This window comes from Alosa alosa, chromosome 8 (genome assembly GCF_017589495.1).
Source record: "Alosa alosa isolate M-15738 ecotype Scorff River chromosome 8, AALO_Geno_1.1, whole genome shotgun sequence".
Taxonomy (NCBI): Eukaryota; Metazoa; Chordata; class Actinopteri; order Clupeiformes; family Clupeidae; genus Alosa; species Alosa alosa.
The window spans coordinates 21652589-21785088 of NC_063196.1; the positions used below are offsets into that span (position 1 = coordinate 21652589).

At 41.8% G+C, this 132500-nt stretch overlaps 4 protein-coding genes and 3 long non-coding RNA genes across 9 annotated transcripts in view; 3 read left to right on the forward strand and 4 right to left on the reverse strand.

The window, feature by feature from the left end:
• The first annotated feature begins 10589 nt into the window (after positions 1-10589).
• On the forward strand, positions 10590-13549 carry LOC125299383 (calcium-binding protein P-like). 2 transcript variants are annotated; one of them, XM_048250635.1, is made up of 5 exons: positions 10590-11041; positions 11203-11318; positions 12104-12685; positions 12840-13018; positions 13058-13549. In XM_048250635.1, the coding sequence occupies exons 1-5, from the start codon at positions 10648-10650 to the stop codon at positions 13176-13178; spliced, it is 1392 nt and encodes a 463-aa protein (XP_048106592.1). In that variant the 5' UTR covers positions 10590-10647; the 3' UTR covers positions 13179-13549. The 2 variants fall into 2 exon arrangements, with proteins under 2 accessions (XP_048106592.1, XP_048106593.1); XM_048250636.1 differs by having other exon boundaries at positions 12840-12921; positions 13069-13549.
• An 8576-nt stretch (positions 13550-22125) lies between these two features.
• LOC125298802 (YLP motif-containing protein 1-like) lies at positions 22126-28065 on the reverse strand. Its single transcript, XM_048249670.1, has 5 exons — positions 28005-28065; positions 24899-25047; positions 22899-23222; positions 22423-22568; positions 22126-22227 (listed from the first exon to the last, which is right to left on the reverse strand). The coding sequence occupies exons 1-5, from the start codon at positions 28063-28065 to the stop codon at positions 22176-22178; spliced, it is 732 nt and encodes a 243-aa protein (XP_048105627.1). The 3' UTR covers positions 22126-22175.
• Positions 28066-42044: 13979 nt separating this feature from the next.
• Positions 42045-62118, reverse strand: LOC125299573. The gene is made up of 4 exons (XR_007194401.1): positions 61917-62118; positions 42848-42941; positions 42539-42625; positions 42045-42395 (listed from the first exon to the last, which is right to left on the reverse strand). It is a non-coding gene; the product is annotated as an uncharacterized LOC125299573 (long non-coding RNA).
• Positions 62119-62649: 531 nt separating this feature from the next.
• LOC125299574 lies at positions 62650-87599 on the forward strand. The gene is made up of 3 exons (XR_007194402.1): positions 62650-62761; positions 84147-84244; positions 84417-87599. It is a non-coding gene; the product is annotated as an uncharacterized LOC125299574 (long non-coding RNA).
• On the forward strand, positions 74851-77077 carry LOC125299572. 2 transcript variants are annotated; one of them, XR_007194400.1, is made up of 3 exons: positions 74851-75267; positions 76234-76380; positions 76610-77077. It is a non-coding gene; the product is annotated as an uncharacterized LOC125299572 (long non-coding RNA). The 2 variants fall into 2 exon arrangements; XR_007194399.1 differs by having other exon boundaries at positions 75235-75267; positions 75459-76380.
• A 5560-nt stretch (positions 87600-93159) lies between the features above and the next one.
• On the reverse strand, positions 93160-113698 carry cnstb (consortin, connexin sorting protein b). The gene is made up of 10 exons (XM_048249657.1): positions 113576-113698; positions 105542-105848; positions 104558-104679; positions 102121-102151; positions 100506-100592; positions 99342-99462; positions 97628-97649; positions 97160-97468; positions 95253-95382; positions 93160-94854 (listed from the first exon to the last, which is right to left on the reverse strand). The coding sequence occupies exons 2-10, from the start codon at positions 105807-105809 to the stop codon at positions 94646-94648; spliced, it is 1299 nt and encodes a 432-aa protein (XP_048105614.1). The 5' UTR covers positions 105810-105848; positions 113576-113698; the 3' UTR covers positions 93160-94645.
• Positions 113699-115871: 2173 nt separating this feature from the next.
• kif26bb (kinesin family member 26Bb) overlaps positions 115872-132500 on the reverse strand; it is a 23070-nt gene continuing 6441 nt past the window's right edge. The window contains exons 5-15 of the mRNA XM_048249842.1: positions 131061-131244; positions 127068-127253; positions 125625-125718; positions 124248-124510; positions 123134-123299; positions 122169-122313; positions 121765-121924; positions 118325-121583; positions 117786-117955; positions 116885-117035; positions 115872-116392 (exon numbers count right to left, since the gene is read on the reverse strand). Of these exons, the coding sequence (XP_048105799.1) occupies positions 116193-116392; positions 116885-117035; positions 117786-117955; positions 118325-121583; positions 121765-121924; positions 122169-122313; positions 123134-123299; positions 124248-124510; positions 125625-125718; positions 127068-127253; positions 131061-131244 (4978 nt within the window). The 3' untranslated portion in view covers positions 115872-116192. The remainder of the gene's footprint in view (positions 116393-116884; positions 117036-117785; positions 117956-118324; positions 121584-121764; positions 121925-122168; positions 122314-123133; positions 123300-124247; positions 124511-125624; positions 125719-127067; positions 127254-131060; positions 131245-132500) is intronic.

Sequence of the window (132500 nt, forward strand, 5' to 3'; positions counted from 1 at the left end):
TTCCTGAAAGATTATCAGTGGTCTATCAGTCTAAACAAAAATCAATGATTCGTGTCATCCTTGAGGTTATCTATACAGTTTCTGATGTCCGGTCTTTCGGTGTCCCGGAAATCATTGACACACAATGACTAAAAATGTAATTAATAAATCCTGGAAGTAGGAACTTTTTGAGTGTCTTAGGTCAGTTTGGGGTTAAGGATACTCTATAGAGTTTAAGCATCTCCCACAGAATGCAATAAGGCTGCTGGTGTTCCTTGGTGCAGTAGGCAATGTGAAATATAGCCACACTTAGCAAAACATCACATGTATGTAATTGGTGTATTATATGTAATTACATGTACTGTAGGTTTTCAGTGTTCTCCTGAAAATACACCATGAACATGAATAGTGTTGACTTTGCACACAACAAAAATAATGCTATTTATTTCTACAGGATAAATTAGATACAACCAGATAAGCCTGTCATGCCCCTCGTTACTTTATGGCAAAAAGTGGCATTGTTCTTTTACTAGTATACTTAGTGGGGCTGTCAAAATATTTGGATTCATTTGATTAATTAATTTGAGAAAAAATTGAGAGAAAAGAGAATGTGCTACCTAGATCACTGAGTTGGAACATTTACTTTTTTAAAAAGCGGCCTGATGGTGTTGATAACAATAAAGTATTGATTAAAATAAAAGTCCCTCTGCAAAGTCTGCAGCGTAGAAATTGCATATCCACCGGGTTCATCAACTCTGAAGTCACACATCAATGCAAGAGAAATGAGTGTTGACATTGAGGGGTGTTAATTTATTTTATTGTGTCCCTAGGTTATATCTGTAGCGCAAATGCCTTGTATGTGAAAAAAACTTCTTTGAAGCATTGAATGAATTTGAATAATAGACATATTAGGTCATATCATAGATCAGGGTCTCAAACTCCTGACCCCACATGAACCCAAATCAACCGATACCCGGTAATTCCATACAGCCTAATGTCAAAATAATAATGTAATTAAAGCCCTTGGGGTATTTTAATTCACGACAAACAACTATGCGTGGCAGATATTCAGACTCGGGCCAAGTGGGGTCAAACATCTTGCCTACTAGCGTAACAAAATACACTATTATAAATATTTGAAGCCAAAAGAAAGCATGAAAGTCCGAGCAGAGTTCCGTGCAAAATTCCTTTAGCTGACTACATAGCGCCAAAGCCTGGTGGATCATACGATCACTCCCGAACAAAAGGTAGAACTCTTACTTATACCTCTCTCCAAAATACTGACACAACACTACCCGAACTTACAGATGGCGTTATGAAAGGATGGATTGTTCGCTCTTATCTTCGCAAGTCAATATAGCTTTACTCAAGCGTACAAACTTTCACCTTAAGTTTCTGAAGGATTCCAGGGGTGTACAGTATAGGGAAGTGATCACAGGTCATACATTGTGCATGATTAAATATGATTTAAGCCCCCTGTACTCTCCTACTGGATTTGTTATGGTAGAGCCTAAGCCCTGTGTCACAACGCGTTATCTTGCTGCAGCTTCAAAGGCCGACTGGTTTCTTCAAAAGGCCTGAGCTAAGGCAGCATGAGACCTGACAGCAAAATGAGACACAGGGCAGCAAAAGAGACATCGACAAGCAGAGTGCACATTCTGCAGTGGATGGCTTCATATGTTATTAGTAATAGTTAACTTGATATTTAAAATGTTATAAAAGCATGTTAGCTAGACAACTTCCAGTATTACTGGATTATGATTGATATTATATGAATACTGTCAGACACCAACAGACGAGTAATCTGGCCAAAAGCTTTACTGCTAGAATGTTTATTTAAGGGTTTGGGGGTTACAGGGTTTCAGGGTTCCAAGAATTATATAGTGTGTGTGTTCCCCCAAGCACAGGCAGAGCTGGCGATCCTAAACACAACAGTTAAATTGAAACGAAGGCAGTAGTCAAGGGCCAGGCTGTATTCAGAAAGAGAGACGGACAGTCAGATTACCGGGATGAGATCAGCAGCAGTCGAGCGGTCTGGGGTTCACAGGCGCAGGTTTTCCAAGACAGGCAGGTAAATGGCGGGTTTGGCAGACTAAATTTGACAAGTGTATTCAAGGCTTTGATATACCGGCATGATGAGTAAGAATGCAAAGAAGCTGGTGGTAAACGAGGGTGAGGCAGAGCAGAGCAGATTGCGGAGTCACTGACTTAATCGGCTGCCGTTACCCAGGCAGAGAGAGTTTTATACAGAACTCCTCTAAGGACAGCCCAGAAGTCCCAAGAGTGACACCACTGGAGGGCGGAGGGGAGCTGGTGGAGGGATAGAATTCCCGAGCGGTCCGAGGAACATCCTCATCCTCGGGAGGGAGCTGAGGTCGGGACAGAAGACGGGACAGGTACCGAGACAGGGTCAGGGCTGTACAGGACAGTGAAGCCGATGGCAGGACGTATAGGGACCTCTGGGGCTGCCCTCACGGATTGTAGCTGATCAGGCGCAGACGGTGGAAGTCAAGTATGAGTCCGTCCACAATCCGACTGGCTGGCACCCAGGTTTCCTCAGGCCTACAGGCCTCCCAGTCGATTTAGATGCCGGCGGCCTCACCTCGCTGGCTTGGACCAAGCAGGCGCTTAACGGTGGCCACCTGCTCACCGGCCAACGAGGCGAGGAGGAGGAGGCGCATCAAATTAGCGGCCGCGCGCCGGCTTGACTTTCAAATATGGAATGTAGGTACTCTCATGGAGGTTGGCAAATTGGAGCTGATCATGGCTAGTTGATGACCTTTAGGAACGGCCGAGGAATCGAAAGGCTTATTGGCCCCACCCGGCAGGGAGATCTTGGCTGACAGCCACACCTTCTGCCAACACGAGGCGGGTGCCGGGCGATCTTCAAGCCAGCCCCAGGTGGCATAGCTGGATTAGCTGACTTGGAGAAGGTGGGCACTGCAGCTTGTGACCAGTAACACGGCAACGGCGGCATAGGGCGAGGGCAGACAGGCAGTGACACATCTCCTGGCTGGGGAACAGGGGGCCAGGCCATACACACACTCGGAAAGGGTATACATACCAGGGTGACAGTGAGGGAGTTAGATATGCCTATCCACGCTGTTGTGTCAAGCCTGTGGGGTTTGGCGAGAAACAATGGTGCCTTTCTCCAGCTCCTGCCCGCCGGATTGGACCATATTGGGATTGGGGTGGAACCCAGAGGTAGACTTACCAGCCCCTAGGGAAGACAGCAGAACCTCCTCCAGAATGTGGAGCAGAATTGCGGACTGGCTGAGACATCCTGGGCAGCCCTGCAGAGATTGGGGCAGGCACAGCCTGGGCACAGCTGAGAACTCACAACTGCCTGTCATCCACCTGATGGTGGAGGCCACAAGTCCATGGGAGACGGGACCAGGGTCGGTGGGCATGGTGCAAGGGCTGGCAACCAGCGGGGGCTGGCGGAGGACGACCTGATTGGTAGGGGCAGGCACGACGACTCCTGACATCCTCTCAGCAGACCACCAGCTGCCAAAGATGGCAGGTGCGCGGAGCCCAGGCAGGTACATGGAGTTAGGTCCCCACTGTATGACCCGGGACCAAATTCTTCGGGACAAAGAGACGCACCGGCCTGGGCAATGCACTGGGACTGATGGTCACGGAGTATTTCTGAATTTCTCCTCGATATCCCAGGTCAGGGCAGCTACGACGCAGGGATCGGCAGAATTACGCAGGTTCCTGGAAGGCTGCCATCCTTATGAAAACTGACGGAGAGCTGCCCGCTTATGTTCCGAGAACCTGGGCGGTATGACAGTGTTGAATCTGGTGAAAACAAGGCCCAGCGGGACCGTCTGGGGTTGGTGACGCTATGCCATGGATGGCCCGAGGTTTTTGTGATCGTCCAGACCAGGGAACGGAACTGTGGACCTCCAGCCAGTGACGCCACCTCCTGTAAGCAAGCTTGATCACAACAGTCATGGCATCCCCAACATCATAATTGCGCCCAGGTGAAAGCCGGTGAGAGAAAAAACAGGCAACTTGTTGTCCTCTCTGCCGGGTTGAGAGAGTATGGCCCCTCGACTCCAGCGCCTGAGGCATCTACCGACAACGAACTGCCGGGTCTAAAACCTGCACTGGGAGATGTGCAGGTGAACCGGCCTTGAGGGTGGCGAGGCTGTGTTGGCCTCTGGGGTCCAGGAAAAGGTGTTTGATGCTGGTCAGAGCTGAGGAGCGCGACGAGCTGTAGTTCGGATGAATCGCAGAATTGGCAAACCCGAGGGGAATTGCCAGTAAATTTCTTTCCTATTCCCCGAACTGGCCAGAGGCAACTGCCGAGACCTTGCGGGGTCCATCTGATGATGTCTCTCAGCGAGCAATGTATCCCAGGAACGAGACAGTCTTGAACCGGGACCGCTTACAGCGGGAGTTCTCCAGGGAGCCGTTGAAGAAACCAGCTGGACATGACGAGTGTGTCTTGGACAGAGTTCTGGGAGAAAAATTAAGATGTCAGTCCAGGCACGAAGACTTAATTTGGTCTGAAGCATGTCCAAGAGCATCATTCACCAGCGCCTGAATACTGGCCATGCCAGAGCCAAATGAATACCAGTACCTACAATGGTCAGGTGGGTGTTGAATGTCTTACTCTGCCACACCTCTCCCTTACTTCCGGACTAGGTGGCAAGTGACTTCCCAAGGTCCAGTTTTGGTGAAAATAGTGGGATCCCTGGGAGCACCCAAAAAGCAGAGGTGAGTAAAGGCAGAGGGTACCGGTTCCTTTAACAATTTCCTCGACATCGCTCAGACCTCGAGCAATCAATGTAGGGCGAAGAGAACCATCTTTCTTTCCTACAAAGAAGAACTCCGGCACCAGCTGGCAGGGAAGATGGCGGATGAGTCCAGCTGCCAGGGAGTCCTGATGTAAACTTGAAGCTTTTCAGGAGGGACAGTGAGGAGGTGACCCGGTGGAGCAGTCCAGGAGGAGATCAATGGCACAGTCAGATGATGTGGGGCAGAGATGTGCTTATTCTGCTGGGAACACCCTCCTCGGAGGCCATGGTAACATTCAGGAATATTAGAAATGTCAGCAGTGCTGGGGGTACTGAGTCAAAGCGAGGCACCAAACAGGTCAGGTGGCAGGCATTTCACTCTTTCACAGTTCCGAGGCCCAATCGAGGTGGAGGATTGTGTGGGAGACGGAGCCATGGGCAGCCCAGGATTAGGGGTTGGCCTGGGGAGCTGAGCAGGTGGGAAGCGGACATCTCGGTGGTTTCTGACACCATCATTGATAGCTGTGATGCTGGTAACTGTGCCACTACTTGACCGCCCAGGGCCCGCTGGAACAGGAGTGGACAAGGGATGGCTTGCCCAGCTGACGCAGCGCAAGTCCCAAAGTTAATAATGTTTACTTCATGTTGCCCACCAGGGCCAGGGTGGTGAATCAGACAGGTAAAGACAGACCTGGATGAGGGGTCACGGCTGATGAGAGCGAAATTCATTGAGCTCATCCGGACTCCCTCCTACACCAGGAGTCTACCTTTTGCTGACAGGTGGCGCACTACGACCACCACCACAGTACAGGCACAAGTTGATGTGATGCGTCGCTTTGCCGCCTGCAGTTAGAGGCGCGGCCGATCTCCATCGGTTCAGACTGGTCCGCTGGTTAGACGGCAGCAGGTGCGACAGAAGGGCAGTTGACACCAGCGAGGGGATGACTGGCTACCTCTCCGACGGACGGACCTGATCCCCGCCAGAGCAATGGTCAAATGGGAGGTGGGGTTGACTGCGGAACCAGCCAGCGACACGTCTGTTGAGAACTGAGCAGGTCAGGAACGGTTTTACATATCGCTGAACCGCCTGCCGTTGTCATCCGTCTGGGGTTCGGCAGCACGGCAGCAGGATCGGCAGGCAGACTCGAAGCAATGCGAGTTTAACGATCAAAGTTGCCGCTGCTGCCGGAACGCTGCCGCCAGAAGGCTTGAAGTAGGAGAGGCAGGCTGCAGGGCAGTTTCGCCCTCCGCGCGGGTGGTTCGTTCGTCATATTTGCTGGTTCACCCGCGCTGGGCCTGCTTGTCAGATCGCACTGCCACCAAACAGGACGAGACCAAAAGCCGCCATCACGCTAGGGAATGTTTATTTAAGGGTTTGGGGGAAGTCAGGTCAGGGAATCTGGAGTTCCAAGAAAGTTTATGGTGTGTTTCGTCAGCAATGGCAGGAGCGATGATCCGGGAAGTCCTGGGGAAACACACAGGCTGGGCTGGCTGTATTCAGAGAAGAGAGACGGAAGGCAGGTCAAGATTACCGGGGCTGGAGACCAGTGCATGAACACGTTTCAAATACAGGCAGTAAGAGTCGCTTTCAAGACAGGCAGGTAATTGCGCGTGGCTTCTGCAGACAATCTGAAGTGTGGGATCTAAGCGCGCTTTTCATATAATGGGAAGGAGATGAGTAGAATGCAGCTGGTAGGTAAACGAGGGAGGCAGAGCAGAGCAGGAACAGGTGGAGGTCATCAGACTTTAATCAGCGTTACCAGGGCAGAGAGAGAGCCTATGACAACATGCTTTGCTTCAAAACTGCTCTCTCATCATGGATACCATAAACTAGTAATTTTATACAACACAACAACATCAGATTAAAATAGACATAGACCAGCATGGTGACAACCGCTCAGCCTCTTCCAGCATAGACATCCGAGCCTTATCGGCCTAAATATGGGCAGGTTTCAGGAAGAATACTTAGAAGCTATACAGCAGCGTGAAACATGAAAACGCATTTGTTGTAGAATGATGAAGATGGTGGGCCAGTTTTGTACAATATAGAAATAGACCCATGTTCAAATGTTGGTCTGAAGCACCTTGGTGTAGGCTATGTAAGTATTCTCAGATTCTGATTTTGAAGAACACCCGGCCTTGACATTGTTATGATCATCGCCTATTGACAGTGATAGTCAGTGTGCTCGTGAATGGAGGTGAGGCTTTGTGTATATGACAGTGTCTCACTAAGCATAGGTTCATTGCTTATTTCACCCTCCAACATAGCTGAGGTGGCAGCAGGACCTGACCAGTAACCGGATGGACGTGTGAGACAGCAGGGGTAGTAAAAAATAGGCTCAGCTGAATGAAGCCACCCAATAGAACCACTGTATTTTTTTTTGTGGTACCATACAACGTGGTTATAGCTAGTAATACACTCACTATTGTTGGGCTTGCACCATTTCACTGTTTTCCTGTTAATTTTGATATGGGCACATGACAAACCTTGTAAACCTGCTCAAGAAACCAGCATCCATTACTGAAAGGCAGTATATAATTTGAGGTGTTTGCCATCCAGTGGCAAATTGTATACATTTACCTTCATGCCTGGCACTAAAGATTCACAGTAGTGGACTTTGCCTGCAGCCTGGCAAAGCACCACTCTCAAGCCTTTTGAAATTTTGATGTCAAACTAATGGTTAGCTTTAACCATGGTGCTCAAAAGTTTTGCTATATATGGTTTAAAGAAGATAGGAGAGTATTTTATTTGAGTGAAACACACAAATGTTTTTGTTATCATTTAGCTAATATTCATCATTATTTTATTTATGTTACACAGTTAGCATTATAGGTGTCTGCAAAAGAAAATCATTTGTACCTCTTTCTGTTTGTGTAGTATTTAAAAAACATTGCATTTTCAGAAATAAATGCCGTTTGTAATATCTCTTAAGACTGACGGATTCTCCAATCAGATGACGTTATCAAGTGGTTCTGTTGGAGTTTGAGACCCCGTCATAGACATATGCGGCCACAACAAAGGAAAATAATAATAAAAGAGCTTTTGAACTTGTGTCATCATCGTTGATTATTCAATGACTATTTGAATGTAAATATTTGAAATATCACAGCAAAAATATATATGCGACACTTAGGATGAATTAATCACAGAGTATAATTAATTCATCATATGCTTTTAACAACATTGACAGCTCTAATACTTTACTGTTTTTTAGAAATTTGTCAGTTGCAATGGATGTGTGTAAAGAGCCCTCTGTTACATAGTTTACAAATATGTTAGATCCAGATTTGAAGACTCAGTAGCCTCATCAAACCCCTTCTTTGGGTGAAATGCACACTTGGGCCTTAGTATGCAGGACTTGTTACATCTACACACACACACACACACTCACACACAGATGCCTAAACACAGAGCACAGAGATACCACACAGACACACACATAGTCACTAGCATGTACACATATGCACAAGAACATGCACACATGCACTCACACACAAACAACTCTTCTGTCAGAAGTGGTAGTCTGATTGATCTATTGAGAGGCCACATATAAGGCTTCTGCACCGATTCATAGTTACACACAGCCTGATCAAACCAGACCAAAATCACCCCAGTCACTCCCTTCACACAAAAAATTTAACACTGAGACAGCTTGTCCACTGTCCAGCTGGGATGGGCCTTCCCAAAACCAGCCACAGCCAGATCATTCAACTACATTGAAATTAGCACCCAGCCCCAGGCCTAGGGACCACGGAACAGCCGCATCACACCACAGCAAGCCCAAATTTGCTGCACAAGGTTTTCAGGAAATAGGCCTACTTGTATTACATCGTGAAACATGAAAAGCGTGCATTTGTTTGTAATGACGCTGAAGCGATGCAGGCCATAGTTTTGCACAAATTGAAGCAGAAATAGACCTACACCAAATGTTGGTCTAGGCTAAATCTTGGGTAGGCTATGTTATTCTCCTAGATTCTGATTTTGAAGGAGAATATCTGCCTTTTGGAGATTATGATCGATCGTCTATTGACAGTGATAGTCACAGTGTGTCTGTGAATGGAGGCGAGTGTTTGCGTGTATACGACAGTGTCCACTAAGCATAGGCCCTACCATTGCTTATTTCGACCCTCTGCCCAACATAGCTGGAGGTGGCAGTGGTAATCGTGATTATAGTGTCCGTGATGGACGTGGTACAGACAGCAGGGGTAGTAAAAATAGGGCTCTGAAGAACAAAGTCACCCACGATAGGAACCGATTTGACCAGGTTACTTTTTTGTAGGCCTATAATAACGGTTTGTGGTTATAGGCTAGTAATAGTTTACTATTGTTGGTTTACATCTTAGGCCTACTGTTTTCCTGTTAATTTGATATATGGGTAATATGACAAAACCTGTAAACCTGCTCAAATATGTTCAGCATCCAGTATTTACTGAAAGGTGCATAATTTGAGGTGCTTGCCATCCAGTGACAAATTAGATACATTTACCCCCTTCATAAACTTTTTTTTATACTCAAAGATTCACAGTAGGACTTTCAAGCCTTACAAAGCCTTACAAAGACCACTTTCAAGCCTTTTGAAATTTTGATGTCAAAATCCAATGGTGTTGTTTTCTTAACCATGGTGCCTAAAGTTTGCCATGCAGGTTTAAATAAGATAGGAGAAGAAAATATTTTTATTTGGAGTGAAACACACACATACCTGTTTTTATGCTTTTTGTTTTTTTATCATTTGTATTAATATCTTATTATTTTATTTATAAGCTAAGGTTGTTAGCACAGGTGTCTAAAAAGAGATAAAACGATTTGCACTTTCTCTTTGCAGTTTTGTGTAGTATTTAAAAAAAACATTGCATTTTCAGAAATAGCCGTTCTTTTTTGTATTATTCTTTAAGACTGACGTGGCCCTCCAATCAGATGACGTTGGCCGAAGTGGCCCCCAGCTCATTTGAGTTTGAGACCCCTGTCATAGATTATTATGGCCATTATTTGAACAGTGAAAATAATAATAAAAGAGCTTTTGAACTTTAGTGTCACTAATGCTGATTATTCAATGATTCATTTGAATGTAAATATTTAAAATACTTTCACAGCAAAAAATATATATGCGATTAATTTAGATGAATTAATCACAGAGTATATAATTAATTCAATTACATGTTTTCAACAACATTGACAGCCCTAATACTTAGCCTGCTTTTTAGAAATTCTGTTGTCAGTTGCAAATGGATGTAAAGAGCCCTCTGTTGGTAGTTTCATGTATTTCATGTTAGATCCAGTAAGATTTGAAGACCAGTAGCCTCCTACTCAAACTCTTTGAAATGAATAGGACTTCTTAGCTTCTAGTATGCAGACTTGTTACATCTACACACACACACACACACTCACACATACAGATGCCTAAACACAGAAACAGATATTCACACAGACACACATACTGGCACACAAGTACGTGTACACACACATATGCACAAGAACATGCACACATACATGCACTCACACACAAACAACTCTGCATGAAGTAAGCCCGGATTGACCATTGAGAGGCCATATAAGGCGCCTATACCCATTCATAGTTACACAGCCTGATCAAACCATATCAAAATTTAGCCTATACTCCTTCACAAAAAATTTACTGAGACAGCTTGTCCACTTGTCCAGCGTAATTGATGTAGCCTTCCTAAAACCATTAGGCCAGCTGTATCTGTTCAACTGTTAATGAAATTAAAGAGTAGGCCCAGAGCCCTATAGGCCTAGACTATTTAGGTGTTCAGCTGCATCGTCAATTACAGCCTGATCAGAGGCTTGGTCGCTGGTCTCATTTCAATTAGTGTTAATTGAGTAGGCCTATATATAGGGTACTGAAAGAGTTGTGAGTGCAAGGCTAGTACAGCTCCCTGGTTGTAGGCTACCACTTTTATAGATATGAGGCTTAAACCAAACCAGGGTGTTTTATTTTTGTGTCTCTTATGGTTTTACATTGGCCAAACATGTGGTATAAGCCTTGAAATAGTGCAAAAAGACGAGCCACATCATGAGGAAAGGTCTGAGAATATTCAAACTGGGACAATTACTTTTGGCACAGGGAATATTTCACTGGGTCGAAATCTGGAATATGAGAGACGATATGTTGGAGAAAACACTACAGACGATGGCTCCGTTAACGTTCAAGCCGACGATCCAGGCCTGGTGGGTGGACAAAGCGGCACTCATGACTTTAGGGCCTGGGATCGTATGCGACCAAAGTTATTATGTACTAATGACCTCATGAAGTTCTCTGCACAAGGCCCTGGCTGTTCTTCACTCCAGTTAGACAGCGGTAAGAAAAGTATTGGATAACTTGTTTTTGTTTTACAGTGTACACAATAACTCGCTGTCGACATTAGTGGCCTAATTCAGCCGATTCCTTGCAGCCCTTTCACTTGCAGTGTTTGCATCAATAGCTTGAGACCAGACATTCTCTTTTTTTCTATTCAACAGGTGGCACACCTCTCTCACTACGCCAGCTACGTCGAGAGTGTGGCTACTCTGTGAAAAGGACTGCGGTGGGCCTCGTGCTTCTCGCCACTTTTGATGGTTGTGATGTTATAAAACAGGTAGGCTATGGTTTTCCTGTCACATCAGAATTTTTTGTTTTTTATATTAATTTTCGTCAGAGTAGGAGTAACATTCGCCCATAGATTGATGCCATCAATCACTACAAAACAAAACCCCATATTCACACCTTATTAATGCCTTACTTCTGACATTACATTTCATAGTGAATCAACAACAAAACCAAGTGAATGCAAAGTTGCAATGCAAAGTTTAAATGAAATAAAGAAATGTCTCAGCCACTTGAACGTGACAAATTTGTGAAAGCAGGCCTGTTAAAATAATCTGTAGTTTGCTTGTTTATGATCTATTTTAACAGAAGGTATTGTTGAATAAAGTTTCTATTGCTATAGCAGGAGGTTTTGGCATGGTCTGCATGGAGCAAGCTCATTTAACAGTCTCTTGATGTGTCCTGTTTAAGTATGGGTCTGTTATCCTCTTCAGGCTTTTCTGTTGGCGTACATTTCATGAATTGTAGCTTCATTCAATCAGTAGCTTGAAATTACAGTTAAGGTTTCCTGGGTGACGTCCCATCAACTCCCCAGAGGAATGGAGGCTAATTGTGAACATGGTAACAATTACATACAATTTGAATACCATTTGGTCCCTTGCAAACCGTTATGTGAGCATAGGAGTGGCCATACTGGTTGTATATGTAAGGCGGTTCAAGAGCCTTACATATACAACCGGTATGGCCACTCCTATGTGAAGTGTTCCTAAATTCATGTGGGACATGTTTCAGTTTTGAGCTAGTTGTATGACTGCATTATTTTATATCTTCCTCCAGGGCAATAGCCACTTGCTGCAGATGTTGTGGCACGGCAATCCAGTAACCCTCTCCTGCCCTGCATCAAGCTCAGACCAAGCCTCTCTAGTTGTATCCACTACTCCTGCTCCAACTACCAAGGCACCTTCTACAGCTGCTGAGCTTCCTCCACAGAATCAACAGTGGATGCATCCCCTCTTTGGAGGCTACTACCCTGTAATGCCTGAGAATATTCCCCCTCAAACTACTGTTGCACCAACTACAGAAGCACCTACCACAGCGGCTGAGCTTCCTCCACAGAATCAACAGTGGATGCATCCCCTCTTTGGAGGCTACTACCCTGTAATGCCTGAGAATATTCCCCCTCAAACTACTGTTGCACCAACTACAGAAGCACCTACCACAGCGGCAAAGCTTCCTCCACAGAATCCGTGGATGCATCCCCTCTTTGGAAGCTACTACCCTGGAATGCCTGTCAAGATTCCCCCTCAAACTACTGTTGCACCAACTACAGAAGCACCTACCACAGCGGCAAAGCTTCCTCCACAGAATCCGTGGATGCATCCCCTCTTTGGAGGCTACTACCCTGGAATGCCTGTCAAGATTCCCCTCAAACCTGTCAAGATTGCCTGTCAAGATTCCCCTCAAACTACTGTTGCACCTAACACCTACCACAGCTAAGCTTCCTCCACTTCCTCCACAGAATCCGTGGATGCATCCCCTCTTTGGAGGCTACTACCCTGGAATGCCTGTCAAGATTCCCCCTCAAACTACTGTTGCACCTACCACAGCGGCTAAGCTTCCTCCACAGAATCCGTGGATGCATCCCCTCTTTGGAGGCTACTACCCTGGAATGCCTGTCAAGATTCCCCCTCAAACTACTGTTGCACCTACCACAGCGGCTAAGCTTCCTCCACAGAATCCGTGGATGCATCCCTCTTTGGAACTTCCTCCACAGAATCCGTGGATGCATCCCCTCTTTGGAGGCTACTACCCTGGAATGCCTGTCAAGATTCCCCCTCAAACTACTGTTGCACCTACCACAGCGGCTGAGCTTCCTCCACAGAATCAACAGTGGATGCATCCCCTCTTTTGAAGCTACTACCCTGGAATGCCTGTCAAGATTCCCCCTCAAACTACTGTTGCACCTACCACAGCTGCTGAGCTTCCTCCACAGTGGATGGTGGATGGGTGGATGCACCGTCGGTCTAGAGGCCACTGGGGTCATCCTTAAGGTCAGTGAAGAATCCCTCAAACTACTACTGCTCCAACTACAGAAGCACCTTCTACAGCTGGCCAACTTCGACAAAAATCAATTAACCACTTATTACAGGTACCGTCGGTACCATTTTCAACTGCACCCCAAAACAGTAGATGCCCTACTCCAAACGTTTTATTTTCCAACTCCTCAGTCTCTTTATTCCAATGGTTGTCATTTAATGCGTGTATTAAAAAGTGTATTTGAAATTTAAGTTGTCAGATCATTTATTCAAGCTGCTTGTCATGAGTGGTTTTGCTGAAGATTTGTCTTGATTTAGCCAGAACTGGAAGTTTAAAATTCTACTGCCATATTGCTGATATGAGCACAATAATGGAGATCAAGTTTTTAACACAATCCAAGTGGAAGTCGGTTTCTACTCAATGTGCCACAGGTGGGGGTAACTGCTTCTACACACAGTTGCGTTCCGTCAACGCATGCCAGTGGGTGTTCCCGACAGTAGCTATGCAAATGACTTGAAGTATAACCGTAATCTGATTGGTTGGTGCTGTCTGTTGATTGGCCGGTGCCGTCTGTCGGTGCAGCAACAGCTGAACTTCTCAATGCGAGCGACGGGGGAAACGCGATGCAATGGACCCACAATTCAGTTCGGCAACGGATGACGTAAGCCCATGTAAAGTGAATGGGATGCGTCTCCAGCACTGCAACGCATGTTGCGTGTAGAGGCCGTAAGGGTTTTGGGAGTTTGTACTCATCCTTCAAATTCTGTTTAGCTTAATTTCTCTTCAGAGTAAAAAAAACCCAAGATGGTTCTGTACTGATGACTAATCTGCAACGCCTAAGCAAGTAAACAAAATATTTTTGGCTTTTGAGTGTTAGGTTAGCAATTTCTGATTTTACCAAATCTTGCTTTACATAAATTATTTGACAATTATTTAGGAAACTAGTCAATTCATCAAACTTTATATTTATGATTAATGCAAGGCCAGAAAATGAGGACTAGCATCACCTATATGCAGGCAAATGGCTTTGGTAGGATTTTTGCGTTCTGGAAATTGCCATGTTTTGCTGGGAAAGACTAGTCTAGGAATACCTTTCAGCAAATTTGGGATTTGCTCTGCAGGTCAATCTGGCCAGGATGCCATTGAAGCCCATTTCCAATGTCTCAAACACGGGCATGCAAATAGTCACTAATCCGGCATGGCTGTGTATTTCATTGGAATGGAGTAAACGACTGCATTTGTCTACAAGATTGCTAATGCTACACGTTTGAAACGATTTGCTAAGAGTTTAATGTACCAAGTTTAATTTCTCTGCTAGTTACGCCCCTGCTGGATATTGTAAGTCAATGAATCTTTTTCCAGGCTCCCTCCCAATTCTAAGGTCTGGGTGTTCCCAGGCTAGGAAAAGACTAAAATGCAAACAATGGTTAAAAAAACTGGTATTAATGGAATTTGGCAACACGTTGATAAGCAAATACAGTTTTCATCTAAATTATTATTTTCTTTGCAAACACCGCACTCTCCCGTTTGTTCAGAGACCCGATTTGTTCACAGAATGGTCTCACTCCAAAAATCTTTCTTGCTTTTATTCCATTTAGCAACAGGGGTCAACAAACAAACGTTTCGGCCTGATGGCCTTCGTCAGTGTGTGTTGGAATAAAAGCAAGAAGGAAACATCTACATAATTCTGAAAGATTATCAGTGGTCTATCAGTCTAAACAAAAATCAATGATTCCGTGTCATCCTTGAGGTTATCTGCCCACCAAGTTTTGTGATGTCCGGTCTTTCGGTGTCCCGGAAATCGTTGACACACAAAATGACTAAAAAAATTAAATTAATAAATCCTGGAAGTAGGAGACTTTTTGAGTGTCTGAAGTCAGTTTGGGGGTTAAGGGATACTCTATAGAGAGTTTAAGCATACTCCCCACAGAATGCAATAAGGCTGCTGGATGTCCTTGGGCCTTAAGTAGGCAATGTGAAATATAGCCACACTGTAAAACATCACATATGTAATTAGTGTATTATATGTAATTACATGTACTGTAGGTTTTCCAGTGTTCTCTGAAATACACCATGAAGACATGAATAGTGTTGACTTTGCACACAGCAAAAATAATGCTATTTGTTTTCTACAGGATAAATTAGATACAACCAGATGCGCCTGTGTCTTTGTGTCATGCCCCTCGTTACTTTATGGCAAAAAGTGGCATTGTTCTTTTACTAGTATACTTAGTAGGGCTGTCAAAATAACTGATTCATTTTGATTAATTAATTTGAGAAAAAAAATTGACCCCGAGCCGTTCTAGTCAGTAACCATTAGACTGTAAAACGAAGGAGAGAGAAGAATGTGCTGCCTAGATCACTGATTGGAACATTTACTTTTAAAAAACGGCCTGATGGTGTTGATAACAATAAAGTATTGATTAAAATAAAGTCCTCTGCAAAGTCTGCAGCAAGGAAATTGCATATCACCGGAGTTCATCAACTCTGAAGTCACACATCAATGCAAAGAAATAGTGTTGACATTGAGGGGAGTGTTAATTTATTTTTATTGTGTCCCCTAGGTTATATCTGTGGCCTGAAATGCCTTGTATGTGAAAAAAACTTCTTCCCGAAGCATTGAATGAATTTGAATAATAGGTACATATTAGGTCATATCATAGATCAGGGGTCTCAAACTCTGGCCCGCGGGCCAAATCCGGCCCGTGCCCGGCCCAATTCCAGCCCGCAGCCTAATGTCAAAATAATAATGTAATTCGGCCCTTGAGGGTATTTTTAATTGCGACAAACAACTGTCGTGGCAGATATTCAGACTCGGGCCAGAAATTAAGTCCAAACATCTTGCCTACAACGTAACAAAAATACACTATTATAAATGTTGAAGCCAAAAAGAAGGCGCAAAAGTCCGGCAGAGTTCCGTGCAAAAATTCCTTTAATGACTACATAGCGCAAAGCCTGAGTGGATCGCACGATCGCACTCCCGAACAAAGGTAGAACTCTCTTACTTATACCTCTCCAAAATGCTGACACAACACTACCCCGAACCCACAGATGGCGTTATGAAAGGATCGTTGTTCGCTCTTATCTTCGCAAGTCAGCAATATAGCTGCCAAGCGTCACGAACTTTTCACCTTAAGTTTACGGAAAGTTCAGGGGTGTACAGTATAGAGTGATCACAGGTCATACATTGTGCATGGGTTAAATATCGTTCGCCCCCCTGTACTCTCCTACTGGTTGTTATGAGTAGAGCTCGCCCTGTGTACGCGTTATCTTGCAGCTTCAAGGCCGACTTTGGTTTCTTCAAAAGGCCTAGGCTAAGGCAGCATGAGACACAGTGCAGCAAAATGAGACACAGGGCAGCAAAAAGAGACATCGGGATACAGAGTGCACATTCTGGTAGGATGGCTTCGTTATGTTATTAGTAATAGTTAAACTTGATATTTAAAATGTTATAAAAGTATGTTAGCTAGGAATAACTTCAGTGTATTACTTGATTATGATTGAGGTTATATGAATACATGCTTTACAGTTTCAAACTCGTTCTCTCATCATGATGTCTACAAACCATAGTGATAATTTTATACAACACAACAACACTGATTAAAATAGACGATAGATCCAAGTACGGTGACAAATCCCATTTGTACTCTTCTCCACCAGTTGCTAGACATCCAGAGCTTCGATTCAAGCCCAAATTTGCTGCACAAGGTTTTCAGGAAATAGGCCTACTTGTATTACATGCGTGAAACATGAAAACGTGCATTTGTTTGTAATGACGCGGAAGCGATGCAGGCCATAGTTTTGCACAAATTGAAGCAGAAATAGACCTACACCAAATGTTGGTCTAGGCTAAATCTTGGGTAGGCTATGTTATTCTCCTAGATTCTGATTTTGAAGGAGAATATCTGCCTTTTGGAGATTATGATCGATCGTCTATTGACAGTGATAGTCACAGTGTGTCTGTGAATGGAGGCGAGTGTTTGCGTGTATACGACAGTGTCCACTAAGCATAGGCCCTACCATTGCTTATTTCGACCCTCTGCCCAACATAGCTGGAGGTGGCAGTGGTAATCGTGATTATAGTGTCCGTGATGGACGTGGTACAGACAGCAGGGGTAGTAAAAATAGGGCTCTGAAGAACAAAGTCACCCACGATAGGAACCGATTTGACCAGGTTATTTTTTTTGTAGGCCTATAATAACGGTTTGTGGTTATAGGCTAGTAATAGTTTACTATTGTTGGTTTACATCTTAGGCCTACTGTTTTCCTGTTAATTTGATATATGGGTAATATGACAAAACCTGTAAACCTGCTCAAATATGTTCAGCATCCAGTATTTACTGAAAGGTGCATAATTTGAGGTGCTTGCCATCCAGTGACAAATTAGATACATTTACCCCCTTCATAAACTTTTTTTTATACTCAAAGATTCACAGTAGGACTTTCAAGCCTTACAAAGCCTTACAAAGACCACTTTCAAGCCTTTTGAAATTTTGATGTCAAAATCCAATGGTGTTGTTTTCTTAACCATGGTGCCTAAAGTTTGCCATGCAGGTTTAAATAAGATAGGAGAAGAAAATATTTTTATTTGGAGTGAAACACACACATACCTGTTTTTATGCTTTTTGTTTTTTTATCATTTGTATTAATATCTTATTATTTTATTTATAAGCTAAGGTTGTTAGCACAGGTGTCTAAAAAGAGATAAAAAGAGATTTGCACTTTCTCTTTGCAGTTTTGTGTAGTATTTAAAAAAAAACATTGCATTTTCAGAAATAGCCGTTCTTTTTTGTATTATTCTTTAAGACTGACGTGGCCCTCCAATCAGATGACGTTGGCCGAAGTGGCCCCCAGCTCATTTGAGTTTGAGACCCCTGTCATAGATTATTATGGCCATTATTTGAACAGTGAAAATAATAATAAAAGAGCTTTTGAACTTTAGTGTCACTAATGCTGATTATTCAATGATTCATTTGAATGTAAATATTTAAAATACTTTCACAGCAAAAAATATATATGCGATTAATTTAGATGAATTAATCACAGAGTATATAATTAATTCAATTACATGTTTTCAACAACATTGACAGCCCTAATACTTAGCCTGCTTTTTAGAAATTCTGTTGTCAGTTGCAAATGGATGTAAAGAGCCCTCTGTTGGTAGTTTCATGTATTTCATGTTAGATCCAGTAAGATTTGAAGACCAGTAGCCTCCTACTCAAACTCTTTGAAATGAATAGGACTTCTTAGCTTCTAGTATGCAGACTTGTTACATCTACACACACACACACACACACACACTCACACATACAGATGCCTAAACACAGAAACAGATATTCACACAGACACACATACTGGCACACAAGTACGTGTACACACACATATGCACAAGAACATGCACACATACATGCACTCACACACAAACAACTCTGCATGAAGTAAGCCCGGATTGACCATTGAGAGGCCATATAAGGCGCCTATACCCATTCATAGTTACACAGCCTGATCAAACCATATCAAAATTTAGCCTATACTCCTTCACAAAAAATTTACTGAGACAGCTTGTCCACTTGTCCAGCGTAATTGATGTAGCCTTCCTAAAACCATTAGGCCAGCTGTATCTGTTCAACTGTTAATGAAATTAAAGAGTAGGCCCAGAGCCCTATAGGCCTAGACTATTTAGGTGTTCAGCTGCATCGTCAATTACAGCCTGATCAGAGGCTTGGTCGCTGGTCTCATTTCAATTAGTGTTAATTGAGTAGGCCTATATATAGGGTACTGAAAGAGTTGTGAGTGCAAGGCTAGTACAGCTCCCTGGTTGTAGGCTACCACTTTTATAGATATGAGGCTTAAACCAAACCAGGGTGTTTTATTTTTGTGTCTCTTATGGTTTTACATTGGCCAAACATGTGGTATAAGCCTTGAAATAGTGCAAAAAGACGAGACACATCATGAGGAAAGGTCTGAGAATATTCAAACTGGGACAATTACTTTCGGCACAGGGAATATTTCACTGGGTCGAAATCTGGAATATGAGAGACGATATGTTGGAGAAAACACTACAGACGATGGCTCCGTTAACGTTCAAGCCGACGATCCAGGCCTGGTGGGTGGACAAAGCGGCACTCATGACTTTAGGGCCTGGGATCGTATGCGACCCAAGTTATTATGTACTAATGACCTCATGAAGTTCTCTGCACAAGGCCCTGGCTGTTCTTCACTCCAGTTAGACAGCGGTAAGAAAAGTATTGGATAACTTGTTTTTGTTTTACAGTGTACACAATAACTCGCTGTCGACATTAGTGGCCTAATTCAGCCGATTCCTTGCAGCCCTTTCACTTGCAGTGTTTGCATCAATAGCTTGAGACCAGACATTCTCTTTTTTTCTATTCAACAGGTGGCACACCTCTCTCACTACGCCAGCTGACTATCGAGAGTGTGGCTACTCTGTGACCAAAAAAAAAGGACTCAGCTTCTTGTTCTGGGCCTCATATTTGCTTCTCGCCATATTTTTTGATGGTTGTGATGTTATAAAACAGGTAGGCTATGGTTTTCCTGTCACATCAGAATTTTTTGTTTTTTATATTAATTTGTTTAATACTCTTTTTAGGAAGGCCTGTGAACAGTCCATTGCAGTAATCAACCCTGCTGGAGATAAATGCATGAATGAGTTTTTCTAAGTCATGTTGTGTTTTATATATCTGTGTGTGTGTTCGCGTGTGGGTGTGTTTGTGCATGCGTGTGGTATGTTTGTATTTATGTGTGTATGTTTGTGTGTGTGTGTATGTGTGTGCATACGTAGGTACTAAATTTACACATAGGCTATATTCAAGTATTGTGTGGCCCCCCATGATTGGAATTCCATGAAACTTGGCATGCATTCAGAGGGTGTCAAAATGATCCTTTGCTTCAAATTCTATGCCTGCACCTGTTAGCCAAAGGTACCTTGCTTTTTCATTTTTAACTAGGTGGCTATACATCAAACGAGTGGTTATGGGATGGGTTGACATGGCCCTGCCCCTTAAGACTAACCTGACTCCGCCAGATGGATTGCTTCACATTTGCTCGGCATATCCATCTGGAAACTTTCCGTTGGAGAACTTTAGGGAAGGGGCGAAAATACTGGTTAGCTGATTGGATAAACCATCTGTCTATCACTACCTATGTTGGTGATAGACAAACCAAATCAACCAATCAGGGTCTCATTTCTAGAAAAGTTAGCAACGACGTTGCTCAACCACCGTGGTACGACGCAACTTCCTCGATCAAACAATGATGTTGTAACACCTGTTTCCAGAAAGCATCGTACCTGTGTTGCAATTCCCTACCTCCGGCTTTTGAACACCGTAGTTCCAACAACATTGTTGATGTAGCGATACATATCATTGGAAACAGTGGCAACGTGTAATACCACACCCCCTAGAAATTCTCTGCCACAGCCTATGTCGACATTTTTCTAATTTAAACCAAAAGGGATTAATGCTGGTATTGTTATTGCCATCAGCAAAAACCTCAACCTATTAGAAGCGTATAAAACAGTTTACTTAATTTGGTATTTCCACGTGTCACACTAGTTCACCTACACATTGTCAGAAGCAAGAGGACAATTTCACTTCATAAGATAATTGAACCTTTAACGTTCAGACAACAAGTCCCCTGCTTTAGCCACTACACCATTAATCACTGTACTGTTTTAATAAGTCTGTGAAGATTATAACACTAGACTATCAAAAATCAAGTCAACACTCAAATGAACATAAATAGCAAGAATGAGCCCAGTAGGGGAGTCAGTCTCATAATGAAAATTAAGCTACAGCATAGATCAATCATTGAGTCACGAGATAAACAACCACCTTGGTTAGGTGCTCCGGACTCCAACTGGAACTACCAAGGAACGACACAAGTGCGACTGCCCAGGGGCAGTAGTTCAAATCACCAAACTTTTGCGATTAACAGTTCAAGCTATCCTTCCTAGAAACACCAAATGTAACAACGACGGAGCGAACTACGAAGGTTGCGACTTAAGTTAACCAACTACGCTTTCTAGAAACCCATTCATTACTCATTACATTAAAGATGCCTGTGAATTTTACCAAGAAAATAAAATAGGAATATCAAAAGTCAACTGGTAATGGAAGGGAAAGTGTAATAATTAACTCTGCTACAAAGGGAGCTCGGGAGCCAGCGTAGTTTCCCGGTCCCACTGTCTGGATCTCATCAAGAGGTGGACAAGCAGCCGAGGAGTGGGGCCAAAGGACTATGAAGACTGAATGTCATTACCGGTAATAGTAATACATGTGACCGAACAGCCATTATCCCTGTTGGTATCTCTCATAAAAGTAAAGACGTGTTGGACTGCACAAGCCCTGGGCCAGTGAGAACTTGCACTGCCCAAATAGGTTCCAAGCTGGGGCTTTATTGACATGGGGTTTCTGTCCTGTGATGGTGCATTGCAGGTGGTCTCTGAGCACGCATTCAATAATGTAGTCTCAGTTTTACCTCACACCTCACAACAACGGACATCAGGGCGCTACCTGAGGCACAGTCAGTTAAAACTAATGTAGAGTTTCAAGCCAAGGGCAGTGGCAAAATGTGCGCTTATGGACTAGGCTGGGGCCAGGCCCTGTTTCAGGTTCAGGATTTCATTCAAGCTTTACAGGGAAGACTGACATCATCTAGTGGTAGAGATGGGCATAAAAAAGATAAGCTTGACACCAGTTGTTAATAGTATGCTGCTGTGTTTATCTATAATCTAATTAAACACATAAAGCAGGCACTCAATGTTGGGACCATGGAATTCAATTATGATTTATTTATGGTGGCTAGGAAAATTAAACTAATACAAATGATCAAAGTGGGTTGATGGGACTTTCTAGTCCTCTTTGGCACTGCAGCAGTTCAGTTTCCTGATGAACTGAAAAAACCTACAAACAAAAGAATTTATTGAGTTATTGCAATTTCTATTACAACATCAATAACTTTGAAGTATTCAAAAAGGCTTTTTGTTAAGCTAACAGGTTTACATTTTACCCAACTTCTTGTGTCAGCTCATCAGCGACCTGAAGTCTAGTACATTCTTCAGAGATCATGTTAACTGTTTTGTGTGGTTGCAATCTCACCTCTCTTTAATGCTTCTCGTCTTTTTCCTCTCCTGCTCTACCACGCTGTCACCTGCTGCTAGGGACTCAGAGGACAATGTGCTGGTAGCCTCTGGACTTTGACCATCAGCATCCAGATTCACCATCAAGTGCTCTGCCACAGCACTCTGTGTCACAGACAGACAGACAGACAGACAGACAGACAGACAGACAGACAGACAGACAGACAGACAGACAGACAGACAGACAGACAGACAGACAGACAGACAGACGCTTGACTGTCATTAGGTTGCTGCAATACTTTTCCTTCAGCTACATATTTACTGTCTGCAGCAGCAGGCAGCAATTCTAATTGGCTAATATTGTCCAACTTCTGCCTGACACCAAAATATGTCCAACATCTGTGTAGATTACATACACCTTAAAACTCTATACCTATCCTGGGTTATACTGGTGAGGAGTGTGACATGGTTCTGATGGTCTGAATGTTCTTTCACCTGTGTGGAATGTTCTGAAACACTCTCTAGGTCTAGGTCCTCTTGTTTTCTCCTGCACTGGATGGGAGGCAGAGGGGCAACTGGGTTGCAGAATGCTCTCAGAAGGGGTGGATTCAAATGGGGGAGCTTGGCTGGCAATGGGGGTAGCTTGGATGGCAGAGGAGCTAGTTTTGATGGCAGAGGAGGGAGTTGTGATGGCAGATGAGGGAGCTTGGACGGCAAAGGAGGGAGTTGTGATGGCAGATGAGGGAGCTTGGACAGCAGAGGAGGGAGTTGTGATGGCAGAGGAGGGAGCTTGGATGGCAGAGCCAGTGTTGCAGCACTCTGTATTGTTGAAAGATAAATAGCATCTTGTAATTGACAATACAAGGGTGAAAGGCTGTACTTCTGATACTAATACTAAACTCATCTGCAAACTCGACAAACTGGGACTCAGTACCTACCTCTGCAACTGGCTACTGGACTTCCTCTGTCAGAGGCCCCAAGTAGTACGTGTTGGCAACAATACCTCAAGCAGCATCACACTGAGCACAGGGGCCCCCCAAGGCTGCGTGCTCAGTCCGCTGCTCTTCACCCTGCTGACGCATGACTGCACTGCAACCTACAGCAACAATCACATAGTGAAATTTGCTGACGACACAACTCTGGTGGGTCTCATCACCAAGGGCTTACGAGACTCAATACAGGTTGGAGGTCGACCATCTGACCACGTGGTGCAGGGACAACAACCTCCTGCTGAACGCCAGCAAGACCAAAGAGATTGTTGTTGACTTCCCGGAGAGGTCACACCCAACACCTGCCACTGACCATCGACGGTGCTGTGGTGGAGAGAGCGAGCAGCACCAAATTCCTGGGGTGCACATCAGTGAAGACCTCTCCTGGACCACCAACACTGCATCACTGGCTTAAGAGAGCTCAGCCGCCTGTACTTCCCTGCGGAAACTCAGGCGCAGCAAGTGCTCCACCAGCCATCATGACCACATTCTACCGAGGCACCATTGAGAGCATCCTCTCCAGCTGTATCGCTGTGTGGGGCGGAAGCTGCACTGAATACAACAGGAAAGCCCTGCAGCGCATAGTGAACACAGCTGGAAGGATCATTGGTGCTTCACTCCCCTCCCTGAAGGACATTTACACCACCCACCTCACCAAGAAGGCGACCAAAATTGTGAGTGATGCAAGTCACCCCGGCCACAATCTGTTTGATCTACTGCCCTCTGGGAAGAGGTACAGAAGCCTGCGCTCCCGACACTACCAGACTCACCAACAGCTTCATACACCAAGCTGTAAGGATGCTGAACTCTCTCCCTCCCTCTCCCCCTCCACCCTCAGCTACATAACATCCTGGACATTGGACCCACAATGGCCGCCTGCACTACTCCACTTGCACACTTGAACACTTGCACACTTGTACACTTTACAACTTGGTGTTGTTGTCCTGAAAACACAACACTTCTGCTGCTCTTACATAACTTGCACCACTATGCCACTTTTATTTATTACTCAGGTCAAACAGAACTACCCAAGCCTCTTATTGGCCTGACTTTGCACTAGTTTTTTATTGACTGTCTATGCACAATTTCAACAAAATTTTGCTGCTCTTATTTTTTCATTATTATATGTGCCCTCTTATTTACTTCTATTTACTTACTTTTTTTTGTTTACTTGAATGTTATGTTTGTCTGTGGACTTAAAATTGGTAAAATATGTCTTGTCTTCACCGTGGGATAGTGAGAAACGTAATTTCGATCTCTTTGTATGTCTGGAACATGTGAAGAAATTGACAATAAAGCTGACTTTGACTTTGACTTTGACTAATGCACCAACAATATCTGAGATGAAATAACAGGAGCTAGGGTGTTCCTTTCCTCCACATCCACTATCATGTCCATAACTTATGAGTACTGTGCTATCTTAGGAAATTTTACATTAGGAAATAGACACTAATATTTTGACAAGATGGATCGAAACAGAACTGCATCTTTTTTTCAGTAACTCACAATGTTCTTGCGTCCTCCATTTTCTGCTGTATTCCAGAGCTGAGCGACTCTGGCCACTGCGTCTGTGCTCTGCTGCCTGGTGATGGTGTCCAAGTGTAAAACTTGCTCCCTCCACGTTGCCCACTCCAAGCTGTCCTCTTCACCCACTCCTCAAGCTCCACCATTCTCATGCGGTCCAGGGAATGTATTACCCTGGGTAGCTGAGCAATAGCGTCTTTGAGCATTAAACACTCTCCTTCTTCCTCTTTTTTGATGGGAGAGATGTTTTTTCCCCTCGTTTCTCCATTTCTCCACTTCCATGACCCGCGTCTCTCTACCCTCCAGCAGGACTGCTAACTTCCTCTCTCTTTCCCCCTGTCTGCTCCTCGTCACTTGCTTCATCTCTCTCCTCATGCTTTCTATGGCCACCTTCAAAGACTGTTCTTGGCCTGTTGCAGCATCCCGCACAACCTTCAGAGTCTCAGCCCTGAGGTCCAAATTAAGCTTTGGTGAGCTAAGGATGAAAAGTCTGTGAGGTTCTGAAGAACGACGCATGCGTTCCAGATCCTCGGCAGAAATGAATTTGGAAGTGAACTCAGTCAGGTCCTGCGAGTAAAATGTGAGGTGATCACTGATAAGTACTGTGATTCACATTCCAACTTTATCTAAGATAGGTTTTCTTTTTTTTTAATGTGTAATACATTTTCACAGTCTTACCCCACCGAAGTCCTCTGCACTGGATTTCACCTGAGAGGTTGCTTTTCCTTTGGCTGCTGGTGAATCACTGTTCACATGGGTCTAAAATAAACCAAGACATTTATATTTACCTATGCCGTTTTTCCTCTCTAACTTTTTCACAATGTTTAAGGTGAAATGGGTAGGCCTTTGTTATTAATCCAACTTATTATTTGGAAACACACAGTAGAGTATAATACGAAATATGGAGGATGTATAAAGTAATAAAAAGTAATAAAAGTAGGCCTACTATCTCCGAAATTCCCCTAAACTCACCATAGTGAAGACGTAACCTCTTGATTGGACAAAATGTGAATTCGCTATAGGATATGGCAGAACAACTCTCTATGCTATCTTTCCTCAATCGGTCTGTTTGTGTTGCTTTGCGCTCCATCCAGAACAGATGCATGGATTTTTAAGTGCGTCGTTTATGACGTGTATGACAGCCACATTATTGCGTAGTAGATAAGCAGTTCAATCGCGGTTTTACACACATACATGTTTGTTATTCATTGTTTTCCAAACTCGTCATTGTATAAATATTAGGCTGTTAGTTAATCAAAATAATAATTATATTGTAATATAATTAAATAATTAATAAATATAATATATAAATATCTAATAAATATAATATATAAAACATATTATGTGCTCATGAACTGTGACAACAGACAAAAATGTCCATATCCATAAAGGATAGTCTCAATTGGACTCGCAGGGACTCAAGTTGGCACTATTGTACAGTATAGCGGTCAGAGTAAGGGCGCTTTCATACCTATTTTGTTCCAAATCATGGGCTGAATCGATATAATTTTTCTTCATTGTCCCCTGGATTCGTTTGTGTTCACATGGCAGCATTTATATCGGAACAAATGATATAACAAACCCACGTGAGATAAATGTTGGTCTACAAACAAATCCTCAAGCGATTAAAATTTTCCCTGATTGGTAACATTTGACAGCTGAAGATAGGCCTACTATCCCGCAGTCACCACCTAACCCCACATTTAATGTGGGCTATTTAGAGCTCCTTATGTGTGTGTGTGTGTGTGTGTGTGTGTGTGTGTGTGTGTGTGTGTGTGTGTGTGTGTGTGTGTGTGTGTGCGCGCGTGTCCAAAGTCTAGGCTTCTCCCACTCTCTCCCGTTTTCGCGTGTAACACCGGTAAAGCTAGCCTAAGACATTCGCTTGAAATTCAAAATATGGGCTAGCTAGATATATAGAACCTTGAGGGGAAACGCTCCACGTTCCGATTAAAAAAGAGCCAGGTGTGAAAGCGCCCTTAATCAGGATTCAATTTTTATTCTTCTTAAATGAATACCAGTACCTTTCCGGAAATGTTGCCATCTTTGCTGCCACCTTTAGGGGAAAGTCCATAGGAGTCGATTGCCAAGTATGGGAGTAACACGCTCTGGAAATTCCCAATTTCGTCGCCGTTTAAAAAAAAAAAAACATAGTCCAGTATTTCTTTTGAAATTGAAATGAAGTTGTATGTTTTTTTTATTAAACGGCGACGAAATTGTGAATTTCGGCAATCGACTCCTATGGACTTTCCCCTAAAGATGGCAGCAAAGATGGCAACATTTCCGGAAAGGTACTGGCTTGATGAAATTCATTCTGGACTCTCTATCCGACCACATAAAGACCTAAGGGATACTTCGGTTTGGCTTTAGGGACCCTCTACTCACTACCACGTAAGTGTAATGTTGTTTGGAACTGTAGAAGAGGTATAAAAACAGCGTTTTGTAGCGTCGAAAAAATATGCCCTTCTCACTTCCACGCCAACGAGTTTTGACTAAAAACGGTAAAATGGAACTTTCTCAAAACACATCCGAATGACATGATTTTGATGTCAACTCAACGTATGTACTCCCAATCATCCGTAAATTGATCTAAAGTGCATTTTACTCCGGATAATTCCTTTAACGTTCAGACAACAAGTCCCTGCTATAGCCACTACTTTTTTTCAGCAACTCACAATTTTCTTGCGTCTTCCATTTTCTGCTTATTTGGTTTCCTCCAGGGCAGTATTTTAGAGCTGAGTGACTCTGGCCACTTTGTCTCTGTCTGCTCTGCTGCCTGATGATGGAGTCCAAGTGTAACTGTTGCTTTTTCCATGTTGTACTCCAAGCTGTTCTCTTTTTCCTCTCTCTTGTTGTGCTCTTTAAGCTCCACCATTCTCATGTGGTCAAGGGAATGCATCACCCTGGGTAGCTGAGCAATGTCTAGTCCTCTTTGGCACTGCAGCAGTTCAGGTTTCTGATGAACTGAAAAAACCTACAAATAAAAGAAAATGTTTCACTGAGTTATCGCAATTTCTATTACAACATCAATAACGTTGAAGTATTCAAAAACACTTTCTGTTAAGCTAACAGGTATAAGTTTACATTTTACCCAACTTCTTGTGCCAGTTCATCAGCGACCTGAAGTCTAGTACATTCTTCAAAGAGATCATGTTAACTGTTTTGTGTGGTTGCAATCTCACCTCTCTTTAATGCTTCTCGTCTTTTTCCTCTCCTGCTCTACCACGCTGTCACCTGCTGCTAGGGACTCAGAGGACAATGTGCTGGTAGCCTCTGGACTTTGACCATCAGCATCCAGATTCACCATCAAATGCTCTGCCACAGCACTCTTTGTCAAAGAGAGAGAGAGAGACAGACATACAGAAAGAGAGAGGAGCTTGACTGTCATTAGGTTGCTGCAATACTTTTCCTTCAGCTACATATTTACTGTCTGCAGCAGGCAGACTGGACTTCTAATTGGCTAATATTATCCAACTTCTGCCTGACACCAAAATATGTCCAACATCTGTGTAGATTACATACACCTTAAAACTCTATACCTATCCTGGGTTATACTGGTGAGGAGTATGACATGGTTCTGATGGTCTGAATGTTCTTTCACCTGTGTGGAATGTTCTGAAACACTCTCTATTAGGGTTGGATATCGGTTGGGTTTTATCCGATACTGGTGCTTCAACGGTTCTCAAACTAGTACTTAAAAAAACCAAACCAAACACACTTTGTCAAAAAACAATACCCTTTTATTTCCAGGGCCAAATTGAACACAATATTAACTTAAATCTTTAAGCAAAATAAATTCAAGTACCATATGGTAATAATACATAAACCAATATAAAATAAAAATTCACATTGATAAAACAATATTGTATCAAACAATATAATAATGCTGGAGATTACTACTCCCCCCCTAGTATTTCCTCCAGACATTATGTAAATGTGCTGTGTCTGAACGAGGAGTAGAACATGCGGTTAAAATTCACATCTAGTGACAGGGCGTGTTGGTGACGTTTCTTTCGTGCGTCCATGTGGTCGGATCTGACTTAAATGCCATTGTTATGATGGAGTGGCAAAGTGCTGTCCAGAAAATCTCCGACCTGGAAAGATGCAGACATCACGGAGCTACTGTCCATGAGGGCATACAACATTTTGATAGAACACCTGAAGGGAACGTTAGAGACACGTTAGCCTACAACTGCATGGCAGGAACAAACAAATTCAGAAGACTGAATCATCATAAGCAGAAGGCGCTGAAAAGGCAGTAGCCTACAGCGATGTCGTTGACGACAATAACAGGAGTATTTAATAAATTGTTAGCCAACACGGTTTTCTGTTCATTGAGTCTTCATGACCTGCTGAGCTCGCTGATATTTGCTGAGCATATATGCCTAGAGAAAATGAAAACGAAGAAAACCCAACTTTGTTCCAAGCTCCTTACGTAAATGCGACACATGGGGAGAGGATGCTTTTGGAAAAAATAAACCATGAAAAAACGACCAACTTCACTGTTATTAATGTTAGTATTTTGTTTGTTGCTTAAAAACGTTGTATGATCTTGAAGTCTTGAGTTAGCCTACTGAATTGGCTGGTAGCCTACCATAAAGTTTGTGCATGCTCTCTCTCTCCAACGCAAACCAGATTTGGGGTTCTATAGCTAATTCTGGTACATAACGTTGAAAACAGATAAATGTGTTTATTTGAAGCACACATACAAATACTGTAGGCTAGGTCAATTTCAAGTGCGCACTTACGTGACTAGCTTACTATTAGCCTATGCACAATAGATTTCTCTTATTTAGCCTACATAATGCATTATGCATGTATTAAAGTATGCATGTATAGTCTTTGCTGTTATAATGAAATCGAAATTACCCTGCCTGAAGATCGAAGAGAAATTCAGTGGCAGCAGTGGGAAAGAGTAAAGACTGTAGAAGAGGACCGCACATTCACACACTTCATAAAGAAAACACACACTCTTACATGGACTGAACTCCTGCTACTTCTGAACAGAAAACTTGATGCTCTCACAAAACACCAGTACATCTGGTTACATCAAGTAGCGCAGTGCAGAACTTTAAAGGAGACACTGTTTGAAAATGAGGCTGTAGACCAGGGGTGTCAAACTCATATTAGGTAGTGGGCCAGATTTGTTGGAATGAGACCTTGTGGGGGCCGTCACTGTCATGGTCATTATCATTTTTCTGCATGGGTATCAGAGTCATGATATCACTTATGAGCAAACAAGTACACAATAATGTACTGCTGTCATATACTGCTCTTTCTCTCTTGAAATGTCCTACTTCCATGTTGGTTTTTATCAGCTTCTTCCTTCATGAGGATGGTTTGTCGTGCTAGGTTTTATCAGTTTATCATATCATAGAGATATTGCTTATAACTAATTTTCCCTTCCTACCCAAAACATCTGGGGGGCCGTATGAAACCTGCTGGCGGGCCTGATCTGGCTCCCGGGCCTTATGTTTGACATCCCTGCTGTAGACCATTAGCCTGGGTTTTCCCATGCTGCCTTATGCGCGCGATTTTATTCATGCTGCTAGGCAGCCTGGATTCTATGGACTTCGTTTTCACCTCAACGAAGGAACCAATCACAGAACGGAGGGAGCAAGACGATGACGACACACCAAAGCCGTTATGAGCTATGTACAGACGCATTTGATAGACATTCGTAGTGCCCAATCAACGGCTCTGGGCATTCGTAAACCACGTTTCAAATATGAGAAAATTAATGTCTAGTTCCCAGACCCCATCTCAATGAGATGAGGTCTGACGTTAGCCAGGCTAGTAGAACATATGGATTTTTCTGAAAATTATGGCTGCAAACTCAGCACTGAAGTGCAAGCGTTCCATTTTGGAGGAAGCAGACAACAAGCCACCATTCACACAAGTGTGGTTTATACCAAAGAGGAGACCCAGTCCTACGCCACAATTTCAAATAGCCTGCGGCATGATGAGCAGGCAGTCTGGGCCCATCTGCAACCTGTTTTGGAAGATTTGAAGAAGAGAAATCCATTGGTGTCTGTGGTACACTTCATGAGTGACGGGCATTTAACCCAATACAGAGATAAGAAGAATTTCTATTTGATCAGCACAGTTCCCTTTCTCCTTGGGTTCCAGGAAGTTACCTGGAATTTTTCTGAAAAAAATCATGGCAAAGGTGCACCCGATGGTGTGGGTGGTGCGGTCAAAAGGTGTGCTGACAACGTTGTAAGAATGGGTGGAGACATACAGTGCCCAGAAGATCTATACAAAGTGTTGCAAGACAAGGAGTCTACAATCAAATTCTTCTGGATTGCGGACAGTGATGTGGCCAAGTATGATGAAGTGGTCCCTGAGAAGTTGCCTCCTGTTAAAAGCACACTGAAAGTTCATCAGATCACCACAAAGGTACCTGGAAAATTTTGGCACCGAAAAGTATCATGTTTCTGCTCCCGCACCAACACCACCTGTGTGCGTGATTCACAAACAGAGATTAATTTTAAAGGAAAATTCCAGTATTTAGCACTTTGAGTCCCTTTTCTGGTTTGTTTGGGATGAACTAGAGTGGTGGACACCGAAATTTTGACGATTGGTCCAGTCTCGACTTTTCTGACTAGTTTTGAATTGCCCTTGACTACTTCAGAGTGGCTGCCTACAGGCATGCACAAACATGTCCTTAAAACAACCCTTAACGTTCGTTTTCAAAACTGTGTGTAACCCAATGAATTGCCACTTCCCATTATGATGCGCAATAATTCCCTGGTGGCCCCTAGATGGGTGCACGAGATAAATGTTAAAAAACAACAACACGAGACAAATGTTATAAAACAACAACAGAAAACCGTCAACCGGTAAATGAAGAAGTAGCACTACGTCTGATGAGAGACGGAAAGAAAGATTGAGAAGAATTAAAATACGGACAACTTGGAATTTATAATAGATACTTGGAACTACGGACACTTGGATACTTAAACACGAACATTGGAAACCAATATAAAGATGCCCTTGGACATTTTCAGCCGGTTGGAAATTGGATTAATTTTATTTTTATGTTTTATTTATTTTATTTATTAATTTGTTTGTTGTCTGTCTTGTATGTCTTGGTGTCACGGGTACGCTGGCGATTACGTTGCTCCGTCCGGCATCTTTTGCGTTTGTTATCTCATAAATGTAGGCTAGTTCTATGTCTTGATGTCACGGGTACGCTGGCGACTACACCGCTCCGTCCGCTATTGTCTTTGTTAGTCTATGTGTCAATGACAATGTCTTATATGTGGAGCGCTTTGGGTTGCACTCTGTGCATGTTAAATGCGCTATACAAATAAAACTGACTTGACTTGTTAAAAGAACTGTAAGCTCTGGTTGCCGTTAGCCGCCGACTCAGGCTACATGGCGTCCATGGAAGCCATAGCAACCAAGCTAGACGTGGACAGATTTAACAACGCTGTCTGGCTGTCATGCAGCCTGGCTGCAATGACATTTATTAGACTGCTCCTACAGCAATATGCTACTGTTGTCATTCAAACTCAGAAATTAGTTATATTTAGTATTTATGTGTTATTGTTATGATAGAGATTAATAAATTAATAAGAAATCTGTACAATTTTGTACAGACTGGTTTTTGTTGTACCCCGAACAAACCCCGTTGCCTTGCCCTGGAACCCTTGGATTTACCTTCTGGATTTCCCTCATCATCCTGGATTTGAATTCATCATCACCATCTACATCAACTTGCCCCTTCCTTTTGGACTGCCTGTTAGGCAACATATCATCATCCCCTTACCCTTGTGATTGTGGTAGGATCTGGACATTGCACTTTGCACAAGTTGGACTGAATCATTTCCCCTTTTCATTTATTTTCTTTTCTTTATTATTTTCTTGAGTGCTTCGCATTTTGTTTTGGGTTGGGTTTTATTTTGTTTAATTTATAGTATACAATATTGGATAATACATTTTTAAGTAATAGATAATAGATTTTAGGTAATATAATATAAGGTTAGGATAATATATATAATAGTATGTGACCCTGCAAGGCGAAACCAGTCGTTTTGCGCACAGTGCTATTTTGAGAAAATCCACGATAAACAAACGTACAGGTTAAAATGTCATTCATGTTTCATGTTCATGTTTTCGCATAATTCGACGGTATACAGTCTACACTTTCATATTGTGAACAAATTTCACGGATAAACATACGTTGTGATTGTTAAACCCTTACTTTATTTAGGTAAAGATTCAACACATTAGCAGTCATTACCTTTGTCCACACCGTTATAAGGTTTTACGGTAGGGTACGGTAGAGCTCATTTACTCATTAGGCTACTCATTACTCGTTACTCAATGTGTCAGCTCTATATCGTTCTTGGCAGATGTAACTGAATGAATGCGAAAGACTTGCCTTTCAGGGCACGAACAGTCAAAAGCACAAACTTTTAGAAATATCCTGGCATCATTTTAGGGACCAGGAGAAGTTTTCCATTGAAGTAGGCTAGCACATTTTAAAAGTAGGCTAGGCTATACACAATCTGTGTACACAGAACTTCCTCTCCCCTTACTTCCCCCGTAATACATTAATTATAGCCTGGCCTTGGCCTGTCTACGTACTTTCGGTCGATTTCTTTTCCCTACAGTACTCCGTCTGGAATAGGTTGATTCACGCTCGTTTATTTCGGCAGTTGGGCAGCCGACCAACCAGCGAACAGAGGGCGTCCCTGAGAGCGATTACGTACTCAGGCATGGTGTTTAGCTACGTCCCCGCCCCTGAAGCAGATCGCTTGGAATACATCAACGTAGGGAGCGAAAAGGGCTTATATTTATGAAATCTTTGAGCAAATGTGAATAATAGTTTAGCATATTAACAGGAGTGTCATGAACGAAGTGGAGTAGGATGTTATATCGTCAGCTAAACTTTAGTCATAGATTTTGTCACTTGAAATAGGCTACGAACGTACTTGAGTCAAACTCTAGTTTAGTAGGCTACATGGTCGCGTCAAAATCACTATTTTTCAAACACTAAGAAGGCTCGACATAACTTGAAACTTTGATCGAAGCATCATCAGTGTCTCTACATATGAACTCGAGCATTAAGAACATTATTCGTGTACACATAGTTTACTAAAAAGAAAGATTTTGGACAACTCACTCCTTGCAAGATGGCAGCGAGCAGAAAAAACAAGTGAGTTGTTCAAAACCTCTCTTTTAGTAAACTCTGTGTACACCAACAATGTTCTCAATGCTCGAGTTCATGTGTAGAGACACTGATGATACTTCGATCAAAGTTTCATGTTGTGTCGAGCCTTCATAGTATTTGAAAAATAGTGATTTTGACGCGACCATGTAGCCTACTAAACTAGAGTTTGACTCAAATAGCGATTTTGACGCTATTGTATCAAAAAAGTAGTAGCCCTATAGGAATCCCATTCAAAAGGTCATTTCACCCGAAAACGACAACGCATACAAGCTTAAAAGTGGCGCTTTGGACGTACTTATGCATTATGAAAGTTTGACTTACATAATGGGTACATTCACAAAACACTATACGATGCATTTTGGCGAGAGTTACGCAGATGAAACGTGGGATTGTTTGCTGATAAGATGCACCCGTGCTTGTTATGGGCGTGCTGCAGAGAAACTTCTCTGTATGACGAAACGCCGGTTGTTAGTGATTGGTTCAAAGGAACTCTAATGATTTTAAACCTCAAACTGTGCCCTCCCACCCGGAAATAAACGAACGCCTATGGATCTAGGCCAGACTCTCTGCGAAGTCAGAGAGTCTGGTTTCCAGGCTACATTAATTATATTCTATAGTGACACCTTGGGCGTGTCTCATTTCAGGGGCTGGATGCTTCGGAGCATTCGTGCTACCAAGCACTAGTCTTCTGTGACCGCAGAGACCGGACTTGGCTGGACCAACGGTTTTTCTAAATGAGACGGTCTAGCCCACAGTGGAATTCCCAAATGCGTCACTTTAAGAACACAATGTATCCCGCTCGTGAAAAGACGCTAGGTCTACTCCTTATTAATCGCTGCCAGCACTATTTAAATTTAGCCTAATTAATCATTTGTATTTTAATAACTTATTTTAATATCGTAGTCATGGGTCCAGAGATTGTCCTGTTGTTTTTTTTTTATTACATTTAATTATCGAGGAAATGGGGAATGAACAGCGCCAGAGATGAAGAACAATTTTTCTTCGCCTAAGAGAGGACAACGATAATCAGGTAAAATATGTGAATATGTAGGCTACTTAATAACTTGTGAAGACGTAGGCCAGTGTTTCTCAAACTTTTTCAGACCAAGGACCTCTTAATCAATAAAAAAAAACCTCACTGACCACCTAGCTAAAAAAAAAAAGAGTAGACCTACTTAAATAGTTACTTACACAATAGGCTTACTCACTTAGCACTGAGCCACGTTGCTTATTTTCTGTGCACCTTGCTTGTGTCAGAGGATTCATATGATTTAAACTGGCATAACTTACATAGGCAGCGTTGCAGAACTGTTTGGATTTACATACATGTTGGTTCAATATGGCAAACAACTCATCTATATTATATTTTACCATGTCTGCTCGCGGACCACTTGGGATAGCTTGCGGACCACCAGTGGTCCCCGGACCACACTTTGAGAAACACTGATATAGGCTACTTATAGCCAACTGTACATCGATGTTAACGTCTAGAAATCAGAATAAGTTATGCGGTTGTGTAACATGTCAACGAATAGACCATGGTTGGTTATAACTAACTATTAACGTTGCCTAGGCCTACTGTCAAATGTTTAAAAACTGTAACCTTATTCAGTAGCCTATTGGAGAAAAGTAGGTTTACTGCACCTTCATTAGGCCTAGCCTACTACAGGCACTGCCTAGTGCTACTATGAAACATATTTAAGCAACATAATTTAATGTTGGCCTATTGTCAGTAAAACTCTTACCTTGCTGGTAAAATAAAAGTAATCAACAGGATGGTTTGATGTAGGCCTGTAAAGGACAAGTTGTTAATAGACTTGTTTGATTAACACTTTTTTTTCCCTCTGCTCCCTAAAACAGATTGGACCAATCATGTTCTGCAGGATAAACCTAAGCGTCCCTGTCCTGCAGAAATGTTTCAATGGGGAAGACACCAAACCAGACTTTCGGCTGAGCAGGGAGGCCCTGGCAGTGCTGCTGGACCTCCTTCAACAAGAGCGAAGACACGGATGGGGTGCCACAATTGAGACCCTTGTTTTTTTGTTTTGGATTGCCTGTGGGACATCGTACAGGGTGGTCGCCAGAGCATTTGTGATGCCACGATCAACTGTCCACCGCATCGTCCACCGAGTCACTGAGGAGGTGGTGGCCATTTGCCACAAGGTCATCCACCTCCCGAAGACCCCAGAGGAGCTGGAGGCAGTGACTCTGGGATTTGCAGGGCTGGCTTGACACAGAGTTTTCCAGCAAGCTGCTGGAGCAATCGACGGCTGCCATGTTCGCATCAAGGCACCAAGCGGCCCTGATGGTCAGTGCTACAGGAACAGGAAACTGTTCCCATCCATCATCCTGCAGGTCGTGTGTGACCATCAGGGCCGCTTCATTGACACCTATGTGGGCTGGCCGGGGTCGGTCTACGACTCACGAGTGCTCCGGTACAGCCCGCTGTATAGGCAGTCAGTGTATCCTCCTCCAGGGCACTTCATTTTGGCTGACGGTGGGTACCCGTGCCTCCAACACCCACTCCCCCTCATCACTCCCTACAAAAGGCCGGTACAAGGTGTGGGAGCTCAGCGTTTCAACAGGCATCATTCCAAGGCACGCTCCATTGTAGAGCATGCCTTCGGAGTGATGAAGAACAAGTTTAGGACTATCTTTCAGCAAACGCTGATGGTGCACCACACCTTTGTGCCGCACGTAAGTTCTCAATCTCTTTTTTTTTTTAGAACAAAAGTAGAAAAGTCAATCAACCAAGCTGATTTCAAATTACACTTTTTAACCTCAACTTTGTACCATTTCAGGTCATAACAGCATGTGCCATCCTCCACAACATCTGCCTTGGGGCTGGTGAGATCGTGCCCCAGGAGGATGTGCCTGTGGAGGATGTGGCCGAGGATGAGGGGGAGAACGGTGTGGAGGCTGTCAGTGGAGCACGCTGGCGGGACCAACTGTCAGCTGAAGTGAATGCCCTGGAGGAGGAACCTGTCCACGCTAGAGGTAAATTACAAATGTTGTTTAATTGAGATTTCTTTATATTACATGTTTTGTGAAAATTGAGTAGAGTGTATATCTTGATTACATATCTTGTATCTTGCCACAAACTCTTAGACATGGCAGCCGTCGATTGAGCCAGCCCTGCAAGACCGGTGGGTGGACGATGCAGTGGAGAAATGCATCACGCTCTGGAGACCACCCCAAGACGATGTCCCACTATTGTGGCACCCCATCCAGGTCCAGCAGCACCACGAGGACCTCCCTGCTCAGCTATTGTATATATTGTATGTAGTCTTAATCTTAATTAATAAATAATAATTAACTCATTCATTGGATAAAGAAAATTGTCCAAGTAATTATAATTAATATTAATCAAAACTAGAAAAGCATTTCCTGAAGGAAATACAGTGCATGCAAAGTTGTTGCTGGGTTGGTTGCTAGGGTAATTATAGTGGTTGCTATGCTATAAAGTGGTTGCTAGGGTAATTATAGTGGTTGCTATGCTATAAAGTGGTTGCTAGGCTGTTGCTAGGGTAATTATAGTGGTTGCTATGCTATAAAAGTGGTTGCTAGGTTGTTGCTAGGGTACTTAAGGTGGTTGCTAGGCTGTTGCTAGGTTAATTATAGTGGTTGCTATGCTATAAAAGTGGTTGCTAGGTGGTTGCTAGGCTGTTGCTAGGGTAAATATAGTGGTTGCTATGCTATAAATGTGGTTGCTAGGTTGTTGCTAGGGTAATTATAGTGGTTGCTATGCTATAAAAGTGGTGGCTAGGTTGTTGCTAGGATATTTAAGGTGGTTGCTAGGCTGTTGCTAGGGTTATTATAGTGGTTGCTATGCTATAAATGTGGTTGCTAGGTTGTTGCTATGCTATGAATGGAGAGAGACACAGAGAAGAGGTTCCATAGAGTCCCGAAGTGTGACGTAGCGTTTCCATGACGGCAGAATCACTGGATCTAAACAAACTTTCGAAGTGGCATAAATAGCATTGAATGTAAACATGTGGCATCATCTAGCTAATAAAAATAAATATATCCATTTAAACGTGTTTTACCTGCTAGGCAGCAGCTTAGCCACATAACACGGATTCCCTGGCAGAAAGAAACAAAATTCCAGTGGATATTTCACATCTTCTCAAAGACTGGCGGCTGTTAAGAGCGACGTTTTTTGCCAAAAAAATAAAGCCAAAACAGGTCCGTGAATTTAAAGATTTTAACCGCATGCTGTGAAGTGACATGCAGGTCTCTTTTACGGAGGAAACCCATGTCAAGTCAAGTCAAGTCAAGTTTATTTATATAGCACATTTCATTCACAGAGGTCATTCAATGTGCTTTACATAAACAAAACCAAATGATAATAACAAATAAAAGCATAGAAGGGCAATATAGTCAAAGAATAGTTAAAAGGTAAAGATCATAATAAAAAGAAAACATAAAACACAAGGTAAAATCATTTAAAAATAAAGAATAATTAGTAAGCAAAAACGAAGGCAAAAGTAGTAAAAGACAAAGTAGAATAATTATTGAGGCAGATTCAGAATTTGTAACTCGGCACAGTTAGCAGAAAGCGTCTGAGAACAGTTTGGTCTTAAGTCTAGATTTAAAACTGGCTACATTTGGGGCCTTTTTAATGTCATCCGAAAGTTGGTTCCACAGCTGAGCCGCATAGCAGCTAAAAGCTGCTTCACCATGTTTAGTTCTAACTGTAGGTTTTACTAGCAGGTTTTTCACCTGGGACCTGAGAGGACGAGAAGGTGTGTACTGCTGAAGCATGTCTGACAAGTATTTAGGTCCTGCTCCATTTACTGATTTATAAACAAGCAATAGTGCTTTAAAGTCAATTCTGTGACTTACTGGAAGCCAGTGCAAGGACTTAAGAATTGGAGTAATGTGGTCAGTTCTTTTAGTTTTTGTTAGAGTCCTAGCCGCTGCATTTTGTATCACCTGAAGCTGTTTAATAGTCTTTTTTTAGGAAGGCCTGTGAACAGTCCATTGCAGTAATCAACCCTGCTGGAGATAAATGCATGAATGAGTTTTTCTAAGTCATGTTTTGACATCAGCCCTCTGAGTTTGACAATATTTTTGAGGTGGTAAAAAGCTGATTTAGTTATCGCTTTCATATGGCTGTTGAAATTTAGATCACTGTCAATGAATACACCAAGATTTTTAACAGTATCCTTTGCCTTCAACCCTTTTGTGTCAAGGAGAGTGGCAACCCTAAGTCTTTCCTCATTTTTACCAAATATAATTACTTCAGTTTTTTCTTTGTTCAGCTGAAGAAAATTTTGAGACATCCAGGTGTTGATTTGTTCTATACACTGACACATAGATTCAAGAGGACCATAGTTGTTTGGTGATAGAGCTAAGTAAATTTGTGTGTCATCTGCATAGCTATGATATGAAATCAAATTATTTTGAATGATTTGTCCAAGTGGGAGCATATAGAGGTTGAATAATAGTGGCCCCAAGATCGACCCCCTGGGGAACACCACAGGTCAAGGACGTTGGTGTTGAGGTACAGTTTCCGATGGCAACAAAGAAGCTCCTTTCTTCAAGCACTCTGACCCTGAGCACGGGGGCCCCTCAAGGGTGTGTGCTCAGCCCCCTGCTCTTCACACTGCTAACACATGACTGTACAACCACTCACAGTTCCAACCATCTGGTGAAGTTTGCGGACGACACAACACTGGTGGGCCTCATCACTAAGGGCGATGAGGCTCACTACAGAGAAGAAGTAGACCTGCTGGCTAAATGGTGCAAAGACAACAACCTCCTGCTAAATGTCAGCAAGACCAAGGAGATTGTTGTCAACTTTCAGAGAGGCCACAAACAACTGCCACCACTGTCCATCGACGGAGATGCTGTGGAGAGAGTGAGCAGCACAAAATTTCTGGGGGTACACATCAGCGACGACCTCTCCTGGACCACCAACACAGCATCACTGGCGAAGAAAGCCCAGCAGCGCCTCTACTTCTTGCGCAAATTGAAGAAGGCAAGTGCCACACCTCCTGTCATGACTACATTCTACAGAGGGACCATTGAGAGCATCGTCTCCAGCAGCATCACAGTGTGGGGCGGAAGCTGCACAGATCAGAACAGGAAGACCCTCCAGCGCACTGTTAACACAGCTAAGAGGATCATTGGAGCACCACTCCCCTCCCTGCAGGACATTTACACCACCCGCCTCACCCGCAAAGCACTAATGATTGTCAAGGATACAACCCACCCTGCACACAAACTGTTCAGCCTCCTGCCCTCTGGAAAGCGGTACAGGAGCCTCCGCTCCCGCACCACCAGACTGGCAAGTAGCTTCATCCACCAAGCAATCAGGATGCTGAACACTCTACCCACTCTCCCATCACTGACAGCCCCCCCCCCCCCCACCAGCCTGCCAGGAACCTAGGAAACTAGGATCCTGTCTACCCTAACCCCCCCCCCCCCCAACACCGCCCTGTGGAACTGCACTGTGACTGCGCAGCCTAACGTGTTGCTGCTTCACATCAAGCCTGATATACTTGAAATTACTGCATACTGCATATCAATGTAAATATACAGGTCACACAAGCACAAGTTTAAACTTCATGTAACTGTTAAGACTATATAAATATACAACACAACTACCTCTATTTTTTTTTTTTTTTTTTTTTTTTTTTATATATATGTCCTATATTTCTATTTTGATACATACATGTTCTATATTTCAGTCTTGCACTTTAATTTAATGTTTATTGTCTATGGCTATGTCTATAGTATGTCTATGTCTGTATTTAAAGCATGTCTATGTCTGCATGGGAAAGTAAGAAACGAAATTTCAATTCTTTGTATGACCAGTGCATGTAAAGAAATTGACAATAAAAGCCGACTTGACTTGACTTGACTTCTTGTAGATATGATTTTAGCCAGCTGATAACTATGCCTGTAAATCCAACCCAGTGTTCTAGTCTGTGTAGTAAAATATTGTGATCAACAGTGTCAAATGCTGCACTAAGGTCCAGTAGCACTAGGACTGATGTTTTACCTGAATCTGTGTTGAGGCGTATGTCATTGGAAACTTTAATGAGAGCTGTTTCAGTGCTGTGATTTGCCCGAAAACCAGACTGAAAGTAATCAAAATACCCATTTGATGTTAGGAAGGTGGTTAATTGATTAAAGACTACTTTTTCAATAATTTTGCCAATAAAAGGTAGATTGGATATGGGCCTGTAATTGTTTAGCATGGAGGCATCCAGGTTATTCTTCTTGAGAAGTGGCTTTACAACAGCTGTTTTCAGTGACTTAGGAAAAGTGCCAGACAGCAATGATACATTTACAATTTGAAGGACATCCGCCGCTATGAGGTGAAAAACAGTTTTGAAGAAATTGGTTGGCAGAGTGTCTAAGACACATGTGGAAGGGCTGAGATTCTGTACCGTTTTTTCAAAAATAATACATTTTGCTAAAATAAAACTCTGTAGTCACGAATTTGATCGTGTTGGTATGAATATATGTTGTAGTATGTGATTCCTACAGTGTAAAAAAAATATACTAACATCTTAGAAACGTTGTAAAATTATTGAAATTGATTAAGAAAGCCACCGCTATGGTGATTTCTAATGGTAGATTGATTTGTTTAGATCCAGTGAAATTGCTGCCTTGGCAACGCTACGTCATGGCTTCGGTATCTATTGAAGTTGCTGCAGGCAGTCAGTGAGAGAGCACAGGTGCAGTTGATTGCATTCTAATTCTTTAATAGCCTATTATGATGTCATAAAGCCAATGTTAAGTCTATGGAGATTTTAAGTTTAGTTTTTATTTAATATCTCAAAAAGTAAAAGTCGTAGAAATATGAAAAGTCATAGAACGAAAATTTGCAGCAAACGCTACATGTCGAAGTTTGGTTCAAGCCAAATTAGGGCCTGGAAGAATAATAATAATATGTCGGAAGAAGCCAAAGGAATAACAATAGACAATGTACTTAAACTGTTTTCGACCAGTCTCTCCAAAAGAGAGAAGAGCCTCTCCATTCTCTCCTTGCCGTCTTTCTCCCTCCTCTCCTCAGCATCCCTCTGCAGCCTCATGTCCTCCCTGATGAGCTCCATGAGGTCGTCCCCTTTCCTTTTCTTGCTAGGCCTAGCCGCCTCCTCCTCCTCCTCTTCATTACCAGCCCCACTTGGCCCTGGTTTGTCCTCAGGGATTGAGGCGATTAGGACAGGAGGCTGAATGGATGGCCACTGTCCTAAAACCTCATCCATGAGGACAAACCAGGGCCAAGTTTCTGCAGTGGGTTTCCCCCCAACCCCCTCACCACTCCCTGGGTACTTGCAATCCTACCTTAGAAATCAAGCATGGCATTCAACAACAGCAAAACAAATTCCAGCAAACCTGTATTTATTTTCAATTTGAACATCATATGTTACATTTACATTACATTTTATGACTTTTAAGTGTGCATAGGGTGTGTTATATGTACATACTTTATAATTTTTTAAAAATTGTCCCACTTCTTTTTAGCTTGTAAAGGCTTCACTTTGTCCGCCAGCCCCAACTTCTCCAGCAACTTCCTAAGAACATACAGAGAGGCAGAGAGAGAGAGAGAAATAGAAGACACTTATCTTAAGGGTTCAAAGTTGAAAGGTAGTTAAATATGACAGGGGGCACATCACCATCCATTGGTTACACTAGCTCATTATCAGAAAAGCCTGGATCAATATCACTACACCATGAGGACTAAATGGTCAAGTAAGTGAAAATAGAAGTGGGCAAATGGGCTATTGTGGACTTACCCCCATCCCACACTCGCGGAGAACTTGGCACCTGTAAAAAGGTGCTCCATCTCCCCCCTCAGCTTTATAAAAGCCTCAGTATTTTCTTTGCTCCCTAACACAAGACAAGAGGTCAGGTGAGCATTTTTGTTCACAACAGTAAAGTAGGCCTATAAGGTTCTGTTACAATGCGGCTACAATTGGCTACTACTTTGGGTTAATGTAGCATAACACCAACGCAATCGGTAACGTTAGCCTACTGCAGAGGTGTAATTTAACGTTGACGTGGAATTTCCCACACCAGTTACCAGTCTGCAGTAGCCTGTTCCCTTGGTAAGTAATGTCTGATGAGCTCCACTAGATAGATAGATAGATAGATAGATAGATAGATAGATACTTTATTGATCCCCAATAGAGGGAGAGCAGCTTCACAGAAGAGAACTTCTGACGGCAAATTTGAGGAAAAGTTGGTAAACCACCCTTCTTACCTAATTTGAGGGTGCTGATTCTGAATATTTTGTCTACCAAGCTCAATTCTGAGTTCTAAGCCACATAATCAGCATTTTAACATAAAATAGCGTTTTTCTTTGCTTATTTTTCCCTAAATTAGGTTGTTTTCAAATGTAATCACTAAAACCAAATAAAAGTGTTTTCTAAATACACTAAATACATGTTTGAGCATTAAAGAAACCATACTATAGTTTATTAATGTATTTAATGGGAACATGATTACAGTTAACATGTAATAAACTCGGAAATTCTAATCCAAACACAACCATATTTTTATTGCTTACATAGTGAGTTACTCATGTGGTGTTTAATGCATTTCATCACAATAACAAGTTGCACAAATAACCTTCAACTCAGAATATATCCTACAGTACATATGAACTTAGATAGCGGGAATAAGCCTAATGCAGAACTGCATCTACCGTCAGCAACAACCGACAAGTAAAAAACATTTTACTTCTAGTAACACTGGATTTGGTATGTGTGCTTGCCTCCATACTAGAGATTGATAATGTGCTCTTATATGCCATTGAGCAGCATCACTTGTTGGTGGTAGAGCCTCCGATCCTCGACATCTAGAAAACAGTGGCTCAGGCATAGTGTGATCACGATACCAAAATTATGACTTCGATACAATACCTGACATAAATATCTTGATACTCGATACTGAAACGATATCCAAATATCTGGAAAAGAAAGGACGCAGGCCTCCTCCAAGTCTATTGAGTCATTTGTGTTGAATTTGGTGCACTTTTGGTCAATTCTGGGTTTTAAACTTAAACTTCCTAATCTTGTGTGTGATTAAGTCTTTTATTGTTTGTTATAACTCATTTATATTGTGTGGTGTTTTGGCAATAAATTACCTTTAAATAGCCAAAGTAGGCTAGATCAAGGTCAGTGATCAAATTAGTACTCCCAGTGTAATTTAATAAGTATGTTTCAACCACTCAGGTCTTAATCAGATAGGCCTACACCATTATCTGTTGCAATATCTGTGTGCATTCCTACATTAGGTCTATTTCTTTGATAATTAACATCATTTGCTACCACATAACAAATACCAAATAACAATACAAAAGTTTCTTACAAACTTTCCTGCATACTTCTTAAATGTGCTGCAGTCAGATGGGTGTCCTAAAGACATAACTAGATCTTGAGCATCTATTACCAGTGTTGAATGAGCAGTTTTTGCAGTGATCACTACTGGACAATCCACATTGCTAGACAGCACTTGAGTGAGGATAGACTTATTTCCACTTCACAAATAACCATTGGTATCTGCAATAGCTACAGTACAGGGACATTAATCAGTTCATAGCTAAGGATTTGTCCTAGGTCCACTTCCCTTTCTGCATCATATGCAGTAATGATGCACTGAAGAACATTTCTTTTTGTTGCACTATGAAGGATATCTTGTCTAAATTTGTTGTTAGCCGGTGTTTCCAGCTAAAACAGCTATTGCCCAACAGATTAACATCCAGCTTGACTCAACTTCACTGACCCCAACTAGATTGTCACGTAACTTGGGCGTTGTAATTGATGACCGACTTAACTTCTCTGAGCATGTAGCTTCTATTGCAAAATCATGTCAGTTTATGCTTTACAACATTAGGAAGATCAGACCTTATCTAACACAAGATTCCACACTTCTTGTTTAAACCATGGTCATCTCCAAGCTGGACTATTGTAATTCACTATTAGTTGGCTTACCCGCTTGTGTAATAAGATCATTACAGCTGATTCAGAATGCTGGAGCACGCCTGGTCTTCAATCAGCCTAAGAGGACACATGTAACTTGTCTCCTAGTTACTCTCCACTGGCTCCCTATAGTAGCCAGAATTAAATTTAAATCTCTCACTTTGGCCTATAGGACACTGACTGGATCTGCTCCTAGTTATTTTAATTCAATAATCAAGGCATACATCCCCAACCGCCCACTGCGGTCTTCTGATGAGCGTCTGTTATGTCGACCAGTCATAAACATTAGGTCTAATTCAAGACTCTTTTCCTCAGTGGTTCCATGTTGGTGGAATGAGTTGCCCAGTGCTCTCCGTTCCTGTGGTAGTTTTGGGTTGTTTAAGAGGGGTCTAAAGACATTCCTGTTCAACATACACTTAGTTCTTTAAGTGCTTCTTATGCGTTATGGTTTGTATAATATTGTTTTATTTCCATTACAGGGCTCTACAGTGCGCCCATTTCACTCGCACATGCGAGTAAAAATGGTGGCGTGCGTGTGCAAAAAAATATTTAGGCGCACTGGTGCGAATGAGTTCTAACCATGTCAATGTTTGTCTACAAAATACACCGCAACATCGAGAAACATTACTGGTGCAAACCATAGAATCACGTTGCGAATGCAGCATAAAAACTACACCTCCCATCAACGTTAGCAGTTTCGCGTTGTGACTCGCTATTAATCGCTTCTATCAAATCCAAGAGTGCGCAGAAAAAGCGGAAAGTTAAGACTAGCCAGCCAAGATGCAAAGATTGAAGAAATTAGTTCTTCTATCCACCGAATTCATCGGATATAGGAGGAACAGGATGAGATTCTAAGAATGTAGTGAGAGAAGGAAAGGTAACCTAACATGCCTTTTAGCCCAGCTGACGTATTGGCTGCAATATGCAAAATATAGCTGTAGCGAACAGGCACAAAAGTAGCCTCCCGTAATACTCCCATTTTATTCAAACGTAGAACGCTACTGACAACTCCAGGCTTCCACGCATGCTTGTTTGTTTACACCGAATACAAGCTGAAGTGCAAAACGAAAGTAGGCCTTGCCTTGCCCCCCCAATGCAGATATTTCAAATAAAAATAAAAGGATAAAAAAATATATCCTTGATAGCCTATGTTGGGTTTTGTGGAAGAGAAAATGGACTCTTTTAGTAGTAGTATTAGGCAGTATGTAGTCAGATAGGTCACCATGGACATATTTGGATTAGCTACAGATGGATTCACAAATAAATAAATTAGCCTACATTTGGCAGGATACTTGATATACAGGCTAAATGCAAATATGACAATGTATTATATTATTTTATATTAACAAAATGTAGGAAAATAGAACAGACTGAAAATAAAGTAGGCACTGATATTTTTTTCCTGTAGCCTAAATGTTGTCAGTCATTCTTAATATTCGCAATTGGTGCACTGGCATGTTTAACTGTTAGCTGCAGTGTAATGTTAGATTATGTGTTGGTTAAGTACAGAACTGACTGTGCGCCCAAATTTTTGTCTGTGCTCCTAAATTTTTTAACTTGGGCGCACAAGTGCTCCTGGAAAAAAATGTTAGTGTAGAGCCCTGCATTAGGCTGTTGATTAATTTGACATTATTATTTATTATTGATATTCTCCTCAATATAGTCTTACAATGTCATTGTTTTTTATATTATTGATTGAATGGACATTATTGTTTATTATTGCTTTTCCCCTCATTTTCATGGCTTATTTTATTAGGCTATTGATTGAATTGACATTGTTGTTTATTATTGCTATCCTCCTTATTGTAGTTTGACCAACATTCTAATCTGTTCTATGGAGTAAAACTTGTCACCTTAAACCGAATTTGAATATGAATTTGAGCAATTGTATAGGAAAAACGAATTTGAATAGTATATGTTGAAACTGAATTCATTAAATTGGAACTGAATCCCAGTCAACTTGAAATTGAATATAATATTTTCATATAATATATAACTCATTTGCTCTGATACATAAATTGTCCTGACTGAAAATTTCACTCTTGGAATTTTTACATTCAGTTCTCACAATTCAGTTTCAAAACGTGAAATTCAATTTCAGTCTACCGAGACAAAAACAGCTGGTAGCTAAGGAAGAGCAATCGAGTGCAGAGCTATTGTGATCACGTGACTAGTGCCGAGTGCGAAGCCAGAGAATGTCTAATAAGTAAACGGGCTCTGGCGAAGCAAAGAGCATAGTGTGGGCACTGGTTATTAGTGGTTATTAGATCTGCACGATTCATAAAACACATTCCGATTGTAGGCCTACTGTCTTACCTACCGTTTATGTAATTTTAAACAAATAAAACATCTGTTGCAGTATTATTTCAAACTTCTAGCTTGTCAAGCCTTGAATTACAGAACTAGCCTAGGCTACCCAGCCATCAAACATCGATGTAGCTGCTAGCCTACTTACCTAACGCTACCGTTTTTGTAATTTTAAACAAATAAGAAATGTTTTGCAGTATTACATCTAAAACTTCTAGCCTGTCAATCCTTGAAATACAGAACTACCCAGCTAGCAATCAAACATCGATGTACTGTCTTACCTACCGTTTTTGTAATTTTAAACAAATAGGCTAAAACATTTTTTGCAGTATTACATTTCAAACTTCCAGCCTGTCAGTCCTTGAAATACAGAATTACCCAGCTAGCCATCAAACATCAATGTACTGTCTACCAATTGCAGTAGGCTACTACATTGCAAACTTCTAGCCTGTCATTCTTTAAAATGTCATGGGCATAACTTTCTCTCGTTTTCGTTTTTCCTACTCAACTACTGCTCTATTTCTTATCCTGGACTGCCACCTACTGGATAGAAAAGGCAACAACCTAGTATGGGAATAAAAATCTACATGTTTGAATGACCACAAAGGACAAATCATTACCGTTTTCTTACGTTTAAAGCCACTTTTGTAATACTATGATGTGTAGGCTACCTTTATTTGCTTCCAATTATGGTTACGCTTTTGTCCAAAGCAACATACAAATACAAAACAATATAATACTTAAAATTTAACAGGGAACAAATTAAGATGTTGGTCAGACTATAATAGAGAATAGCAATAATAAACAACCATGTAAATTCAATCAATAGCCTAATGACACTAAACAATGAGAAAAAAGGGAAAATAGCAATAATCAATAATGTACATTCAGTCAATAATATAATAAAATAATAGCATGGTAACATTATGGAGAATATCAATAATAAACAACAATGTCAAATTAATCAACAGCCTAATGAAAATAAAACAATACTATACAAACCATAACCATAAATGAACTAAGTGCATGTTGAACAGATGTGTCTTTAGACCCCTGTTAAAAGACACAAAACTATCACAGGAACAGAGCAACTCATTCCACCAACATGGAACCAATGAGGAAAAGTCTTGAATTTGACCTATTACTGGTCGACACAACATACGCTCTTCAGAAGGTCGCAGTGGGCAGTTGGGGATGTACGTCTTGATCATTGAATTAAAATAACAAGGAGCAGATCCGGTCAGTGTCCTATAGGCCAAAGTGAGAGATTTAAATTTAATTCTGGCTACTATAGGGAGCCAATGGAGAGTAACTAGGAGAGGAGTTACATATGTCCTCTTTGGCTGATTAAAGACCAGGCGTGCTGCAGCATTCTGAATCAACTGTAACAATCTTACTACACAAGCAGGTAAGCCAGCGAATAGTAAATTACAATAGTCCAGCTTGGAGATGACCATGGCCTGAACAAGAAGTTGTGTGGAATCCTGTGTCAGATAAGGTCTGATCTTCCTTATGTATTGTACAAATGTGTAACAAATGTATTTATTTTATGTAACAAATAAATTCCAGAGAAAACAACAGTGGACATGTTTATTAGTGTGTAAAGTGTTTTACAATATGTGTTTCATCTAGCAAAGATATTCATTAAGAGAAATCAAGTTTCGGTGTCCATGTCTGGTCGGTGCCAGTCCAAAGGTCCATTGTCCTCAGTCTATCTCACTGTCCACTGTTCATTGAGGCCTGTCAAAATATGAAAATAAAACCAACAAACAATCAGTGTTTAGCTTTTACTGTGAGTCTTTCTCGTTAATAGTTTATTCATCTCTGCGCAAAGAGGTCTCATAAGCATCAGGCAATCAGGATACAGACAAGTCTGTGCACCTAAGAGACAATCAGTTGTTTCTCACACACACACATTCATACCTTGCATCGTATACATCATAATATATCATTACACCTTCTCTGCACACAGACATGACTTGATCAATACAATGAGTTAATTAAGAACCAAGGACATTTCTATCGTCATACAACACATGATTTGCAATCTACACACAAATGACTGAAACAGAAGTATCAAGACAACACACGGTTAAAGTATTACTAGTTAGGTTACTGTAATATACTGTGTCTATTTCTCAATAACTTTTACAAAATCTGCATGGAGTCGATAAAGAAGCATAAATCAGCCTGTAGGAATACTGTTAAACTAGGGTCTCTTGAGTCTTGATTATATTATCGATATAAAACATATTCAGTTTGAAACTAGTTCTCTTAGAAGCTAGCTACTATTTGCTAACAAAGTTATCGCAATCCAGTTGCCTAGCAACATCACGGCACGGCAGCATTGCCCACAAAAAATGGCCCCACGTAGCATCAGCTAACAGACAACACAACGATGAAAAAAGCTTAACTAGGGGGACATATCCAGTTTTGCTCCATGAATGTTACAGTTTAACCAGAGATTGTAACGTGTTCTTACAAGCCTAAAAGGCACAATGATATGACAATGACCAATCGTATTGTTCTATCAAAGAGTAACGTTATAGTAGCCTAACTGGTTCTGAACTTAGCTGCTAGTTGATGAAACTATGCTGGCTAGCCAGCCAGCGCTAGCATATAATGTACATTATATTCACGTACATATAAAGTAACGTTAACAGACATGCCATATGATATCAACTTACTTAGAGGTTTTTAGATGTGCCAGTCGCTTCCATGTCTTCTTTTTCTGTCCGACACGGTAAGGAGGTTCAGGCACTGATCTATAAAGATCAGTGGGTTGGTTCAGGAGACAGCTCGCTAAGAGGGTGCTATGCTCTTTGCTTCGCGCTCGGCACTAGTCACGTGATCACAATAGCTCTGCACTCGATTGCTCTTCCTTAGCTACCAGCTGTTTTTGTCTCGGTAGACTGAAATTGAATTTCACGTTTTGAGAGAACTGAATGTGAAAATTCCAAGAGTGAAATTTTCAGTCAGGATAATTTATGTATCAGAGCAAATGAGTTCAATTTCAAAATATTATATTCAATTTCAAGTTGGCTGGGATTCAGTTCCAGTCTAATGAATTCAGTTTCAACATATACTATTCAAATTCGTTTTTCCAATACAATTGCTCAAATTCATATTCAAATTCATATTCAAATTCAGCTTAAGGTGACACAAGTTTTATTCCATACTGTTCCCTGTTATATTTTAATTATTATGTTGTTTTTGTGTCGCTTTTTACAAAGGCATCTGCAAAATCCCATAACCATAACAATAACCATACATTTTTTGCAAATAATGCAATCTCTAGCACTCTTCAGCAGTCCTCAAACATGAACACTTTCTGCATGGCTAGAATTTGAAATATAGGAAAGCGCACCAGTGCATTGTTTTAACTAGGCAAGCACAGTCGCCTTTACAGTAAAGAAAATACAGTGCAAATTCTCTGTAAAGACTGACAACTGTTCATAATAGTTAGTGACAAAGTACTTTATACAGAAAAATGAGCAGTCACCTACTATTCTATCAATTTATTATCAAGGAATCGATTTTGTTTCTAAACGTCATACTGAATTTTAGCTATTATTTCAATTTATATTTTAGTTGTAGCTTATTTTCATTTGCTTCTTGAGGGTCATTGGGGTAATTCCTGTCCTGTCCTACAACATATCTGATACATAAAGAGTATATTAATGTCTTATTATTTGCAATTCCTATGATATCTGATGGCAAAACCAAAAAGTATGTAAATTATGCTAATTATGCTAATTAGCAAGCTTAAAACTCAAAATTGAGCTTGGTCAACAAAATATTTGAATTCAGCACCCTCAAATTGTGTGAAATAGCCCCTTTACCGACTTTTCCTCAAATTTGCCAACAGGACTTTTTCTGAACATTTGTTAGCTATCTGCTCTCCCTCTACAAGGAGAAATTCAAGAAACACTAAAATAGTTAGCTAACAAATGTAGGGCTGGGATAAACGATTATTTTTTAAAACGATTAATCTAGCGATTATTTTTTCGATGCATCGATTAATCTAACAATTCATTTTTTCAGTCCTATTCGATTTCGTTTCGATTATCAATTATCTTCCCATTAATTCACTAATAGCAACTTATACATGTTTATTTACATATCTGAATGAAAAAACATGAATTCTTTAACATTGCAATATACGTTTATTGCTTTTAAGATTACAAAATAAAAGACTATAGAAGTGCAAAGTAATGCATTCTTAGTCAGAGGTAGCATTCAATAAAGTTAGTGTATGTCTAATTGAGTGCCTGTCATTTTAAGACGTTCGTGTGGGAATCCTTGCAATTAACATTAACACAGTTAAAAGGCTGCTGATGTGTGGATGCAATTCATAAGTAGTTAGTTCGGTTCGTACTTCTCCTTTGGACAAGCACTTTTGAGTCTTGGAAAACACTTTTCCATTTACATCAGGATTTTGCAAACATTCAGAGTCAATAAAATGAGCCCTGCATGAATAACGAATACAAGCAGCTGCAAGTAAGCATGCTAAACTTGACATCCAAACAGCATTCTAACATTAGCTTTGAGATACTGCTTGATTGCATACTGTAACTTAACTTAGTTTAGTGTCCTCAATGTACTATGTTGTGATAAGACCTTATCAGAGTTTACTTTAACTTTAATGCAGCAGTTTTGAACAAATTTGCGCAGCATGGTCACGATGCTAAGCGGAGTTAATAGCAATTTAGCCAACTGTGTTCTATGCAGTGCTTCTATGTGGCAACAACAATCCTTCAACAATCGTGAATATTTTGTTAAATGCACATGTAGAGGAGGAGCAGCGGGCTCGTTACGAGAGAGAGCGGGCGGGCGGGGCAAGGAAAGGCTGTGTGAGTAAAAGTGCAGCTCAATGAATTTTTTTTTAATTTAAATAGTAGGCCTACAACATAGAACATCAACGTGTGGTGGCCGGTTTTGATTTCATGGTGCCCAGCCACAGATTAGTCAACGTATGGAAAACACTGAAGGTGTAAGATTAAAAATATTCAGCAGCACACGTTATGCTTGACAAATCGACACTCATATTTTGCGTCGACGTATTTTTTGCATCGATGTCAACGATTACGTCGACGCGTTGTCCCAGCCCTAAACAAATGTGTTTATTGTGATCGTATTTTCTCAGGCATGTGTGAACAACCGCTACATTTCTCTTAACAGTGTAACGTTATCCCAACTTCAGCTTCTTTCAATGTGATGTTTTTCGCTTTTCTAGCAAGACATGTTAACCGAACCTGTAAACCGGCGATAAACTTAGAACAAAGAAATTATACTCCTGAAGTGTTAATGATTGAACCTTTCAAAGTGTCAGTTTAGATTCACGACAACTGTTAAGTTAACGTTAACGTCAACATTAGGTCTCAACATTTAGTGACATTCACAAACGCCCCATGTGTAGGCTAGTCAACATATTTTAACATGAACTAGTTAACATGGTCTATTCTATTCACTCACATATCAGACGTTTTTTCATGACAAGTTTAAACTCAATACTTACATTTAAAAACGTACTCCTCCGGTGCTGACTGTCCCGCCATTATCTTCTTGAATGAATGAAAGAAACGTCACAAGCACGTTCAATGGTATTTCGGAATGTTGGGGACAGGTAGGCCGCGAAGCATACACCCGATGCGCACTTCGTTTCGGGGAAAAGAAGGGTGGGTTTGTCGGCCGAATTCGAAGGAGCCCACGAAATGGGACAGCACTAGTCGCGCCACTATGACGCAACTGGTCTATGAATCTGGCCTTAGAACCATGTAGCCCCTGAAATGAGACACGCTCCTTATGACCGTCCCAGGTATTAACTAGGGGGCAGAAAAAGACTCATTGCACGGTTGAAAAACTATGGTTGAAACGGCATAGTCAGTCATCCGCTTCAAAGTCACGCTACTGTAAGGCTAATCATAGCTGTGCCCTCACACTATCGCACGTGACAATTTATTTAAAAAGGTGATTTTCTCCTCTTCTGGCGTATCATGACAGGAGAACCATGCCAACTTTGGATGCGGTTATCTTAGCGATACTTTTTGCAATACCCTCGATATACATAACGTTGGAAAGCTTAGTTTATGACCGTTCATGTGAGTACAATAACTTAATTTTGTAAATTTTACCAAAACGACTGGTTTCGCCTTGCAGGGTCACATATGGATAATATATTAATTTAAAAAGAAATACAATTAGACTTAGATATTAAATAGAATAAAGATATAAAGTAGTATGGATATATAAATACAATAAATATTAGAATAGAACATATAAAGTAGCATAATAGAATAGTAAACAGATACAACATAATACATCTCTTTTAATACTGATATTGAAATAACTTAAACTGAATTGAATGACTTTGAATGACTGTGAAATAAACTATATTTTTTATTATAAACTTTATCCACGAGTGCGTGTGTTGTCTTTGGGGTGAGTACTAGAATCTGTACCTATACAGGGCTCTACAGTGCGCCCATTTCACTCGCACATGCGAGTAAAAATGATGATGTGCGAGTGCAAAAAAATATCTAGGCGCACTGGTGCGAATGACTTCTAACCATGTCAATGTTTGTCTACAAAATACACCGCAACATCGAGAAACAGTACTGGTGCAAACCATAGAATCACGTCGCGAATGCAGCATAAAACTACACCTCCCATCAACGTTAGCAGTTTCGCGTTGGGACTCGATAGTAGTAGTCGCTTCTATGAAATCCATGAGCGCGCAGAAAAAGCGGAATGTTAGACTAGCCAGCCAAGATGAAAAGATTGAAGAAATTAGTTCTTCTATCCACCGAATTCATCGGATATAGGAGGAACAGGATGAGATTCTGAGAATGCAGTGAGAGAAGGAAAGGTAACCTAACATGCCTTTTAGCCCAGTTGACGTATTGGCTGCAATATGCAAAATATAGCTGTAGCTTAACAGGCACAAAAGTAGCTTCCCGTAATACTCCCATTTTATTCAAAGGTAGAACGCTACTGACAACTCCAGGCTTCCACGCATGCTTGTTTGTTTATACCGAATACAAGCTTAAGTGCAAAACGAAAATAGGCCTAACGTTTGGCTACTGCCCCCATCAATGCAGATATTTCAAATAAAAAAATAAGTATAAAAGTATAAAAAATATATATATCCTTGATTAGACTATGTTGGGTTTTGTGGAAGAGAAAATGGACTGTTTTAGTAGTAGTATTAGGCAGTATGCAGTCAGATAGGTCACCATGGGCATATTTGGATTAGCTACAGGTGGATTCACAAATAAATAAATTAGCCTACATTTGGCAGGATACTTGATATACAGGCTAAATGCAAATATGGCAATGTATTATATTATTTTACATTAACAAAATGTAGGAAAATAGAACATACTGAAAATAAAATAGGCACTGATCTTTAAAATCCTGTTTCCTGTAGCCTAAATGTTGTCAGTCATTCTTAATATTCGCAATTGGTGCACTGGCATGTTTAACTGTTAGCTGCAGTGTAATGTTAGATTATGTGTAAGTTAAGTACAGAACTGACTGTGCTCCCAAATTTTTGTCTGTGCTCCTAAATTTTTTAACTTGGGCACACAAGTGCTCCTGGAAAAAAATGTTAGTGTAGAGCCCTGCTATACCAATCTCCACTGAACTTAGATATTAGACTATAGACTGTCCCTGCATAAGTATAGGCCATTACCCTGTCGTGCAGGTTATATGTAGAAGCATAATCCTGGTCTCAAATGAAAGGCAACACTTTGAGGTTTCTTGTAGACTATTTAGATTGTATGTCAGGTGTTCTGATATAGACTGACTACACAAAATATGGAATAATTACAAAAAAGTCTCTATTTTTGCATTTACTTTGTTGGTTCAATGAGTGTGTATAAGATAGACTATACATCTGTACAAATAATATTGGATAATACAACATGAAGATTCAATTTCTATGGGTTCTTGTGAATATTTCAGTACCCGATTGTAAAAAGCGACTAGCAACAAATCTAGCTACTTTTTCTGGCGTTCTTGGAGACTTTTGGAGACTCTGATGTGATTGCATGTAACGTCCATTTTTACTCTTCTGAGTGAGCAGTGAGTTCGGCTGTGCTGTGTCAGAGGCTCATGTCTGTTTCGTTTGTGAATTACACCTAACGGTGTGTTTCCACACAGCGAAACACCTCGCGAATTTCAGCCAGCGAAATTTCGCCTCGGGGGCGTGACGGCCAAACCGCTAACCTTTTGACTCTAGTGTCTAGCCAGTGGTGGCAAGCGAGCTAATTAGGCTAATCGGCTAGTTCAAACGTTTAAGTACTTAACTCATTGAGTGCCAAAAACGTAATATTACATTTTTCCTTCCCATGCGTTGAGTGCCAAAAACGTAATATTACGTTTTTAGCTTTTTTTTTTAAATTACGAAACTAGACACTCTAACACACCTTATATGTGATTTTGGGAACTCTGTGATGAATGGAAATAAAATATATGACGATCGAAAACTCATGAAAACGCACAATCTGGACATTTTATCATAACCAGGGTTCTACAGTGCTCCCATTTCACTCGCACATGCGAGTAAAAATGAGGCCGTGCGAGTGCAAAAAAATATTTAGGTGCACTGGTGCGAATGACTTCTAACCATGTCAATGTTTGTCTACAAAATACACCGCAACATCGAGAAACATTACTGGTGCAAACCATAGAATCACGTCGCGAATGCAGCATAAAAACTACACCTCCCATCAACGCTAGCAGTTTGCTGTTGTGACTCGGGCTAGTAGTCGCTTCTATCAAATCCAAGAGCGCGCAGAAAAAGGGGAAAGTTAGACTAGCCAGCCAAGATGCAAAGATTGAAGAAATTAGTTCTTCTATCCACCGAATTCATTGGATATAAGAGGAACAGGATGAGATTCTGAGAATGCAGTGAGAGAAGGAAAGGTAACCTAACATGCCTTTTAGCCCAGTTGACGTATTGGCTGCAAAATGCAAAATATAGCTGTTGCGAACGAACCGGCACAAAAGTACCCTCCCGTAATACTCCCATTTTATTCAAAGATAGAACGCTACTGACAACTCCAGGCTTCCACGCATGTATGTTTGTTTACACCGAATACAAGCTGAAGTGCAAAACGAAAGTAGGCCTAACGTTTGCCTACTGCCCCCATCAATGCAGATATTTCAAATAAAAACTAAAAGTATAAAACATATATCCTTGATTAACCTATGTTGGGTTTTGTGGAAAAGAAAATGGACTGTTTTAGTAGTAGTAGTCTTATTAGGCAGTATGCAGTCAGATAGGTCACCATGGGCATATTTGGATTAGCTATAGATGGATTCACAAATAAATAAATTAGCCTACATTTGGCAGGATACTTGATACAGGCTAAATGCAAATATGGCAATGTATTATATTATTTTACATTAACAAAATGTAGGAAAATAGAACAGACTGAAAATAAAGTAGGCACTGATCTTTAAAATCCTGTTTCCTGTAGCCTAAATGTTGTCAGTCATTCTTAATATTCGCAATTGGTGCACTGGCATGTTTAACTGTTAGCTGCAGTGTAATGTTAGATTATGTTTAAGTTAAGTACAGAACTGACTGTGCTCCCAAATTTTTGTCTGTGCTCCTAAATCTTTTAACTTGGGCGCACAAGTGCTCCTGAAAAAAAATGTTAGTGTAGAGCCCTGATAACTCGGTTGCCGCTTTGGGTCGAATCAGTGACGCATGCACGTCATCTCAAAACCAGGCCATTTTCGTGGGTCTATCACTAGGTGGCAGTCTCGCCTGGTCTCGCTGATCACTTCCCGGAAAGTTTACAGGCAACACTTAATATTTCATGAAAGACGTAATATCTCCATTTCTAGAAAAAAAATAGCGATTTTGATGAAAACTAGCCACTGTTTAGCTTGGGATTTCTCAGGAACAGAGGCGTGTAGAAATACACGGTTTGCACCCACTGAGAGCTTAAAGTCTCACCTTTTAAACGAGCCATTGTATGTGTTCATAGCTATAACACAGAATATGCTGTGGCTGTACAAAAATCATCAACAATGGTCTGGATTGCTGGTACTCTAGGACAAAGCTTCCGAAAACAGCTTGGCATTCAATGAGTTAATGAAGATATCCAGGGGTCTTTATGCCTCGACTAAGTTGATGTTGACAATTCATGTTCATAAAAACAACAAGGTCAATAAGACATCATATATTTCATACCTGTGTTGCAGCATGTAGCCTAGCTGTATAGCTAGGTTTACAATGCAATCTACAATGCTTCAATGCAAACTACAATGCTCGCTTGCCACCACTGGCTAGACACTGCAGTCAAAAGGTTAGCAGCTAGCGGTTTGGCCGTCACACCCCCGAGGCGAAATTTCGCTGGCCGAAAATCGCGAGGTGTTTCGCTGTGTGGAAACCATAGACAGTAAAAGAAATGGACGAACAGACTCCGTTGTTTTCAATGGGAGGGCACTGAGTCAAATTGAATGATTTTTCAGTTGGACCCCCAGTACTGCGCAGACTCGCACTTAACTTCGTGATGTTAGCCATCGAACTAAATCATATGATGGATAGGCTACACAGAAATTCTTCTCACACTTCCTTTGCCTTCAAAGTCATCAAAGTTAAACATTTATTTAAGTATTATTATTAATATCATCCTCACAAGTGATACCAAGTCGTGTTAATGTTGAAACTACCACACATGATCATCTATAAAAACAGTCATGGTAAAACAAACAAAAAAGTTATAGCCTAGCACTGCTACCTAGCACTAGAAGCTAATCTTCTTAACACTTTTCTGACCTACGGTCAATCCATCGAAAACCTCTGAAATGATTATCGTTAGTGCCGTTTTTCATTAGGTTTACTTGCCTCTATCCAATGCTTTACTTTAACATAAAATGGTATTGTAGGCTACATAGCATAAGTTCATGAGTTTCCGTGTTGGCTGGACTAAGCTTCTTATCCAAACAATACGGTTATCTCCCTACGGTGCGTTAGCTTCCCTAAAACCGGACTCGCTAACTATACTTCGTACGGGAACCTCAACGTTACATACGAGGTAGCTGAGCCTATTTTGCCTTCTATTGTTTATGTAGATAATACAGAAGCTACAATGTCGGCACGGGATATATGCTATATGAAGTTATGGCATTTCAAAAAAATCCTAAAATGAATGGGCTTCTGTAACGGGGCTGAATGTGTTATCAGGAACATTGACTGATGGTAGGGGGTGGGGCTGGTTAATAGTGTATGATTACGTTGTGGTGTGTATGTGGTTTGTGTGCTCTTCTACAGGTGCATTCAATCGCCCCTCAATGGCAGACCTGCGCAGTTGGTGGTTGAGAGATTTAAAATGCCAATGGCGGCCTTTGACTGGGAGATTCTTGGTGGCAGTAGGCACCCGCAAGGACTACCACCGAAGCCCGGAGAAGTAAAGGGGGCTCGGAAGACGCAACGCACAGCGCACCTGGGGAGAGGCTATATATCGTTCTAGCAGAGCGGCGTACAGACCGGAATACAACGCACTCAATATATCCACGTTAAGGGAAGTAACTTGACCATCGTTCTATGAGTGAGAGGGCTGTTATCGTGGCTGTTGTGGACGTTGATTTCTACCCCTTTCCCCTGTAGTTCCGGAGACAGCTGAATCGAGCGGAGGAAGGCAGCGAAAGAGAGGCCTACAACGCACTCTATGTATTGCACTAAAGGGAAGTACTCCTATCGTAGCCTACCACTATTTGTGCGAGTGGCCTAAACTTCGTGTCAGTGTGATTGCTGATCACTGTTCCCCCCCCTTCCACAGCTCTGCTTGTGTCTACGAAGAGGCGTGTGGGTCGTGAAAGTGAGTGCGTGCCATAGGGAGAGGACTACTGGGAGTGTCGGGTCTGGACTGTTCACCGCGGCGACCATTGAGTAGGCTAGCTAGCTTCGAGCGCTAGCAGCTACTACGTGGAGGAGTAAATCGCTGGGTCGTGAGTGGTGCATGGACTGTTCCTCTATAGCCCTTATTAGCCTTTTCCTTGTACGAGCTAATATTACCAGTTGTCTAGCCTTATTATTATGTCCGGCTGCCCATGGTGCTAGATAGGCCTGCTATGTGATCCTGAATCTGGTGATTGTCTTATTGCTGTTAAGTGCTCTATGTCTCTGTGGGCCTATTGCCCGTTTTGCCTGAGTGTCACTGTAGCTTAAATTTGCTGTGTTGCCGTGGTGTTCAGTGCTCTTATGATTCACCGTGATACTGTTGGCTTGTATGGCCCTTTACGTTTGCCGTGAGGATTGATAATTGTGTGCTGTGTTACATGATAATTGTGTGCTGTGTTATATGCCGTCACACCGTCAGGCATACCCACATTGTGTAGAGCATTATAGCCTGAGATCTCCCTCCTCTAGAGGGTGCCAGAATATGGTATTTACATATACTAGGCTATTGATTTGTTTTGTAGTTTCAGTGCTTCCATACTGGTCTTATACTGTAAACAGGCTGTAAACTTACATGGGCTATTGCATTGTTCTGTGGCCCTTCAGTTCTTTCATACTGGTCTTATACTACAATTGGGTTGTGAACTTCACATAGGCTATTGATTTAATCTGTGGCCCTCCAGCTCTTTCACACTGGTCCTATACTTTTAATTGCTGACAACTGGTAATGTATTTTTGTGTCGTGAACTGTTTGTGTCGTATCTGAACCGCTCCATTTTTAAGATAATTTAATAAAACTGTTTTTATAAAAAATCCTTCAACGTTGTGTGTGTGTGCCTCAAGGGTCAACAGTTATAACCTGCTTCCCGTTACACTTCTATGGGGATAGCAGAGAAGTGGTCCCTCCAGCCTCCATTGATTCTTCTACTTCGGGGAAGTCGCCTGCCCCCTTGGTGGAAACCCACCATAACGGTGTGTTTCCACACAACGCAATTTCGCGTTGCTCTTATTGAGGTTGAATGGAGACGAAATGAAAGCGAAACAAAGTTGGCCAAAGTTTAACTTTATTTAAATGAGGACCATTCGAGAACCAATCAGGTCCGCGTCTTTGTGTTTGGAGGCGGGAGTTACAAAAAAGTCTGACCAAGATGGCGGAGACTACCTGAGCTTTAAAGGTCCAGTATGTAGGAAATAATGGAAAATAAACTGTAACCATTCCAAAAATGATCACCATATGTTGTCAGAGAGTGAGGAAACACGATGAATTGAAGTAATGGCTTATTTGACAACATTACTCTAACCCGTGAAACCCCGTAAAACCCATGAAAAAAATCAGTTACGGGGCGGAATCTCTTGGAATTTTCGTTTATGTTTTGAACGATTAATTCTAGAATAGCGTATTAATAATGGGCTAGCGCCTCCGCCTATTTGGGTTGCCAAATTAGCAAAGGCCAACTGTCAACAGCTGTCAGTTGTAGTCATGAATGCCTACAAGAGGCAGGCAAATTTGAGATGGTGACGTCTTCGTCAAACGAAGAATATCAAGTCTGACGCAGAGCTGGCCATATCTTGAATTTCCCCTGGGGATCAATAAAGTATCTATCTATCTATCCACAACAGGTAGCCTGCTAAACTTCATCGGCATCGCTAACTTCAGCTATATGTTACGTTGGTTAGAGAGGTATTTTTTGTTTTCACTGTTTCCGTAATGTGTAGCTGGGTCATGGTTGGAGAAACGTTAAAGCAGCTGCAGGTCAACTACCTTTAGCTAAGTCTTCATTACATCTGGCAACCCAGAAGAGGCTCGCGTCTGGTAGTCTTGAGAACGTTCACCAGTGTTTTGATTTTGGCCAACAGAACGTTCGGTAACAATCCTACAAATCGCACCTTTAACATGAAAATTTGTATGTGATTAAAATGTTTCTACACGAATATTGGCACTTGTATCAACACGAATTGTGGTTTATATGCCACACAAACTTACACCACTAAATAGACCACTATATATGTACTACCTGAGCTGTAACACGAAAATTTGTATGTGATTAAAATGTTTCTACACGAATATTGGCACTTGTATCAACACGAATTGTGGTTTATATGCCACACGAACTTACACCACTAAAAAGACCACTATATATGTTAGTCTAAGCACTCGATCTTTTTAGCTAGCTGACAGGCGAAATGCTAGTATTTTAGGACATTGGATTGCATTGTAAACCTAGCTAGACAGCTAGGCTACATGCTGCAACACAGGTATGAAATATATTATGTCTTATTGACCTTGTTGTTTCTATGAACATGAATTGTTGTTTATAGGCAACATCAACGTAGTCGAGGCATAAATACCCCTGGATATCGTCATTAAGTACTTAAACATTTGAACTAGCTGATTAGCCTAATTAGCTCGCTTGCCACCACTATGGCTACTGAAAAATGTAAGGTTCATTTATCAAATGTTATTTTTAAGTATTAAAAACATCGTTGTTTTAGATTTTTCGGACAAACGGATGATAAATGGAGGTGTTACGATAGATTGACTGGCTGAATATTTCCATGACATAATGTTTTTGGTTTTGGTTTGATTTTATTGTTTTATTGTGATTGTTAGCCTAGTGAGAACATGACAACGTTTTCTTCAGTCAGCCTAGAACCTACCTTAAGAAGAGACTGTTTTCCTCTCCGTTGAAGTTGTTCCTCTGCAATACTAGAAGAGAACAGAGAGTGATAACCTACCCACCACCCCTAGCTACGAACTAGCTGCTTTTCTACACTAAAGCATTCTATCCTTTAGCTTTCTTAACCTTCTCTGTGACTATTTGCGGTCACAGGAATGCTAGTGCAGCGCTAGAATTTCCTCACTGACCGTTGGCATTTTGCTACATTGTTTACTCCCGTAGTTTGTGTGAGACTACTGGAGCTTTCATGGTGGGGAAATCTAGCATGATAGCGAAGATAAGAAATGTCATAGGACAAGTTCACTGTCAGCTATCACTCTCCTCCTATCAGAGTGCTCAGTGGGTGGACATGCAGGCAGAAGAGAAGAAGCGCGGGAGATAGAGACACACAGAGATCGCCTCATATAAGTTTAGATACGTTGTTACAACTAGCACAGCTAATACTTACCAAATACGTTGTTCGAATTAATTATAGTTTATCAACATAATATTTACACTCGCCAACACACAAGGTAGCAGCGATTACGGTGGATGTGTTGAATATTAAATCGGTAACGTTTGTAGTCTGTACCTGCTTAGCATGCTAACCGAGTTGAGTATCTAGTGTGTAAGTGAAGCTGTAGTAGCTGACTGCCTGATAGCGCCCCAGGCCACCGGTCCGCTCGGGGCTCCTCGGTGCAGCCGACGCGGGACATCGCTAATGTTACCTGACAGTGCCTCGAGCTACTGGGTTGCTCGAGGTTCCTCAGGTTAGCCATCGCAGCGAAGCGGGAAGTTGAGCTGACTGGGAGTGTGACACTTTGGAATGAAAGTGTCACGGACTGAGTGAGTAATTTGCCTCTACACGACGTCTTGAAGAATTTAAACAGCCCTCTTTTTTGCCCTCTTTATAGACCGGTATTTGTTACTGTATATTGAGTGACCGGTCACACCAGTGTTGATTTAAATCAGTTTGTAAAGGTTATTTGCACTGTAGTTAAACTGTACCCATGCTTGCTTGGGATCAATTTCAGCATTCGAGTAAACTTGATTTGAGAATTAAGATATTTAGAAAGTCATTACCTGGTTTTACTAGCTGTATCCACACTGATAAGTAATATACAGTACCTTTTGAATCCTTTTCTCATACATTTTGAAAACATCCTTTGCATGTCACGTCACGTTTTGTTTGCACCACAAGCAAAATAGTCTAGTGGACGGCAAGGTACAAACTGTCGAGTTACATTACCCCTAGCAGCTAGCACTATGAGCTACGATAAACGTAGGATACAAACTGTCGAGTTACATTACCCCTAGCACTATGAGCTACGATAAACGTAGGATACTGTAGCTAATAAGTATGGCAGCTAAGGCAGGGTTGCCAACTTTGGGTGTTTGGCTGGAGTGAGATTTTGTGAAGTCATACAGTGGGCATTACTTTGAAATGGCCACTTCAGTCGCGCATTACCACGCTGCGTGAAACTTTAGTACCACTTTCAGCCACTGTGCGTCGTTCTGCCACTGTACATTGCTCTGTCAGTAGCCTGCCTGCCGCCCCTTCTGAAAAAGCAGGAGGCTACCTTTAAACATAATTGTTGAGAGAGGAATTCCAGCCTACGAATTCAATAACCAAATAAATCATGCAGAATTAAAAATTACCTCGGCTACCTGGGTATGGCATAAGGCTTGGCTACACAGTGGTAACAAAACTTGAAATCTGCTTTTGATAGCCTACTGGTGCCGCTCCACAAAACGAAAAAATATCTTAATTTGCTGTCTACGTTAGTAGGCTAATCTATATTTTCAATAAGCAATCACTGCATGCCTATGGAAACAATAAGTAAATATATTAGAGATATCAAGAGTAACACAGGACGTACTTGTACTTTGTAACCCCCAACACTGGCCTAGACTCATTATTTCATTGTAGAGATATGTGCAGGACAGAGCACGCATTCACTCCTTGCACCGCTCTCCCTCAAACAGGTTGGCTTCAGCCCGCACCTCCCCTACGCAAATCAAAACAGTGTCTTCAAGAACTGTTCATGCAGACTACAACTGGCGCAGTGTAGCCTACACAACTTTGTTCAAAATTGATGCATTCAAGTTAACTTTGCAAAGTTAGTGTTATAGCCTACTTATCACAACGTTGTCAATCGCAAACGCTAATTTATTCTAACGTCTCTCTATGGAACTTACTGCTTAATTTGCGGAGGACGAAGAGAAAGCACCTTTTTGATAATTCAGCCAGTGGAGAAGTAACTGTTCAGAACTAATATGTAGCCTAGGGCAGGGGTTCCCAAACTTTTCCACGACAAGGCCCCCCAAATACCACTAGGTTCTGGCCAAGGACCCCCCTTGATGTGTTATTAAACCCATCGAGAACACTACGGCAAATGTAAAAATACATTAAGCTAATCCTAATAATTATTATGACCGCCGCTAGCGAAGCGGTCATTTAGGTATTGTCAAAGTCCCCCGTCATCTACTTCCTGAATTTTTGGTCAACGATACCCGGGACACCGAACCACCGGGACATGCAATTTGGTGGGTATGTAGCCCCACTACACTTTTACGGAAAAAAATCGTTTTGCTTTAATCGCCCCTATCTTCAGTTAAGATGTTCAGAACTGCACCAAATTTTATTTGTATGATTGACCTGGCATTCTCTGGGGGTATGCCAAGTTTCGTAGAATTTCATCCATGGGGGGGTCTTAAAAAAAAAATAGATTATGTGTACATTTAATGACTGTACACTCATTGGCCTGTAGATGGCGGTGCATACATATACACATGCACACACACACAGGCACCCACATACTATCGGTATTAGAACGGCCGATACATAATTACAAATTCAGTAGGATTAAAAGAAAGCTAAAATATATATATTCATCATCATCATCATGGCTGCATTTCCAGTATTGGCGATAAGTAGTCGTTTGTCCACTAGATGGCGCTTCGTTGCAGTGAGACGTAATTTTGTTGGAAGTTAAACGTGGGTTGGAATAACAATGGACGCTTCCTACAAGGACTATAGTTTACCGCAGAGAACGTCTAATAAGGATAGGATGATGTTCACATGAAATGTAATTCCCATTTCTTCTTCAAGCCGAAATAAATCTGAGGATGTTTATCGGACATGCTTGGTTTTTACTGCAGGTACGTTAATCTTATAATATCAATAAGGACCTAGGTAATGTTACCGTTAGCGTTGGTTGAGTGATTGAGGCCAATTTGATTGATTGCATTTGTAGAAAACTATAAATGCGGTTATACCAAGCAAATTGATAGCAGCACTGTAATTGTATCTTTCGACTGTCATTTGTTGCATGTGCTACAAAAATCATTCTGTGCAATGGAAGATATACCAACGTTACACCGGTCTGATACAGTTTTGCCTATACATGCGTGAGACTGAGACGCCTGTTTATTTTGTTTTAAGTGCGTGAGGGTGTGAGAGGGGAATCGATGTGCTTTGATTCCAGCTTGGTAGTTGTAGTCTGTGAAATTAAAAAGCACGTGTGTGTGAAGTATCCAAACAATGACACCTTCATTTCATTATGGCTGCTTTAGCAACACACTTTAAGCTACTGTGTAGTGGGTCCCATTTAGAAGTGGCTACTTCATTCGCGCTTTCCTTGACTCATGGAGCTGCGTGAATTTCATTACAACTTTTCGCCACGATATGGAAGTTTAAGTCCGCTTGATACTGTAAGGCGTAAGCCATTGGTTTCCAAAGGAGATTTTATTTGTGTCGCCAGCATAGCCTATTGACAATTTATGTTGTAAATAGGCCTACCTTATAAGCCTACCTGTAGCTTAGGGAAGCTAACAGCTTTCTATTCGGATCTAGTGTGTTAGTTACAGTTGTCATAACTCCCTGATGCATTTTTGCATTTAGAATAGCCAGAGCGTGAACAATATCGGGTGCCTATGGACTAGGCTTGGTGAACCCAGCCTGATCTGCCCGCCATTTTTTTTTTTTGATTTCTTAAAAGATTGAGGTTGGTCTGGTGAAAGCCAGACTAGCCATGGACCTCAGTTACACAATGCAAGGGAACATCAATCAGCCTATATTTGCACGAACAATAACGGACAACAGCTCTTCAACTTTGGCCCGTTAAAATGGTATGAACAGTCTAGCTTAACGATTTCATCAAGGCCCATTTGGACATGTCAGTTATTTGCACCACTAGATGTAAAACAGCATTTCATTTCAGACTACTGTTACTTAATTTGTGTATTAACAATAACGTTTCAGACTACTGTTACAGACTACTGTTACTTAATTTAAATTTAAACATTGACAATAAAGTATTACATGAACTAAAGATGACTAAAATCTTATGTAGAAGAAGAAACATTCACAAAAAATCCATCCATCCAAAAATGACCTTTGTTTTTGATAGCTGTTGAAAACGGCACGGAACTGACAGAGATGTTTTTGTTTATAAATAAATAAATAACATTATGCTGATACCTTTTGCTTTTCCCAAATACAATGTAGCCTACAGGTGTAAGTGACCTTTCATCAATCCAGTTGCAATGGATGAACTGTGATGAACTGCCCTACTTGTGATTGTTTAGAGATGTTAAAGGTTTTATAACAATGCTACATCTTCTTTGGCTATTCTACAATCTATTCACCTTTTCAGCACCAGTAGGCTACTCTCTGTGCAGTCGCACACACACACTCAGGCATGCCAAACAAGCATACACAAAAGTTTCAAGACTGGGGGATGGAGTAAAATATGGAGACAAATTGAAGTGTGATTTATTTTCGTGGAACGGATGTACAGGACTGAGTGGCGGTCATATTTTGTACCGCTATGCGCTACATCTAGTTTTAGCCACAAACACTTCGCGATGGAGCATACAGTGTGTAAAAATTGTATTTGGGGCTTTCTGCTATATGAGAGTTATCACTCTACCATTATCTCCACTCATTATCATGGAAAATATAATGTTCAGATATGCAACACATTATTATAATGGCATTGTATAACAACCCTAATAGTAATAAGTATATTTTAAAAAATTTCAAATGTATTTATTTGTTGCTTTTATTTTTCTTTCAAACTTGCTGAGGCCCCTCGCGGCCCCCACTTTGAGAACCACTGGCCTAGGGTAGGCTTCTGCAGAAAACAATGTTGTTGGCGATTTAATACTATCTAGCGACGTTTTTAACAGGCTACACAATAGAGGCTTAGACAACTATGACCCACGGTTTGGTTTCGTAAATTAATTTGCCCTACTTCTTGACTGCAATGTAGTCAATTGACTGCTTGACAGGTTATTTTTATTTTTCTGTACAATAAACAAATACATCTGGTTTATGCCGCAGAAATACACACTTGGCCAGCCTATAGAACGGGCACATTTTGGAGAGAATAGAGAATGTACGCATGCAAGAATCTGTAGGCTATTTGTGGCGGGTTACCAGCAAACAATGTTTAATGCATTAACTCAAGAACAGAAAGGATGCAGCAGGCAGCAAATGTAGAAAAGTCATTTCCAGTCAAGCTCAAAGCTATGAAGGCATATCTGGCAAGTTGTTATTTTATGAAGACGTTTATGGTTGCACTATAGGTCAAGTTTGCAAGGAGGAGACATAATGCGTGAGCATGTCACACTATCCAGGGACGCGCTCACACAGCTGTGGTAGCGGGGGCAGGAGGATTAGGCTACTGTTAGCGCAGGCTTTACAATTCTTCAACAGAAGCCTTATTAAATAAAGGCCTGCCTTGCCCAAAATAAAGGCCTGTGGTTTGCGCAGCCTACAGTAAGTAAAAAGACCTAGCCTAAATTAATCAAGAGTAAGGCAAAACAAATAGCTTAGTAGCCTAATGAAACATACGGATTGATGCAGTATCTTTGTAACATTATTAAGTTAATCTGTCACTATGCAAATGAAACAGCATGGGGGACGAATGAAACATAGCCTACAGCTTAAATTATGTAAACCTCCCACAACTTCAATATTTGACAACAAATCATGAATGGCATAGGCGCCGGTGGGTGCTCCGTCGCTCGAGCACCCACGGAAAATATCGAGCACCCACATGTGCCAGCTTACAGTCCCGGCTAAATTTACATTAATTTAAAATCAAACATCGCAGTTGATGTTAAATTCAGCATCTCTCATAATGTGATTGGCTATGTTGCTGTCAATCCCCTACTCCATATCCTAACCACCAATGAGAGCGTCTCTCATATGAAAATTCCTGACACTTCCCACCTGAAGTAAACTTGTGACCATCAAAAATTGTTTATCGCCTGTAACTCTGATAACAGGACGTAAAAGGAAGGCATTTGGCTGAGCAGCGGAGGTTCATATGCTCTTCCAAATGTCCAAATGAATTTTCCAAATGATGTCTGTCTATCATCGTTGCACTCGGAGGAAACCGGAATGTTTCATTCGTCCTGCGTTTCTTTTACGTCTGCAAACGGGATTCACTCGCAGTTAACCAAATATTTTTTATTAGGGCAGTGCAGGCATATTTCTGGCTATTAAATTATTTCTAAACCAGTCTGCTAAAGTCTGTAGTGAAGTCTGTTTAGGGTTTTCCAGGCTCCATTTCTTTTTACGAGACACCCTGCTCACAAGAGCCATCTGCCGGTTGTTTGGGTTGTTGCAGCGTCACTGGAGAAATACAAATTAAAGTCGTGTGATCCCGTGCCAATTTGAAGTAATGCTCACTGTAGTTCCATGCATGTCATTATTTATGCTGTTCCTTTGCAATTAAATTCAGGTTTAGAAAGGTTTAGAATGACTAAACATAAACTCCCCTGTAGTAAAATTGAACAAGAAATATGAATGATAAGTTATTTTTGCTAATTGAGGGGCAGCCGTGGCCTACTGGTTAACGCTTCAAACTAACCGGAGGGTTGCCGATTCGAACCCCAACCAGTAGGAACGGCTGAAGTGCCCTTGAGTAAGGCACCTAACCACTCACTGCTCCCCGAGCGCCACTGTAGCAGGCAGCTCACTGTGTCGGGATTAGTGTGTTCTTCACCTCACTGTGTGTTCACTGTGTGCTGAGTGTGTTTCACTAATTCATGGAATGGGATAAATGCAGAGACCAAATTTCCCACACGGGATCAAAAGAGTATATATACTTATATATACTATTGGTGGTATTGGTGACAAACCAAGATACTTTGCACATGACATTTTGCAGATCATAAAAGAAAAAATATCCACCTGCTGGGGTGTTTTTTTAACATCTGCAAACAGTAAAGGACTGACATAGGTTAAGTTCTTGTGAGCACACTAACAGCAGAGACCAGTGTTGTGCCCGGGGAGCGACCTATATGTGGCCACAATACTCTCTGTTCTCTCTGATTAATTTCCTATTTTGCCTTTGAAAACACATTGGATTAGATCAATGTTTCATTTGAGTATACAGCTACACGTAATAACTGTTGAAGAGAACAAAAAAGAACTCTGAACATCTTTTGGAAACTAGTGTACTACTAGCCAGCTACTTGCTAGCCAGCTACTAGCCAGTTCAAGTTTTGTATAGATTTCTAAAAATGAACAGTAAAACCTCTACACTGGTAGAGATTTGAACAAACAATATGAGTAAGTTTTGTATAGATTTCTAAAAACGAACAGCAAAACCTCCACACTGGTATAGATTTGAACAAACAAATAATAAATATCAGTTCAAGTTTTGTATAGATTTCTTAAAATGAACAATAACTGATTGGAAGAACTAATAATTTGAACTGATTGAAACTGATCCTTTGAACGGATTGAAAGAGCGGCTGATTTTTCACAATTTGAAAGTGCTCCTAGACGACCTAGGCTGGTAGTGGTGGATGCCTGAGATGGAGGGCAGCATTCTGTAAAAGAATAAAAAAAAAACTATATTTAGAGAAGAAATTCAAACAAAATGGAACATTTTGGAAAATGTCTACATTTATAGTTATTAACAGTGTAATTTAACGTGCATAAATAACTTTTTTATGATCAATAGTAATTATTAAATTGTGTGAAACAGGGAAAATGCCTTTCAACATGCGCATATTAAAATGAATGTAATGTACCAGAACGCATACTAGATATCCTACTATAATAAGCAAACAACATCTCACCAGTGTTTGTACAAAAGCTCTGTATGGTACGTCTCAAAGCAGTCAGTGGGGCACAGTGCAGGGTGGTCTGGACAGGTCTTGCAGTAGAAAGGTGTCTGCTTCCTCCCTCTTTGCAAGTACCCCTGGCTTCAGCTTGCAGATTGGAGCTGGGCTCAATGTGGGGCGGAGCGCAACGTTGAGCTCAGCCCAAAATCAGCTCGTCATTCCCCTCTGTGTTCGTCTATGCGTCTGTGTGACGCAGCCATAAAAAAGTGCGGTACAGTTGTAACAGTATAGCGTCATGAATGTAACAGTTCTAAAATCATGAATCCTGCTGGCTTAAAGAAAGAGCTTCTGTTTTCATATAATATCAACAAAAAAGTCAAAATGTATGACTGTTAAAGCTAATTTATTGCATTATTATATATTTATTATTATATTTATTGCCATTGCAGACCATATGTCACAGTGTTATGATAGCTCATCTTTATGCTTATTTTGGTCCACTTGATAAAACATTTGGTCCAACAGTGATATTTCAAGTTGCTCTGTTAACTTTAATTGGGTGTGATCGCGGCACAAAAATCTAAATCCATATCTCGCAATCAGAAGTGTTGCGTGAAAAAATCAGTTAATTTTGCCATAGAGATGGGTTACAACTGACCCGCACAGGTCATGTTTTTATTTTCATTTAATTGCATTTGCTATGACTATATAGGCCTACATGGCACTCATTAACTTGAAACAGAGGGACTGAAGATATAAAAAAGTGTGATTGAAGTCCACACGCTCAAATTTCACGAAGCAAACTTAAACAAACAGTTGCAGTTTTAAAAAAAAATCGCGATGCTTGAATTTGCACCTTTTTATCTCTGGTCGTATTAAGTAGACCATTCATGTTTGGATGGGTGTAAGAATTGAGAATAAAACATTGTTACATTTGTACCGCTGTTACAATTGTAGGCTACCAGTTCTCCCCTACGCATAGGCTACCCTGCCCAGTAGGCCCTACTGTTAGCCTAACAAGCATCTAACATCCGTGTTTTTTTTTCTTGAAGTTGAGAAAATGCTTTTATAGATTTATAAGATTTATTCTTAGAGATTATGTTGAGAAATATAACTTGTAGGAAACCAGGTAGGCCCTACGGACATGGTCAGCGTGAGAAGATGGTCTGAGGGTGGGCTGAGCTCAACGTTGCGCTCCGCCCCACATTGAGCCCAGCCCCGATCTGCAAGCTGCAAGGTGAAATTGAAAACATTTCAAGCCATGCATGGTGAATTAAGACACATTTATTGTTTATGTGGAAGGGTATTAAAATTCATAGTTTTGCCATTTCGTCAAATTACAACATATCAAAAAAAGCTTCACAATTTAAAATCAGAAGCATATTGGCATCATGTATACCAACTTTCACATGAATCGGATCAACCGTCTAGGAGGAGTACGTTAAAATTGATCATGTCCACAATGCACAAAATCCCAATTACCTCACTTCCTGTGGGCGTGGCTAATGGCATGTTAATACAAAAGTTGATTGTTTTTGGGAGTTACACACACCCACCAAATTTGGTGTGTGTATCTAAAACTATATGCCAACCACAAGTCACAGTGACATAAGGGGGCGCTATGGAGTTCCTGGGCCAAGCCCAGTGCCAAGGCTTTTCCCCTGTGTATTCATGGTACCTCTTGACGTGTGTGCCAAATCTCATGCGTTTTCACCGATGGGAAGAACCTCTTTTGGCATCACAATTCATCACATTTTAGTCTGCACAAAATCCCAAATACCTCACTTCCAGTTGGGCATGGCTAATGCATTGTACATACGAAAGTTGTTCATCTTGGGGAGATACACACACCTAGGGCTCTGAACCGGTTCAAGGAACGAAAACCGAAAACGAACGGAATTTTACGAGGAGCGGAAACGGAAACAAAATGGTCTTCAACTGTTTCGGAACAGAAACGTTATTCTGAAATCCACAAAACCGGTTAATAACGTTTTTTTTTTTTTCGTTCTCTATATATTTTATAAAAGCATTCACAAAAGCATATCCTATGTCAGGGAGACTATTTCCGGTTCAGCGAAAAACAAGCCCGCGCATCTACACTGTTAATGTGAGCTAACAAGCCCCTATGTAGCCAACTACTTAATGTTAGCTGGTGTGGTTGTTACGAATGCTGCAATTAATTATGGCTTTTCAAGTTGTTTAGATGGGACGGAAGCAGGAAAACCCGATGAGAAAACATTTCTCATTTAATGCGGCGTCCAACAAATCTACCTGCCAAGTGCGGGATAGAAATCATTGGTAATCACGGCGGCAACCTGCAGAGACACATTCAAAGACGACATCCAGAGGTGTTCGAGAAGTCACTACAAGACCACCAAAATCAAAACAAGAGGCCAGCTGAGGATGGGCAAAGTACTTTGGACTCGGTCATAGTGAAAAAGCCCAAACAGGTCCAAGTGGCATTAACACCTGAAACCCTCAAAGAGGCATGCGTAGAGCTAGTCACGGTTAACGGGAGACCCTTTTCATTGATGGAAGATTCGGGATTTCGAAAAATAATCGACCCAATACAGAACGCTATGGGAAAAAATGTTACAATCAATTCATCTAACATTCGGGATATGGTGTCAGGGATTGCTCAGGGCTTAAAGGGAAAAAGCTCATGACTGAACTGAGAGCGGAGACTTCTGATGCTGAAAATAGATTCTGCAACATGTAGAGACCGGTCTGTGCTGGGTATTAACGTGCAGTACTCTGACGGAAAGGGGGTTGTGTTGCGAACCTTGGCAGTAAGGGATCTGACAGAACGGCACACGTCTGAGTACATCTCCTCTGTGGTGATGGACGTCTTGCGTCAACATAACATTAGCTTGCAACAGGTGTATTCAGTCACTTCTGATAATGGGGCGAATATGCTCAAAGCCGTGAGCTTACTGTCAGATATCCAAGAGGGAGCTGTGAGCAACGAAGATGCAACCTGCGAGGAGACGGAGGAGATTGGGGAGGATGTTGAAAAGGTTGGGGAGGATGCGGGAAACCAGGAGGAGCTAATCCTTCCACTCGATTCTGCGTGGCCCGGTCATGTGTTGCGTAGTGTAAGATGTGCTGCACATACTCTACAATTGGCCGTTGACGATTCATTAAAACAAGCGTCCAACATCATAGCAAAGGCAAAGCAACGTGTAGCAAAACGATTACGCTCGCAGAATGTGGTGTGTGTTCTAAGAGAATGGGGCACAAGAGAGCAAATGTGGATTGTGCAACTCGCTGGCACTCCACTCATGATATGCTCCACGGCTGCTCGAGCTTAGGAGCTTTTGTGAAGACATAGCCCCAACCATCCCCGAGCTACATCTAAGTGAATCTGAATGGGAATATGTCTCCAACACAGTAGATGCACTGAAACCCGCGAAAATAGCCACAAAATGTCTCCAATCTGATCAGCTAACTGCTGGTGAGTTCTACGGCATATGGCTCAAATGTTCCCTGGACACAGAAAAATTAGCAAGCCCCTTTGCGAGAAAGGTAGCCCAGTGCCTCAAAGCACGCCAGAGCACATTATTTGACAATGACCGTCTAAGGCGCACCGAAGATCTGTTTCAGTACTGGGCTAGGTATTCTGTATCCAACCCCGATCTGTACAAGCTCGCTATGAGTGTCCTCCCTCTCCCTGTCACGCAAGTCAGTGTCGAACGGGCATTTTTGAGTTTGAAATTTATTCTTTCCCCGTTAAGATCATCATTGAACGAAAAGGTGCTTGAGGACATTCTGCTGGTACGTCTGAATAAACAGTATGGACTGTAGCAGCCAGTCACCCCCTCCAAAGCTAGACCTGAGCACTGTTCTACTGTTGGAGCACTCTCACTTTTGCCTTATCTAGGCCTATTTTTATTTATTTTTTGTTATTATTGTAGGCCTATTCTGACAGCCTAATTATTTTATTTTATTATTATTGACGGCCAGGCTAGCCTAATATTTTCTACCACTGATTTTTGTGAACTTGTTTTTTCAAAAGAAGTGCAGATTGCGCATAGAGTGTGTCACTGTGGTAATTTTATTTCTGTAGCCTAATGTTGCCGTAGGCCTAAGCCCTATTTTGAAAACGAATGTCTGACTGTCTAACTTTTAAGTATATATACTTTTTTGATCCCGTGAGGGAAATTTAGTCTCTGCATTTAACCCAATCGGTGAATTAGTGAAACACAAACAGCACACAGTGAACACACAGTGAGGTGAAGCACACACTAATCCCAGCGCAGTGAGCTGCCTGCTTCAACGGCGGCGCTCGGGGAGCAGTGAGGGGTTAGGTGCCTTGCTCAAGGGCACTTCAGCCGCGGCCCACTGGTCGGGGCTCGAACCGGCAACCCTCCGGTTACAAGTCCAGAGTGCTAACCAGTGGGCCACGGCTTGCCTTATATCTGCCTATTTTTTGTTATTAAGCCAATGCAGATAGAAAAATTTTATTTCATCATTATTGACAGCCAAGTAGCCTAATTGTAATCTCTTTAACTGATGTTTGTGAACTTGCTTTTAGAAGCGCATTGCGCTCACAGTTTGTCACTGTTGTGCTTTAAATGTGACGAAACAACGCAGAGCGCACTTCAGATACCAAAGTGTTCTACTCGTTTGATTGTAGGCGAACAGCCTAATAATTTGATTTCTGCAGTTTAAAAAAAAAAAAAAACGAATAAATGGACCTTTGGTCCAAATGTGTATATTTTGTCTTGCTGTTGTAATGTAACCTATCCGTCTGCCACTTCGGATCTTAGGCCAGCTCGTAGCGTAGGCTACTGAAACTGATTTGGAAATTGTTTGTAGCCTATGCGTAATAGCCTATTTTGCCTGTCCACGCCTTGTCGTTTTAAAGGGGTGATAGAATGATGATATAGGGTATTTTGTGCTGGTCCTTAAGGTCTCTGAATAGGGTGTGTAACATTGGTTGGGCTGAAAATGGCATATGTGCTGTTCTATGCGCCCTAATGCAAGCCTGGTTAAAAGCCCTAGAATGAAACGAGAGGTTTTCTTCCTTTTATGGTATGCTCATGAATATTTAGATGACCTGCGTGCTGATTGGTTGGTTAACAACGAGCAAAGCTCTAGAGCAAAGACGCAGACATGGCCGACAGCACTCACTGAAACAGCCAAGGTGGAAATGCTATGGAGACATAGGTGTTGAACAGCATATTTGAGCCTGAATCAGAGGAAGAATCTGAAATAGACGAGCAACCAGTCGCCCATAGATTGGAAATGACTACTTCAGAGTGGTAAGTTTTGTCATTTACTTGAGTTTGCCACACGTAGCCCAGTTAGCTAGCTGTAATACTCGCACGTTAGTGTCGTAGACTAAGCTAAACATTGTATTAGGTTCGTTTTTAGCATTGTAAGCAACAGAAGTTATTAATTTGCACACAAACAAATGTTTTACAACTTGTACTCTTGTGCAATTTTTGTCAAGATGTCCAGTTAGAAGCTAGCTGAAAAGTTCGTAGCCAGTCGTGGGCAGTTCAGGCTATGCTGTAGTGAAAGGAGTGCTGCTTGCAAGGAAAGTACTCGTTTTAGTCAGTAAGTATATTCTCCTGCTGAAAAGGTCATCTGATTAGGAGTTACATACATTATTGTAGTGGTAATATATGATCTTACAACAGGACGTCCAGTTAGCTGGGCAGGAGCTCTGTGCAGTTCGTAGGCTGAAGTGAAACGAGTAGCCTACTGCTCGCGTCAATGAAAATATGTTTGTGTCAGTAGGTCTGATGTACTCGTGTAACTACTATCCTGCTGATTAAGTCATCTGATTATTGAGATTTTTACCTTCTTTCCATGTAGTAATGTATGATCTTACAACGGGACGTCCAGTTAACTGGGCAGGAGCTCTGTGCAGTTTGTAGCCTATGGCTGAAGTGAAACGAGGTCAACGAAAATATTACTAGGCCAATTTGTGTCAATTCAAAAACACTTATCTTTTTATTTACATAGTACAATGGAGTAGAGTACAATAATCAAAAATCCTATAAACATCACTGTTTAAAATACAGTAGGTACAGTCAGTAGGTCTAATGTAATCTTGTAACTATCCTGCTAACATCTGATTGAGATTATTACCTTCTTTCCATGTAGCCTAATATGTGATCTTACAACTCTGGTAACTAAAACTGGAGACATTTGCTACTTTGTGCTACCTGCTCATTCAAAATTACGAAATAACAGCAGGGAAATTATGTTTGTTTTTACAGGTTATTAAAAGAATGACCCAGGTTCCTGAGGAGCTGACCTGAATGACCATCATGGCCTCGATCCGTTGTGCCTCTATATTCTTTGCAAAATGCAATGAATATTTACAGAGCTGACCATGGCCGTTTGAGAATCAGAGGAATGGAAAGGTGAGGACAATCTGATACAAGTGTTAGTAGTTACAGTATATAAATAAAATATTTACCAATACACATTCATTATTGGTTCAGCATATTGCAAAAACACAGTTTGATCAACACCACAAAATGATAAACTTTATTTTTTTTTTTCAACAATCGTCCAGTGATACTCTGATGTAAAATATTATAAAATAAATAGTAAAAAAAAAATTGCTTTTCCACCCTGTTCTCGTTGCAGGCAATGAAGTGACTTGGCCTACAGGTCTTTTGTGAGCAGGAGCTGGGGTTTCCTTAGAAGAAGCGTCCGTGTCATGATCCCCTCGTGTGTGGTGCTACGCATATGGAGGGAGCTTCCGGATACTTCAGGGCAGTACGTTGGATTCAGACCCCTTTTCGACTGAACGCATGTTCAGCAACAGCATCCTCCATGGAAGGTCTGTCAAGCTGAGCACACAAGTCCTGGGGCACAGGAATCCGCTGGACGGCATCCCAATAAGGAAGAGGGTCTTTGATCTCGAAGAGGACAAGAAAGAGGACTTATATTGGATAATGTAATACAGTGCATTGTAGGCTGTATACTGTACAATAAACAAATTGTATGGCCCTGAACATTGTGCTTTGTTTACAGTACTGATGATGATTTCGACACCAGTAGCATCAGGTCTAAGACAGCCTGTTGTGTGTGAATCGATAAGTTCTTTTTAGTGCCTATACTGTTGCACATTTTGATTTGTTGTTTGTAATAAAAATATATATTTTATTAAACTTACAAATTGTTTGTCAAGTCTGTACATAGTTTCTCCTTGGCTGTCTTCCGTTGTGGGGCATTCTCATTGAAGTGCATGGCTGCAAGATAAAACCTAAACCAAACAACAGAAATGTTGTAACAAGTGAAAGTCACTTTTGCATGCACACACCAAGCTGTTAACTCACAGCAAAAGCATTTGCTAATATTCTAAGCCCCGCAAGATGCCACACTTGGAGCATGGCATGGCATGCTGCGTTTGTCATGTTGCCGTTCTTGTAATGTTATAAAATAAGAACGTGCAAATAAATCCATTGTATCTAGACAACACGGTTTTCAACATATCGACTAGATATCATTTGAATTGATAACGTGAAGTTGTTTCCACTTCTGACGTCAAAAACGTATGTGTTATATGGGTATGGGTTATATTACAGTTAGCAAGCGAACTATCGTGTTACTCAGCTTCAGTTAGCATGCATAGTAAAATGTAGGTTAACATGACAACACAGGTTTTATCCAAATGACACACAGGAAAATTAAATAGCCTTGCCAATGAACTAAATCACACATTCTACTTGCTAGATACACGTTAGCATGGCTAATAACCGCTTAGCGACAAAATAATACTTACAGCATGCGGTTGTGATGATGACCTTACGGTCGGAACAGCCCCTCGTTTCAGTAACAGCAGCTTAGCAAATCCTGCTTAACTGTCCAAGGTTTTGAAAACTGACTTCGGTGAAATGTGTTGCAAATTAATAACGGAGTGTCAGACTTTGCAGGGATCTTCTGGTAGAAAAACATTATCCATGCCCCTCGAACTTTTGAATCCTTGGGAAGACTATGGAAAGTCTCAGCTTTCTTTGTAGCCTAAGTTTCAGCCTGGAACACTGCATTTACGACCGTGGCTCATTTTCGATGTCCTTGAAGAACTGTCTGCTTTATAATTCCTGTGGAAGTAAACGAGCAGGCAGCTAACTAGTGTTTGTCTCATCTTCGCTCTCCATTCACGTTCCTGGGCTCAGAGCACCAGTGGGCTGGTCTGTATGTAAATTTTGTGGCGTGACAAATGTACAGGCCAGAGCCAAATAAGGTACCACCTGCGAGTTTGCGTAAACTCGCAGCTTCGTTTGGATTCGCCCGTTTTATGGCGGGAGTTTAGAATTGTGAGATTTGCATAGGAAGGAGGTGTCGGTGGGGTTTTGAAGTTCTCTGTATCTCCATTTCACCCACTGAACTATCGCTATTCATCTATGACAAAGTAAACTCGGTCGGGATTTGAAATGTTTGCGCAATTATAGCCTATTCTATGTAGAAGAGTTAAACGGGACATTTGAGATAGGCCTTGTCAGCAACAGACAGGTTCGGTTATAAACAGGGTTGGAATTATAGCGCAAGCCTTTGAAGATCTCCATATGGATAAAACTACAACCAGGTAAGGAGTTTAGCACGTATCCAGAAATATTTTTGAGAAGAAATTATTTATAGGCATAGGTTAGGCCTACAGTAAGTCTGTAGGCTATGGGATGGATAGCCCATCTGAATGTTTTTGGATACCGCCTGTGATTTATTATTTTTGGGCATAGCTACGGTATAGGCTAAATCAAGGGGAAATAATGAGTACGTCTATTCTAAGGTAAAGTCCACAAAATTAGACTTGATAGGCCCGCCAAACACTGCCGGAACTTTAAGAACGAACGATATTTTGCGTTCCGAACCGGTTCAGGACCGATATGTTGGTGGCGGAACGCATGCAAGAACGAAAACGTTAAACATAGGCCTACCTGAACCGTTCGGAATGGAACGTTTGAAAAATAATTTCGTTTTCAAGCCCTGCACACACCTACCAAATTTGATACGTCTAGCTGAAAGTATGTGCCAACCACTGCCTCAATCACCTTAGGGGGCGCTACTGAGTCCCTGGGCCACACCCGCTCTTGTACCTAACTGCTTTGCGTGACACCTGATGTGTGTGCCAAATTTCAAGACTTTTCACCCATCTTAACCACCTCAAAAAAGGAAAATACTCTGAGACAAAGTTAAAATAATAATAATAATAATAATAATAATCCTTACAAAAACAATAGGGCCTTGCGCCCTTCGGTGCTCGGGCCCTAATAAGACATAATATATTTCATACCTTGTGTTGCAGCATGTAGCCTAGCTGTCTAGCTAGGTTTACAATGCAATCCAATGTCCTAAAATACTAGCATTTCGCCTGTCAGCTAGCTAAAAAGATTGAGTGCTTAAACTGACATAGTGGTCTATTTAGTGGTGTATGTGCTCTGACTAAGTTTGTGTGGCATATAAACCACAATTTGTGTTGATACAAGTGCCAATGTTCGTGTAGAAACATTTTAATCACATACAAATTTTCATGTTACAGCTCAGGTAGTGTCCACCATCTTGGTCAGACTTTTTTGTAACTCCCGCCTCCAAACACAAAGACGCGGACCTGATTGGTTCTTGAATGGTCCTCATTTAAATAAAGTTAAACATTGGCCAACTTTGTTTCGCCTGCCTCGGCGATTCGCTTTCATTTCGCCCAACCAGGGCGAATTTCGTCTCCATTCAACCTCAATGAGAGCGACGCGAAATTTCGGTGTATGGAAACACACCGTTAGACGCACGGGGACTAACTGTGTGCTGATTGGCCTGGGAGGTGGAGTGAGCTCAATTTGCCTCCGTCTCAGTAGCCCCTTCACCACAAGTTCGCGGAAACCAGCGGATTGCATTGTATTGCCACTTTCTTTGTGCAAGATGTAGGCATTCACAAGTGCGACCTCTCGTATGTGATGGAACAACCGATGGTACCACTTCATTGCACGGTGTTGGTAGCTGTAATAGGAGCATAGCTGGTCTCCGCGATCTACCCCTCCCATGAAGCGGTTGTAGTCCTCCACGCTTTTGGCTTGCACAAAGTTCTGTAGCCATCGGACCCTTTGCTACGCACTCGTTTAGTGAAAACGAGATTATCGTGCAGGACGGTGACAGTACCAGCATCTCGAAAAGAGGCAGTTAAAAGTGGACGTTTTTCAAAAAACACAGGGGGATCTGAAGGCCGCAGTTTCAGACCATGGAGTTGAGGGGGCATGCCTTTCCTGTTCACACGAACAGTTCCACACGCGCCGGTGTTTTGCCGGTGGAGCTCTTGGAAAAGAGCGGGTGAGGTGTAGTAGCTGGAAGTATAGAGAGTGTGTCCCTTTCCCAAAAGCTTGGCTTCGCTTAGCAAGCTTACAACTGAGCTATGGCCAATACCCAGACAGCGGTCGTAGTTGAAGGGCCCTCCAGTATATACGTGCCACAGATATGTATAATTACTTGTCGAGTCTGACAGGACAAAATTCTTCAGACTAAACCGGTTTTAGGGGTGTAAATCGGAGCCTTCATGACGATTCGATACGATATCGATTTCTTAAGCCAACGATTAGATTATTTTCGATACTTCAGAATTCTCCACGATACGATTCGAAACGATTTAATACTCAATATTTTTACATGATATCTATTAAGTTTCAAATAAATCAACAAAAAATAAATAATTTGCCTTTATTTGAGAATACAAAATTATATTCACATGATGTAAATATTACACTATAGCTTGTGCTCAATGTACTGCAAATAGAACAGTTACTGCTACAGTTAAAAAGTAAAATAAAGTGCAATTAGATAAATTGTAATTAGAACAAAATAAAATAATAACATCTAATGCTATACTGTGCAGGTCTAGTATGGCCAATTAGCCTATTCACTGTAGCCTGTGTTCTTCCTCGACAGTCGTCACTAATACCATAGCGTCTTTTCTGGCGGCAAAATTTTATTTGGCACGTACTGACAGAAAAAAACCCTTCCACGAAATTAAACCATGGACTCGTCAATGGAGAGGTGTTCGTGGGGGTAGTACTCGCTCTGAAAACTCTTCAGGACTAGATCCATGAGTGGGCGGATTTTAAAAAGTGGATCATAACTGGCTGACCTCTCTCCAACCTCAGAGAGTTGTCATTGAAGGGGATGCAGGAGGACAAGAGCTGAAAGCGGTTGCGTGTCATTACACAAGTGAAATTTGGTGTCAAGCCCAGTGAACTTTGGGTGCTCCAGTAATCAGAGATTTGAGGCTTTCTAGTCAGACCCATGCTGATCTGAATGGCCAAAAACTCCTCCATCTCAGAACGATCAGTGGGTTTATAATCACGGAAACGAGAGTGACTCGCTAGCTCGGTGGAAGCTAACGCCTCAGCATAGCGGTTTGTCTCAGCCACTATGAGATCAATGGCACAATCTTTTAAAAAAAAGGTATGGATCACCACAATCCCAAACTCTCTGCGGACCAGGTCGTGGGTTGGTCTGTATAAAAGGGATCCTCCCATCAGATCGCTTCCTCTCACCCTCAGTGGCCACCGTTTTGCCTGTGACATCTAGCCACTCCCGCGGGGCGTCTCCCTCACCACAGCCAGTGAAGTCGCCGGCCTCTGTGAAGTCGCCGGCCGCTCCTCCTTTGTCTCCCTCCTCGTCCTCCCCTGGACCACACACGACCCCCTCCAAGTCCTCCTTCAAAAAAATCAAAAGATCAAAAAAATCTTGCCAACTGCAGCTTTAATGATAACTAGTCGTGGAAATTCTGTTTTTTTGTCAGGGAAAAGTCATGGAATTTTGACTGAATTTCTTGTACATCTTTACATACCCACACTGAGATTTAGTCAACACTGGATTCATTACCATTGAGATTGACCTTTAAGGCGGTTCAATCTCTTGATTTAGTAGGTTTTTCTGCACAGATCTGTAATCTTATCCATTTAAATTGTATCCTAATACTTTAATCATATACTATAGACTACAATTTTATCACATATGAGTATGAGCTTGATGAATTGACACTGACTACTTTTGTGGTGTTGTAATTTGATTGTGTTTTTATAATGCTGTCTTTTTATGTATACTGACTCCGTCTCCACTCACTGGTTAGCGAAGTATAAGGGCTAAGCTACACCAGACGTGTAACTGAAGCGTTCCGTTCGCGTTGCGTCTGCTGCAACAATTAGCTTCCATTATAATCAATGGAAGTAGCTACACCAGACGTGACAGCAGCGCGTACGTTAAAAAAAAATAGACCATTCATTTAAAATAGATTTTACGCGTCGCGAACGGAACGCATCAGTTACGCGCCTGGTGTAGCTCATACCTAACCTTTGGGGTGCTTAACCTACGCTGGTTAAACAGGAGGCTTAACAGGTGAGAACCATACCCTAGGACCCAGATTACACTAACACATCTTCTGAGGCAAAAGAGGGCTACACTCAAACAGAAAATGTCACATTTACCCATACAATAGTTTAAGAAAGAACATACAGCAATCTGAAAGGAGAGATGTTTTTGAAAGTGCAAGACTTAGGTGTGCAGCACCATCTGGTGGACATATGGCTTTATGATTCAATTTTAAGATCTGGGGCCTGTACTACGAAGGGAGCTTAACCTACCCAGATCCACAAACCTGGTTATCTTAAGTGGTGTTAATCGGTACTACGACGCTGATTAAGACGTTGATTTGTTGAACCAGGGTTAACCTAATTGGAGTTTGTGCGTGTTCACATAAAAGGGGCGGGTTGCAGAGCAAATCACCACTTTCAATCATGACGCGATCACCTTATTTTACGGATGAGGAATGCACAATTATTATGACAAGTTACGAGGAATTAAAACCCACTTTACGACAAAAATCAAACACGTCGGCAGCAAACAAAGCAAGGCAAGGCTGTTGGCATTGTAGTGCAGATCGGGTAGCCTAAATGCCTAAAAGTAATTTTATTTCCACATGTTCCTCAAATATGTGTTACGGAGGATTAATAGCTTGCGGAATGTCTGAAATGAGTTGAAATAATTAAATTGCCTATTTTGAGTTCATAAAAAAGGCCTACAGATGCAACACAATTCAGAAGTGAGCATATAGATTAATAAGGATAATTTAATGTTTAAGTAGCCCCCATTGACTGATTTAGTGTATGCCTAATCCTGTGAACATTTCAGATGCAACACCAGTGCAAAACGCACATGGCAGCAGGTGAAAATGAAACACAAAAACATTATTCAGAATGGTAGGTTTATATAGTTATAGCTTGCATTAGTATTTCTTAATTATGTTAATTTGTTGTATGCTTATAGCCTTCACTTGGCCTCTGTTTTACAGCTAACAAGAAAAAGGTGTCTTTGAACATTACTGTAGGAGGAAAGGCACCAGAGTGTTTTACAGTAGGCCTAGCAGAAGAGTTGGCCATCGCAAATAATAAACTTAGTGGAAGGCCTATTATGGGGGGGGGTTGAGGGAGGCATTCTGTCGGATCCTGGTGCTGTGGAAATGTGCAGCCTTTATGTGCAGGGCAATATGATATTCAAGTTTTATGTTAAAATAGTGATGTTAATTTATTACTGTACTGTATGTCCGATTTATTTTCGGACATACAGTATTCTTGCTCAGATGTTCAGCATCACCGATGGAATAATTGTCCACTGGCAAAATAGCCTATCTCAACGAAAGGCACATTATCTGCTCTATCGTAAGGGCATTGCTACGGGTGATTTGCGGCGGGTGACTTTAGAGACGTCTGCCTTGATCAGCTGGCAATGATAACGATCCCTCGGCTGAGAATCTATATTATTCATAAAGAATATCGTCCGGTAATGTCAGCGGTCTCTAAAAACCCTCGCCCTGCGAAGAGAGCCCCTCACAATTTGCGCTCCAATGTCGTATGGATCATCCAGGTACGCAGACAAGTTGTTAGTGGAGAGGTGGTACTTATAAAGGGTGTGGTTAAACGGAAGACCAAGAACGGTTAACCAAGAACATAACCTGCTCGGAGCAGGTTTGAGATGCAGCGTAAATTGCCATAGCAGCATACCTCGGTTAAAGCCTGTCCACTTTTCATAGTACGGGCTAATTGGGAAGTTACGCCACACGTGATTAAGTTACTCTCAAAGTTACCCAGATAAGCCACTAACCGCGCTTTGTTTTTGTTTGTTTGTTTTTGTCGGCCAGGCAGCTCAGAGGCAAGGAGCCAGCCGAATGTCCTGACCCACATTCTGGATTTCTTGGATAACTGAAGGATTCAAAAAGGCTTTCTGTTAAAACAACAGGTATTAGTTTACATTTTCCACAACTTCTTGTGACAGTTCATCAGCGATCTCAAGTCCAGTACATTCTTCAGAGAGATCATGTTACTGTTTTGTGTGGTTGCAATCTCACCTCTCTTTAATGCTTCTCGTCTTTTTCCTCTCCTGCTCTACCATGCTGTCACCTGCTGCTAAGGACTCAGAGGACCACATGCTGGTAGCCTGTGGACTTTGCATCCAGACATCAAGTGCTCTGCCAAAGAGCGAGGAGCTTGACTGTCATTAGGTTGCTGCAATACTTTTCCTTCAGCTACATATTTACTGTCTGCAGCAGACAGACTGGACTTCTAATTGGCTAATATTGCCCAACTTCTGCCTGACACCAAAATATGTCCAACATCTGTGTAGATTACATACACCATAAAATTCTATACCTATCCTGGGTTATACTGGCGTAGTAGTATGTAGTATGACATATGGTTTTGATGATCTGAATGTTCTTTCACTTGTGTGGAATGTTTTGAAACACTCTCTATGTCTAGGTCCTCTTGTTCTCTCTTGCATTGGATGGGAGACAGAGGGACAACTGGGTTGCAGAATGCTCTCTGAAGGGCTGGGTTCAAAGGAGGGAGCTTGGGTGGCAGAGGAGGGAGTTTTGATGGCAAAGCCTGTGTCGCAGCATTCTGTATTTTTGATAGAAAATTAGCATCCTGTAATTGACAACGCTACAAGGGTGATGGCCTGATGACAGGTGCTAGGGTGTTCTTTTCCTCCTAGACACTTCAGAGCACCTGCAACAGGAGGCTGGACTACTGTAAGCTCCTCTGACGTAGAAGGGGAACTCTGACGTGAGAAATAGTCTTCTCCTGGGGAGCCTCTCTCACAGATCTAAATGTTACTATGCATACAGACAGACAGGGGGAGAATGAATAATTTCAAGTAGAGCTCCAAAGTGTAGAAATGTGTAATACCTATCCATCCACTATCATATCCATAACATATGAGTACTTGTGCTATCTTCAGAAATTATACATTGATTAAGAACTTCAGACACTAATATTTTGACAAGATAGATTTCAGTAACTCACAATGTTCTCGCGTCCTCCATTTTCTGCTGTATTCCAGAGCTGAGCGACTCTGGCCACTGCGTCTCTGCTCTGCTGCCTGGTGATTGTGTCCAAGTGTAAAACTTGCTTCCTCCACGTTGCCCACTCCAAGCTGTCCTCTTCTTCCTCTTCTTCACCCACTCCTCAAGCTCCACCATTCTCATGCGGTCCAGGGAATGTATTACCCTGGGTAGCTGAGCAATAGCGTCTTTGAGCATTAAACACTCTCCTTCTTCCCTTTTTTGATGGGAGAGATGTTTTTTTCCCTTGTTTCCCCATTTCTCCACTTCCGTGACCCGCGTCTCTCTACCCTCCAGCAGGACTGCTAACTTCCTCTCTCTTGTTGTGCTCTTTAAGCTCCACCATTCTCATGTGGTCAAGGAAATGCATCACCCTGGGTAGCTGAGCAATGTCTAGTCCTCTTTGGCACTGCAGCAGTTCAGTTTTCTGATGAACTGAAAAAACCTACAAACAAAAGAAAATGTTTCACAGAGTTATTGCAATTTCTATTACAGCATCAATAACTTTAGTGTAACTGTTGCTTCCTCCATGTTTTACACTCCAAATAGTCCTCTTCCTCTCTCTTGTGCTCCTAAAGCTCCACCATTCTCATGTGGTCAAGGGAATGTATCACCCTGGGTAGCTGAGCAATAGCCTCGTTGAGCATTGCAGCAGCACACTCTTCTTCCTCTCCAACTTGGCTCACCTCTCCTCATTTGTCAAACCACATGCAAGAAATGTGGGTGTTATTTTTGATTCTGGGCTTTGTCTTGATATACAGATCTCATCTGTTGTCAAGAGTAGCTTTTATCAGTGAGAACCATCACCAAGCTTAAACCCTTTCTGTCATATCACAACCTGGAACAAGTCATTCATGCCTTCATAACATCATGGCTTGATTACTGCAATTCCCTTTACCTAGGTCTCCCCAATCACTGTTGTCACACCTTCAGATGGTCCAAAACGCAGTGGCAAGGCTGCTAACTGGTACCAAAAAACTGGAGCATATTACCCCAGTCTTAGCCTCCCTTCATTGGCTCCCAGTCCATTTCAGGATCCAATTTAATGGTTTTTAAAGTACAAAATGGTCTGGCCCCAATCTACATCTCTGACCTCATACACCCCCATTCAGCCCCCAGGTCTCTTAGATCTGGCAACAAAGACCTTCTCTACATCCCCCGCTCTCTGCTAATGCAAAAAGGTGACAGAGCCTTCGCCGTCGCTGCTCCACGCTTGTGGAATCAGCTGCCACCTGATATAAGAACTGCCCTCTCCATCACTGCTTTTAAATCCAGGCTCAAAACCCACCTATACTCTAGCCTTTTCTGCCCTCTAACGTGCTATGCTTGCTTTCTGTGTCCTGCTGTTCCTTGTTTAATGTGTAGATGTATTTTATTTTATTTATTTTATTTTTGTTTCTAGTTTGAAAACAGCACTTTATTAAGCTGTGTATAAATGTGCTATAAAAATACATTTGACTTACTTCATTGTCGTCCAAAACCGGGTGAAATCAGCGGATAGGTCAAGCCTAAATAATTTAAAACACAAAAACCGCCATCATGTAGGCTACACGTCTCGTCACATATCATCACTAATATATAGCCTACACGGCCTCGGCCTGCAGCTACACACCACCGAACTCATCTTCACCTGTAGGCCTATCTAGTTGTAACCTGAAAACTTGTCATGTGTAATATTGTATTGTAACATTGTATGCTGTTTCCCATGTAACTCCATTGACCACAATGCAATATTCCCACTGTTCTAATCAAATTTTGTATATGTTTGACCAATGAGATTTATTTGTTTGATTTGCTTTGATTTGAATTGTATAGCAGGTTATTAGATACAGGTACATTAGGGGAACATTTCTTGGTTATGGGAACGTTGCTTGAAAATTGTGAATGTTGTCCTATGGTTTGCCAGTAAAGTTTTTCTGACGGAAATACTACGTTTTTTTGGTTGTGTTGGTTTGCAGAACGTTTTTCTAACATTTTCTAACCTGGGGCAACCTTTAGAGAACGATACTATTTGGTTGCAGTATGGTTCCCCTAACCATGTAAAAAAAAACTTGGGGTAACCATCAGAGAATGTTACCATTTGGTTGTAGTAACATTCCCTTAACTATTGAAATTAAACAACCTAGGGGCAACCTTTAAAGAACATTATATTTGGTTGCAGTAATGTTCCCCTTACCATGTGGATAAAAAAAAACTGAAGACAATGTTACATTTAGGTTGTCAAAACGGTATTGAACGTTAAAATAACCATCACAGTAGGCTATGAAATCTGTTTTTTTTTTTAATGAATAATAAACATACAAACTCGGGTATCACTTTTTTTTTTTTTTTTTTCATTTATTAGATGAGTCTTTGAATGAAAAATGCATTTATGTATTATGAGCTGTATGCAGGCACTTATATTTCATTCCTCGGTTGCATTCAGTACCCCCACCTGCTGCTTGCAGACAGACCCTCCACCTGCTGCAGCTAACACCACAAATACAATACAATTCTGTGGGAAACACTGGGTGCCAAAGATCAAACAAACAAAAGGAATGAGAAAAATAAGGTGAATTTGTGACAATGTTGTGAAGAAAATGTTTGTGGCCTAACAGCAGCACATTTGACCCAATGTTAAACTCACTTATTTACCTTACTGTGCCTTACAAAGTCTAGAACACATTGACTGTTTGTGCGTCAACACATTGCACCACAGTCTGGTCTCACGTGTAGGTATAGCAAGCCCAAAAGAGTTGTTTTTGTCTTCACGTATACTAGAATGAGTTGTGGGATTCCCGAGGTAGCAACGGATAGAAAGAGACTGCCATGTTGTCTTCCTCGCATCATCCCACTTGGTGCTTGGCATATTGTTGTCAAGGGTCCTATTTTGAACCTAAAATAAATTACCAATGTGCACATACACACAATAAGCATCGTTACCAAATAGTGCAAGCAGGTAGCAAATAATTATATATTAAATTGTTACTGAGAATGCATGTGATAGTGACTGTATTTCTGTTTCAAAGGAGTAAAATTGTGATAATTGTAAGATTTTTTTGTGTTTTGTTTTTTACTTTTTTTTGGTGAAGCACTGCTTCACCTGTAGTCTTATAGAAGCCTCCTCTGATACAGATGCATCATTAACCGATACATCATGTTATATGGTACCGGGCTTCTATAAACTAATGGTATACCGGCATTTAAGTCGTGGAAAACATCCCTTTTCGCAATTCCTTTTTCACAGGGTGGCCAATATGCTGGAATCTGTATTAAAAACAGGCAGACAGACAGCGTGTGGGGATGGAGGGCAGAGCAGAAAGCTTTATTAATTTACTTAAGTGGGTGGCTACATATTTTGACTGAGACTGGAGAGGGCTATATGAGAGTTTTACTTTATGGGACTAAAACTTGTAGATTCATCTTAATAAACCTACCGGTATTTGAAAACATCAGAGCTGACGTTAACAGTAGGCTATCATTAACCTGAACTTTACATCATTACAGACATTTGCATCGATAGTCTGGCGTTATATTTGCCTCGGATGTAGGCCTACTGTGGAGTGACTGTTTTTAGTGGCAGGTTAAAGGAAAATTCCGGTTTTTAGCACTTTAAGGCCCTTTTCTGGTTTGTTTTGGATGAACTAGAGTGGTGGACACCGAAATTTTGACGAGTGGTCCTGTCTCGACTTTTCTGACTCGTTTTGAATCGCCTTTGACTTCTCAGGGTGGCTGGCAATGGGCATACTGTAGTAGGCTACTCAACATGTCAAGTCTATGGGGGGAAAATACACTTTTAATTACAAATATCTCAAAAAGTATAAACTTCTCAAAAAATAAAAACGGATAGGACGGTAAAGCCTTGGAAGATATACGGAACGGTGCTTGAACCAAATTTGTACGTTAAGCGGTTTGGGCTGAATAGCGTGCACAAAAAGGTAAAAAGAAAAATAAGAAGAAGAAGTCTCCGGATTTTAATAGAGGGGATCCCCTCTAAATACAGTTTCTGTCGTGTTTTATTTGGCATTTTGTAAAATCCCATTGATTTCTGTTGGAAGACTCATTGCACGTTGATAGCTGCGCCACCGTATGCTTCAGGTTCAAATATTGAGCGGTTGTGTTATAGACAGTTCCACAATAGCAAATAAGACGGCTCGAAATCATACATTGCGCCGATATATTTGCTTTTAATAATCAACGAACACCACTAACCACTCGGTGAGTTGCACAGTTTTGAAAACGAACGTTAAGGGTTGTTTTAGGACATGTTTGAGTAGCCTCATATATACAGTCTATGAGTAGCCTACTACAGTATGCACATTGCCAGCCACCCTGATAAGTCAACGGCGATTCAAAACGAGTCAGAAAAGTCGAGACAGGACCAAAAGTCAAAATGTCGGTGTCCACCACTAGTTCATCCAAAACAAACCAGAAAACGGCCTTCAAGTGCTAAAAACCGGAATTTTCCTTTAACTAATACTGATGACTTGCGCTAGCTTAGCACCTGCGTAACTCAACAAGGTGAAGTTAGTTTGATATTCGGATATTCTTTTTTTTTTTTAATGCTGCCGGTTTCACCCCGTGTTTGCAGACACTGTACAAACAGATGACCTCTCTACTTGCTCCCAGCCGACCTACCTTCATAGTCTTTTTTTGTCAATAGCCTAGCTTGGACATCAGTGACCTAGTGACTCCAAAACAATGCAGAATAGGGCTTAATCCGACACACCTCTTATAGCCATTGTATGCACACTCTATTTTATATGAATATTTTAAAGAAAATAGCCTAAACCTACATTATTTCCTATAAAGAACAGTCTCCTTTTTTCAATACCTCGCAATGTGACCTTGACTCCAAGAATAGTTATGGGACTCATCAAACACACCTCTTCCTGTATGCACACTGTATTTTATATGAATATTTTACATTTTAAAATTTAAAGAAAATACATTATTACAAAAATGGTTGAAATTGAAAGTAAGTTAGCCTGTTTGGGTTGACTATGTGTAGGGTGCATATAAGTTTTTGCCTGAAATTGCACTGTGCCTATTTACAAGGGCATTGTTCCCACCTATTTTGGGGCCAACCATCAAATGCTGGACCTCTATAGAAAGCTGAGAACCTGTAGTTTTCGTAGGAAAATAAGTGTGTGATGTACTGACAAAGAGTTACAGAGGCTAGAATATAGTTTTTTCTTTCTGGCGGATTACAAGCATCTATGAACTGACCACATTTCAGCCCTCTAGGTCAGTGGTTTTCAAAGTGGGGGCCGGGGCCCCCTGGGGGGCCGCGAGGGGATGCCAGGGGGGCCTCAGAAAGTTGGAAGGAAAAATAAAAGCAACAAATAAATACATTTGAAAATGTTTAAATATACCTTTTACTATGAGGGTTGTTATACAATGCCATTATACTAATTTGACGCATATATGAACATTATATTTTCCAGGATACTGACTGGGAATAATAGTAGAATGATAGCTCTCATATACAGTAGCAGAGAGCCCCAAATGCAATTTTTACACACTGTATGCTCCATCTCAAAGTGCTTGCGGCTAAAATAATTATTAGGATTAGCGTAATGTATTTTTACATTTGCCGTAGTATTGTCGATGGGTTTAATAACACATCAAGGGGGGTCCTTGGCCAGAACCTAGTGGTATTTGGGGGGCCTTGTCGTGGAAAAGTTTGGGAACCCCTGCTCAAGGTCACTTTATATCCCTTAGAAACACAACTGAGCCCTAGCACCAGGTCTTGTGAAGCTGTAGCCTATGCAAAAGTAGATCAATATAGAATAAAAATATGAGTGCTTTAGACTATTATTTGCCAAGGTATGCCCATGCGTTTTGTAAAATGCCTATGGAAACTGGTCCGTGTAACGCTTTGCAGTGCTTTGTTCTATTTGCTCTATCCATCTGATCCAAATAAAAAATGTGTTAAATAATCCAATTTTCACTCTTTTTAACTGCTCAGCAAATAGATAATTGCTGCTATTTTCTAAATGTGTCACGCAAGATAAAGAAAACAGAAACTGGATTGGAAACAAAAGTAAAATTTAGTTAATATTGGGCTGAAATTTAGCCTGTTGGGCTGAACCATGCGTGGGGGGGGTGCTGATATGCCTACATATTGGCGCGCGGTGTTGGTGATCACATTTTATCAGCGGATGTAGAGATGGAGGGCCATCAAACACAGTTCAGCTTGCATCAAGGTGCCAAGCGATTGATAATGTCAGCTCGAGATCAGAACTTCAGATGCAGAGGGAGACATTGCTGCGTCCTGACACTTATGAGTAGGCCTACTAGCCTACTCATGTTCTGGGAGGCTTTAAAGACCTACATGCGCATTACCAATGGACTTGAGCCCTAGTAGCCTACAGGCCAATGTAGGCTATATGCTGTTGAAATTAATAAATGGATAAACGGATAAATTAGCCTAATGAAACCTAGTCTAGCGTAAAGCGTTAAATAAGCAAAAATGCCATGTCAAACAGTGCTTGGGGTAGCCTGTATAGCCCGGTATAGCCAAGACTGACGTCGATGGCAAAGCATTCTGCTTTGGGGAATTATTTGCTATGGAATGGCATGGCCATATTCCATGGTATGGCATGGCCATATTTATATTTTTTTCGTGTGAATTTTGCAAATAGAACATAGCAAAGCGTTACACGGACCGAAACTCCCCATTTGACTTTTTGTTATCCAAAATGCATACTGACAATCAAATGCTTACTGCACATGAACCCCTTTGCGTAGAAGCATAATCCTGGTCTCAAATGAAAGGTAACACTTTGAGGTTTCTTGTGGACTATTTAGATTGTATGTCAGGTGTTCTGATATAGACTGACTACACAAAATAGGGAATAATTACAAAAAAAATTATTAATTTTTGCATTTACTTTGTTGGTTCAATGAGTGTGTATAAGATAGACTACATCTGTACAACTAATATTGGATAATACAACATGAAGATTCAATTTATGGATTCTTGTGAATATTTCAGTATGTTGCATCTACTTATTGTGCTGCAGCTACAGTACACTGCAGCCAGAAGTCAGGGTAGCACCAAAAGTAAAGCACTATACTATGTAAAGCACTATACAGATTGTACATGAAAAAAGTTGTAATTTTTGGATTCCCAAGAGTCAAAGCTTTGAAATGGTGTATAACATTACTATGCTACATAGCAATATGGTGCATTGATTTAGGGGGGGAATGGGTAACCGTCCCACCGGCGGGACACTGAAAATTATTTAATGTACTAACTTTTCAGCTTCCGCGGCTGTGTAGTCACTTTTAGAATTCTTGTTCACCTGGATGTCAGGCAAGTCGTTCCGCAGTTTGTTGCAACTTCTCTAAATTGTGATAATGTAATTTCGGTGTTGCAAATCAACAATTCGGCCTACTCGGCAAAACACAAGACGCATCCAGGGATGCATCCTATTTAATCTTAATGGTAAATTGGCATTTTTGCGTATGTTGGAAACACAAATATATTTACATACATTTAACTACAAATCAGTTGTTTTTATGAACTGAAACTGGTACACTACAATAACCATGGCATAACAATTATTGTGGTGTAGAGTAAACAAGTCACCTTCCACAAGCATAAATACCACATTCCACATCAAGACAATACCATCGATCTCACTCTTTCATAACGCAGCCACATCCTCTCTTGAAATACGGACTATTAGGATAGAATTAAAAAATATATATTTACAAGACATGCATCCTTGAAAGAAATCAGACCAGAATCCAGCCCTGAAGAAGGGCGCAGCATTCAACGGCATGTGGTGGGATGGGATGGGAAGGGGGGTCTATGGAGCAGGTAAAGGTGGATGTGCTTGGCCTATTCTCTATCACTGAGCTCAGTCAGTGCAAAGGGCCAGATGATATCTATAGGGTCCAGCTGGTCGAGCAGAGGAGGCAGGTGGTCCTCCACCAGCTGGCCCCTAACCAGCCACTGACTTAGGAGACTGAACTGAACTGTTAAATGGAGAGTGCAGCCCTGAGATGGTACTCTCTCCTGTGGCTTGGGACAGGTCTGATGAAAACTACATCACCCACATCACCTTAATAACAACTTTTTTTAATGATAGACCTAGAAATAGCAAACGTTAGAAACACATGGTCTCCAAAATGAACCCTTATGCATAAATGTCATATCTAGTACTCAAATAAGAATATTCATTCAACAGAGTTTGTTCACATTAACCCCTCACCTGCCATTGCTTGTTTATTTTGTGGAGAAAACCTCAAAATCATCCTCTTATACAGTAAACCATACTGTTTATAGGATTGTTGAAGATATTTTTCCCTGTTAAAATAATTTCAGGCCATATTAATACAAAATATCATGTCATCATTTTGACCAAAAATTACCCAATTTCCCCCAGCATATTCATTTTTAAAGAACAAAACAGCACAGTTGTTGAGTACAGTCTCAAAGTGGAGTCTTGCTTTAATATTGTGAGAGATATTGCCCCAAAAGTCATATTTGTTTTTGCGTAGGTTATGAACACCTCAGTCTCAGTCTCTATCTATGGAGACCCATTAGTTTCCTTTGAGTGGGTCTTTTCTGTTCACCATATCAGTATTACACTGTTCACATACTGTACTAATGCCTCACCACAAAGAACAACTGACTTCGAAGCCAGAATTGGGTCGATTCAGGAGTCAGCGTTTGTCTTGGGAAGGTTTGTCACTGTGAAATCTAACGTTATCTAACACAGACAAGGCAGTCACAGCAGCACAGTGTAATGAGCCACACCCCAAACAGCCATGAGCCAATGAGCATTAGAGCTGACCACAGGCACTGGCCGCAGCTTTTTAGCTGTGCAGTTCAAGAGCTGCTGAGTTGTAGATATTGTGGTTTATTGTCCTGAGGACGGGAAACAAATCTCAGTTAGAAACTCTTCCTACTGCAGCAAATCCAGGTTGGGGGCCTAAAAGCCCATTGGTCCATCTGTAAAGTAGTTGATTATGACTTCAAAAGTAAATATCACCGCACATGTGTATAATACATTATTACGGATAGTTTAATTAGAGTGAACAACACAAACCTGAAGAAGCTGACAGCAAAGCACGTTGTTTGCTCTAAATAAACAATTTGTAATATTATACAAGTGTGCGGTAATGATCTTTACTTTTGAAGTCTGATATTCCTGCGTATAAATAAGACGTTTGTGGAAAGCACGCCATGACTGTTAAGACTGAATAAGACCTTTGTGGAAAGCACACACCACGACTGTTGGACAACAGTGCAAGAAGTGTTGTTATTTACATAGTCCACAGTCCTGTCTGGAGGTGGACAGACGTTAGGAGATGGGGAACAGCCAGTGGGTCAGCCACCCGACACCACTCCGCACGGGACCCCAGTACACATCCATGTTCTGGGAGAAGTCCGTGCACACGGCTGTGCTGGCGTTGCCAAGGAGACAGTAAAGCGCCGTTCCGCCGATGCTTATCACTACGGTGACCAGGCACAGGACCACAAGGATCAGGCAGGAATCTGCGCTGGAATCATCTAGGTACAGGTAACCATAACGACAGTGTGAACACAATATGCACAGCAACATGCACTGTTAGACAAGGCCATAAAGAACAGTGGAATAACACTACTCAGCTGCATTGTTCAATGCTGTAAAATAACATCAACAAATTTGCCAAGAATCCCATAGGTTAGTTTCCCATTGAGCCTTTCACTAAATGGGCAACAAGACTATAAAGAAATTCCTTTTTATTTATTTTGAACTGGATTTACACTGTCTCAAGGAAACAAGCCTGGCCCCATTTATATAGGAAAAATTCATATAGCTCAATATGAATGATAATACAAATTCAACAAGATGGACCATCACAAAGACCGAATGAAAACAAACATACACAACTTAGTGTACATGGAGTGGGCAGGCGGCATCTTACCCTCACTGGGCTCACTGAAGCGGACTTTACGCCGGGCTGTGCGTCTGGGGGAGCTCTCGGGAGGTGATGGCTCTCCCTCTTCTGAAACTCTCCTCTTCAGAATGGACACCAGCCCATTGGTTGGAGACATCTGGGGATATGAGAGGGAAGCTGCTGTCAATATTAGCAGATGAATGACAAATACTGTAAATGATTAACAAGTTAAAGTTAATTGTGTGAAAGGTCTCATGGTATTCCTTCACAAAGTCTCCCCAAGTCTACATGGGTATACTGTAATGTTATATTTTTACCACATGGGGTCAGCATGCTGCACACAATTGTACAACTGTACAACTCATGTTATGGGTCAGGGTTGGTCAGGGAGGAGGGAGTTAATTCACACTGACGGAGAACTGCTCTGCTCACCATAACAACAGTGACACTGATACACCCCAAAGATTCTGGAGGACAAAGAGGATTCTCTGTGACATTTACACAGGACTAAACGAAATGACCAAGTTATACCTAACTTACACACACACACACACACACACACACACCCACCTTCAGAGATTCAGTATATCTTAGTATCACTGTGGGTGAGTCCAGAGGCCTTAGTAACCACAGTTGAAGAGGTGCGTCCAAGTGCCACACCATAATCAACCATGCTACAAAGTGAGATCCTTGGCATACAGCAGCACCTTTCCAAACCCAATAATAATCACACTGTAAACTAGGATGTGTGATGCATCAGATGTGCTAGGCCGAGGACTAGGAAGTACATATATACAAGACACACGCTCGCCCTTCTGCAAGAGGCCCACCACGCTTCGCAGCCTCCAAGGGGTGTGCCACTCCCTCGACAGTCTCTCAAAACATTACGACTGCCGGTTGCCACGACGACTCAGGGGCCAATGACATCATCGAGCCTGCACTCGCAGACTAGGCGAACGTGGAGAGCAGCCGCCCCCCCCTCGTGACTGATGCGGCCCCGTAATTGAAAACAAATGCGGTCAAGGCCTGGGCCCAGTAAAGCAATTACCCTGCCATTTCACTGACCGAAGAATCTTAGAGATTTTCTCCGAGCGGTCAACTCCCTCCTGCCTCCAGAAACCGCCCAGAGACGGACGAACAATGGAATTACCGGATTCCTCAGAGACCAGCAGAAATGTGTGGGAAACTGGAGTCTTTGAGGACAGCAGGGAAAGAGAGGTGAGGTAGCGAAGGTGTATCTCCTCTCACGGATCAGGTGTAAATCCCTGTAATAATGCCCCTGTTTTGCTGAAGGAGTAATTAAACTGTGCTCGCATGGTTCTCAGTATAATCTACCTCAGGTAGATGACAAACTATAGAACTAATACAAACTATTGAACTATTGAAGCGTGGAAAAGTCATAGTGGAAGATAGGGTAGGCTCAGGTGGCAATGCCGAATGAACTCTCGAAAGACTTGGTCTACGATTGAACACAAATGTAAGTTCTTCCTCTTTTGTATTCAAAAGGGAAAAAACTACAGAAAATTGATCTATCTGAACAACAGATGCTTTTTGCCATTTTAGATTGATTCCTATGATGACTCCCAGACACCAAAACTAAAGTCTCTCTGTCTGCCTAGCTTAGGTAAATCAGTGTGTAATGGTTTGTGGTGCCTTGTTATGTCATCTGATAATGAAGTTAAAAGCAGCTGTGATTACATACACTGGATGCCTTAGTAAATCAACAGCTGAGAGCAGCTTACTCTCCCTTAATGTATTCCTGCAAGTCCTCAATCATAGGCATCACAACCATGAGGTCATGCCTTAGCCAACCCACTTTCACTCATGTCGTGCTAGTTGTTGTTACTTGGGAGAGGGTGTAGGGAAATGACCTTGGTAGAGGGTGTAGGGAAATGACCTTGGGAGAGGGTGTAGGGGAATGACTATATCTGTACCTCCTCCACCTGGATGCATTTGGCCAAGTCTTCCATAGGTCTCAGTCCTTTGCTCCTCGCCTCTCCAGCTCCCATCTGAAGCTCCTCCACTCCCTCCTCTTCCTCGTCCTCTTGCTCCTCCCAGAGGTCCTCGTCTTCGTCCTCCTCCTGCTCCTCTTCTCCTTCCTCCTGCTGTTCCCTCGTTGGATGGGGGGAATTGTCTGGTGTCGCTCTCTTGTGTTGGTTCTCCAAACAGGAGACAGTCTCCTGCACGCCTCCATACCTCTCACAGGGCCCTAGGCTGTCTGTCCGGGATTGGTCAACCATGTGCTGCAGGGACGTAGAAAGAGACAGGTGGCATGTTTGACATGCAGCTCACAATCACAATTAAAATTCAAGTAGGGAAGCCTCAAGTAGTCTGTCTGTGGTGGACGAGCTCTTCACTGACAAGTATGAGGATGAAATTGCAAAAACCAATCAGTCACTTACCTTTTCCATGCAGAGAGTAGGTCTGTGAAAGACAGAAAGAAATGAATAAACCCCAGATAAAAGGAGAACAAACAGCATAAAAGTAATGCAAGGTTTAGCAATGCTTTCAGAATGTCAGAGGATAATATATGTACACACACTTTCACGTTTCATGGCAGAGTCATGTGTGACTACTGACATAAGTGTGGCATAACCAACATACTTTTACATATATTTTGAACTGGAGTTACACCTGCTAACCTGTCTAGAAAGCAAGTGAACCCCGTGGAGGGAATGATAAATAAAGCAGCGTGAGGATGGCTGAAAATAATTCAGGTATGCGCCTGTTAAAGAAGACAATCTAGTCTAGTCTAGACATGTAAGCCCCAACACAGAGCAAAGCTGCTTCTAAAACCATTATCTCACATTTACATACACCTATGTGCCTGAGTGAAATAAATCAGCTTAGTAGACCAAAACATGGGGGGATGTCACCCCTCCACATAAATTAATGTATACAATCACATTAGCCTGCAAAGCAGAGGATTTAATAGAGAGTGCACTGAACAGCAACAGTGGCTGAGCTCCTTTGGCATTGATTGTTTCATGGTCAACCAGCTCAAGCTGAGGCAGAACACCATTCACATCTGAGAGCTTGCTGAAGCAACAGTTGGGGATCAAAGGAGAGCCTTGGCAAGCTCCTGCAAAGGAGGTTGGATTAGGTGATGCTGACACACTCCTAGCGCCTGAGTTAGCGATGCAGAACACAGCCCTAATTACGTGAAACTTTCTTCCCTTGGAGCTCAAGAGCTCAATGAATGTGTTTCTTCACTGCACTGTATAAGAGTTATGCTTCGTCTCTCTGCTTGTTGAACAAATGTTCGTATGAATATCTGCGAGGTACATCTGAATTTAATGAAAGTAGGTGCGCCCTCATCAGGGATGCTGTGAGGTTGCAGGTCTTGTGTAACACGCATGTTACTTTCTGGGGAACGTGATTAACATCGCCATCGTCAGAAATCAGCTCGTGTTCTGGTGTAGGAAAATCAGCATCAGCATTGGTGGTGACCTCTCTCTGGTTACGTTTCGGCCAATGATTGATTGAGCCGCATGGAACCTGATCCAGAAATCTGGTAGCGCAGCCCGAGGCAAAGGTCGTGAACGTGACCCTGACTTACATCACCACAGCTTGGACGGGACAAAGCCTATTGTGCTTTATACAAAAGCGGACTCTACAATAGATCCTGGACTGACCTTGTCCAGATGCGGCCGCGTGGATGCAAACGATTTTGTAGTGCAAGGTTGTGGGTTTGCCTTCAAAAAGCACAGATGCTGTTTAACTGATTTTTTTGATTGGGCTTTGGATTTTTGAAACATATTACAAAATAATAACTGTAATTAACCGATTATTACTTGCTACATTAACCAACAAACAAACACTTATAATGAATGCATCTCACGCTGTTTTGCAATACATGTCAGATGATATTCCGACCCTAACAGACTGAATGTTATGCCATCACACTATCAGTTCCCACAGATAGTAGAGATTCTAACAAAATGCACAGTGCATATTCCATCATAATTTTGGATACAAACAGTTGCTGAATGATCGAATGTAAATCACGGCCTGTAGATTCGTCAACATGGCAGACAAGCACACACATAGCGTCTCATTCTGTTTGTGCTCGTGCAGGCGTGTGTGTGCAGCATGTTAGCGACGCGGGAAGCTCACCGCTCGTGGGTCCTGCAGATGTGCCTGAGCGAGTCCATCCGCTCCGACTCTTCACGGGGGCAGTCAGCCAGCGGAGAGGCGTCGGCCCGAGGCAGGGTCCCTCCCGCCTTCCACTGGGATTCTGCAGCGGAGAGAGGAGAGAGTTTTAACCCTTAAAGGTGTAGGTTTTTGAACATTCTAAGTTCCGCAACAATTGAAGGTTCTAAAATTCTATGTTGAATTCAATGAACCCAGATATTCTTTAGAATGTTCATTTCTTTAAGGGTTAAAACATGATCACTGAAGGCTTCAGAGATGAGCCATGCTTGTTAACTCTCACACATGCACAGAGAGCCTTGCATGTAGCGTGTTGGTGTTGTCCTTAAAACTAAACATGATATATATAATTCTGTCTTGTATTTGCAATGATGCATTTAGAAGCCACACACAGATGCAGTACATATGTATGAAAACAAGATAGAAACAGAATAAAAAAAAACACATGCACTCATATACACACCACAGAAAGACACAAACACACCACACACACACTACTGCATTTACACACATTCAACATGACAGACTTAAAACAGGCACACCCATGCACATCCACATGGACACACACACACACACATACAATTACACCCTTGACAGACTTCCAAAAAACATGAGGTTCCTCTTCCAGCAGCTCAAATCTCTGGCAATTGTATTATGCAAGAGCCAGGGACATGAGAACAGCACATTCCATCTCCTCTGCCAGAGGAGGAGGAAGCCACGCTCCATGACTTAATAGACAGGGGACACAGAGGATTCGTGTCAGAGGCTTCATGTCAGGTTGGGTGTGTGTGTGGGGGGGGGGAGTTTGTGTCTAAATCTGTTCCATACAGTGGTGCAACTCTCAAGCAGATGGGTGGTGAGTTGTGCGGTGCGGTGCTGTCTGATGTTTGTTGTTCTTGTGTTCTGATGCATGAACTAATTGCATAAATGAACAAGAATGTAATTTAAGTGGCTTGGTCAATGCTTTATGGAAAGCACAACAGGGTGTTTGCTATCCGAATGGGAACCCTCCAACATCTGGACTTGGGAGGAGGCATTAGAGAGAGACGTGTGTGTGTGTGTGTGTGTGTGTGTGTGTGTGTGCGCCTGTGTGTGTGTGTGAGTGTGAGGGAGTGATGGGCTGGTTACCCCATTGTTCCTGCAGGGCAGCCAGGTTGGACAGCAGCCTCTGGTGGTACAGTTGCTCAAGCTGCAGGAAGTGGACGGCCCAGCGATCTGACGAGGGGAAGTGGTTAAGGCCAGCAACAACATAAGAAGAGTTTGGTTCCAGAACGCTATATCCGCCATTTTAATGAATTTTCATAAATCATTTTACATTTTGTTTTGCAAGTAATTTCAGTAGAACTGTAATTGGGTATTGTTATTAGATTTATCTTTACACAATCAAAACAACAAAACAGCAATTTGATTGACATTACCTGAAATACACAAATAAATAACATGACGTTTTTTTGGAACCAAACTTTTCATAATCACCTCGATACTTTCAAACGTCATGTGACATGAACACATAACCCATTACTGAATATAAATCCAGTCTCTGAAATTTGTTTATAGATAGGACATACAAATCTGATGTTTAATGAGTTGGCCAAGACGGTGCATTCAAAAAAAGTATAATACTAAAAATATCTATGGCAGATCTCCATTCAAACACAAACCACAGAATATTAACCTGAATAAAAAAGTGAATTTCTCACTGATTAGCTTCCAAAGGCCACATTAATACAAAACTACTGTCATTCACCGCTGAGTTACAGAAAGACAGACAGAAAACATGGTTGGGAATTCCACCTGAATAGTTATGGTGATCTCTTCCCTTTCCCTCTCATCATCACTCCCCTCAACCACAGTGCTGACCCGGGGAGTGGAAACAGGCCTGCCCTCCCTGCACTCTGCTTTCTACTTTCCACAGGCCCAGGCCGGTTGGCATGGCAACGGTCAAAACAGGTGACTGGTTCTAACACACAGCTCAGTCGAGGGGCAAAGTCTCGAGGAAACGCTGTCCCGAGGAGTGGACAAATCGAACCCACCCACATTTTGGCACCAACGATCAAGATAAATAGCTATTGCCTGGGACAAAGGCCTTGCCTGACACACTTCTCCAAGACAACAGCTGATTCAGGAACACAACAGAGACTTGTGCTGTCTGGCCAAAGGCTAATTCTTATTCTGCTATTTCCTTAAACTGATATGGAGCCTCTTCTGCACGGGGCCCAAACTGAAGACTGTTAAACCAAGAAAATGACAAAACCTAAACAGATGTCACCCTGGGAGGTCTGGTATCCCCTTCCTGAGTTTTATTCAATAACACTGTCTGGTTTGTCACTCATTTATGAACTGCATTCTTATATATTTTTAGTCATAAATATATGCTGTACAGACGTACTGAACTGGCTGCATGTCTTGTTTGTTTTGACCCATCTTCTTTGTTTGTGGGGGTTTTTTTTGCGGGGGGAGGCATCGTAGCACAAACATGTGGTGGTCTGGTCTCTGTGTGTCCACTTTCCTTTGTCTCTCTCCGGCCTCCTCTGAGTACTTCCTCTTCGGATCTTGCAGAGGGATAATGGACAACCTCAGTGGCATCTGTCCAAACCCCCCTGTACTCGTCTGATGGCTATCAGACTGGATGGCTGCCAGTGCAAAATAGCATCTCTCTGTCTGATGATGGACAAGACAACCTTGTGTTTCTTGGACCCTTGGGAAGTTTAACGATTCCACGGCGGGAACAAAAAAAGGATACAGTCTTCGTCCAGGAAATACGCCTCTGCTATCTGTAACAGAGGGAAAGCAGTGGTCAGTAAAACATCCGTTAGAAACTCCCAATCTGGCTGACTTTAGCCTTGAGTGGCCAGATAAACATCAGGACCTGTTTGCATTTCACATGGTCAAATGTAAGCATAATAGGAACAGGATAATTTGGCCTAGATAAAATTCCTTTCCTTTCAGGATGATTCTCAGACCAAAAGCCAGCTTATTTTCAGGTAATCTGTTGACCATTTGGCCTGTCTTGAATGTGAATCAGAACTTGTAGAATTACAAAATCTCTCATTCTGATGGACGAGAGAGGTCCCATTGATAGATGAACAGCATTTGGTTAGACTAAATAGCGATTTGAGAGATTACATCCCATATTTACAATCACTGATAAACACAATGTGCACATGATCTGTTAAATCAGAACAGACAGGAGCAGATTGGAGTTAACCTACAGCTGGTTAGAGCCACATGGTGACCTCACTGCCTATTGCTCCACTTGGCCATTTGGTGTTTCCATAGCAGCCTCTCTTTATGACAGATATCGCTGTAATTAAGGCTTTGTTATATACTGTAACAGATCATTCAATATTCAAACCCAGAACCATGCTCTGGTGTTTCCATAGCAGCCTCTCTTTATGACAGATATCGCTGTAATTAAGGCTTTGTTATATAACAGATCATTCAACATTCAAACCAACTATCAGTAATGTAACGGATGTCAGTAACATGACAACAATCAGTGTAACCCAGCCCAAATGGAAGAGCTAATCTAAGCTTGCAACACAGCTCATTGTTATATAATGCCCAAGGAATTACAAGTGCTGATAATAATGGTGTACTTCTCTAGAACCTCTGTGAAATAACAACATGAAACACTCCCTCTCCCAAACTGTGTGAACTTTTGACCTTGACATTCTCTGTGCCACACAGTACCATGTTAGCCGCACTAAGCAACACAAGCCATCAATCTTGTGGACAAAGCAGCCAGGCCCAGGGCATGTAGAATGGCACCAGGGGAGAAGGCGGAGCACATTCACTCTGCACTGCTGCTTGGTGGTGAACACACTATGCTGGCGCATGTGATTCTGCATCACCAAATTGAGTTGAATCTGAGCAATGTGGCCCGAGGCTCATTGAGGTCATCGACAAGAGCTCGGCTGTGACTCTGTTTACATTTCAGTGTCTATCGGGCAGGTCATTGGGCAGGTCATTGGCAGAGTTGTCCATGTCCATCAGTGAGGTCTAATTTGTTTGTTTTGGTTGTAGTATTGAAGAGCAAGGCTCATGTACACAATGTCTTGATCTGACAGCTACAACAAAAATCAACAAAAACAACCAAAGTTGTTCATTTGAAACAGAAAGTGAGTTTGGATTTCTCTGTGTTTGGTATGTTTTTGTCCTACTACTAGGCTAAAAATATGAAAAATGATCCTCAGTTAGATATATTTGTCAGTAAGATGCCCATTTAGATTTGGGCGAACTCCAGTAATGACAGTGGATGATTTCGCTCCTTACTTGGGAACGTTCCCTGATCCGGAGGCCCTACACTTCAAAACACCCAAAGATGGTAAGAAGGCTAAATTAATGTCACAACTGCTAATGTGGCCAAATTCAACAAAACAGAGAGAGAGAGAGGGAGAGGGAGAGAGAAAGAGAGTTGTTCATTGTTAGAGTTGTTGAAAAATAAAGCATAGTCATGATCCTAATTGATTATAACAACCACATGGCGTGAAAAACAATGCCAGATTCTCCAAAACCCACAATTTTGGTCCCTGTAGCTTCCTTTAGAATGGAATGAAAACAATCACAGCCCACAGTAATATCAAAAGAATGAACGCCTAAACATGAACAGAACAGAGCACTGCACAGAACACAAAACAGCATAAATACCTCAGCATGCAAAACAACATGTCACCAAAAACCTTACCATGCATGCAATAGGCATGACTACTATGGGGGGGACAGATTTTTATATTGAAATAAAAATCCACACAGTCTGTGTCTTACAGGTTTGTTTTCCTGATGTAGTGAGTATGAACTCATGAACTTCGATTTGTACAATGAGTTCCTTAACCTTTCCATTCAAAACCTGTTTAGCAAGTGAAAAAAAAAACTCCACATAGGACATCGATATCAATTGAAGTATTTCAAAGAACACAACACACTGTTAACACCACCTGACCGAACCATCTCAGGAAAACAAAGGAAGACAATTCCTAAGAATGTCCCATGCTATTCTTGCATTGTGAGCATGAGAGAGTGTGTGTGAGTATGAGAGAGTGTGTATGAGCGTGAGGGTGTGTGAGCGTGAGGGTGTGTGAGCGTGAGAGTGTGTGTGAGTGTGAGAGTGTGTGTGAGCGTGAGAGTGTGTGAGAGAGTGTGCGAGAGTGTGTGCATCAGACAGAGACGGAGAGACTCACCTGGTGAAGAGACTGGGGCAGCAGTGTGTGATCCCTGTGCTCCCCCAGAGACCGCAGGGATGCGAGCAGAGCAGGGCTTGGTCCTGGGGGTCCACAGGTGGAGGAGGAGGAGGGGCCAGGACCTGCAAAACATCCAACCAGTCAAGCAGATTACTGAAGCAGTCAAGCAGATTATCCAAGCAGACAGGCAGAGGTAATATGCATAGCCTAACAGGTAGCTTAGTAGGTACTGTAGCCTAGACTCTTTAGGGGGAAAGAATGCTTTTAAGAACCTTTGAAGGTTCTACTACTTGTCCAATTAGGGTCTTACAGTATGGTGAACCATTAAAAGGTTTTATCTACAATATTTTAGTCTGATGATACCCAATACTGACATGGATGCAGGCAAGATGATTTAATATATGAAGGAACTCTCCAAAAAGGTTCTGGAATGTACAGGCTCCATGTGTGCTGCTTCCTCATTACATTTTAGCCCACAAACTAATAGGTTTTCTGTTTTCAGTTTCTGCATAGATTAGAATCTGAAGTATGCTGATCATGTCCATAATAGTCTTTCTGCTGACTGCCTGTTTTATATCACACACACACACACACACTACATTAGCTGCCCTTTTCACTCTGTGGTCCTTACATAAATACAGTGCAAATCACGAGCCTTTCACACAAAACTATGTGAACCTTGGGTTATAAATGTTTAAATGGACCATTATAACATCATGTCAGAGAGTCTCACTGGCACAAAGGTATGCAGTGTTTCCCATACATTGACTTATTTGTGGCGGCCCACCACAATATCAACATTGACCATCACACAATGATTTTCCAGGTTGTACTAAATTGTGCTTAAATCTGGTTAACATCATTACCACGCTGCGCTAATTTGTTAAAAACTGTTGCATTGAAGTTAATTCTGCAAACCTACCACCACATATATAATTTAATTCTGTGGGAAACACTGGTATGAGTGTAAATAAAGACAAGTACCATGATTATCACTGTGAGGTGAGACCCCTGTAGTGTTGGTCATCATATTGGCCGACTGAGGAGAGCCCCCGCTCTGGCTGCTGTTGCTTGTGGTTAACTGATGGTCTCTGCAGCTTGACTCCCAGTGTTGCTTCTGTTGCTCAGTCACCTGATTCTGGTTCTCATCGGAACCTGACAAAGGTGGAGTTGCCATGGCGTCCACAGATTTGGGTGCATGTGTCTCGTCTCCATCCCGAGGCCTCATGAGATCATCACTGGGGTCACTCATGAGGGAGCAGTCAGCATTGAGATGAGGCCACACACACCCCTGCTCAGAGAACACACACTCAGTCAGGAACACATGCATGACTGTGAAGCGCCCAATTGATCTACATGAAGTTGTGAAACTTTCAAATGTCATATTATGGAAAACAGCTGATTCACAATTGCACAATAGCCTAATGCACCGAATATGTTGAAATGTAAGAATGAACACAAGTTTGTCTGTAAATGTTTTAACTAATGTTGAATAAAACTACACCAAGATGTATATGTTTACATTAGAACTTAAAGGTTCGGGACTTAGGGATTGTCGCGTTTATTTGTGTTTATGTTTATATTTAAATCTATAAGCAGATGCTTTTGTGTAAAAAAAAAAACATTCATTATATTTTAACCAAGGACCAAACGAAACATGGCAGAGAGGTATCTCACCCCTACCTGCAGTATTCCCAGAGAAATTCCACGCAGGGTTTCGTTTTTGTTTGGTTCCAGTTTTCAGAAACTGGGCTGTCTACAGAGACTTTTTTTTTTTTACAGTGTACTCATGGGCAGCTAGTGGTCGTGAGAAGATGATTGCTAAATGTGACAAAACATTGTATGGGCTTCAAATCTCGTAAAAACCCTGACTGCACCTTTAACTAAATCAAAAAAGTAGAAAACTCTCTGTTCTACATAGAAACTATCATAATATTTCATCGAAATGTTTGTGCGATGTGATAATTTGTATTTGTAAGAGATCATTTTTATGGCTTGCATCTGACCCTTTACTACTAAACCTGGAAGAGGAAGGGTGTGATTATCCGATTGTCTTATCTTTTCCTGCTGAGTGCACCTGTCTAAAAAAGAACCTTGCCTCAAGCCCTGGGGCTCTGCTTTAAGACCCAGAAAGATCCTGTCAAACTCAGGGAGACACATCAAGGAAAGGTGCACACACACACACACACACACACACACGGCACAAGTGCAAAATGACAGGCGTGAGCGTAAACAAGGGCCTGCCTGTAATGGCCGACCTGCATTATTCACAGAGGGACTCTTGTCTTTCACTTAGCCGAAGTGCTCCAGGGAGCGAGTCCCGCTGTCAGAGGGGTAATGCGAGACGGCCGAGGAGAGGAGAGGACGTCCAGGGGACTGCCACATCACGGCAGTTCAATTTGGGGATTGGAGTTATGGCCAGTCCAGTAGTGTGTGTGTGTTGGTGGGGGGCACTCTCTGTGACTCAGCTGTACAGGTGGCTTGATTCTCTAGGTGGGCTTATAGGACATGGTGAAAGAGGGGTGGGGGAATTCAGATCAGGAGGGTATTCCTGCCATGTACTGTAAGTATTAAAACACAAAGTAAGAGGAGGTATTTATCCTTTGCCCTCACTTTTCAATGTGCAGGATGCCTTGACAATGGAAAAACATTACAGAAATACCCAGTGTGTTTAAAATGGTGAAACGGGTCAGCAGCATACACCAAAGTGCAATACCAGGTGTTCTGGGTGATGTGGCAATGACAGAGACATAATTCTCCATTATTGTACAAAAATGAGTTTTGAATCCATTATTTTAAGGTTTACAAATAGTTTCTTTAAACAGGCTCCCCGCGGCTTTAAGGTGAGGTTCTTTTTTACAGGTGTTCTTAGCAGAGAAAAAGAAAATAACAAGGTGCACTCCAACTGCTGTTCCAGGTTTGTCAGGAAAAAGGTTAGATGTACTTGTACATGTACTCTCATTCTGAAGACAGGCCCCTCCCCTCCCTTATATTGACCAATGCACCAACATGCAATTAACAATGCAATTAGCAGCCCAACTATTGACTCCACAAGATAAATTATAATTTATCTGTGCTGTGTGGTTGTTTCTCATATCCATTTAAAAACCTAACCAGTAGGCTACAACACCCCCAACACACACACACACACACACACACACACAAAGTTATTCATAGATCTAACTCAGCTTTTTACATGGGGCATGAAGTGGCATGTTGAGAGACCTGCCTGTAAGAACTCATCATAGACCAGTTTGTCTGCTTTACACAAATCAGAGTGGCAGAGTGTTGGGTAGCTCTGCTTGCCAGGTAGTTTTCATGTTGTTCCAAGTAAGAGATAGGACCATAAAAACCTTTTAAAATTACATAATCCATGTTTGTTGTTGTTTATGTGTTTTCTGGTGATTGTTAGAAACACTTGAAAAATTAATTAATACAATAGATGTTACACTAAAGGTTAAGTCATGGCTGCATTAGATAACCAGCGGATGTGTTATGGACGTGTTGTTGAGCTGAAGGCTTAATAGACAGATATCTTATAGATAATGCTTGATAAAAAATGACTGTGGTATCTATACATATTGAAATATTTCAGTGACAGTTTTCACCCCATGATGGGCTCACAGAGTGGCAGTGGTCAGTGATTCAGTGCCATTCCGCTGTCCAAACCTATTAGTCAGGTAGAACTTTGTGGAATTTGGGCATAAGTGTGACATAAGGTACTAATGCAATTTTTTTGTATAAATTGATAGGTAAGGGGGTGTCCTTTCAGAATCTGACGGCTCCGCACCCTTTGAGCATTTTTCTTTAAAATGGCATCACCTGCCACACCCTTTTTTTTAATCATATAAAATCATCTAAATAGACATTAACATATAAACCCATCATGTATGGTATCAAATTAAAGCTCTTTTCATACAGAAATCACCTTTGACCATAAAAAAGTAGAAAAAAATAGTTTAGGTCCCTCCAGAGAACAAAATACCTTTTGCAAAGTGACCTTTAAGGTCAAATTGGGTTCCTTTTTGTTGCATAATAGCTAACACCTCTAAATCATGTCATGTTTGGTATTAAATTAAATAAATTATGGAACTGCCATGTAGCTTAATACATACAGGAATACAATCATTCAATAGTAATTCATTTTAATTTCACTTGAATCATTCGCTGAATTTCAGACAGCAATGTTGTGAGGTACTTCCCAGGTAGTTAGCACATTAATTGTAACTGTCCTCAGATTTTCCCCCAGAATTACAGACAACAATATTTTTCATCCTAACATTTTTAATGCTTTAAAAACAGACACCACAGTCCAGGATTGATACAAACTAGTCTGAGTTATGAGGTACTTGCCAGTTAGTCAGCACATTACATAACTATAATAGTCATTGAATTTGCCCCCTTAATTACAGAGTTAACTGCAAAGTTGATTACAGGAAGAGAGGACAGAATCAAGAAAATTAAGCCCGAAGCCCTAACCAGTAGGCCATGGCTGCCCAAGTATACTTACATATACCAGTACGGGAGCATGCCTATGTTCCCACAGCCCTATGTCCCCTAACCCTAATCCTAGATATGTGGGACACCGATACAATGAATATGTGCTCTGCATTTTACTGCACACCCTAGAGCAGTGAGCACACTAGGAGTACACATACACACCCGGAGCAGTGGGCAGCCCTTGATCCGGCGGCCGGGGAGCAGGGCTCAAGGGCACCTCATCCGTGGATATGGATGTGGGAGAGCGCTGTTAAGTCACTCCCTCCACCTTCATTTTTCCTACCAGTCGGGGATCGAACTGGCCACCCTTCAGTCACAAGTCCGATTCCCTAACCAGTAGGCCAGACAAATGTTATGATTTGTTGGCTGTTCATGTATTGTTTGGTTGTGACAATGTGTCATATCCATATGGCAAAGGGAAAACCTCAGCAATCAATTTGATGCTCAAGAGGAATCTTGATTTGAAGAATTATACAGATGTACTGTAGAAGCTGATGAGCATGAAGGCAGGAATGTATTTCCTTTCTTGCCTCTATATGGAAAGACTGTTAAAAGCCTCAGTAACTTGAGATACATGCTATTCACCAAGAAAAGAGACCCTCCAACAGAGCATGGCTGCAAGTCTTTCTGTGGAGAGCAGCTGACAACAAAAAACACCTCCTGTGCCTGTTCATGGCAACACTGACATTGCACCCAAAACAGTTCTACAGCTTGTTGCTTGTGGATGCAAGGCAGTGTCAGCATGTTCCAGGGCCTCTTGCTGCTGTCAGTCAGATGGACTACCATGCACCACCTACTGCCATAGCAAAGGTGGTGAACAGTCTGCAAAAAAAATTAGAAGATGGCTACACTTTCAGTGGAGGATACTGATGACAGAGAGGGGAAAATGTTTGATTGAATGAATGTTTTTTGGAGGAGACATTTGATGTTTGTGATGTGTACAAGGCCAGCCTGGCAACATGTTCTGTATATAGTTGCTTTCAGAATCTGTGAGAAAGTTCTACTTTGTTCCTTATAACTTTGTCTATTTGACTAATTGTTGAGGGTTGATACAATTTGTTGCTCAGCCGACCGTACCAGGCTTTACAGTTATTAGGTTCTCTGGAGGACTTGAAATCATTTTTAGCATGTTTTATTGACATAATTGATTTCTGTTTGAGAAGAGCTTTCATTTGATACCGTACATGATAGGTTTAAACAGTAATGTGCATCTAGTTATTCTTTTTATGGTCAAACAAGGGGGCGTGGCAAATTATGTCATTAAAAAAAAATGCTCCGTCAGATTCTGAGTCTACACAAAAATAATAAGTAATGGTTACTTGAAAAAAGGGTGGAAACTCGTTGCCTTAAATAAGTATAAACAAAATAAAAGTAAACAAAACTTTTCTCTTCCAAGTTATGTTTACTTGATGTCTACAAGTAATGCTTACTTAGAAGAAGTTATCCTTACTTAAGACTTTAAAGTTCTGGTTACTTACTTCCAACTAGTAAAGTTTACTTCATGCCCTCGAGTAAAGCTTACTTGAAACGAAGTTGTATTTACTACTGTTAAATGAGTTACCCTTACTTTGAGTTGTAAAGGGTACTTTATGTTGGACAGTAAAGTTTACTTGCAGAATATACACAAATAGTTGGCACTATTAGATTAGATAACTTTATTGTCATTTTGCAGAGTACAAGTACAAAGACAACAAAATGCAGTTTGCATCTAACTAGAAGTGAAAAAAAAAAAAAAAAAAAAGCAGAAAAATGCAATGTGATATACAAAGACAGGTGGTGCATAGACAGGATAAGAAATATGCGGTGTAAACAGTAGTATACAGTTGGTTTACAGAAGGTGGTTTAGAGTAATATAAATTATATATAAATATGTGCAATGTATTAGCAGAATAAATATGGATATTCGGTATGAACCATATAGACATATATGTACAGTATACAGCTATGTGCAGTGTGGTAACAGTACTGTAGTGCAGAAACAGTAACATTATAACAGTAGTAAGAATACGTGTATGTGCAGGATGAATAGTATGAAGAGCAGTAGAAAATGCCATGTATAAGTGTAATTACAGTATGTACATTTGTAAATAAATAGAACACTATGGGTGGGATAGGGCAATTGTCCGCGGGGGGTGGGTGTCCCCCGTCAAGGTTTCCATGGTCATGGTGGACACCTCAACAGGCACAGGCAAGGAGGCATCGGGCGGGGGCTTAGTTGGTTGGTTGTCACCGGGATGCAGAGCTAGAGTTCAGTAGGGTGACAGCCGCGAGGGAAGAAGCTTCCTCTGAACCTGCTGGTTTGGGTGCAGGGAGACCTGTAACGCCTCCCAGAGGGGAGTGGGGTGAACAGTCTGTGGTTGAGGTGAGAACAGTCTTTGATGATGCTGCGCGCCTTACGCAAGCATCACTTGCCCTGGATGGCCTTGATGGAGGGGAGTGAGGAACCGGTGATGCGTTGGCCAGTTTTCACCACCCTCTGCAGTTTTTTTCGGTCGTATTCTGGTGTAACCTCCATGTTTCAATCAGTAGTGTTTGAGCAACTGACCTCTGACTTCACATCCAAACAAGCACAACTTACATGTCCAGTTCATTGCTCTGCATTTTCAGTTTTCCAACTGCAAAAAGAAAAAGAGGGCAAAATTATTATCAATATGCATCTATTGGCCATGTTTAACTAAAACAGCTGATTAAGTTTCACATTAAATGTTAAATTAAATTATTTCTCCAGAGACCTAATTAATACTGTTAAGCTAAAAATATTATGATTTGGCAACTTAATTTTCTCTATTGCTTCAGGCCTAGTACATTTATCACAATAGAATTTAAAATGTCAATCATACGTTGGAATTATATGACGCCATTTTGCACCTCAATAACGGCACATTCGTTCAAATTCCACACACTGCAACCTAAGTCCTCTTGCTAAATCACAACGAAAGATTTTAGATAAAAGACCATGGCTTTCTCAGTCAGTAAGGTTATGAGTCCAATTATCCTAATTGTTTTATCAATACAGTAGGAATATCGACGTAAACCATACACAGTTTAATCTGTACACGTTTTGAATCAACTTAGCATGCTAGCAAGCGTTTCTCATGAGAAATGGCTAACGTTATAACTAAACTTCATTAAGAGAGCTCATGAAGACAACTGCTATTGGCAAATTTATACAGCCTAGTTCTAGACCCCAGGCGCCACCACTTCCTCATAACTTCGATAACAAAAAATATCAAAGGGCTTGAATACCTAGAATATTTGTTTTCTGCTCTGCATGGTCTGAGGCAGTGTTAACTCGCATAGCTGCTATCAGTTAGCTGCAAACTGTTAGCAGCTAGCGCATATATCGGCCACTTAGCAAGTTGAACTTAACTTTACCCCAGCTGTTAATGAAACCGAATGTACAGTTTTGCACAAATGCTGTTAGTTCAACCTATACTGTAAACATTTGACACATTAATACATACTGTAAACTTACCGACAGAGCAAAGTCACACTCCCATCCCAAAAGTCAGCCACACCGTAACACTGCCTAACCGTTGGCTGTGGAATCCAGAATGCTCCCTCTGCTAACTGTGGCGTGTGCACGCGCGGAGTCCAGTTTACTCAGGTCTGAGTTGTGAAGCTTACCGTGTATCTCAAGTTTTAGACCCCATTGTTGCAAGTTCGCACATTACTAATGTTACTCTAGTAAGAACACTAGGTCAGCCTATAGTAAGTAAAGTATACTTGTGTTACTGCAGTAAGATGTAGTGTTTTTTTTACAGTGCACCTAAACTATCAATTTATGCAAAAAAATTGCATTAGTACCTTATGTCACACCTATCCTGGGGTTCTACCTGACTATATGCTTAAACAGTCACAACATTATTAAATCTATAAGTACCTCTTCTAATGGCACATTTGCCAACAGAATAAAATTCCTAGATTACATTTTACTAAAACAGACCACAGTGGGGCATGTGCCATGCATCATCCCATATGTAGCCTAATCTGCATCTAGGCCTAGCTCTGTCCTATGAGTATTCCCCAAGGGAATGAAAAGCTGTCATGTAGAAACTGTGTCCCACTTACAGCCCTTGAAAAAAGAAAACATGGATTGTAAAAAAGGTTCTCCACAAATAGGCTACTACTGAAAACACAGTTCTGGAGTTGGTTTAAAACGAATATTATGCTACATTGTTATTTAGGTTAATAGGCTAGCTAGTCCACAGATCACTTATGTAGCCTGCACAGTAGCCTAATCAAAGCAATTCTGATTACTGGTTCAAAAACGGCACCCCACATAACTTTGGGATAGGCTATCTATTAAGCACTGTACACTGACGCTGAGAAACTTCTTTTTAAAAAGACTACCTCTAGTCCCCATCATAGCCTACGATCGACTAACTTTGTAAGTATTGGGAAAGTTTTTCGAAACAACCCAAACACGCCATTAAAACAGCTGACAGGTTAAATACATCATAACCATAACTTTTCCTGTAAACAATTGCCCAGTTTTAATGTAAATAGCCTACTTACAGCGCAGATACCGGCGCTCGTTCTTGACGTGCAGGGGCAAGTGATGATTTACAGGTAGCCTCCAAGAGAATCCTCTTTGGTCTATGTGCTGGACCGAGAAGCGGAGTAGCCTACAGCCGCCTACTGCGGTCAGTTAGAGTTACTGCTGAAAACCGATCCCAAGTCATTCCCATGCGAATGCTTCTTCAGCTCGGGTTGCTACTACCTTCAACATGGGTTTTCGTACTGATAGCGTTGTATTTGTTTTTAGCGCCACCTGCTGTATAAGACCTCTGAAGTAATTTTTCAAAGATTGGACCGCTTAACGTTCATTCCAAACAAATATCTCTTTCTGGTTTGGGCGTACCAAAGCCTTCTCGTCAAATGCATGTAAGCATGTGTGTGTAGGCTATGTTGCATGTATGCATGTGTGTGTGTGTGTGTAGGTACAGGTGCCTGTGTGCTGTGCTCCCTCCAAATATCTGTTAGGAAAGGAGTTCATGGTGACATTACTGTGACAATCACAACACTGTAAATTATTTAGGAGAAAAGTTATTTTATTATAATTGGATGCATACAGCATGGGCTACACAAGCCTCAAAGTGGGAAACATGTTTGCTTAAATATTCACAATTACAGGTTTAGTTGGCTTTGGCAAACTCCTGCAAGCCAATATAGGATGCTTCTGTTCTTGAACTATTCCAGCAGGCTTGAAGTAGTAAGCCTACTTCATCTCGAGTCTCAGCTGAAATAATCAGCCTTCACAAAACAAGGCATCGTCACTCCCCCCAAAAGAACTGACTCTTGTCTGAAGAAAAATGGACCACCCTTACATCTGGGCCAGTCCTTTAGGTCTGAAGGGTAGATAATAAATACGTCTAAATATTTAGGAACTGGAGCAGAAATATTCGAATGTCTTGCAGAGCAGACCGTCACAACAGCATCCCTGGATGGAGAGCAACTGCACAGTGGCATTGCCAGCTGGGGGTAATGAGTCTTTACTCCATAACAGGCTTTCTGTTGTCTTTTGTTAGGCAGCACACTTGTGAACTCTGTGTGACTTCCTCCCTTGATAATTTCGTCCCTGTTGAGTCAGATTCGCTGTGGCACAGGGGCTACAAATAACGTCACAACACGAGTATGCCTACACCTCAACCTACCACATGAAAACATTGGATTACATCAGCCTGGGTTGACCTAGGTTGACCTGAGGAGAGACTGCTATTGCTGTTATTGTAACAAACTCCTTACACAGAGAGGGGTTCCTCTGTCTGTGGCTTGTGTATAGATATGGATGGACTCACCATAAACACTTGTTCCACAAATAAAAAATAAACACACATGTAACTTGTTTTTGTTACTACCCTAATTATTAAATTACAAATACATTTCACTGAATCAAAATACTGTGAAACAGTACAAATATTGTAAGTGAAATAATTTACAATAATTTAACAAAACAGTCAAAGGTGACCAGTGTATTTTTTCAAAATAAATGACATAATATAGATATGTATTAACATCTTCTAACATATGTATGCATAGTATGTAGTGAGCATCTTTAGTGTGACACCCTATGCACAATGTGCGTCACAATTATCATCAACAGAAAAAGAAAAACATGCGTCTTGCTGTATTCTGTAAACTGTATACAGCAGAACACGGAGCAGTATGTTGTTTACTGTCACCAAGGTGCACCTCACATGGGAGTCACCACCAAAGATTCTAGAGCGGAGCGCTTTAGAATCTTTGGTCACCACAGCGCTCTGCTGTGAAACACCACGTGAGCCTGAATCCGAACCTTTTTCTTTTGCTGCCGTGTAGGTCACTCAGTGTAAGGACAATGGTATTTTCCGTCTGATCAAATTTAAGCCTCCCAAATGTTTCCTCAACCCCCTCTTACTCAGAATTTTCGAGAGAGACAGAGTTTGTTTGTCAGTTTACTGTACAAAAGAATCATCTGTGGTGCAGGAAAGTTTCCAAATGCAGTGACCTGTTGCCTTTTGAAATCATTTCATAGAACTCAAGCCTTACAGACCTCTTTTTAATTAAAGAAACAGTCTTAAAGCAACACCAAAGAGTTTTTTTGTACCTAAAAATAATGTTTCCAAAATCGTTTCAGTGGTTCATCAACTTGTAACAGGGTGAACGGCACCTCTGCATTCGCTTCGCAGCCCTCTATTGGCTATAACCGCACTATGTAAGTTTGCCAGATCGGGTAGCGGATCTGTAGTTCGATGGAATGAGACATAAGAAACTACAAATTTGACTTGCGTTTGATGTCGCAATACATCATACTTTCATAAATCATGCAACATATTCTACCTGGTCTGTGGACATTGTTATTTGCAAAGCCGGTGCTGGATAAACAAATAGCGTGCGTGCGACAGAGGGAAAGTTCTTTGGTGTTGCTTTAAAGCCTTACAGTGTGAGTCATGTGGAGAGAAACAGATTGTCCTTGAAGGATGAAAAAAACACTTTTATACAGTCTCAATTGGCCTCAAAGGTACTAGTATCCAGTTTGATTGGATTAGCACCAAAAATGAGCGATCCAAGTGTCTTTGACCATCAAGTGTCCAAGTGTCTTTGATTATGATGTCATTGACATCTGGTAATATGAGTGTGTAGCATACGCGAGTCACAGGAATCCCTTTTGGTCTGGCGAAGGCCGATGTCTCTTTGTTCTTTTCTGTCGACGCTTTGGTGCGGCATCGAAACATGTCACCATCATGGTATGGGCCTTGCACTGGTTCAGTCTGCTTTCCAGTCTGGCTGTGACCAGCTCCAAGGCCTCAAGATGTTCCAGGGAATCCACTTCAAATGTCTGCCAAAGATCAACTGCAGTAGCAAAGGCAAAGGTAGATTTAATTACATACATCAAGTTCAAGTTCAAGTTCAAGTAGTTTATTGTTATGTACTCATAAAAGGAATTATAAGTAATGAAAATCTTGTGCTCAAGAGGCAGCTCAACTAAAACTAAAAAAATAAACAAAAAATAAATAAAATAAAATGTATATTGTGTGTGTATGGGGGTGGGGGTGGGGGTTGGTGTGTGTGTGTGTGGGGGGGGGTAATGGGGTATGTGGGAGGGGGATGATGAAATGGTATGTGTGTGTGTGGGTGGGGGGTTATGGTTAGTAATATAAACACCATTGTGTGAATTAGAGATTTAATGTAATCTAACTTTAGGTTAATCAATCATTAATGGAATCTGACAGGGAGGTAAGATTTCGATTGACAACTTTGAATTAGGTAGTGATGATTATCAATAAAGAGCATTAAAACAGGTTGAACAGATGTAGAGAACACCTGCTCCTATGTAGCACTTACACTCCTGACTCCATTTCTCTGGGTCCAGCATAAGGTCCTGCTTTGCCTGCTCCAGCTCCCTCTTCAAATGGTTGTATTTCGACCGCAACTCCACAATCCGTTGTTGACGGTGCTCTAGGAACTTCAGCTTAGCACTGAAGCAAGCCACTCCCTAGGATAAATTAGAGAGCTGATGTCTACCTTTTATTTAATATGAAACATACTGCTAATCAACATTGTGACTGGTCCATTCGAGATAACATTCTGAATTTCAGACAGATTATGTTTTTTTTTTAATTCAGCAGCCCCTTGTCAGTCTTGTATAGCCTACAGTCATTCTGGTGTTACTGCATGAACTTATAACCCAGAGAGAAAGTCTCTTACACTCTTACAGAAGCAAAACTGACACACACCCTAGGTGTTTGAAGTCAGTGTTGTGAAACTCATCGTTTTGTGTTGCATGCACTTGCATATTTTCTCTTTGGCCCAAACATTTGACATAATTGCCTGTGTTAATAATATTCCTTTAATGCTGACCAAGTGTTGACTAAAATGACTTCATCTCTTCAATCACCATCCTAATTACGTACATAGTTTAATTTACTGAATTAAATTGTTTGCATTAAGCGTCTTGAATACCAGCTATGCTACACTCCATTTTCACAAGACTTAATCCATGACCAGAAACGTGGTCTAATGTGGTACATTCTGATTAGGCTTCCTGCTCTTCCAGACCATTAGCTCCATAGCAAACTGTCATCCACAGTTCAGTCACACATTCTCAGAATTGGATGCAATTAAATGATAATGTGGCAAGTAGCATTCCAGAGAAACGTTGAACGTTGAGCAGCACTACCACCCTTAACCACCTCCATTACAACTCCCTGACTGGCAATAAATTGAGAAGCTTCACAGGACTTACTCGGTTGCTACAGAGCCCCCTTCTCTGCAAACAATCAACATTGTCAATCTCATAGACTTTAATCTCATAGGAGTCAGCTGCACCCCGGTCACCCCAGCGTACTCGGGGGCCACTGGCTGATCTCCGCAACGACAGAAGGGTTTCCTGTGACGGTCGTCTCTGACTAGTCCCTGGAGATACAACAAAGGATTTCAGATTAAACACTGGTAAGTACTGATACGTAGCAAGTCATAATTTACTACCTCTTGAGATCTTTCAGATTTTGTGAAAAAGTGTTTTAAAGATTTGTCAATGATCATTCATGGCAACAATAATAGTATCATTATAGTGACATTTCATCTTGTCAGACAGAGCTAACAGTAAAAATGCCAGTAAAATTTCCAGAAAGGTGCTTGCCTTTCAGGTTTTCTTTGAAAAAAAAGCACTTTAAAAATTGGTCACTGTTAATGGCAATAATAAGTTAACTTTGTACTGAAATTACATTTTGTCAAACAAAGATACTTGAAAATTCCAGAGTAAAAATGCCAGCAATCGCAAACCTTGTGCGCTGTTGGTCTTCCTCTTGGAACTCCTGCCACTCCTGGCCAAGCTGTGAGTGCAGCTGTGGTCACTGGTGGATTCCCTGATGGACATGCTACTTCCTGTGGCCGAACTGTCCCTCATCAAGCTCTCATATCCGCTGCTCACAACACTATTGCGGTTGCACAGTAAAGAGGTCTTGCCCATGGCTGGAGGCAGCTCGCCACTTAGAATGCTTGTAGTGTCGCTGGCATGGCCACTGCAGTGACTGGGCAGTCGTGGAGCTGTGACCCTGCTGTAAGGTGAAGGCAAGGGGAGGCTCTCATCATTCTTTGCTGCTCCCTTCTCTTTGTATTCAGAGCCTCCCTGGTCTGCACCAGAGACGGGATCTCCATTTCCCCGAAGGAGCTCAGTGATCCTGCCATTCATGATTTTAATGGAGGAAAAGCTAGAACCTTGGCTTCGGGACAGTGACTGGGTTGACCAGGAGCCATGACCAGAGCTTGTTCCATCTGGTGATAAACTTGAGCTCCTGAACGACTGCCTCAGAGACTTGGTGATGAGGTTCATGGTCTTGGCACTGGATGCTGAGCTCCTGCTTGGCTTTGAACTGGACATCATTAGCTTGCTAACTGCTGAGGCTTTGGACAGATTACTTCTAGATGCCAATATACTACAATCTGCATCTTGGTCATCCATAGGTAGGAACTTTGGATATCTCTTGCCACTTCTACTAGCTCTAGGCAAAGTACAATCACCTTCAAAGCACTCCACAGATTCAGTGGATGTCATAAAACTGTCCTGTTCTGAAAAATAATAGTCTGAGAATTCTGACCGTGGTGCATTTCCATTAGGAGCCCTACTGCTCAATTGCTCCAGTTTTGCACTGAAGAGTTTACTGCTTTCTTCAATTGGGGACTTGATATGTTTCCTTCTGCAGGAATCATCAGGAGCTGCATAATGAAATGATGACTTTTGCTGTAATACTGGACTCCTAGGCAGGCTGGATTGACTGCTGGCTCTTCTCTTTTGATCTGGGCTATCCCTCCTCTCGGTTGAAAAGTTTTCTTTGGCTCTTACGAATATTCCTTGTTTGGCACGACCATGCCTTCTCTCCAAAGTATCTCCAGGACTGCATGGAGTGGACATTGCCTCTCCTAGCACCTTATAGTCTTTGGCTGGACTTGTTGGGTAATCATCCTCAAAGCCATCCTCTTGGTCCAGACTATGCCAAGCTCTTGGTAAGCTGGCTGTTCTGTGGTGTTTGGAGTTGAGGCTCCCTGACCTGGTCAGGTCATAAGCATCGACCAGCCTTCTTCTTGAGGCCGGTGACACGATGGCTTCACCTTTAAAGGACTGATGTTTGTTTAATTGACTGGCTTTCTTGCCAGTTGCTTTCTTCTCCGGTCTGAACTCTGTGGTGGGATCTCTGGTCACCCCAGATGTTTTCTGATCAAGTTTAACCCTGCTGGAGAACACATTGACATCCTTGTCCTTGCATTTTTTGGCCTCATTTTGAGTGGGACTGTGATAGCCATTAGCCCTGCTGGAGAATATGTTAATATCAAGGTCTTTAGATTTCTTGGCATCATTTTTGATTGAGTTTTGAAAGCTGTTGTCTGACATAGCATCTGTTTTCCTGACTATTCCTTGATGAAAACTTGATTTTGGTGTATTGTTATTGGAGATGGCATCTTGGTTATAGGCTTTCCAGGGATTATCCATACTTTTGGCTGGTGAAGGCATTTCCTTGATAACCTCTAGTTTTTTCTTACAAAGGTCCTGAGAAGGTGTGTACCCACATTGCAATTTCTCTAGACTAGGTTTACCACCTGAATTTATCAAAGTACTACTGGCATGTTGGGCCATCTCACAGGCCATACTGGATTGAGTTTTTGTCTGGTTCTCCAGTTCTCTAGAGCTGGGCTGGTAAAGGCCCTCAACACTAGCACCAGAATGTACACCATGTGTCTCAGGTTTGTTGGAAGAGACCTGGTTAGATGTGAGTTCATATCTTTCCTGTGATGTCAAGAGGGGCTGTCTCTCCAATGCCCCATTCTTGGCTGAGGAATCTAGCATGCTAGCATCCTCGCTAACACTGCTAATAATCCTGACAGGCTGCGAACCTGTGGTCAAGGCCTGGAGAGAGCTTCCCTCGCTGAAACTGATGACGTTGGTTGGTCTGCCCTTCTCAGCCATGCCACTGATGGTGACCTCCTCCACCACAGTGTACACCAACTCGTCTTGCCCGTTCAGGTCAAAGGGTTGCTGGACGGTCACCGTTATGGTGGCCCTCATCTCTCTCTGACCCTCAGCAGAGAGCTGGGGAGTAGTGTCAGTCAGGGTGATGGGAGAGTCTGTGCTAGCAGACATGGAGGAGGAGGACAACGACGAGCCAGAGGAGGAGGACTTTGAGGAACTTTTGCCAATAGGCGAGATCCTGTATTCAGGGTGCAGTAACGATTCGTCTGAGGACTGTCCTTGCGACTTTGTCATCTCAAGCTCAGCAGAGCACTGATCAGAATCTGAAGCACTCGTTTGGCTCCTGCTGTCCGCGGGATTCCCCAGATTATCTGCCAGTGGTCTGTCACTGGGGATCTCCTTGTGATCTGTAGGATCACTTTGAAAAGAATCTATGAGACCAGTGTCAATTATTTTTGTCTCACAAGCTGTTCTATAGCCATTTCCTTCTGTATTCTCCTGTATGGAGGGGACAGGATTGGCTATGTCTGTCTTCTCTGCCTCTTTTTTGGCTTCTGGCAAAGGCTGTACTTTCCCCACAGCCTCTGTTGATTGGCCCTGGCTGATCAACTCACTTCCATCAATGCATCCCAGACGCTCCTGCAGCTCTGCAAATGTGCTGCACTTGAAATATTCCATCTCTGCCTCCTGGGTCGCTGACATTTTTGTTTCTTTCTCCTCTTGTGACCGGTGAATGAGCCGAAAGTCTTTCAGGAATGTCCTCTGGGGGCGCTGTTTCATAGCTTGCAAGGGGTTCGCTATTTCTACAGTCTTGCTCTTAAGCAAAGATGGGATTATTGATATGGACTCCTGGGGCTTTTTGTTCATGTCAGTGTTGCATCCATCAGAATCTACATGAATGACAGTATCGCAGGACAGGTCACTCCCAGAGCGATCCTCCTTATCCCGGAAAAGCTTTGGTGCTGGCACATCTGGGCCCAGAGTGCCAGTGGAGTGGAACGCTCTCAGCTTGGTCTCCTGGAGCAATTTCTTCTCTTTACGAACACTTCTCTCACTTGGTGAAGAGGACCTTGATTTCTGTTGGAAAGAGTAGTTTCACAGCCTCATCAATTTGCATATAGTTTGTATTCATTTTTGCCAAAAATCAGTATTATTATTTTTTTTATTATACAAGTATGTTATTTTCTGCTATATTATTAATTTGACCTGAATATGTAGCTATAACATCAAAACATTATTATCACCCATTGATCAATACCTTGGCTTTTCTTTGCATCTTATGAATACGAGCGATGATCTGTAAGGTAGAGAGTGTATCCGAAAGCCTTTCTGCAGATCCGGAAACATGAGCAATGACCGTTGTTTGACAGTTGACATTCCCTAGAGACTCCTGCAGGAGCATGGTCAGCTTACTATTCCTGTAAAGACATTAGACTTTAGAACTATGAATGCATCTTGACTATGAATCCACTATCAATCTTGCATTCAGATACACACATACACACACACACACACACACACACCACACACACACACACACACACACACACACACCACACACACACACACACACACACACACACACACACACACACACACACAAACAATTAACCAGGAAACAGGAGATTGAAACATTTAACTTAATGAGCAAACGGAGCGTGCCTGTTTGGGACTTGCTTGCCGCCTCTAAGGAGCGTCAACATGACGCTGCTGAGCTCAGGGAAGGAGAGCTGGGCCATGCTCTTGCTGTGCTCCTCCACACAACTTCCCAGATCTATCAGGATCAGCCTGCTCTGGCCTCCGCACACTGAAACACGGAGAAGGGAAAGGCGGGAATGAGGAATATAATATGAGAGAAGAAAAAAGTAGCAATGTGTGGAAAAACAGGCAGCTGAAAAACAACGTCACATTTTGGTATAGCCATTTTGTTATTGCTTGGGGGTGCACATCAAAGCTTTGATATGCTTGGTGAGGTTAGACATTTGGTTGTGTTTTTGTCATTGAGGTATTAAGGTTACCAAAACAAACTGACAGATGATAATTTTGTGTGAATCAAATTCAACTTCAGGACATGTGGTTTTAAGGGAATGGGTCAAATTGATACCACAGACAGCCCCTGGTTACTGTTGGAAAATATTAAGGTCAGTTTTCTTTTTTTTAACATAGCCAAAGTAACCTCCTAATCTAGACAGGAAGTAACCTAAGGTAATAACCCACATACAGGGAATCGAACTGAATCAGTAATAGGAAATTCTGAGGGGTTGCAAAATAAACAAGAAATGTGCCTACAGCTGCAGAAAATGCATCTCAAGAAATTCCACATGATGTGCAAGGAGCAACAGAGGGTAAGAGAAATCCAAGTACGCTGAATTATCAGGTACTCCAAGGTTCATTGAGAAGCCTTCAAACAATCAAACCGCTCTGACAAAAGCATCTTGGCCAGGGCAGATAATGATGCTCTAATACTGCCAAACCATCCATACTCAAGGAACGATCAAAAGAATACGAAAACATCCCTTCACCAGTGGGTTCCCTGAGAACCTTGCAGGCGTCTCATTTAGAGACTTCCCAGAGAATCTGCTGGGATTCCACACTGTAAGATGCTGGAGGGGACGCGCAACACTCACCGACGTCTTTGGTGGGGCCCTGCGTGTGCTGCTGATGGACATGCAGGGTGAAGAACATGTGAGAGCTGACTCCAGGCCTGTTCCCGCTGCGAGAGGAGAGGGCAATGTCCAATAGGGAGGCAGCTCTCTCCGCGGTGGGTGCACTGACAACACTTTGGTTCATAAGCTGTATGAATATGATTTAGAAATATGGTAATTATCGTGAGTAGTAGTAATATAATTTATTACAGGGCTCTTCAGAGTGCTGCAGAAAGTTCCATTCACATGAATGGGCCTTCCCAACGTTCGGGCCTATGTTAAATCTATATAAATCACCGGCAAAGTATATAATCACCGCTGGCAACGGGTTGATTAACGTCTTTCATATCCCTCCGCAAGAATTCCGTTCGCTTATTGCAATGGAATTTCATTGAAAGGGAAAGCTAGTTAAGACGTTGCCACGCAACACCTGAAACTGTCAAGTTCTATCTGTGTGGCGAACTATTTATTTTGTCAGCGGAAGACACGAAACGGTAGCATACATTATCCCTTACATAAGTGATAATTCTAAAATTGTCTCTCATTTGTAAAACCCTCCAAATATTATCTTTACTATTTGCTCATAAAAATGTTAATTACTTTACAGTTTTAATCCATTTAGATTGATCACATATGCATTTAAGTATGTAGCCCTTAGTTTAACTGATACAACCAACCACCAAGATTGTGTATTTAATTACCAAGAATTAAAATAAACGCTTTCAATGTGCTCCTTGATGCTTCAGATGAAAGCATTTGCAAAATAACCATGAATGCAAATGCGATCATTGCCTGCTGGGGGGAGCTTATATGCTGATATAATGAATGCCTTACTTAGTGCACAGTTCATTTGAGTAATGCCTTAGTACTCTTTGCTAAATTAAGCAACGTAAATAAATCTTTTGGTGAGCCTTGAAAGAGTTGTTATATATTCAACAAACATTAATCATCTCTTTGTTTAGAAGTTTGATATTTTAGCTGTAGCAAAGTACATTGACATGGATACAAAAAAGAAGAGAAACAAAATACATGATGACGATGCATATCAGCAAAGACACTTAATATTCTTTGATATCCTGGATATTTTTCTCCATACCTGTATTCCACTGACTGGATCCTCACAAAGGCAAATGCCTGGTTTCTGGCCATTGCCAAAATTACTCATGTCCTCAGTGTATAGCAAGTCCCTGAGGACTTCATTTCTCCCATAGACCTCAGTGGCCGTGATGGACACAGAGATCTCTGCCCCGGTCTTCTCCCTCCTCTTGCTAACGAGCCTAAACAGCCAGGAGATGGCACAGGGGATGACCCCTAGGCTCAGGATCGAGTCGTCTTTCCCCGTCATCGTGTAGGACTTTCCTGCCAAACGCAGAGCAGAGGGGGAAAAGAAAAAAAACCATTTCCCATTTCACTGGATCACTGGATTTGGAAAACCCATGCTTGGGTGCCCATCCCAAAGCAAGTTGCACTCACTAAACCAGACGGAGGTCTCCTCCAGTTTTTGTTTTGGTTCTGGCCGCTTGCTTGCTGAAAATATTGTGAAATATTGATTTGTGAAACTACAACTTCTAAGTCGTTCCTCTCCCTTGGACACGTGAGGAACCATAATGGATGAATACCCTTCCTTGGAGACATATAAAGAAAGGTCTCTGTTTTTAACCACAACCACGAGACTTGCAAACATCCCATATTCCCATTCCTATCGAAACGCACCGGCATTTTCTCTCCCATGAAAAGTGCAGCACTTTGCCATTACTCATACTCATAGCCCCTCTATTTAAATAGATTTATGCCTTTTGGCACAGGACCAAGACCCTATGCTGAGGGCACCTAATTCAATCAGGCTAATGGCCAATGATGTAATACAGGGAGAGAGGCAAAGGAGCTCGTAGGAGAAATTGCCATCATGGTTTCATTATTTTAGCAAAAGCATCTATTAACAGCCTGTATGTTGCGCGGATTCCGTGGTGACCTATGGTGTCACAGCCACTCCTGAGACCTGAATTCCACGCACATCCATTTACACCCGGGCCATCAGGCCCTAGGACCGCTCAGCGTTCGGGTCTCAGGTGCATTTGGACTAAATAAACCCGATAAGAGTGGAACCCCTTACGAACAACAGCCAATGCATAATTGATCAATCCGCTGTTTATTTATATGCCGGCCCATGGCAGACGTTGAGCGCTGAGGCTCGTAATGGGGTGAGGGGCACTCAAACACACTTAAACACTCATGTCACGGAAAATGGGGACAGTTAGAGGAATCTCCCTGTTTTATATTAGATGAGACTGGTACACAACTACTCTCAGTGTAGAGAAATGGGGTCTCCTTGGAGACAGATGGATACTGTAAATAGGTATATAGATAGATAGATAGATAGATAGATAGATAGATAGATAGATAGATAGATAGAGAGAGAGAAAGAGAGAGAGAGAAAGAAACAGAGAGAGAGAGAGAGCTGTCCCTCACTCACCCGTCCCGGCTCGTCCAAACCCGATGATGCATCCGTCGGCTCCATTCATGACAGCCTGGAGGGGCCCTGGAAGAGCACTTTCACACACCTCTCCCTGAAGAGCATGCCAGACGTCATACTTAACATGGACCTCAACGTATATTGATTTTACTGACAGTTCAATGCTAAATGAGTCTGCAGACAGACATTTTTATAAAAAAAACTAAACATTCATGTGGGGAAGATATATTCTTTGATGGTGTACCTTTATCACACACAAGCCATGCAACTGAATATTTATTGAACCTGTTGATTTTGTATAAACAGCAAGGACATGTACAGTATGGACGCATAGTTATGAACACTGACAACAGACATCACACATGGCATCAGAGTACAGAACTCTATAGAATCCTTCACTCTTCAAAAACATTTTTGAAGAGTTAGGACTTTAAACTGTTCAAAGCTATGAAAAACCTTTTTGAGAGATGTATTTGTATGTATGTCCTGCACTAACAAAATTACTCAAGGACATTTCATGATGGCATCAAGGTCTTAAGTTCCATTTTCAAGGGAAGCTGAAGTATTGGTATGTATGCATAAACGGAACCTACAGTAAAAGCACATTTGATAAAAGCATGCACTGAATATGAATGCTAGCTGTTTGTTTGGTGCCCTCTAAATCAAATGTCGTGAGTCACATACCATATAAAACATTGACAAGTGAAAAGCTATGGAACACTCCTCTATCCAGCTAGAGCACTTGGTCAGAATTTCAATGCACAAAGCCAATTCTGCCAATTGCGTATGACCGCCAGTCTAAAATCTCTGGCCTAGATCTCCAGACAGATCTCTAATCTTAATTGAATTTTAAGAGTCTCTTGGACAAGCCTTTTTTTCTTTCTAGCACTAAATGTTTTTGTAAATTAAGTTTCATGTTGTGGCAGAGACTGATAAATACAATATGTCAATCAGGTGCTCAACTGCTCAGACTCAGATTTCTTAAGGTAGGCAAAGGTTGAGAGGAAAATCCTCTATCTAAATGGCACATTTTGTTTGTGCGATGGCAGATTTGACTGTAATTATAGGCTGCCCTACTTCAAGGCACTTGATTTATCCATTAATAAGTTAAATTAATAGGGATTGTAGAATAACTGTCACATTGATATATTAAATATTTTAGCACCAACAGATTTCTTTTCTTTGGATCAACTCGATGGGCGGCACGCATTCAAAAGTGATAAATCACTCTTCAAAATCACAAATGGTAAAATCCATTATGCCATCTTGACAAATCTGCTACATTGACACTAATGAAATTCCATTTCAGAATTAGAGTCTGTATCAAGAGAGAATGGTTGATGCCAAACATGGGCTTGCATCCGTGATGGGTATATATGAATGTCATGGCCGGGTTCTGCATTAGTTCTGGTCAGCAGACAGATATAACAAAACCTCGCTGACCTGCATTGACTCTGGAGTGAAGACGGCGTCAAAGGTGAATGACCTCGGAGTGACCTTGGAGGCTGTGGTCTGCTGCTGAGGATTATGGGTAATTGGGTCCAGTATTGTGACCTGTTTTCTGCGACCGTCTAGTTTGAGGCAGGAGTCCACCACTGGGCTTACCCTTAACATGACCTTCACTTGTCCCTTTGGAAACAAACATAATTATTATGACAATTATGAGAACACATGTACACAGCACCAGATCTGCAGATCATTTAAAAGGTACCCTCGCAATATAGTTTGATGAAAATGTTAAAGTTAAAATGCTCTGATAAACTTCAGACAATTACAAAAAAACGCATTTATTTGAACTATGTCCCACTGTTGTGATTATTTGGAGTGAAAATGTAATTTGCATATCCTTTTTTTTACAAGCATCCACAGTATTTGTTACAGATAAGCAAAATCAAATATTTAAATCAGCAGTCTCACACAGGTCTCATCAAGCTTTTCAAAAATAATGTGACATCTATCTGGCAAAAGTTACATTTGTTCATCAAATAGTGCTCAATCAAAAATCTTAAATCTTTTAATCTCTGGGATTTTGCTGATGTTCTCTATTTCCATTAGACACACTCCCACTAAGACCTTCAAATCTCATGCTCTTCACTCTGCACTTAATTTCTATTTACTGTAACCAAATTAAGATTATTTACGTCACTCTTCATTTTATTGTGTATTTTATAAACATAAGTGCTACTGAACATGAAAATACAAAATAAAATCCTTATTACTTAGACAAGAACAACAGCTGTAACAAAAACTTACACTGATGCAGTGCATTTGATCAGTCAGAATCTGTCACTATTGTGACTACTATATGATGCACTCAAATACTATGTATGTCATATGGTTTAGTAGTATGGGGGTTTAGTGTAGGCAGTTAAATGCGGATTGCAATCATCAGGCATGGAAATATTCTAAGGGAAAAATCTAATCCCAGCTATGCTAAATGTCAGAGTCATGTGACAGGCACCACTTTCACACCAGGGAGATTACAAGAAAGCCTTATGAGGCAGTGACATATCTTTACAGGGAAAAGCCTCTGATAGCTCAGGCTCCAGGGAAGATGGAATCAGACATAAGAAGATAATGTGACGTGTTGACGCTTTGATTTGCCTGTACTTACACCTATCACTGGAATCAAAACCTGCCTGTACTGTAGTTAACAGTAGCTTGTGTCAGTCAAGCCACATGGCAGCAACATTGCAACCTGGCTCAAAGACATTTGTCATTAAAATGTCTGTTTGGATGCTTTTGCTTGTATATGGTATATTTGTATTTCTTTCTGTTGTTCTGTTCTGTGTGATCATTTGTCTCTATAATGCTATCAAGAGTTTAATGGTTCGCCATTGATTTTCTCTTCATCTTTAACAAAGGAATCCTCGCAGGTTCTACTTGGAACCCTCTCATGAAGGGTTCTACATATTATGGTTCTGCTTTCTATTAGCAGACATTGATTGTCTTTTGTGGTTCATTGTGACCAACATGCTCCATATGTTGGACCACCAGCTTTTCAAGAGACTCCAATGATTTTAGTTATAATGTGGCCATTATCATTGGAATTGTAGCAATTACAGTGCCATGCAAGCCAATGAAAATGATTATATCAACCATGTAGCCTCAATCGCAAAATCATGTCAGTTTATCCTTTACAACATTAGGAAGATCAGACCTTATCTGACAAAAGATGCCACCCAACTTCTTCTACAGGCAATGGTTATTTCCAAGCTGGACTATTGCCATTCATTATTAGCTGACCTGCCTGCCTGCCTGTGTAGTGAGACCATTACAGTTGATTCAGAATGCTGCAGCACGCCTGGTCTTTAATCAGCCAAAGAGGACACATGTAACTCCTCTCCTAGTTACTCTCCATTGGCTTCCTATAGCAGCCAGAATTCAATTCAAATCCCTCACTTCGGCCTATAGGACACTTACTGGATCTGCTCCCTGCTACTTGAATTCCATGATCCAGCTCTACATCCCCTCGCCTACTGCGGTCCTCTGATTAGCGTCTGCTTCGTCAACCAGCCATTAATGCTCAGAGGTATTTTCCTCAGTGGTTCCTCGTTGGTTGTGAGTGGTGAGTTTTCAAGAGAGATCTAAAGACAAATCTGTTCAGCTTACACTTAATGAATTAATTCCTAGAGTTATGGTTTGTATATTTATGTCTTTTTGATTATTTTCATTATTGATTTGATATGTTTTAATATTGAATTGATATTTGTTATTGTCATTACTATTATTGTTATTATTACTACTTTGCTTAATGTAGGCATACCAACTTTTTAAAATTGTTTGCAGTTCATTTTAACTATTGTAATTGGTTCGGACAAAAGCGTCTACTAAGTACAATAACTATAATCAATAACCATAACATGCAGACACGCAGAGCTAAACACAATGGCAAACAAGAAAAACAACACATCATACCAGACTGCTCTGACAGTGCAGTGGGCTGCTAACCCAACATGGGAAAATGTTGCTAAATAATTAAATTACTATCATTAAATTATTAATTGTTATGGCTGGAATTGGCAAAAGCCAGACCGAACATTTCAGAAGAGCATGATCTTAACTGCAAGAGTACATTTGACGATCAAACAATGAAAACAAAATTGAAAATATGGACTGGACACACAACAATGCACTGACCATTTCACAGTTTCTACCCATCAATTTAAACAGTAGGTTTTCATCAACAGTATCTACTGGTGTGAAAATTCAATTATGCTCCACCATTTACTGCCATTATTATGGCTAAGTGATTAAGTACAATTACTTGTCATTAAAATGTTCATGTTCTTCTTGAGGAACACCAAGTGGGTTGTGTACAATGGTGTGGAATTGAGGTCATCAAGGTCAGAAAAACACCACAATGTCCCACATCAATCTTAGAGCTAAGTGAGACTCTTTGTGTTGCTAGCCCTCTATGACAACCCTATTCAGCTTCAACACTGTTCATAGACAGAACCTTGATCTCTACCCAGAATGGCGCATAAAATGTTTCGATAACATTACATAATTTCAGCGAAACGCAACAACAAATTAAATATGTTAATATGTTTGCAAAGCAGACCACACACGCATACCATACACAGTGTGGAAAACAAAGTCAAATGTTCTCAGCCAATAGCATGGAGTTGGGAGTATGAGGTAATGCTCCATTCTCCAGCTCCAACTGGAGATTGATAGTAAGCCATTACCCCACACAGGTGGAACTCTGCTAGAATGCTGATGACTTTAGCAGCACATCACCACAGTCAGAGGTGACAGCTTCAGAAGCTCGCAAGCAGTTGCCGCAACATCCACAGTTATCACATAACCCAGTGCCTGTCTGTCAAATCATATTGTATGGGAGCTGAATTATTTAAGAATCCATTTGCGCCGAGACACTACTCACAGATGAGTGCACCGACTGGCCTTCCCCCCCCCGATCAGGTGCGACCGGGAAAGCTGTTAGGTGAAACCCAAGATGATCCCTGTTAATGCGTGCGCCTCAGAGAACGAAGGGAACGCCTCAATTAAAGCTAATTGATTTTCCTCCCCCCGCTTCTCAAGAGAAAGAAGAGGCACTGAAGACATTGAGACTTTAATGACGTATCACATGCTGGCTTTGTGTCGGCGAGCGTCTACTGTATTTAAATGAAAATCTCTCAACAAATTGAATGGAAGTGGGTGTGGGTGTGTTCACAGGCTGCGTTGAAAATGAAAGTGAGGAAACCTCAAAGTGCGGGCTGCGGGTCGATACATTTTCTACTCAAGCACTGCTAATGTAAAAGTTCAAAGCCGTGGGACGCCAACGGTCATCTCTTTATGGGTCACTTCAGGGCCTCAGTGACTTGACCCATTGAAGGTTCAATACATTTAGCATTTCTGCAAGTCACCACTACCACCAGGTCTGACTTTAAGCAGTGATGGCATACCAAGGTGGGGGTTCTGTCTGCCTACCTTGCCAGTGCCTGGTGTGGGTTTCCTTGGGGTGGAGGCCTGGAGCAGATGGCGCGGGACCAGGGGAGGGGACCGCAGTAGGAGGCTGCAGAAGTCGGTGACGCGAGATGGGGCGTCTACGTCGGAGGGTAGGGCGGAGCATGGCTTCTTCCTCCGCGAGGAGAGGTTGAGCTTCTGCACCGCCCTGTGAACGACAGAGTGAGACAAAAAGAAGAAGGGAGAGTGTGAATGAGAGAGTGAAAATAATGAGTGAGTCAGGCATCCCTATGATGCGTAAATGCAGTGATGCATAAGCAATGCCTGGATTAAGGCTTAAGTGCACCGCTCATGATCAGCCGTCAGCTGAGACGGATTATATGTTGAAAAATTAAACAGCATTTGTTATTGTTGAATCACTGGCCACGAGTCATCATCTCACTCCCATAGGCTGTTCTGAAAGGCACCAGTTCTCTGCAGTTCGGTGCCACAGAAATTAGCTTACTATTCACTTCCACTACAACACCATAGGTTCCACAATTGCACTAAAAGCACTCTCCCAAAGCATGTTATAACAGAATTGATCTCAACAGAGAGGAAAAGAATATAATTTTAGCCATTATTGGCTAAGAGACAACTCACTCTGGTACTAATTGATTGATCTTCGGAACTGTGGGAATTGCAACGATGAAGTAGGAGGAAGAGTGCTTTTAGTGTGATTTGCCCCTCCACAATGACTGAATAAAAGTGATCAAGTAATGGCAAAGCTCGCTATGAAACCACACTGGCTTTACAGATGTCTGTACAGACAGGGCCATTAACAACCACAGATTAGCCCACTATGAGATCCTTTTTCTAGGTTCAACATGGAATGTCTTGCTTCGAGCAGTGAGATCAACAGTGTATCAACAACAAAGCCAAATTCTTGCTGTTTCTGTCTCTCTCAAAGCTGATTAAAAAGCCATCATGCACAGCCAATGACATGACATTCTCTCCCTGTGTAAAGAAAGACATACAAGTAAGACCTTTGCTTTTCTTTGTTCCTGACTTTCATTCTCTGACAGAAGAAGTCAATGGCAGTGCCATGTAAGCCCCCGCTCAATTTCACGTGTCACTTCGGAGACTTGCACCACTTGCCTGCGAGGCTGGTAAGGTGTGAACACAGCTAACAAGGGACACCACTCAGGCTAATTAAGTGTCTGGAAATAAGACACACGCTGACGCTTCTCCTCAGACGATGGCAAACCATACGGGTGGCATTTGAATTTTCAGCTTTTAATGACTTCATTCAAAACTTGGCAGGTCCCAGCAGTCACAGCTCTCTCCCAACTGTCTAGGTGACGTCCAAATCTAGAATTCATGTCCTATATTTGTCCTTGCCTTGCCATACACATTCCACACAGCTGCTGCCTTTTTCCAAGTGAATGGCAACAAACCAATCTAACTTCATCCAAGGGAAGTTAA

Coding starts and splice junctions, on each gene's coding strand:
- LOC125299383 (XM_048250635.1), top strand. CDS start 10,648: ATGAGGCTTAAACCAAACCAGGGTGTTTTATTTTTGTGTCTCTTATGG. Junction 11,042..11,202: donor TTCACTCCAGTTAGACAGCG/GTAAGAAAAGTA, acceptor TCTATTCAACAG/GTGGCACACCTCTCTCACTA. Junction 12,686..12,839: donor ACCCTGGAATGCCTGTCAAG/ATTCCCCTCAAA, acceptor ATGCCTGTCAAG/ATTCCCCCTCAAACTACTGT.
- LOC125298802 (XM_048249670.1), bottom strand. CDS start 28,065: ATGATCTCTTTGAAGAATGTACTAGACTTCAGGTCGCTGATGAACTGG. Junction 25,048..28,004: donor GAACTGGCACAAGAAGTTGG/GTAAAATGTAAA, acceptor GTGGAGCTTGAG/GAGTGGGTGAAGAGGACAGC. Junction 23,223..24,898: donor ATGGAGGACGCAAGAACATT/GTGAGTTACTGA, acceptor TCAACAATACAG/AGTGCTGCAACACTGGCTCT.
- cnstb (XM_048249657.1), bottom strand. CDS start 105,809: ATGAGTGACCCCAGTGATGATCTCATGAGGCCTCGGGATGGAGACGAG. Junction 95,383..97,159: donor AATGCATCCAGGTGGAGGAG/GTACAGATATAG, acceptor TCATATCCCCAG/ATGTCTCCAACCAATGGGCT. Junction 94,855..95,252: donor CTTCAGTGAGCCCAGTGAGG/GTAAGATGCCGC, acceptor ACCTGTACCTAG/ATGATTCCAGCGCAGATTCC.